This window comes from Mesoplodon mirus (assembly GCF_964341445.2).
Source record: "Mesoplodon mirus genome assembly, chromosome: 2".
NCBI lineage: Eukaryota > Metazoa > Chordata > Mammalia > Artiodactyla > Ziphiidae > Mesoplodon > Mesoplodon mirus.
The window spans coordinates 166,672,408-166,816,586 of record NC_138977.1 but is presented as its reverse complement, the minus strand read 5'-3'; the positions used below and the strand labels follow the sequence as shown (position 1 = coordinate 166,816,586).

Sequence of the window (144,179 nt, the reverse complement as noted above, 5' to 3'; positions counted from 1 at the left end):
AGTTAAGATGCCTGTGGATAACAAGACAGCCATTTCTTCTTCAAGAAGACATCAATTACCTGTAGTTATCCTGGCAAGTAAATTTGATATTCCTTTGCTTTATAATCCACCTCAGATCATTTATGGAGGAACCCGAGCATGAGTCACTGGGAAAAAAAGAAGAAAGTGTTAAAATAACAAGAGCTCACAAACATTTCCTGAGTCTCTTGGTTTCTTCCAGGTAGCAGGCCCTGGTCAAAGCCCTGGGGTAAAGAGGTGAAGCAGAGGTAGCTTCTAAGAGCTCACAGGTCAGCAAGGGAGCCAAAGGTGTGAACTAGGTAGATACCTACCATGGAAATAAAATTAAGGGACTGTTGGAATGGGATAAATGTAGAGTAAGGCCCCATTCATTTCCTGAGCCAGTCCTTTCTCAATGCATTTCTGTGACTGTGGATTCTTTCATGGACTGATTCCTGAAATAACCCTGAGAATATATGGGTACAAGGTAGTAACATATACCTGGGAAATTTTCCAAGGTCATGGATCACCCAAGCCTGTAGCGTATGAACCTTCATTGGATTCAAGTTATGGACTTCCACACGTCCAAAAGTGCTAAGATGGAAGAGACAAAGAACATTGTTAACCCCAGACTAAATTTTTCAGGCATCGACAGCCCCTGTGGAAAGCCAGCAGGTGGGGTGCCATTGGTTAGAGCTTACCCTTTAGATGTGATCCATGGTTTGCATTAAAATCAGGCATCTTTACTCATTCAGTGTGACCCTAAATGAGTAAGATTCTTAAAAGAAGATTCTTAATCTGTACATTGATGCTGATTCTTTAAGTACTTGCTATTCCAAGAGTGAGCCTTAGACCAACGTAATGAGCTCATTAGACCGGCAGAATCTCTGCCCACCACCACCTGCTGAATCAGAACCTGCAGCCGAACAATCGCCAAGTGACTTACTCACTCTCTGAGTTTGAGAAGCACATAGTTGAAAGACCCCGATGTCCTGCTCTAACCCCAGCCTTAAACTCTCCCCATCAGTCTCTACCACTCCTGTTACAAGTACCCTAATATCAGATTACAAAATTCTGGAATGTTAACACTTGTACCCAAAAGCCTACAAGGTTGGGGTCAGAAGAAGACAGAAGGATGAATGCTTCTTGGTGGAATTAAACATTAAAAGAAGAGAGAAGGAAAATTAATTTGGAGCACGTGGAGTGCCTGGGGCACATTAATATATGCTCCCTCCTCTCAATCAGACTTATCCAGGGAAAGACTGAAGAAGAGAGACTGGAAAGGTAATCAACGTGGTAAAAACTGTAAGTACGGAAGGGGGTTAGAGAAGGAAGGCATGAGTGTGACCAGAGTCAGTGGTTAAAGGAGTGGATGTAGAATCTAGAAAAATGGTACAGATAAACTTATTTGCAAAGCCAAAATAAAGTCACAGAAGTAGAGAACAAACTTATGGTTACCAAGCGGGGGAAGGTGGGGTGGGACGAACTGGGAGATTGGGACTGACATATATACACTACTATGTATAAAATAGATAACTGATGAGAACCTACTGTATAACACAGGGAACTCTACTCAGTGCTCTGTGGTAACCTAAATGGGAAGGAAATCTAAAAAAGAGTGGGTATATTTATATGTATAACTGATTCACTTTGCTGTACAGCAGAAACTAACACAACATTGTAAAGCAACTATACTGTAATAAAAATTAATTTAAAATATGGGATTTCCCTAGTAGCACAGTGGTTAAGAATCTGCCTGCCAATGCAGGGGACACGGGTTCGAGCCCTGGTCCGGGAAGATCCTACATGCCGTGGAGCAACAAAGCCCGTGTGCCACAACTACTGAGCCTGCACTCTAGAGCCCGCAAGCCACAGCTACTGAGCCCGCATGCCACTACTACTGAGCCTGCGTTCCACTACTACTGAAGGCTGCATGCCTAGAGCCCGTGCTCCGCAACAAGAGAAGCCACTGAAATGAGAAGCACGTGCACCACAATGAAGAGTAGCCCCCCGCTCACTGCAACTAGGGAAAGCTCATGCAGCAACGAAGACCCAACACAGTCAAAAATAAATGAAGTAATTTTTAAAAATTAATAAAAAAATAAAAAACAAAGGAGAGGACAATAACTGATACTCATCCAGCACTTTCTCTGTCAGGCACACGGCTCAGCATTTTTCATACATTATCCCAGTTAATCTTCATATCACCATCACCTCCTCAGGTACATACATACTACAGGGGCCCTGCTAAGGTCACATAGGTAAGATGTCATGACTTCTGGAGTCCCCGCTTTTAACCACTATAATAAACCGCTGACTCTGTCTGCAAAGAGGTAATGAAGGTCAAACGCCCAGCAGAGCTCCTGCTGTTCCCAATAGTAGACTTACTGCTGACTTGGAATTCATACCATCCAGGGAGGAGAGAGGAGTCGGGCAGATCTTCATGGATGGTTAGACTTTAGACAGTCAGAAGGAAGGAGGGGCCAAGTCATATGGGGGAGCAGTGTGAACAAAGGTGGAAAATGGGCAGGATGGAGTGTCATGGGAGAGAGAGCTGAGAAGATTATAGCAGGCGTTGTAAAGCCAAGAGGAGGAGCTGGACACGTGCAAAGATCATTAGGACTTTTGGAGGATTTTAAACAATGGAGAAACCAGACAAAAGTGTTGACTTAGAAAAACAAACCTCTCCATAGAATACAAACATTTTACCTTTTTTAGCCCGGATTCAGTACTGACCTTCAACATGAAAAGCATGTTCTTCTAAAGATGAAGTAGCCAATAGGAGATTGTGCTAACCCTTACAAATAGGATGCAAAGAAATAAGTACCTGTTTCTATTAAAGGCGTTACTGATGGATCCATTGAGCACCACCTGGACCACACCACAGGCATTTTCTGCAAACATAAAAACAAAAACACCATTCCTCAGCATGCAAACTTAAGTGCCACGCCCCAGCAGTTCCTTCCCAAACAGCTCTTAGCATCATCTGGTGAAGGAGGAATGGCCTGTATGGCTCTAGCTTGGTCAGGCCAGATCTGTGTAATTTTCATCCCAAGCCATTGGAGGGATTATGCTTCCCATGAGAGTTTTCTGGAAGCAGTTGCTCCAATCTGTGTCTGAACAATGAAGTTCAACATCATCACTGCTAAATTGGTGGTTCAGAAGGTGGAAGTCCAGGGGCCTCCCTGGCAGTCCAGGGGTTAAGACTCAGTGCTTCCAATGCAGTGGGTGTGGGTTCGATCCCTGGTCAGGGAATTAAGATCCTACATGCCGCGCAGTGTGGCCAAAAAAAAGAAAGAAAAAAAAAAAGGTGGATGTCCAGATGAGTAAGAGCAACATAATCATGGAAGGAGGAAGGTAAAAGCACTTTCTTAGGGCCATTCACTGTAGACACTGCACATTTCATTTAGTGGGAGCAGAGTAGACACTTAAGGAGTAAAAGAAATGAAAAAAGAAAATGCCAAGAAAAATGAAACTGTGGAGAGATGGTGACACTGAAGCCTGCAAAGGCATAAAGAGAAATGGGGAATGGATGAGTGGATATTTTTGAGTAAGGGGTTTTATTCTGCTGGAATCTTCCCTAGGCACTGGGGAAAACAAGATGAACAAAATTAAGCCATATACTTGTTTCCTCCAGGAGGCCCATCCAGATTCCTGGGACTAGCTCAGGTCTCCTTCACATATTATACAACTATACCGCATTGTGAGGTCGAGCTTAACGTGGGGTTAGCCACCGGTACTGAGAGTTCTGTGAGAGCTGTGAGCCTGGCTGTCCCGCTCGCCACTGCAGTGCTGGACACTCACACCTAGGGCACGGCACAGAGTGGGCTCCCAGGGAGAATCCACGCATGGAGAAGAGGCAAGGAGGGAAAGGGGAGGCAAGAAGTCCAAATACTCTGCGATGGAGAGTATGGAAGAACCCAGGACAACAGAAGCCAAGTCATGAAGGATGAATCGGATTCTGCCTGGTAGAGGTCGAGGCAGACGCAAACCAAAAGGCCCAGGAGCTTGCGAGAGGAGTGATGTTTGGGGGAAAACTTCAGTGGATGCTGAAGCTGGGTAGATTAGTTAGTTCACAGAGGGCCATGAATGCTTTGCCAAGGAATCTGGTCTTTACTCCGCAGGAGATAAAACACTACTGAACAATTTGAAAGGGAATTGTGAAAATCCTGTGCGGTGTCGGTCTTTCTCCTGGGGGTGATGGGCAGAGGACAGAGGCCCGATTACTATCAATCACAAGTGCTGACCCAACAGAATGGGTGCCAAGCACTAACCCTGCCCTATGTAAGTCTCAGCAGCCCCCGCAGAGTAAATCTTGGGTCAGTTTGCCCCAAGGTCACATCACTTGGAAGCAAGGAAATGAGATGGGGGGTGGAGGAGGCAGGGGGGATCCAAACCACCAAGCAGCACTGCCTCTGGTGTCAGAAAAAGAAAAGATCAAGTCGGATGAAAGAAGTCCATTTACATTCATCTACCTATGAGAACTTGGCCAATATAAAGGTGCAGTCCCAGGGGAGCTCACAATGGTAGAGCGCCTTCCTTCATTTTCCTGTGTTCCTGGCCCAAAGGATAGTGTGAGGAACACAAGTAGGTGCTTGACACATACAAAATGTGACTTGGCTTTCAACGTTTTCAGCAACAACACTGTCACCAAACAGATCATAGAGTGATAACATAAATAGAAACTATTCTCAGAAAAAGCAAACAAACAACAACAACCAAAAACTCTGCAGTGCCTCTGATTTTCACAGCACATAGTAGGTACTCTACAAATATTTGTTAAAGGAATGCATTCAGGTAAACCATATTAGGGTTTACCTGAATCTCCTTAAGATAGGCGAGGCTCTCAGCTCTGCTACTCACTAGCCCATTGACTTTGAGTGAGTCACTTAACCTCTTAAGTTTCCTCACCTGGAACATGGACATTCGTACCTTCTCGTGACGCCTGTTGTGATGACTAAACAAAATGACACAGGTGACACAACTGGCCCAGGACTTGTCATGAATATGCACTGAACATATGTGAGTTCTCACTTCGCCCAGCTCCTCTGATGTCTGAGTTTAATTTTGGAGAATTCTAAGTAGTGTAGTTTCATTTTCTCCCGTGTTTTCCATTCATTTCTTTTCCTTCTTCCTTTCTTTCCCTTTTTTCCCCCTAGTCCACTTACAAATAAGCAACTTACAAGAAAAATAAATAGGCACAAAAGGCAGCTTAGAGTGAGGTCAGAAATAGCGGGGAGGATGGTATTTCCCAGCCTGGATTCTGGATCTGGAGTCAGACAATTTGGATAAACACCTAGATCTGCCACTTACTGTGTACATTTAGTAGAAGCCTTATTTACCTGCACCTCCATCTTGTCACCTATAAAATGGATGTGATACTCATGGTGCCTACTTCATAGGGTTCTGGTGAGGATGAAAGATTTTAATCCATGTAAAGACCTGAGGACTGTGCCTGGCACACAGTAAACTGTCTGCAAATGTAGATTATTAAGACTGTCCCAGGAACCTAAGATTGGCCAATACCTGGATCAGAGGACTTAAAAAACCCAGAGATGCCAGGCAACCAAAGCCAAAAAATGGGTAAGAGCAAGAAGTCTTCAAATAGAGCCCAGCAACCTTCCATGAATGCCCACAAATTACACATGAAAATATTCTGGCATGTGTTTATGAACATTTTTCTGAGGAAAGAATACTAAACTTCTGTTTCTAAAAGGATCTGTGACCCAAAGTGTGTTAAAACCAACCACTTACTGGATGACCTCTTAAGCTCTTTGGTCTCCAAGATTCTAGAATTTCACTTGTGGTACTTACCCTTTTGGACAGCAAGTCCCAGAATACAGAAACAAAGTTGTTCCTGCAGTCTTTCTTCCAGTGTGGACAAGATTGATAGTTCATTTCTAAAAGACATAGTTTACAGAAAAATAATTAAAGTGGAAAAGAAAAGGTATAATTGATCTCTGTTCTTCGCAGGCTATTGGATCACAGTGGAGCTGCTTTCCAGTGGCATCACTGCCAAGATGGAGGATGGAGAATGGACACATCTCAACCCAATTTAACTAAGTGCCCCCTGAATCCCTTCCAAGTCCTTACCTTACCCTCCAAATCCCAGACAGGAACACAGTGACCAGCTTTGAGTCATCATTCTGGGAAATTACAGCAAAAGTTCATCTGACAGAGACAAGCCCCCCCATATTATTCCCGCTTCCAGGAAGAATTAAAGATAACTTCCTCCCCCACCACCTTCTGTCTCCACACCCTTAGGCTCAGATGCCCTCAGAGTCTTTCTACACTCGCCCCATCCAGACAGGCTCAGCTGTCTGTGAGGAACCACAGACATAAGGCATGAACATATAGTTTCTGTGCTACTTCTTCCAAGGATATCTGCTTTAACGCACCAGCATTTTTTAAAATTTTTTTATAGAGGTATAATTGACAAATAAAATTGTAAGATACTTAAATGGTACAGTGTAATGATTTGATATGCATACACATTGTGAAAAGATTCTCCATCAAGTTAATTAATATGTCTATCACTCATATTCTTTTTTTGTTGTTGTTGAGAACTTTGAAGTTCTACTCTCTTAGCAAATTTCAATTATACAATACAGAGTTAACAGTTATAGTCACCATGTTACACCTTAGATCCTCAGATCTTATTTGTCCTATAAATGAAAATTTTACCCTTTTACCAAGTTCTCCCTATTTCCTCCACCTTCCAGCCTCTGGAAACCACTTATCTACTCTGTTTTTATGAGTTCCACCTTTTTTTTTTTCAGACTCCACATATAAGTGATACCATGCAGTATCTGTCTTTTTCTGTCTGATTTATTTCACTTAACATAATGTCCTCCAGTTTCACAGTGTTGTCACAAATGATGGGATTTCCTTCTTTTTAAAGGTTGAATAATATTCCGTTGTGTGTGTGTATTTACATATATATACGTACATATATATATACACACATATATGTACATGCACATATATACACATATATATACATACATATATACACATATATACACATATATGTACATACATACATACATATATATATATATATATATATATATCACATTTGCTTTATCTATTGCTTTTGACTACACAAACATTTATTGAGTGTTAGGCCCTGGAGATAGAGAGATGAATTAGATAAAGGCCCTGCCTTCAGAGGCCACATGATCTACTATAATCAAATAAATCAGAGAAAGAGCAACTTGGGTTGGGGGTGGTGTGCAGCACCATGCGGGAAGGTTGATGTTGAACTTGGTTTTGAAGGATGAATAGAAGTCTTCAGACAGACGAGCTAGAGAAAGGGGCTCCATGCCAAGAGAGCATGTGCAAAGGCACCAGGTTTAGATTTGTACTGCCAGAGTAGAAGGGATGAGGAGGGGATTGATGGAAGATGAGGCATATGAAAGACAAAGGTCAGGCCATGCCAAGGAATTCCGACTTTATCTTAGAGGCAAACAGAGCTATTTGGGTTTTAAATAAGAGACAGAAACAATTCCATTGTGGTGGCCAGACGGAGGCTGACCTAAAGGGGTCAGGGGTGAGCAGTTAGGATCCGACAACAGTCCAGCAAGAAAGGAGGGGCGTTAGTGATCTGGATTCAGGCAGTTGTAACAGACACAGGAAAGAAAGGATGAACTGCTAGGGAAATGACTAGGTTGGTGACAGATTGGGTATGGCAGAGGAAGATGGAGTGAGAATGAAGGCAGAGTCTGGGATTGTCTCACCTCAACTTTGCATCATCCAGCAGGTAGGGGAAGTGCAGGGTGAGAAGCCCTGGAACCCTTTCTCAGTGTCCCAGAATTCAGGCATGTGGCAGCCACCTATTTCCTCTGTGGGTATGTGTACAGCTAACCCTGCACAAATACCCATCTTTCTACTTCCACTTTGTTATAGGTTGAATCGTGTACCCCAAAAAGTTATGTTGAAGTCCTAACCCCCAGTACCTGGGAATGTGATCTTTTTTTTGGAAAAGGGTGTTTGCAGATGTAATCAGGTCAAAATGAGATCATTAGGGTGGGTGGGTCCTAATCCAATAAGACTGCTGTCCTTATAAGAAAGGGAAGTTTGGTCACAGAGACAGACAAGCACAAAAGGAAGGCTCTGTGAAGACACACAGGGAGAAGACAGCCATGTGAAGATGGAGGCAGGGACTGGTGTGAACCAAGGAACACCAAGGGTTGCCAGCAAACACCAGAAGCTAGAAGAGGCAAAGGACTCTCCCCTGGAGCCTTTAGAAAGAACACGGCCCAGCCAACATCTTGATCTAGGACTTCTAGCCTCCAGAACTGTGAGAAAATAAATTTCTATTGTTTTAATGCCACCCAATATGTGGTACTTCGTTATGGCAGCCTCAGGAAACTAATATAACCACAGACGTGGTCTTGACTGCCAATGACCAGAAAGAAAGTTCTAGATAAGAAACACTTCTGGGGATGAGGAAGTAATCCTGGGAGTTTTTATAATAATTAAATGCATTAAAAACAAAACAGCACAAATTAGAAAAAAAATCCATGTACAGATGTAAATAATTACTGCGGAGTCAAAAGATATATTTGAATCATCTCCAACAGAGGCAAAAATGTTGACGATGATGAAATGAACATAATTTTGTAAGGTGCTACAAAGGTGCCCCTGTTCATAGGTTTTCATGAACATAAAGCTCTTTTATCTTCACAACCATATCTGGAGAGAAGTCTCTGAGTTTCTCCTACCCTCTCCCCACAAGGATGCTCCCCCTTGCCACCTGCCCATTAAATAAAATTTGAACGTCACAGAGAAAAAGAAAAGGAGAGAAATTTTACAATAAAGTAAGAGAAATTAAGTATATAAAAAAGCAGAATAAGAAGTTAAAAAAGAGAGAGAGATTAGAAGGTTATAACAGAAACCATGACTTTCATAATAAAACAAGTAAACAAGACAAAACTAAGGTAGAAAAAAATTAAGGAAAAAGTGTTTAAGCCAGACAACAGAACAATTAAAATATAAAAATTAGGAACCAGAAAGACAGCAAATAAAATAAGGAAAAGAGGTTAAAACCAATAAAAATTGAGGCCAAAGGAGAAGGAAGTAGATAGAATAAACAACCTATACAGGATTCAGTTGAAAAGAAAGCAAAAATAAAGAACTCTAAAAGGTAAACTGATGAGAAATAGATTTTTTTATTTCTCCAATCTTTTTTAAGAAAGAACTGACATAGTATATTGAAAAATAAAACTAAAAGCAAAGTTTATAGGAAATACATTTAAGCTAAAAGGGTTAAATGAACGACCTTGAAAGGCTATCTTGCAATAAGGGAAATTTAAAAAAGAAAGCAAGAAATATGGCAAAAACTATAAAAGTTAACCAAAAAGAAAAAGAGTAAATGGAGAGATATATTTATATGTCATATTTCTAGGTGGAAAGAGTCTGGATTAAAGATTAATTGAAAAGTTACAAAATAAAAACATAGATGAAAATATAGAAAACTCTCCAATCTTGAGTAAGAAAAATTTAAGCAAAATATGAAACCCAACAGCCAAATAGGAAAGGATAGACAGATTTATTGAATTTCTGTGTGGCAAAAGACAATATAAACAGTATTAGAAAAAAACAGAAACTGAGAAAAATAGATTTGCCACCTTTGTGCCAGAAAACAGGCAGGATGACACGTGGTTAAGAACACGTGTTCTACAGCCAGTAATCGTGGGTCTCTCCCAGCTCTGCCACTCACTAGCCGGCAACTTACTTAACAGCCCTGTGCCTCAGACTCCTCCTTTGTACAATGAGATCATCACAGTGGCTGTGAAGGATTAAATGAGTGAATATTCACACAGCACATAGAACAACGGCCCATAAGTAGTAGCTACTATTGTTAATTTATATTGAACTTCTATAAATAAGAAAATAATAGACATCTCAATAAAAAGGATTAATATATACGAACTGCCAGTTTACAATAGAAATAGAAATATCCACCATTAAATATACAAATATACTCAGCTTCACAGTAAAAGAAATGCAAAAATAAGCCGAGGTATTATTTCTTTATCAAAATGGCAAGACATTTTAAAGTATTAATGTCCAGTATTGGTGAGGGTCTGGGTAAACAGATTATCTCAGATATTTTGAGAGTAAAAATTGTTACCACCTTTTGAATAACAATTTGTCAGTTTCCACCACAATTTATTCCACACTGAAATTCCACTCGTAGACATTTATCTTTCAGAAATACTTCCACAAGCATGCCTGTGTGTGTGTGCACGCATGTGCGTGTACAAAAGTGCTCCTTGCAATGGTGGTGGTAACAGCAAACACATCTGAAAAACCTAAACGTCCATCAATCGGAGGTTGTTCAAATAAATTATGGTATGTCCATACAGCACATAAGATGAGGCCTTTTAAAAAAATATGGCTGTATTTATACCTACTAACTTAAAATGAATAAAGCAAGTTGCAAAACGGTATGTGTACATTTCAAATATACAGACTGTCTGTGACTTGCGGTGCTTGGGTTTAGGATTTTTCAACTTTTTGACAGTGTGAAAGCGATATGCATTCAGTAGAAACCATAATTTGAATTTTGATCTCTTCTCAGAGTGGTGATATGGGGTCTGATCCTCTCTCGTGATGCTGGGCAGTGGCAGTGAGCCATAGTTGCCAGGCAGCCACGCCAGCCGGCGGATAAATAACCAAGACACATACAACCACTCTACACCCAGACAACCATTCTGCTTTTCACTTTCAGTACAGTATTCAACAAATAACATAAGCTATTCAACACCTTATAAAATAGGCTTTGCGTTAGGTGATTTTGCCCAACTATAGGCTAATGGAAGTGTTCTGAGGACATTTAAGGTAGGCTAGGCCAAGCTACAATGTTCAGTAGGCTAGGTGGATTAAACGCATTCCTGACTTATGATATTTTCAACTTATGATGGGTTTATGGAGACATAAGGAAGATCTGTATGTATTTATATGAGCGTAGGGAAATGCAGGGTATGTACCAAATTGTTGACAACAGTCCCCCTTTGGGAAGGAGCATGAAAATTGAGGAGTGGGGGAAATGGAATTTTTACTTTTTACTTTGATGCATTTCTGTATATGCAAGTATTTTTCAATTAAGAGTACATCTTTTTTGTAATTGGAAATAATGCAAATCTGGGTTGAAGAAGCAACTACAATAAGTTTTTTTAAATAGTCAAAAGCAATAAAAGTAAGAATAAAACTATATAAAGTAAAAATATCCACATTATAAATAAAAAGAGAAAGAAAAAAAGAAGTGAAATGAGCTTAATTGGGCTTTCTCAGTAGAAAACATCTTCCCACAGTGAGGTGTTCTGGGTCTTTCTGGGCAAGGAAGGTGACCTCTGATCAATGGCAAAGCCACACACTGGCCCTAGACACAGAGAAGCCCAGCATGTGGTCCCTACAGCTGTTCTGTGGAACAAGGACTTTGGCCTGGTTCCCTGGGAGGCCTCATTCGGTTCTAGAATTCTTTGGTCCTGAATGATGCCTTTATAGAAAGTAAAACACCAACAGTTCAGAAGCAGGCTACTCTTGCACTCAGAAAGGAGGAAATCAGGAAGCATGAACAGCCCTAAACTCTGAAGTCAATTTTTCTAGAAGACATGAGTTGGTCTACAGAATGCTGTTTTACATGAGCCTGAGCTGTCATTAAGGGTATAGATGCCATCAGGGTGGGCACCTGTGGCTCCTTCCTCCACACTGACCTTCTGGGATCCCTAGCAGAGCTCAGGGCTCCTGCACCCTGCACGTCCCCAGGCAATCCCAAATGGACCAGATCCTCACCATAAGAGCCTGCACCTCCACACCAGCTAAGGTCATCTGCAATGTAACCCAGCAGTGTGTCTTCCAGGGTGAACATCTCTCGCTGGATCTTCGTGTACTGATGCGCCAACTCCTTTGATTTGCTCCAAAAGACTGTCTAAAAGAGAATAAACACAATCTATTATTGAGATCAATTTACTAAGTCAAAAAAACTCCACAGAATTTGCATCTTTTTAAATGAAAGAAAACATAGGATACATCAGAATAAATCACCTATAGTAAGAGTAGGTGTTGCGGGTTTCACGGATCTCTGTGTGTGAGAATGAGAGAGAGTACATGTGTGGAGGGTGTGTGTGTGTGTGTGTGTGTGTTCTCTAGATCATGATGTAAAATAAAGTTATTATTCTGGATTGCAGGGAAAAAAGTCTGAAAGCCACTGATCAAAATCTTATAATAAACCTAAGCTCCAAACACATCTGGGGGAGGCATTAGGTAGTTCCAAATTCCTAAAGTTCTCGGCAAAACAATTTTTTCTAAGTGCTATTTTCTGGGAAAAGTGCGCTTTGATTCTTAAATAGCTCCATAACCCCTGCTTTTTTTCCCGAAATCTCCCCTAACCCCTTACAAAAAAAGGAAAAGAACAAATACAGTGAGTTTTTGCAGGGTCCCTTGTAAAGGTGCAGAAAGTCAAATTTCAGAACAATCTTCTGCTCCATGGATCTATTCATTCTTAGTAGGAGGCAATGGAGGTTTGAAGCCGGGGCCCTGGAGTCATGCTGCCTTATGAAACCCAGCATCACTGCTCACTGGCTGTCTGACCACGGACAACCAAAGAATTGCTAAGCCTCACATTCCCCATCTGTAAAAGGTATCGATAATAATTGTAAGGAACCCCTGAGATGCTGAGATGAAATGAGACAATGCAAATAAGGTGTTTGTCCCGTGTCTGTGGACAGTCACTTATTCAGCCAGTGTCCCCTGGTGATGATTTACCAGCAGCTACTCTGTGTTGGGCTTTGGGCTTAGTGTACCCACCAGAGCTCCATAGTCGCTCCAGCTCTAACAATGGGAGGAGACTGTAATTTGTGGCTGTCTTAAGGGCTTCGTGAAGATGATTTGGGGCACATTGATTGTTCACCTTAAACACTGACTTTAGAAAAGATGCACTCCATTACAGATCTTTTCCAGTATAATTAATGTATTAAAACCCAGGCCTCTATGGCTCTAAATCTTGGGCCATTTACATTTCAACTGGTCACTTTCAAGACCATCAAACTTGAGTAATCACTGGTCACCTAAACTTGCCAAGCCTCAGTTTTCTCTCTAGTGAAATGGGATTGCTGATGTCTGACCTACCTATTCCACAATTGACTGTGTAAACCTAACAGGATAAGGGTTCAGAAAGTCCTTTGTAAGTAAAAAAAGGCACTCAGCAAATGCAAAATGGCACTGTTATCATCATCATCATCATCACCATTGGAGGTCAGGGAGAGTTTTGCAACTCTATAAGGTGGATTATTTTTGTTTGGATTGGGTTGGGGTTTGTGTTAGGACTTTTTTTTTTTTTTTTTTTTTTGGTACGCAGGCCTCTCACTGTTGTGGCCTCTCCCTTTGCGGAGCACAGGCTCTGGACACGTAGGCCCAGCTGCCATGGCTCACGGGCCCAGGCACGTGGGATCCTCCTGGACCGGGGCACGAACCCGTGTCCCCTGCACCGGCAGGCGGACCCCCGACCACTGTACCACCAGGGAAGCCCCGTGTTTGGTTTGTTTTGCCTGATTTTTGGCTAACTCTCCTTTCCTCTTTCTCTGTCCCCAGTTCTCTCTCTTACCTCCAGTCACCAGATGTTCTAAATCCCAATGACATCCTGGTCTCCCAATGGACCCCAAGCTCCCTCCCTGCCAACCATGACTACATCCTAATATACAGATTTTCCTCTTCCCTCATCCTTGTCAAAATGTGGCCCCATGACCTCTTCCCTTTAACTTTTATCTTCAGTTTTTAAATCCATAACTTGACCCAGTTACCTTGTCACAAGGCACAGTTTGATTCACCAGCTTCATCAGTGGGTGGTAGTCTTCCTCTGTCGCACTGCAGGGGTCCTTAGAGATAAATGCATTCCTGAATGCCTCCCTGATCTTTTGGCAGTCTCCATCTCTTTGAGATAAAACATGGGAAATAAAATAAAAGATGAATAATTAGATTTCAAACATATGTTTAGAGCATAATTACCCCCCCAAAAAAAATCTGTGTGCCAAGTAAGTGGTTCATATACATCAATCATCACGTCTCATGTACAACAGTTTTATGAGATGAGCATCACCCTCCCTGCCCTACAAGGTCCCTGCACTCGTGGGGCTTACTCTCTGGTTAGAGAGACAGACAGTATACAAACAAGCAGATAAGCTAATGAAATAAGTATGGATTATGATAAGTATGCAGGAAATCAGTGGGGAATATTGAAGCAATGACCACTTTAGGGAGGCTGGTCTGGAGAGGACTCCCTGAGACTAAATGTTGAGAAGGAGTGCATTCCAGACAGAGGGTGCTGCAAGTGCAAAGGCCCTGAGGCAGAAAAGAACTTGCTGATTTTGAGGAAGTGAGAAAAGAACAAAGGGAGAGGTGGTGAGAAATCAACAAAAATAATTAGTCTTTCAGACAAGGAAACAATTTCAAATTTTACCTAATTACCATGGGAAGGCAGTGGATAGTTTTAAGCACGGAAGTGGCCTCATCTGATTTTTGTTTTTGAAAATGTCACTCTGAAAAACTCTGTGCCAGCCCCAAAGATGGAGCAAAGTCTCTGAAATAGGAATTCTAACCCCAGGTCCTCTCCAAACAGCCCCTGGCAGTGAAAAGGCAGGCTGGCGAAGCAGCAGAGATGGAGGGGAGGGAGGGATGCTGGAGAAGATTGCAGCTGGACCTCCCCTTCTGTTCCTGTGTTAACTAGTGCACCTGAGCCCATCATTTCCTGGGGGGAAGGAAGTGGGTTTCCACTGAGAGTGCTCAGACACGGTTATCAGGACAAACTCCAGCCTTTGGACCCAGCATCCCAAGTACAGTACCAGGTCAGGTAGCTAAACCTGGGGGAGTAAAGACGAGCCCCTCGTTTTCTATTCCCTCTGAGCCTGCTCTGGCCCTGCAGGGCACTAACAAAGCAGCCATTCCAGATGGTCTTTTGCCTTCCCAACTCAGGCTGGCCAAGTCGAGTGGATTATTCCTCCTGATAAGCCAAGGAATCAGAGGATACCTGTGAGACACAGGGCCTTACACCAAAGCCACACTGTGTATGTTGGAGACTCATCTTCTCAGTCCAAAATAGCTGCTCCAGTTCCAGCCATCATGACTACATTCTAGCCAGCAGGAAAGGTTAGGGAAAAGAAAGGGGACAAGAAAGGAGGAGAAGGAAGAGAAGGGAAAAGTAACAGCAGCAATGGGCATGTGCCAGCTGCCTTTTAAGGACAGGTGCTAGAAGATGTTCTTGCTATTTGCTCTTATCATATTTGTTAAAATGTAGTCATGGGCACACTTTGCTACAAGGAAAGATGAGAAATGCAGCCTTTAATGTTGATGGCCATTCCACATCAAAAAGTACAGTTTTACCACAATGAGATATCACCTCACACCTGTCAGAATGGCTATCATCAAAAAGAACACAAACAACAAATGTTGGTGAGGATGTGGAGAAAAGGGAACCATCCTACGCTGTTAGTGGGAATGTAAATTGGTACAGCCACTGCAGAAAACAGTACAGAGGTTTCTCAAAAAACTAAAAATAGGACTACAGTATGATCCAGCAATTCCACTTCTGGGGATATATCTAAAAAAAATCAAAAACACTAATTTGAAAAGATACATGCACCCCAGTGTTCATAGCAGCATTATTTACAAGTTCCAAAATATAGAAGGCCCTAAGTGTCCATCAACAGATGAATGGGTAAAGAAGATGTGGTGTATACATATACAAGGGAATATTACTCAGCCATGAAAAAGAATGAAATTTTGCCATTTGGAGCCATATGAATGGGCTTGGAAGGCATTATGCTAAGTGAAGTAAGTCAGACAAAGACAAATACTGTACGATCTCACTTATAAGTGGAATCTAAAAAATGCAACAAATGAGTGAATACAACAAAAAAGAAGCAGACCCACAGATACAGAGAATAAACTAGTGGTTACCAGTGGGTTGGAGGGACAGGCAATATAGGGGTGGGGGAGTGGGAGGTACAAACTTTTGGATGTAAGGTAGACTCAAGGATGTATTGTACAACATGGGGATATAGCCAATATTTTATAATAACTGTATGTGGAAAGAAACCTTTAAAAATTGCATAAAAAATTAAAATAAAAAACCCCAAAAAATTTAGAATAAAAAAATCATGAAAGCACAGTTTTAATTCTAGAGAGGGGACCGGCCTGCATGCTCTGTCCCAGGAAGGTACCACCATTGTCCCATTTTACTGATAAAGAGGAAACTTTAAGGCTGTGAATTTAACCAATGTGCCCGAGGTAACATGATCAGTAAGTGGTAAAGCAGGACTGGACCCCAAATCTGTGGGAGCCTCCCACATGGCTACAGCCTTACGGGGCAGGCTATTAAACTGCTCCAGCCTGGTATCTTCATCTGTAAGGGGGAGATAAGAATACTTCACGCCTGGGAAGTTTTGGAGGATTAAATGAGGTAACACTTGGCTTGTCCCCCGGCCATGGCTCTTTCATGGATGCCCCTCCCCTTCCCCAGCATGCATGGGACCGTTCACCTGCATCACTGCTGGCCTGTGAAAGCTCTGCCGGGAAACCATTATCCACCTGGCTCTGCCCATACATTATATATTTAAGAGAAAATCGTGCTTACATTATGTACTTCGACATCAGTCAAAGTTTACGGGGCACCATCACGGGAAGTTTAGAGCAAAGGTGTTTGGCGGCTGTTTTACTTTAGAGGACCATGTTTTACTTCAATTAATGTAATGCAGTGGCCCTCTCAGGAATTTCCTGTTCTGATCCCAACTCCCTCGTAAACTCTTCTGCCTCCCTCCTCAGCCACAAAGAGTGCAAGAGGAGAGACATCTCCTTGATGTGGAAGGACAAGAGAATTTTCCACCACAAAAAAGCTGGCAGTTCAGCGAAATCACCACGTGCTGGGCACCTACCATATACCAGATGCTTTCACCACCCAAAACGGGAGAACTCACAGACCTCCAAGAAGACTTTTATGCTTTTTAGGTATATAGACCCCTTCAAGACACATTACCTTAAGAATTCAAGAAACCCCAGGTTAAAAATTAAACAGAGGGCTTCCCTGGTGGTGCAGTGGTTGAGAGTCCGCCTGCCGATGCAGGGGACGCGGGTTCGTGCCGTGGTCCAGGAAGATCCCGCATGGCGCGGAGCGGCTGGGCCCGTGAGCCGCTGAGCCTGCGCGTCCGGAGCCTGTGCTCCGCAACGGGAGAGGCCACAGCAGTGGGAGGCCCGCTTACAGCAAAAAAAAAAAAAAAAATTAAACAGAGTTCCTTGTTTAGAAGGAGCAGAGTTTAGAACATCAGAGTTGAAACAGACCTTGGAAGAGTTTACAACTCACCCATCTTCCCTTTCACTGTCTGAGACCAGAGCCTCCTACATGCCCCAAAAGTAAGAGGAAATAGGGAGAGGTGATGAGAAGGTTGGGGGCAGGCTTTATGAAGCCACTTTTCATCCTTAAAATCTGGGGGGGAGGGATAAATTTGGAGTTTGGGATTAAAATATACACACTACTAGAAATAAAATACATAACCAACAGGGACCTACTGTATAGCACAGGGGACTATACTCAATATCTTGTAATAACCTATAATGGAAAAGAATATAAAAAAGAATATATATCTATACATATATACATATATAAGCAATCGCTTTGCTGTATACTTGACACTAACACGACATTGAAAATCAACTATATTTCAACAAAAATTTTTTAAAAATCAAAAGTAAACATTTCACTGTGGATGAGCAATAAGCATTTTAATTGGTAGATAGATAGAAAGATAGATGGATAGAAAGAAAGATAGAGGGAATTCCCTGGCGGTCCAGTGGTTAGGACTCCATGCTTCCACTGCAGGGGGCGCGGGTTTGATCCCTGGTCAGGGAACTAAGATTCCGCATACAACGCTGCACAGCCAATAAAAAAAAAAAAAGAAAGAAATATAGATAGATAAAAATAAAAAGAAATTAGGACAGAGGGTACAGAGATGTCAGCAGTACTCATTCATACATGTCATTGCAGACATGGGCCTCAAGTTCACAAGTGTGGCTGGAAAAATGTGTCTTAATTTAGTTATTTTTATTTGCAAAGCCCACAGTCCTCATTTTTGTCCCCCTGGGTAGAGCACCGTTCCATCAAATCAAATGGCAGCCAAGCAAAAGCTGTTTCGAGTAAGCAGGCTGGTTTCAAGGAAACAGAGGGCCTCAGGATCCCTGCGTCCTGCGGGGATGGAAGCAGATGTCTCTAGCTAAAGAGGCAGCGTGGGAGAAGTAAGAACCATTTCTGAGACTTCAGTATCGTTCTTCTCTTCAATAGTTCCTCTGTTCCAAAATTAGAGGCTTTAATTGTGACTCTTCTAGGGCAGCCCGCCCTTCACTGTGAAGGGGATCGTGAGCCCAGCGGCTGTTCCTGAGAGCTCAGGCCATGCCTGTGGCCCCTCCTCATGGTCACCTGGCCCAGAGGGTTGTTGGGCGTCACCGGGTCCTGTGAGCTCTGGTCGCACATGAGGATCCCCTGGAGAGCTTTGGGAAACACACAGTGCCTGGCTCTGGACCAACCAAGGCAGGATGAGGGAAGGGGAAGAGAGCAGAACCTGTAATTTTCCAAAAGCTTCCCATTCCCACCTCCTCCCAGACCCCTGGAAACAGCCCTCCTACTTCCTGTCTCAATGAGTTTGAAGACGGTATTTACTTCCTATAAGTGGACTCAGACAGTATTTTTCTTTTTGTGACTGGCTTATTTCACTGAGCATAATTACCTCACGGTCTGTTCATGTTGTAACGTGTCAGAATGTCCTTCTTTTTTCAGGCTGAATAACATTTCATTGTAGGTATTCACCACAGTTTGTTTATCTCTTCACCCATCATGGGCACTTGGGTTACTTCCTCCACCCATCCTTTCATTCCACAAATACTTACTGAGGGCCTACTGCTAGCTTCACAACAGACACAGGGCTAAAAAGAGAAATACACACCATTTCTATCTTCAAGGCACTCATGTCAAGGTCTAGAGCAGACAAAGAACAAAACTCATTACAACTAAAGCACTGGTGGCTTGCCCAAGGCACTAAAATTTGCGAACACAACAATGAGTAGAGCATTTTCTCATTTTCTACTACCGAGGATAGAAACAGATTTAAAAAAGAAAAACAAAAACTTGATTAAATGTGAATCAGTATCCTCATTTTGAGAATGATTTTTCTTTGTTTTCTCCCCCAATTGTTGTGACACACGCAAAATCGATATATGTTTGTAACCTCGGTGGGCTTCTCTTTGACTTTGGCTTTGCTTTCTTTGGTAGGTTCCAGAGTGATTAGTGATTTGTAGCCAACAAAAAGGAGATGCTTTATAGGGCGCCTGTGCTCAGCGGAATATAAAGCAGTCTTTGAACAAAGTTTTTATACAGAGCTTGGAGTACTTTGGGTGATGTTTATTTTACATTAAGTGGGAAAAGTAGGCTTAAACTTACAGAAATAGAAAAAGAATGGCATCAAACTGATCAGTGGAGTTGTCTCTGGGAAGAGAAATAAAGGGGAATTTCCGCTTTCATCCTATACTTTTCTGTTGGCTTACAACAGAAATGGATTCTTGTATTATGCAAGTAACCTAGAAAAGAAGAGGTTAATTTTTTTTAACTGAAGAGCTGGTATGATTACAATCAATTTTTAAAAAGTGGAAAAAAACCCACAGTAATCAAACCATGTCTTAAAAATAGTAATATCTTGTTGCTAGGAGTATAAGGGTTGCTTTGTGATCTTTTCTTCCCTATATTTTGAATGTTTCTATAATAAGCATATATTACAGTGGGGAGCATGGCAAAACTTTCATTTTCTTTTCAAGTTGCTTGAGCTGTTAGCCCAAGCATTTGAGACTCTTGGAAGGTCTTAGAACATGGGAACAGCTCAGGTCCAAACCCCCGTGGTCGCCACTTACCATTTCTGTGCCGTCTCCCACATCTCTGGGCCAAGAGGTGACATTTCTCATTCCTCATCTAGCTCAGTTCAACACCAGGGAGACTTAGTGTTGGTGACCCAGACCCATTTCTCAAGACCTAATGACATGAAATATGGGGTGAGGTGAGGGCTAGGGCCATGCACCTCTTCCAGGGCATCTTTCTTTCCACTTTAAAGACTTCCTTGCATCCTTAAGCAAAATCAGATTGTCAGATCACATTCTCACTTATCCCAGATTGTACCCAGAATCAAACTTTGTGAATAATTTCAAGGAGACGGGTCATTGAGAAGCTCAGACAAGGCAAGGACAGGTCGGGGCATCCTGTATAGCCCCCAGGGTCCATCCTGTCCTCCTTCCTGGCCCAGAATGATAGATGAAGTTATCAAATGAGGTTTTGCAAGGTTCCTCACACAGCCAGAAGGACTGAAGTGATGAGGCATCTCCATTTTATTCTCTGGAGCACTCTATAGCTTCCATGATTTTTCTGGGACTCAAACCTCACACGTACTGCATTTATTTTCTATCAGTGATCCTTTAACCAAGGACATCCTGCTGAGGGCATTCAAGAGATAAATCTCTTCATTCTAACAAATATCACTAGTGTATCTGCCCAGAGGGCCAGTTGTCAAGGAGATCCCAGCAGCTCACTTGCCTTCCTTTAATTCCCTCAGGGGCATCCCTCTTCCTAAATAAGTAAAGCCAGCTACTTTAGCTCCTTCCTCCCTGGGGCCCAGCGAACACCAGGTTGTATGTGTGTGGAGACGGTGTGGTGATGAAAAAGAGAAACTCAGCCCTTGACACGTGGGAGCTGGCCTGGCACTGGTAGGAAGGCCTTGGTGTTCTCCTGTGGACCACAACTCCAGGACAGTGACATCAGGTAAGGTCACTGTGTGACCATGACAGCACTCCATGTGAACAGACAAAAGCAATGTCCAAACCGCACACACACAAATGAAGTGACCCAATATCCATTCATTGTAGCTCCTATGAGTGACTGCTGCTTCTTTACCAATTACAGCTTCAGCTTTGCTTCATTCTTCCAGCATGATAGATAAGATTTATTAAGATTTCCTATCACAGAATTACCCCCTTCCCCTCTGCTTCCTGGCAGCAAAGCCAGCCTCCTCGAACCTTTGTCAAATCTCATAAAATAAGCCCGAATCTTACAAGTCCTTTCTATCATCCTCAGACAGAGCCCCGCCCTGACCCTGTGGGTCCCTATGGTGAGCGCTCAGTCTTCTTGTAAAGAGCAATACACCCACCTTGTTCAACCACATTGTAGTGGATGGTCTTGGGGTTTGGGGGAGGTATTGACGGTAACCCACAGTCTGAATGGGACATTACAGAATCGAAAGGTCTGTAAAAATCATCATCTCTTCATCAGTGTTTATGCCTGACAAGTTCCCGGAGCAGCTTCTGAAAGACATGATTTGTTAATAAGCAACTTTCCGTGTTGAGCTGGACGCTCAATCTGACAGCTGTTTTCTGTTTGCCTCCTTAACCGGTGACCTGGAGGCTCAATGCATGCAGGCTGGGCACAGATATCAGGATTCAAGGTCACTGGGATGTCCTCCCCCTTCCTCCCACTCAGCTCCTTCCAGCAGATGCCGTTACCTATCCCCCGAGAGTATTCCCTCCTGTTCACTTCCCACCCCTTCTCCCTACCTCTGACCCACCTTGGTAGGTTGTCTCCTGTGCCCAGAAGTCATGCTAGAAGGAGGAAGGAGGGGGCATGAACACCACAGAGCACTCACTGTGTCCCAGGCGCTGCGCTTGGTGCTCACCTTGTATGCATCCAGTTTAACTCTCACACCAGCCCCACGGGGAGTAGGGGTACAATCCCCTGCTACTGAGGCTCAGAGCTTAGTAACTTGCCCAAAGCCAGTCAGCAAGTGACACAGCTGCCTTAGGTCTGAACTCTGCTCCCTCTGCTAAGCAATGCTGCGTCCCACAGGAAATGTTAAATCACATCCCTACCTATCCGCAGAACGAAGTGGGTCCTAACAGAAAGGAGGACCCAAGACCCCAGAGGGGTTGTCGTTTCCCTGTAGGTCACATGAGAATATGAAGACCAGAATAGGGACAGAAAGTAAGTGGAATAAGAGGGGATGGGGCAGAAAGTGTTAAAGTCTTATGCTAAAGCGAAGAAAACAAACAAAAAAAAACCCCAAAAAAGATATATTTGGTGGTTAAATCCATTTTGTATGTTGTCAGCCTACTTGAGGCTTCATAACTCTGTAATGTCACCTCTCTCTAAACCTACATCCTTCCCATAAATGACAATTATATTTCAAAGTCCCCATCAATGCAGCAACATCACCTTCGTAATGTGTTGCTCCCTGGGGAAAGTGTTCACATCCCAAATCCTCTTCCCTAAAAGCACTTGAATCTCAAGGGGTAATTACACTCAGTCTGTGAATTTTCCTGCTGTTATGTCCTGCGGGGCAGCTTGTCTTGTACCAAAGAAAACGCACAGGTTAACTCAGCTATGAAGTCTCAAATTTGAGGCTACTGGAAGCCTGCATTGAAGGTGAAGACTGCCACCTAGTGGAAGAAGGGAGTAATTGTCAGGGTTCACTGAGGCAATTAGGACTTCCTAAGTAGGATCTTAAAATCAGACTCTTCCGGCTGAAGGAAAGCTCAGAAATCATTGATTCATCAATCTGGCAAATATTTATTGAGCATATACTATGTTCCAGGCGCATTTATGAGTAAGTAATATACACCAGTGAACAAAATACACAAGGGTCTCTGTCCTGTGAGAATTCCATTCTACCAGAGCAAGACTGACAATAAACCAATTTTCAGCAAGACTGACAATAAAGATAATGAATGTTGTAGAGTATCCTAGAAATTTATAAATTCTATTAAAAAAAGGAAAAATAGAATAGGATAAGGGTGTCAGAGGTTATGGGGGAGGAGGTGTCTGTTTTTGGCATTAAACAAGGAGGATAGTAGATGACCTTTCAGCAAAGAATTGAAGGAAGCAAAGAACTTAGTCATACAGACATCCAAGAAAACAGCGTTCTGGGCAGAAGAAACAACCTTCCCAACAGCCCGAGTGCCTGGTGTGTTCAAGAAACAGTAGAGAAGCCAGTGTGGCTGGAGCAGAGTGAGCAAGGTGGACAATAGATAGAAATGAGGTCAGAAAAGTGATGCTGTCCCACTGAGCAGAGTTTCATAAGCTTCTACTCATGGTGAACTGAGGAGCCATAGAGGATACTGAGCACAGGAGGTACATGATATTACTTAAGTTTCAAAAGATTTCTCTGACTGCTTTGTTGAATATAGTCTGAAAGAGGGAACAGGCAGAGAACGGTAGACCAGTAATCCGGGCAAGTGCCCATGGTGATTTGGACCAGGGTGGTAGCAGTGGTGATGGTGAGAAGTGATAGATTCTTGATTCATTGTAAATTTCCTAACAGATAGGATGCATGGTGTTAGAGAAATAAGGAATCAATGATAATTCCAGGGCTTGGGGCCTGAGACACTGGAAGGATGGGGTTGCCTTTAACTGAGATTGAGAAGGCTTTGGGTTGAGGTATTGATCAGGATACATAATATACTATGTAGTATATATTATAACATATGCTATATATGAAATGCTACATATTCTATACTATATATTAAAGTTATATTCTACATATTATATCAAAGTGGGATATATACATATATATAATTATAGGAGTGCAAAAATGGGAAATATTGAGCCATAAATTTAACAAACTATATGCAAGACTTGTACTCTGAAAACAAAACATTGCCGAGAGAAATTTTTAAATGATTAAGGAGGGCCTCCCTGGTGGCGCAGTGGTTGAGAGTCCGCCTGCCGATGCAGGGGATACGGGTTCGTGCCCCGGTCTGGGAGGATCCCATATGCCGCGGAGCGGCTGGGCTCGTGGGCCATGGCCGCTGGGCCTGCGCGTCCGGAGCCTGTGCTCCGCAACGGGAGAGGCCACAACAGTGAGAGGCCCGCATACCGCAAAAAGAAAAAAAAAAAAAAATGATTAAGGAAATAGAGAGATATCCCATATTCATGGGTTGGAAGGCTCAATATTAAGATGTTAGCAAATCACAAATCAAAATTTCAGCATGCTTTGTTAAAAATACTGGCAAGTTGATTCTAAAATTTATGTGAAAATACAAGCTAGCCAAAGCAACCAAAGGAAAAAAAAGCTGGAGGACTTATATTATTTGGCTTCAAGACTTGCTAAAGAGCTTCAGTGATCTAGACAATATAAGAGTTGTGAAAGGGTAGCTATAGATCAAGGAAATAGAACAGAGAGTTCAGAAAGAAACCCATACATACATGGTACTGTAGAGTGAATTTTGTGTCCCCCAAAATTTGTAAGTTGAAATCTATTTCCCAAGGTGATAGCATTTGGAGATGAGGCATTTGGGGTAATTAGGTTATGAGAGTGGAGCCATCATGAATGGGATTAGCATCCTTAGAAAAGAGATCCAGAGAGCTCCCTCCTCCCTTCCTCCATGTGAAGACCCAGAGAGAAGGTGGCCATCTTTGAACTAGGAAGTAGGTTCTCAGCAGACACTGAATCTGCTGGCATCTTGATCTTGGACTTTCAGCCTCCAGAACTGTGAGAAATAAATTTCTGTTGTTCATAAGCCACCCAGTCTGTGGTGTTCTGTTATGGCACCTGGAATTGACTCAGACATGGTCAACTGACTTTCAGGAAAGGAGTCAAAGAGATTCAGTGGGGAAGAGAAAGCTTTGTCAATAAATGATACTACAGCAAATAGGTTTTTCATATGTGAAAAAAAATGAAATTGACCCTTATTTCACACCATACACAAAATTAACTAGAAATGGATCAAAGACCTAAAGCACAGTTATATAAGAAAAAATGAACAAGTTGGACCGTATAAAGATTTAAAAAACAAACTTTGTTTTTTAAAAGACTCCATTTAAGAAGATGAAAAGGCAAGTCATAAAGTGGAGGTAAATATTTTCAGGATACATCTGATAAAAGACTTGTATTCAGAATATATAAACCACCTACAACTCAATGATAAGAACTAAAACCTAATTTTTTTTTAAGATTGGGAAAAGATTTGAATACATGCTTCAATAAGCCCATGAGATAATGTTCAACATCATTAGCCATGAGGAAAATGCAAATTAAAACCACCATTAAAATACCATGCAGGGCTTCCCTGGTGGTGCAGTGGTTGAGAGTCCACCTGCTGATGCAGGGGACACGGGTTCATGCCCCGGTCCGGGAAGATCCCACATGCCGCGGAGCGGCTGGGCCCGTGAGCCATGGCCGCTGAGCCTGCGCATCCGGAGCCTGTGCTCCGCAACGGGAGAGGCCACAGCAGTAGGAGGCCTGCGTACCGCAGAGGAAAAGAAAAAAAAAAAAAAAACCACTGCAAACCCATCAGAACACTTCTAGCAAGGAAGAGTAACAACTAGAATATTCATACCCTGATAATGAACACATAAAACTATACAATTACCTTGTGAAACAGTTTAGTAGTTTCTTAAATAGCTAAACTACATGGTTCAGCTATTTCATTTTTTGGACATTTACCCAGGAAAAATGAAACCACATGTCCACACAGTAACTTGTACACTAATATTCATAGGAGCTTTATTCATAATACTGTATCCAAAAAGTGAATATAAGCCAAATGCCCATCAACAGATGAACGGATAAACAACTTGTGGTATATACAAACAATGGACTACTATTCATCAATAAAAGGGAAGGAACTATTAATACATACAACAACATGGGTGAATTCAAATATATTATGCCAAAACCATGAAAGAAGCCAGAGACAAAAGAGTATGTAGTACGTGATTCTGTTTATATAAACTTCCAAAAAAATGTAAAATAATGTCTACTAACAGAAGGTAGAAGTACCCTACTCAATGTCAAGACATTAGTAATTTAAACAATGTAGAGTGGTATAGAGAAAAATAGATCATAAAACAGATTAGAGCCCAGAAGTGAACTGATAAACCTGATATGCAACAGAAATGGCATTATAAAGCCCTTGATAAAGGATGGATTATTTGATAATTGGTACTCGCACAACTGACTATCCATCTGTAGGGAAAAAAATGAAATTAGGTACCTACTTTATACCACACACAAAAATATATTCCATATGGATAAAATGCTTAATGAAAATCAAACATTTAATATTTTTAGATTATATGTGACACTTTTGTTGCCTCTGGTAGAAAATAAGTTCTTAAATAACACACAAAAGGCACAACTATAAAAGATAAATATGATTACATTAAAATCTTCAGTAAGACAAAGGACCCAATAAATAAAGTCAAGAGTCAAACCACAGATTGGGAGAACATATTTGCAATCCACATAACTGACAAAAAATTAGAATCCTGAATGTATAAAGAAGAAAAACAATTCAATACAAAAACAGTCAAAAGACAAAAACAGGCATTTCACAAAAGAAACCAGAATACCAATAAACACATTAAAAAATGATCAGTTATGTTAGTAATCAGGGAAACAAAAATTAGAGCCACAAAGAGATGAGTAAAATTGTTTGACAATTCCAAGTGCTGGTGAGGAGGTACAGTAACAAACAGTAAATTCACACTGCTTTTGTGAAAGGAAGTTGATACCACAGAGTTGGAGACCTGTTTTGCCATATGTAATGTGGCAGACACTGTTGCTTCCCAACCCAAATAGATATTCCTCACCCTTCTTCCCTACTGACAAAGCATGTCTCCTATTATAGTGATTCCAAATATCAAATACTCACTTCACAAGCCTCCTCTACAGTTTGGGCAGCCATGTGAGCCAATTCTGGCTAATGAGATTCAAGGGGAAGCACAGAGGCAGTTGAGGAAGGGCTTCTGGGAAAGATGCTAGTCCCTGATAAAGAGACTTGCAAGGAGGGCACTCTTGCCCATCCTCCTGCTCTCTGTTCCTGGGTATCACTCTCTAAGGACATAATGCCTGGAACTGCAGATGCCACCTTGTGACAAGAAGCTCAAGGATGAAAGCCACCCTAGGGAGATGGAGGAGTGAAAGGTCCTGGGCCATCAGTGAGCTGCTGAATCTACCAAGGACCACCCCAATTCTATATCTTGTCATGTGTATATATAAAAAATCTCTTGCTTTAAACCTCTTATAGTTGAGTATTCTTTTACTTGCAGCCAAAAGCATCTTAATTGGTACACCCATTGTTATGGGCTAAATTGTGTCCCCTAAAAGATGTTGAAGTCCTAACTCCCAGTCCCTCAGAATGTGACCTTATTTGGAAATAAGATCTTTGCAGAAGATCAGGTTAAGATGAGAGTAAGGGTGACCCTTAATCCAATATGACCAGTGTCCTTAGAAAAGGAGGAAACTTGGACCCAGAGACAGACACACACAGAAGGAAGAACATGTGAAGACACAGAAAGAACATCATCTGCTAGGCAAGGAATGCCCGAGGCTTCTAGAAATGAGAGAGTCAGGTAACAGAGTCTTCCTCACAGCCCTCAGAAAGAGCCAACACTTCTGACACCTTGATTTCAGACTTCTGGCCTCCAGAAGTGTGAGACAATAAATGTCCACTGTTTAAGCCACCCAGTTTGTGGTATTTTGTTATGACAGCTCTAGCAAATTAATACACCCAGTAAAGGTGAAAATTACATACTCTATGAATTTGGAATTCTGCCTCTAGGTAAACATCTTAGAAAAAAATCATAAGCGCAAGTAGACATGTATGTTTTAGCATTGTGTATGTCAGCAAAAACTGAGAATAAGGGAATCTGTTAATAAGTGTAGGTTACGATCATTCAGCAGGGTACTACACAGCAGTTAAAATTAATGAACTAATGCTCATATAGCAACATGAATAAATCTCTAAAATAATGTAATCGAAATCACCAAAACCTATTGATAAGTGGAAAAAGCAAAGGTTATTCTACAGGGCAAAAACACAAAATAAATACAAATTAAAATTAAAATTCAGTAACATCTTCCCTTATCAGATTGGCAAAAATCAGAAAGTTTGAAAACATCTTGTGTAGTGAACGTATGAGGAAATAAACTCTCATTGCCTCATGAAGAGAATTGCCTCATAAAGAGAAATCTGGCTATGTTTTCAAAATGTAAAATGGTATATTTTTTGACTTAGTGATTCTGCTTCTAGGATTCTATCTTACATCTCCAAGTATTTTATTGCAGCATGGTTTGCAATATATTGCAAAAGTTTTAAAACAACCTAAATGTCCATCAGTACAAGTCTAGAATATGGTAAATCTAGACAGGGGAATATTATTAGAATGAGACAGAACTACATTGATAATCAAGATAAACTGTTAAGTGGAAAAAAAGTGAGACAGAGAAGAGAGGATGTGTATAGAAAAGAAGAATATATGAATATATGCTTATACAGTCAGAGAACATTTCTAGAAAGATACAAGTGAAACAAGTAGTATTTGCCTCTGAGAAAGAAGAAAAGAAAATTGAGGGAAGAGGTATTTTGATTTTTATCTATAGCATGTTATTTCTTTAAAAACTAGGGAATAAAAGATCTGACAGAAATATGACAAAAGTTTTATTGTCTGTTAATTCTGCACGATGTGTAAATGGCTAGTTGTAACATTGTTCTATGAATATTTCAGTGCATTTAACATTTTCATAATTTAACATGTTTAAATTTTTAAGAAAAGAATGGAGAGGAGATATGACCAGGGCAATAAGGAATATTGAAGAAGGAGAAAGTAGTCCCTTGAATGGGAAGAATGAAGAAAACTAGACCTGTCAAATACAAAAAGTACAATTTTTAGCTGTAAAGGGATATGTTCGGGCTTCCCAGGTGGCGCCATGGTTGGGAGTCCGCCTGCCGATGCAGGGGACGCGGGTTCGTGACCTGGTCCGGCAGGATCCCACATGCCGCGGAGCGGCTGGGCCCGTGAGCCATGGCCGCTGAGCCTGCGCGTTCGGAGCCTGTGCTCCGCAGCGGGAGAGGCCACAGCGGTGAGAGGCCCGCAAAACGGCAAAAAAAAAAAAAAAAAAAAAAAAAGGGATATGTTCATAACCTTGGTTTCCAAAGCACCTTTTAAAATTTTTACCAAGAAGTATTAAAACATGAAATCAGATCCCCAAAATGCGATTAATTGTCTTTCATCTAAGTCTCACATACTCCTTTGTAGTTTTAAATCTCTCCCAGTTTCAACTGTATGTCTTCTGTCTTTCTTTACTCTTAAAGAATCCCCAAGGAGATTTCATTACTGCTCTAGACAACTTAATTCATAAACAGATGTCTACTCCTAGAAACCAAGATAATGCAGGAAGCAATTTTATTATGAATTTCACAATATTTACACCATGAGGTACCAAAACCAGAAATGACTTTATAACATTTGCTTGTTAGTCATAATAAGAGAAAACAAACCTTTGAACTATATCAAGACAAATATGGACCATGGCCAAGTAACTGCATTGGGGGAATTGTTAATATCTCTTCAAATCAAGCTTTACTAATTGTTTCAAAACATCCAAAGACTAAAGATGTAGGCAACTTTCTGCTATGTGGATATGTCATGTTTGATACAGCAGGTAAGAAGTGGAGAATTAAATTTAGCAATTCTTGAAATGCCTCATTATGGAAGAAATTTGAATTATGTCTATAAAACTACTAAGCTGAAGCCATTCATTTAAGCAGGTATATAGCCTCCTTTTGTGAAGCTCCTTACTTTTTTTTTTTAATTGTGGTATGCCCCACTATTTAGAATTCCACTAGGGGGATTAAGTGATTTTGTTTTCTTCACTATATTTTAAAAATATTTTTCCAAGTATTCTAAAATGGGCATGTTTTACTTTTATAATTAGAAAAAAATGTCATTGGAAGAAAAAAGAATGTTATTCTCATGCTCTATTTATTCTTCAAGTTTCTGACCTCAGTTTTCACTTTACTTTTTGTCTTTAATAACAAGATTCTCATCATGCCCCCACTTCCAGAGCAGGTATTTACTGGTGATATTTTTTTGAAAAAGATGAGCCCCCATTCCCCACTCATATCAACTATGAAAACTCGTGGATATAATCAATTCTTCCCTTCCAAGCCCTTAGTCTTTGAAACACACACACACACACACACACACACACACACACACAGAGGAAAACAATTCTTGATTCATCTCTCATTCAGTTTCCTGTTTTGTTCTCACCATATTGCATCTGTTCTTTCCACCACAGTTCATTTAAAGAAAATTTTGTCCTGGTTGTTTTCTAACCTGATCTAGGTCTAAGGCAAGAAATAGATCTTTAACGGCAAGAAAAAATGCATGACCACTTCGAAATTCATTTATTGCAAAAAATCTCTTAACTGACCAGTATTTAACTGAACCACTTTCTGTTCTCTCTGTACAAGTTGCCTATCTCCCCAAGAACTTTCATTTTCATTCACTTGGTTGTTTATTTACCTATTCTTGAATATGTTTATGCTTGTTGTTTTTGCTTTAATTATATGCTTTCATTAAGTTGTTCATAAATAAATTGGATAAGTGGAAAAAGAAAAAAACATGTTTTCTATGAAAACTAAGTTGAATTTTTTGGTAAAAATGACCCAGGTGAGTCACTTTAAAAATGTTGCTGAATTTGATATTGGTAGGACAATTGTCAAAGACCTTAGGAAACTGTAGAAATCTAGAAGCATTCTTTTTTTCATATATATAAATTTACTTATTTTATTTTTGGCTGCATTGGGTCTTCATTGTCACATGCAGGCTTTCTCTAGTTGGGCTTTCTCTAGTTGCTGCAAGTAGGGACTACTCTTCGTTGTGGTGCACGGGCTTCTCATCACGGTGGCTTCCCTTGTTGAGGAGCAAGGGCTCTGGGTGCACAGGCTTCAGTAGCTGTGGCACGTGGGCTTAGTAGTTGTGGCTCGCAGGCTCTAGAGCGCAGGCTCAGTAGTTGTGGCACATTGGCTTAGTTGCTCCGCAGCATGTGGGATCTTCCAGGACCAGGGATCAAACCTGTGTCCGCTGCCCTGGCAGGCAGATTCCTAACCACTGCACCACCAGGGAAGCCCAGGAAGCATTCTTTACTTAGACAACTTCTCAGTGGACTTTAAAGAAGCTGGCTCTCAAACTCCAATTTCTTCCATCTTGAATCCCTCCTTATCCATCCAACCAGCACACTATTTCTGCTCTCCTTTCCAGCAAGACCCCTGGTGAGAGCTGTCTATGTACAGTCTCCAATCCCTCTCTTCCCATCTTTTTCTTGAATCCATTCCAGACAGGCTTTCACCATGACCACTCTTCTAAAACTGATCTTGTCAAAGTCATCAATCCATTGGTCAATTTTCAGTTTTCATCTTACTTAACCAGTCAGAATCACTTGAATAAGACAATTAACACTTCCTCCTTATAAAACATCTGCTTGAATTTTTATGCACAGTTGACTTCCACATTTATATCTCCAGCCCAGACCTCTCCCTAGTACCCTAGACTCATAGAAACCAGCTTCCTATTCAATATCTGCACTTGAATGACAATGGACATTGCAAAACTAATATGTACAAAGCCAGACCGGTGGTTCCTTTCCCAACTTGCTTCATCCCAGTCTTTCCCTTTTTGATAAATGGAAATTCATTTTTCTGGTAACTCAGCCCACAAATCTTGGAGTTTTTGTTGTTTCTTCTTTTTCTCTACCATCCCATACACAAGTCCATAGCAAATCACATGGAATCTACTTTCAAAATGTATCCAGAATATTTCCCCTTCTCATCACCATCCATCACTATCCAAGTCGCAGTCACCTCTCACCTGAACTGCTACAAGAACTCTAAATGGCCTCCATGCTTCTGTCCTTGCCCCACTACCATCTATTTTCAACCCAGCAGCCAGAAGGATCCCTTTAATAAGGTGTCAGACAGTGGTACATGCTTTATACATCACTATTCATCACTAGTGGATGTATCCTATATCCTAAGGACAAAAAGAACCATAAAGACATTTAGATATTTTGTTAGTAATAATAATAAAAATACATACATATAATTATTTGTATATATGAAAGCAAATACATAATTATGTTAATGTTATTAGGAACCAAGCTTTTTAGGGTCAGAGAAAAGAGATACAAACATAAAATTTAGGAATTCCCTGGTGCGTCTCAGGGCTCATCCCCTGGGATCGCGGGTGTTTGGAGGCAGAACTGATCTCAGGCACACGATGAAAATCGCGGCTCCCCTGCCCGCCTTTGGCAGCCTGAGAAGCAACTCTTTACTTCCCAGCTTATTCTGCTTTATGTACAACTTCGAAAACTGAGTTTTCCGGGTGAAACCAAGCCCTGAGAATAGAAGTCAAGAAAGCGTTTCACTATGGGGAGAGATTAGAAGCTAGCTGGGAGAGGCCCCGAGGAACCTTCTGGAAAGTTCTGTAGACTTATGTGGGTGGTGTTTTTAGGATTCTGGGTGCAGGTGTTTTTAGAATCTGAACGGATTCATTAAGCAGATGCGCTATACCGTGTGTTTATCTTTAAAATTTTTTTAAGTTGTTACTGCTTTGTTTTGGTTTGTTATTGGATGCTGTGGTCACATTCATTTCAGGGTGCACAAAAAGACTCGGGATGCTGTTTTATAGTAATGAATGAAACTAACTGCAGTGATCGGGCCCTTCAGACACCATCCTCCCACCTCAGGCTCCGCAAGCCACTTCACCAGGTGTCTGTAACTGTCCGGGGCACTTTTGGGTCAGAGATGGCGAACGCAAACCCCATGAAATGTAGGAAACGCCAGCAACTCCCCGGCTTCCTGGCCGAGTGGGGCTGCGGTCCCAAATGGGGCCGGGCTCCGGGCGTCTCTGACAAGTGTCCACCAGTTGAGCGCAAGGGCCAAGGAGCAGCGCGCTCGCCACCGCCCGCCTGCACCTCTGGGGACTGGCGCACGGACTCTCGAGCCCGGACTCCCTACTCAGCACTGCCCCGCGGGCTCTCAGCTGACTCGGAACAGTCGGTGCTTTGTTTCAGGCAATCCAGACGGCTACTCGGAGCGCACTGTCCGGCTGTGCCCAGCTGTGCCCAGTCACCACAGCGCGCGGTGCCCCGCCATGCGCCAAAGACGCCAACTCACCTGAACTCCGGCTGCACCAACTGCATGTAGTTGTAGCATCGCTCCAGGACGATTTCTTGAAAATGGGCAGTGGTGCCCGTCCCATTCCACTTCATGTGCTCGGACGAGCGGCGCCACATCCGGACTCCGACCACCACCGCGATGACCCCCCCCACCAGAAGACATAGAAACATGCAGAGACAGATCTTGGCTTTCTTGGGTCTGCGGTCGGCCATGGGGTCCAACGCGGGTCACCCGTGGGGAAGTTGGAGAAGAGGCTGCTGGAGGCTGGGCAGGCAGGGAGGAGAGAGCTAGCTCGGTTCTGAAACTGCACTTCCCCTTTATCTCTCACTTGCCTTTTCTCCGCTTCCTTTCCCACCCCCATCCCCTCCTTCAAAATTCTTCGATCGCGGTCGCTCGACCAGCAAGGATTTCAAGGTCTTAAAAAGCCTTCGTGACCACCTAGAGGGGTGGGATAGGGAGGGTGGGAGGGAGGAAGACGCAAGAGGGAAGAAATATGGGAACATATGTATATGTATAACTGATTCACTTTGTTATAAAGCAGAAACTAACACACCATTGTAAAGCAATTATACTCCAATAAAGATGTCAAATAATAATAATAATAATAATAATAATAATAATAAAGCCTTCAGCACCTACTACAGCCGTTCACTTCCCAACTCCTGAGCAGAGAGCCATCAGTTTGACCTTACTTGGCAGGCACTCAAAGAACAGACAGAATACAGCCTTATACTCCTCAGTCGGCTCCCTTTATCAAGCCGCACTTTACACTTTACCCACACCTGCTTCCTGGACAGTGTCAAGGCGACTGTCTGCCTCCATACCTGTGTACATGCAATGCCTTCTGCCCGCAAAGGAAGGCTCTACCTCTACTTATAATGTTGAGGAATACCTGCTCAGCGCCCTGTAAAGGCTCTACTTAAGCCTTCTCTCCATCGGCATCAGATTAAGCTATGGGTTCAAACTGAGCTCTGGCTGGGTGATGTGGGGTAAGTTACTTGACCTCTCTGTGCTTCAGATGTAAAGTGGACACCATAGCAGTACTCACTTCATGGGGCTGTTATGAGGATTAAATGAGCTCATATTTACGAAGTGTTTAGCCTGGCACATGGTAAGCACTCACTAAGTGTTAGCTATTCCTACCTGCTCCCTGAGGCTGTGGAGGGGATGCAGTTTTGTAATCCATGAGGTGTTGCTTGGAAGTGTCTGTCATGCAGTAAGTACTCAAAGTAGTGGTTCAATAAATAATCCAGTAGCTTTTCCCAGATGCCCCCTACATTGCCTCTCTCAAGGTTTCCTAGCACTAGGAGCATCTGTGACATTTCAGCAGAGACCTAAGGCAAGTGGAAGATCAAGCCAAGAGACTTCCTGGGGCAAACAATTTCCAGACAGAGGGGAGAGCAGGTGCAAATGCCCTGAAGCAGAAAAGCCCTTGGCCTGTTCCAGAAGCAGCAAGGATGCCATTGGAGCTGGGATGCAAGAGTGAGGGAGGCAGAACAGGAGAGAAGTTCAGAGGGTAAGAGGAGGCCAGGTCACCCATGGCCCTGTAGGACAAGATAGGACTTCTTGGACTGTGAATTTTATTTTTAACCTATTCAAGGTCACTGATTGACTTGATCAGGCATGACATTTTAAAGGCTCAATCTGGCTTCTGCATTGAGAATAAATTGTGAGAAAGCAAGGAGAGAAAGATGGAGACCAGTTATGATGACTTTAACCAGGAGAATAGTAACAAAAGCAGCAAAGAAAAAAGGAAGTTGATTCTTGATGTAGTTTGAAAGCATAAGCAACGGCATTTACCGATGAGTTGGATGTGGGGTTTACCAGAAAGAGAGGGGTCTAAGATGGAATTTTGGCTTGAGTAACTGACCAGAGAAAGGACAGCATTGCCCTGTATAGCAAAGGGAGAACTAGGGGTGAAATAGATTTGGTTTGGGGGAAAAGGTGTGAAGAAAGAATTTGGTTTTGGAGGTGTTAAGTTTGAGATGCCTATTAGATCCCCAAGAGGAGACATCGATAGCTAATTGGGTATAAATATCTGGTATTCAGGCAAGGGTTCAACCCTGGAGACATAAATATGGGAGCCTTTCTCATATAGTTAGTTTTTAAAGCCAAGAGGATACATGAGATCATGTAGAAAGTGTCTGCGGACACAGAAGGAAAGGTTTCCACCATGGGGCATGTGTGCAGAGAGATCAGAAAGATGAGGAGAGCTCCTGCAAAGAGAACTGGGCAGAGAGACCCCTGACACCAGAGGGAGGGCCACTTGGGAGTTACTGGAGCAGCTGGCAGGAGCAGTTTTAGAGGAAGGTCCAGGACAAAGCCGGATGCGAGTAGGTTGATGAGAGTATGTGAGAAGAGAAGGTGGCTTCAGTAAGTTGGCTGACTTTTTTTGGAAGAGCCTTTTTTGTCAAAAGGAACTGAGGACTTGATATTGAGCAGAGACCTGTATAATATGTTTGAAGGATGACAGGGTAACCCAGTGGACAGGCAACAACTGATAATGCAGAAGAGGGGAAATTGCTGTAGCGGAAGAGCTCGCATGTAGGTGAGAGGAATCCCAGGCACGAGCTGGTGTGGCAGGTGCTCCAGCCCTCATGGAAGGAAGGTGGAGGACATAGCTTTAGGGGAGGAGGGCTGGTGGATTTGCTGACAGCAACTACGTGTGGACGGTGGCTTCTGACTGCTTCTCAGTGAATAGAGAAAGTCACCTGCTGAGAGTGGGTGGGGCCAGTGCAGCTCAGGAGACCAGGAGGGAGGATGGGGTGGGGACATCAGAGGTTCCCAGGGTGTTGTTAAGGGGTCAGGAAGCTAAAGAAAAGCCAGTCAGCGAGGGTTTCCTTCTTTTAAGCCACGCTTTGTGAAGATGTAGTTTTTGAAACCTAACTCTGGTTACTTTACCCACCCCAACTCCCACTTGCTCTATTCACAGAAAGCAGGCATGGAAGCCTCCAGCCTCCAAGGGCACCTCGCCCCCCAGCCCCTATGGCACTCCTGTCCTGGGGCCCTTCTCTCTGTCTCCAGCCAACCCAAGCTCTTCCCTGATGCTGGGCCTTCACAGATGCCGTTACCTTCCCACCCCTACCCAACCCCTGCTGAGTTCCTTCAACGTGACTTCCTCAGAAAGCCTTTCCTGACCCCACTGAGCTCCCAAACTGAGTTAGGTCTCCAAGTTGTACACTTTCCCAGCAGAAGAACACAGATGCCAGTGGATCTCCTGGGACAATACAGAACACAAAATCTCCGGTGTGGATCACCCAGACCAGAGAATTTCTTCAAGGTGTCCTCTCCAACTAGACCAGGGTTTTGCTTGAGACTAGGTCTGCAGGAATTAAGACATAGAAAACAAAACTTATGGTTACCAAAGGGGAAAGGGAGGGGGAGAGATGAATTAGTAGTATGGGATTAGCAGATACATACTGTTACAGATTAACAAATACGTACTTACGTATATATAAAATAGATAAGCAATGAGGATTAACCATTAACACAGGGAACAATATTCAATACGTGGTAATAACCTATAATGGAAAATAATCTGAAAAAAATACATATATATAACCGAATCAATTTGCTATACACCTGAAACTAACACAGAATTGTAAATCAACTGTATTTCAATTAAAAAAAAAAAGCTTCAACATATTTCCTGAAGTGGAAATTTAATTGCCCATATACTTCAACCATAATGTTATAACAATAGAAATAATGATCAAAAAGTTAATTTTAAAAAAAGAAAAAAAGAACACAGGCTCTCTGATCAGGTAGACCTGAGTGATCCCTGCCACATGGACAAGTAAGAAAACTTCTCTGAAGGACAAGTTCATCTTCTGTAGAGTTGGCTTAAAAATATCTACGTGCATCACTGAATTATTTTGAGCATTGAATCAGGTGACATATAGAGAGAATAGCTGAGTGACCCCTTAGCAAGGATTCAACAAAGAAGCACTAATAATGGGGGAGCTGCGTGAGGACAGGAAGGATGGCGGTGAGTCAGAATAGATTTTCGGAAGGCTTTGGAGAGACAGTGACACTAGATGAGTCTGTGGAAGGGCAAGGCAGATTTGCAAAAGGGAGAGAGACATGGAAACAGAACTGTAGGGCAAACTGGGGGCAGACGATGGAATGTCTGGGGCACCAGAGGAGTGACCACCCCCAGGCCACACACCTGGTTAGTGGAAGTGCTGGTCCTAGAATGTGGGTTTCAAGCTCTTATTTTCCTTGGTCAGCTTCATGAGTCATTTTTAAATCATGCAAGTAATACAATCACATTTAAACAACTGGGAATAGAGAAAAGAAGAACATTGCCTCTACTTCCATTCCAAAACCCTAACCCAACTACCATTAGCATTTTGGTATTTCTCCTTCCAGCCTTTTTTTCTAATCTCTGACAGCTTTAAAAGTAGTTATAATATATTTTATATATATATATATATATATATATATATATATTCAAATTTCTGCTCTTTCCTCCTCACTGTGCAAATGTGGTCCCTGCCAGGCCATATATCCTTTCCCAAAACCCTAAGCCCAGGCTCAAATCCCAACTCTCCATCCCTAGGTAGCTCTTTGAGCTGGGCATCTTATCCGGTACTCTCCCAGTGTTTAGGCTGGCTGTAAGAACCTGGGAGTGTACGCATAAAGCAAAGAGCAGCCAACTTCCGCGCGATACAGCCTGTAGAAAAGGGGCTTCCTCCTCTTCCCACGCCTCTCACCAGAAGCCCGGCTCCACAAGAGCTTATGTTTTGTCCTAGCACCAGGACAATGCCTAGTATGCAGTTGGCACTCAAGCAATGCCTGCAGAATGAACAACTCCCTCTCCATCAGATTCACCAGCTAAAACCCACCCATGAGTGGGCATCTGTTGTTCATCTGAGAAGTAAAGTGCAGTGTTGAAGGGAGGGGAGCGGAGAGGCTATGATTAATTACATAATTCTTCTTTTTCCTCCTTCAGTAATAATTACTAACATCAATTAGTGTTGAATCCTTTGTGTACAATAGCCTACAATATTGTCATCATGTAAATATTTTAGTATTTCCATATTGCAGATGAGGAATCAGAGGCTTAGAAAGGTAAGCAATTTGGCCATGGTTAGTTAATCAAGAAGGGTTTTGAACTGAGACAATCTCATTTCAAGCCTGTCCTACCAACACTACCTCTACGTCCTTAGGCAGCAGACAGTTAATGGGTTCCCACTCTGTGCTGGCCCAGAGTTGACAGACTCAACTTGTTCTCACAGAGGGTTTGTGGTCCAGCGTGAGAACTTCTGGAAACACGTTCTTGGGCATGCATCCATGGCAGCCATGAGGCTCTGAGTATCACCGGGAAGCTCAGGGTGTACTTGTTTTCCTAGGAAGGCGTTTGTCTCCCTAACGTGTTTTCAAATCAGAAGAAGGGTGAATAGATGCTGAATATCAAAAACAACAGAAACACCCACTCATTGATGTCAAACACAGCACAGCCTGTCATCTGGGTTTTTTTTCTTCTCGTAGTCTTGTGAAAAGGAAAGCTGCACGATTTCTCCTCCCATATCTTGAAACATAACAAGGCCACGTCATTCACTCTTTATTCTGTATTGTCAATGAAACAGATTTAATAGGACTTGGCAGAATGCCTTGGATTGTTTTTAATTCACTTGAGCTGTCTGCTCTTTTTGTAGTGCCCTGGCTTGCTTGTTATGATAAATCAACACAACCACTTCCTCAGTTAGGGTTAACCTTAGCCTAACAGATTTGGCAACTTCTCAGCTCTCCCCACACTCCACCTCCTTCATCTAGTTCCTTGCTCTTTCCTGAACTTTCAGATGACAGCTTACACACCCCATGTCTAGAATCTTTTACAAGCTCTCTCATTCCTGTCATGAGTTTCCATATGCACCCTATACTTCCTGGTTGTTTTCTCTGTTCATTTGTTTGTTTTTGATCAGTTTCCTCATTCCTCTTGCCCTACACTAGACTTGTTTCTTTTGTTGTTGTTTTTTTTTTGCGGTACGCGGGCCTCTCACTGTTGTGGCCTCTCCCGTTGCAGAGTACAGGCTCCGGACACGCAGGCTCAGCAGTCATGGTTCACGGGCCCAGCCGCTCCGCGGCATGCGGGATCTTCCCGGACCGGGGCACGAACCCCTGTCCCCTGCATCGGCAGGCGGACTCTCAACCACTGCACCACCAGGGAAGCCCTACACTAGACTTTAATTCGAAGCAGTCTTTTTCTCAGGTATGATCCCAATGACTAGCAAGTCTCTGACACCTAGTAGACACTACAAAACTGCCCGTTGATGAATATCACACTTCAATGCAAATCTTTCTTCATTCATATATTCATCCATTCATGCATTAAATATTCATCGAGCACCTACTATGTTCCATGAACTGTTTCAGTTTTTCAACCTCTTTCCCCCAGTTTTATTGAGAAATAATTGACATACATCACTGTATACGTTGAAGGCATTTCCATGAACTGTTTGTGGTACTGGGTATACAGCAGTTTAAAAAATTCAATCCTTATGGAACTTATATTCTAATGGGAGGGGGCAGACATATAATGGACAAAATATGTAAGTAAACCATAGGGCATGTGAGGTAACGATGAGAGCTAGGAAACAAAATAATCAGGGAATGAATAAGGACAAGGGAGGTGGGAGAGAGGATTGCAACATTGGAATGAGGACTAAGGAAAGTCTCACTGAGAAGATGACATTTGAGTAAGGATCTGAGGAAGGTGGGGTAGCCACAAGATATGGGGGGAAACAGGGTCCCAGCAGAGGGAAGAAAAGAGCAAGGGCAGATAAGAGGTGCCAGGTGCAGAGAGAGCAAGATGAGAGGAAGTGGGAGAAGAGGCTGGAGATCTGATGGCACGTGTGGGGGGTAGGGAGGGTAGATGGACACTCACGGTGCAGAAGAGTGACATTATCTGACTTGGCTTACTCTGGCTTACTCTTACTCTGGCTGCTTGTTGAGAATAAACTAAAGTGCGTGAGAGCAGAAGCAGGGAGAACGTTTAGGAGGCTATGGTGCCGTAATCCAGACGGGAGATGATGGTGGCTTGAACCACGTTGACTTCAGTGGATGTTGGCTGAATTGTGTATATATTTTGAAGGCAGAACTGAGAGTTGTTTATGGAGTAAAGAGATGAAGAGAGGGACTTCCTTGGCAGTCCAGTGGTTAAGACTCCGCACTTCCACTGCAGGGGTCACAGGTTTGATCCCTGGTCAGGGAACTAAGATCCCACATGCCGTGCAGCGCAGCCGGAAAAAGACAGAGAGAGAAAAAGAGAGAGGTCAAAGACAATTCCAAGGATTCTTGGCTTGAGCAGCAGGAAGGCTGGAGATGTCATTCGCTGAGCTGCAGAAGACAATGAAAGAAGAATTCATTTGGAGAGTGTTAAATTTGAGATGCCCATCACATGCCCAAGTGAAAACATGGAGGAGAAAAACATCATGCCAGGCTTTACAAATATTAACCCATTCAATCCCCATAACAATCCATGAGATAGGGAGCATTCTTGGCCCCATTTTACAGGGGAAGACTGAGACTCAGAAAGAATGAATGACTTACCCAAGGTCACCAAGCCAGTGGGTAGTGGAACTGGGCAACTGGGATTCAAACCCAAGCCATGGGGTGCAGAATGCATGCTCTTCTACACCATACTGCCTCTTAGCTGAGAAAACACACACACACACACACACACACACACACACACACCCCTCATTCCAATCACTTAAGAAAATCCTTGCCATTAGCTCTGAGCTGATCCCTGTGGCCAGGTCCTGGCATGCTTTGTTAGACCAGGTCTGAGTCTCCTGCTGCCTGAACTGGGTGGGGGTAGAGGTCCACATGAGGGGAAGTTCTCTACAGGACAATCAGGATATCATCCCCAGAAGAAGGGTGAATAGATGCTGAATTTCAAAGACAACAGGAAAGCACACTCATTGGTGTCAAATTTAGCCCACTCATAGCAACTTGGGCAAAGTTTATACATTAGTCATTCCACCTATGCATTTCAAACCACCCAGAACAACCCAAAAATCATGCCAAAATTTTCTCAACGGATTTTCTTATAAGATGTTTACTTGATTCCCTGGGACACTTGTGCTTTCCATTCTTATATTCCAACACAGAGAGGCTAAAGGTCAAATATCTCAGCTGGGAGGAGGAACACATTCTTGAATATCTAAGAGGCAACTGTGAAATGATGTTTTCTCAACATAGCATTTTTCAGAGCAGGCTAAAAACAAAATAAACAGAACACTCAAAAGAAAGCACCAAATAGAATTCACGGAAAGTAAGGGTACTGAAAATCATTCACTGATTTTCTAATTTTTTTTTTAATAAACAAGCCTTTAGAGTCATTTTAGATTCACAGCAAAACTGAGCAGAAAAGAATGAGTTCCCATATACCCCCTTCTCCCACGCATCCACTGCATTGCTGCATTGCCCACCCTCAACCTCCACCACCAGCGGGGCACATTTGTTACAATCCAGAAACCTACATTGACACATTATAATCACCCAAAGGCCATAGTTTACATTAAGATTGATCCTTGGTGCTGCATACTGAACAGGTTTTGACGAATACATAATGACATGTAACCCCCATCATAGTAACATACAGAATAATTTAACTGCTCTAAAAATCCTCTGTGCTCTCCCTATTCATCATTCATTTCCCCTTGACCTCTGGCAACCACTGATCTTTTTACTGTCTCCATAGTTTTCGCTTCTCCATAATGCCATATAGTTGGAATCATACAGCATATAGCTTTTTCAGATTTTTTTTTCCACTTGATAACCTCCATTTAAGGTTCCTCCATGTCTTTTCATGGCTTGATAGCTCATTTGTTTTTAGCCCTGAATAATATTCCATAGTCCGGATGTACCACAGTTTATTTTTCCATTCCACTACTGAAGAACATCTTGGTTGTTTTGTTTTCTGAGACTAAATTTATTTCATAATATTTCATATTTATATTTCATAATAAATTGTAAAATTCTGATTATTTTACTTAATAATTAGTAGTCTAAGCAAAGTTCAAATTTATCTTTTAGAAAGATATCCCTTCTTGAAAAGTAACAGCTCTACAAATAATTTTTTTATAATATCAACTTTGTGCTCATATGTAATTTTCTAAATTAAGAAGGCTTCAAAGACAAAAATTAAATTACTCATAACTTCACTCAGAAATAAATATCATTAATATTAACAATTTGTTGTTATGTATACATATATATATATGATTTTCCTAACATTTATACCCTAGGATTTTAACACAGATACTTTACCCTCTTTAAAAATTCTTCAGGGAATTCCCTGGCGGTCCAATGGTGAGGACTCTGCATTCTCACTGCCAAGGGCGTGGGTTCGATCCCTGGTCAGGGAACTAAGATCCCCTCAAGCTGCGCAATGTGGCCACAAGATTAAAAATAAAACCAAAAATTCTTCATAAGTAGTATTTCTAATAATGCATAGTCTTCCATAGTATTGTCCTACCATAGTTTATTTGATCATTATCTCAATTTCAACTATTTCCAATCTTTTGCTATGTTATGGTAAAAAAAAAAAAAAAGTCCTCTGGGCACATCCCTTAAGATTTTCTTACAATAACTTCTGGAATTTGAATAAAATATTATTCTTTTTTTTTTTTTTTGCGGTAGGCGGGCCTCTCACTGCTGTGGCCTCTCCCGCTGCGGAGCACAGGCTCCGGACATGCAGGCTCAGCGGCCATGGCTCATGGGCCCAGGAGCTCCGCGGCATGTGGGATCCTCCCAGACTGGGGCACGAACCCGTGTCCCCTGCATTGGCAGGCGGACTCTCAACCACTGTGCCACCAGGGTAGCCCCAAAATATTATTCTTGATGTTAGAAGATAAAGGACAAAAATCCGAAGAACTGGGAATTACAACATATTTTAAACTTATAATCATTAAAACTGGTTGGAAGAAATTTTCCCATATCAAGGTATGAGGAAGTCATTCTGGCTTATACACTATTTAACTTAAACTTTATGCTAACTAGAACAGCCTGTTTTGTGGTCTATTCTAACATACATTGTACATTTGCTTTAACTATTAAAGAAAAGAATGCATTTAAAAATCAAAATGGAATAACTGTGGTCCAGGCATCCAAAATGAAGCCTGGTGGCCACTGTGGTTTCAGACACAGTCCTGCAACACTGAGAACTGAATTTTCTGAACTGAATCAGACTCAAGGACACCATCAACTATTCTCAAAACAACATCTGCTGCCAGCTGCCAACTGCAAATTTATGATCCCAAGTTCTCCCCTTGTAACTATGCAACCATTTCAGACCCCAACCAATCCTTGCTTATCAAGCATCCTTACTTCTTGCCAGCTCCAATTATGATTCTTGACAAATGACATGTAAGTTGGGGGGTTTTGCCTTTATAAGACTCCCCCATTTTGTAGTCCAGTGGAACACAATTCAACTACTTCTTGAGCCTGAGTCTCCTGGGCTATAGTCCTCAGTTTGGCTCAAATAAAACTCTTTTCTATTCCTATTATAGATTGTTTATTGATTATCTCCATCGACATTGTTTGATATAGTCTGCTGGTTATCAGAAAAAATCACCTGTAGTCTACTTTGGTACCAAGCATGGGCCCCTTGTGAGCACCCCTGCCCCTCCTACTCCCAGCTTCACATCACTCTTCAGGTGCTTCAGTGAGGTTTTCCTGATATCTGGATCTCCTTGTATTGGGTAATGTTCCAAAACTTTTATTTGAGCTATTATCTTAAGACTTGGAGTCTTAAGGGGGGTACCAGTATATTTCCTAGATGAAAAGGACCTAGGGGGAATTTCCTAAGCAGAGGAGCTAGAGGGGAGTTCCTAGCAGGGGACCTCGTAGGAAGTTCTTAGGCAGAGGACGTAAGGGGAATTTCTAAGCAAGGAACCTAGAGGGCATTTCTAGGAAGGAAAGACCTAGAGGGAACTTTGGAGTGAACTGAGTTGGCTAATCTTTTTTAATGTGGCTTAAAATTGGAAAGATTTGTACTTTACAGAAAAATGAAACTGAAAGAAAATGGAAAATTGTGCTTCTAAAGCCTACCATCTCCCAGCCACCCACTGGAACTCCAGCTGAATTCATGTACAATTGAGATGGACCCAATACTTGTAAGTACAATAATTCTCTCACCCTGAAATGACCAAGATGGGGCTCTTTTGACATTCCCAAACTGGTTTTTGTGTATGCAGTTAGAGAAAGTTAGCTTGATAAAACAGTTTTTCAAACTTCTCACCCTGAGAGAACAAAACTATTCCTAGGAGAAAGATTAAAGCTGTAACTATTTTATCATGTCCTTGAAATGTAAACACATCCCACACTGCCTGAGACTATGGCTTTGACTCAATTAGTAGAACCTAAAACTAAAAGAAAAAAAAAAGGCCTTTGAAAACTCAAGCAAGTAAACTTATTCTTACTATTATTTATGAGCAAATGAGTTTTATATTGTAAAGCATGATTCATGACTAAGTTTTAAAATGAAAACTATGCGATCTCTATGTCTATCTAGATGTCTGTATGTAGGTTACAAATATATGTTTCTACCTCTGGATGGTAAAAGAGCTGTTTTTGATTGAATTAAAAACAAGTGCTTACGAATTAAATATTTCTAAATGTAACATGAAGTAACCTAATTTTTTTTAAGGATCACAAGATGAGAAGAAGGCGACAGCAGTCGTAGACAGCTGTAATCCAAGAATCTGGGCCAAGCCTGTATGATCCATCCTACTAGTTCAGTTGAACTGTTTACCAAATGTTTACCTCCCTGTCAAAACTGAAAGCTATTGTTTTACTTCTAGCTAACTCTTGCCCCAATATACAGGACGGAAAGAAAATTCTTTAGTAACGTTGTCACAAAGTATAGCTACTGAGGGCAGTCTAACCAATTGTTGGATCTGTCATCAAATTCCCAGGTCAATACAAGACTGATATAAGCCTCTCATAATACCTGTCACCAAATTTTCAGGTCTTCCTAATGTTACCATCCACCTAGACCGACCTCCCTAACTTTACAGGTTCAAATTTTTCAACAGATTAACATGTCCAGTCCTTGTCTGATACCATCCTCAATCCTTAGAGATCAAGCACAATAACCCCAGACTACTTTGTTTTTTCGCTTACTTAAACTGAATAAAGTCTTAAAGAGTAAAACGTGAGTAAATTATGCCAGCAACTCCCACATGTTAAATACCACACAAATGACTTTTGGAAACCTTGCAAGAGAAATGACCCATGGTTTGATGTTGTGTTGACAAAACTTCCAATAAGAGCACCCTGGGAGGGGTCACTTTGTGTCTTCACATGTGATACTGAAATTGACACACCTTCCCAAGGATGGGCACATATATGTCTTCATAGCTGGAAAATAGAAGGTTTATTTTTATTGGGTTTATATTATGCATTGTCTGTATATAAGGAAACAGATTAACCTCCTTTTTCTCTTCATTACAGAGTCAAGAGATCCATGTTAGCAGAATACCAAGAAACCTGGTGGCAAAGTCTTTTGGGAATCTTGGTTCCTAATGCAGGAGTATGTATAAAGAAAAATATGATTAGAAATCTATCATCACCATTGCTCAAATAGCCAAGAAGACTGCAAAAATCATTGCAGCACAACAGACATGCCTAAACTCCTTAGCCCAAGTAATGTTAGATAACAGGGTTGCCTTAGATTCTATGCTGGCTAAACAAGGAGTTGTTTGTGCTATTGCTCATACTACTTGTTGCATTTGTATCAATACCTCTGGAGAAGTTGAAATTCACCTAGAAAAAATTTCCCAAAAGGTAAAATGGTTATAAGATGTAAGACAAACTGACCCTTTAAATGATCTGTTCAGTTATCTCCCCTCAGGAATAGACAATTTTTTCTGCTTTGCTTTATAGATGATTGTCATTGTCATAGTATGTATTACTATCTTTTCCTAGCTATTAAACTACTTATGACATGTATCACTGTTTGCTTTAAGTCTTCTGCTAAAAGTACAGGTACAATCATAAATATATTGAGCAGATTGTACATATGCTTTTGTATATATGATGCAGACAAAATATATACAGTTGTATACATACACATACATATATATATAAATGCATAGTTTATAATTAAGTGTGAAAACTATTCACAAAAAAGAAAATGGTCTATAAACACTAAAGTTAATGTCACAAAAATTTACTTGTTCATTCATGTTCACACTTCAAAACTATGCATTGAACCTACTCTATGCACCTGGCTGTGGACTATATTCTAAGAATATAAAGACTTTAAAGCCAAGGTGTCTGCCCTGTACAGGTCTATATTCTATTCTGGAGAAAGAATTCTTACTAACTAAGGATAATTGATTGTTATGCACATCATGATATAAGCTCATTGACAGAAGTGTAGTAGCAGGAGTGAGTGAATAGTGAATAAACTAAAATTAGAATTTCACTAGGTCCTCATTCATAAATTATTTGATCATATTTTACATACAGTCCTAGAGCTTGGTTTTCCAGCTACCAGCTATAAACAGCCTAAAGGTAAGAGTAAAGAAACTACCTCCTTTTTTTTTTAACACTTTAATGTGTGCCTATATTATCCCATACATGCATTATTATATGCAGTATTATCTCATTTAAATTTCACACTCAGTTAACCATTTTTCCTTTTAGAATGATAGGGTGGCACACTGGACACCAAAAAAATGCTGTTGCTCAGAATTACACAGCCAGAGTGGAATTTCAAAATCTCATTTTTTTTTCAGTGTGTTTGTCTTAATTTTTCCCAGTTTTATTGAGATATAATTGACATACATCACTGTATAAATTTAAGATGTACAGCATAATGGTTTGACTTACATATATTATAGAATGACTGCCACAATAAGTTTAGTTAGCTTCCATCATCTCATATAGATACAAAAAAAAGAGAGAGAGAAAAAAGAGAAAAAAAATTTCCTTGTGATGAGAACTCTTAGGAGTTTCATGTATATCATACAGCAGTGCTAACTATTGTCATCATGCTGTACATTACATCCCTAGTATAGTTGACACTTGAACAATGTGGAGGTTAGGGATCAACTGCCATGTAGTCAAAAAACCACATACTGCTATCTCTGAAGTAAAACAAATGAACTGATAAAAGACTCACCCAAGGGCAGGAAGCTGAAATAGTTTGGATGGAATCAGCACTCAAACCCTGGTTCTTTCTAGTCTCCATATTGTGGTCTCTGAAAACAAATTTTCCCCATATGTAGTTAATGTAAAGATCTGTAAAATGAAAATATAGGTACTATATTTATTGAAAAAAATCTGCATATAAGTGGACCCTCACAGTTCAAACCCATGCTATTCAAGGGTCAACTGTACTTATTTACCTTGTAACTGGAATTTTGTACCTTTTGACCACCTTTCTCCAATTCCCTCTCCCCCAAAACCCTGCCTCTAGTAACCATAAATCTAATCTCTTTTTCTATGAGTTTATTATTTTTGTTTTTAGATTCCACATACAAGTGAAATCATTTTAAATTGGATTATTTGATTTGTTTTTTGCTGTTGAGTTGTATGACTTATTTATACATTTTAGATATTAACCCCTTATCAGATATATGGTTTGCCAATATTTTTTCCCATTCCACAGGGTTTTTTTCACTTTGTTGATTGATTCTTTTGCTGTGCAGAAGCTTTTTAGTTTGATGTAGCTGCTTTTGCTTATTTTTGTTGTTGTTGCTTGTGCTTTAGGTACTATATCCAAAATATCGTTGCCAAGACACATATCAAGGAGCCCTTTTCCTACATTTTCTTCTAGGCGCTTCATGGTTTCAGGTCTTACATTTACGTTTTTAATCTATTTTGAGTTAATTTTTGTGAGTAGTGTAAGATAAGGATCTTTTTTTCAGTAAGAAAGAAAGAGAGTGAGACAGAGAGACAGAAAGAGAGGAGGGAAGGAAGGAAGGAAGGGAAAGAAGAAAGAAACTATGCCATATTTAATGTTCAAACAAAAATATTTTATTCATGCTTACTATATAAGGAAAACTTATGTCTTCATCAGACAACTATTAATTCATTTTTTCAATTTGCTTAATTAATACCTGTGTTGAGTTTACCATATGCCAGCACTACTATATCAGCAGTGAACAAACCAGATGAAAATCCCTGCCCAGCCAATGTTCATAGTAGCATTATCATAATAACCAAAAAGTAGAAACAACCCAAATGTCCATCAACTAATATATGTATAAACAAAATGTGATGTACCTGATGCTGAAAACTTGGTCTCTGTGCACTGGTGCCAAATCGAATCTTGGATACAAAGTTTGGGTGAAGTAGAAAAGAATACCTTTATTGCTTCGTCAGACAAAGGGGAACACCGAAGACTCGTGCTCCTCAAAATTGTGTGTCCCTACCCGGGAGGATTTGGTGAGGAGTTTTGTAGCAGTTGTTCAAGGGTGGGGCTGCTGGTAAGGATTAGGGTGTGTGCAGGGTGTGCATTCCTTTAATCTGGCCTCAGGTGGTCTTCTCTGGAATGAAGAACACTAACATCTTCCATTTGTTGAGGGTTTTAGTTCTGTAAAGAGCTCAAAGATATTGTTATGTGTATCCCTTGAGGCAGAACCAGGACCCTGCCCCAAGGCTGCACTATTGTTTCTTGGCTGCTCCTCCCTTATCTCTGCATCCCCTCCCTTCCCTGGTTAGCAACTGTTTGGACCTGCCCTATGAACTCAGGGAAGGTCATGGAGGCGGAAGGCTGTTCCCTACAAACAAGAAACGGGGGACACAGAAAGGCTTCCATGCCCAGGAGTCCCACAGTGTCCTGTTCGGTTTCATACCCATGCAATGGGATAATGTTCAGCCATAAAAAGGAATGAAGTACTAACACATGCTATAACATTGTTGAACCCTGAAAACATTATGCTAAGTGAAAAAAGCCAGTCACAAAAGACCATATATTGTATAATTCCATTTATATGAAATGTCCAGAACAAGCAAATCTATAGAAACAGAAAGTAGATTACTGGTTGTGTTACCAAACGCCAGTTTGTGTGCCCCAAGCACAGTGAGGCCAAACAAACCGAAATGTCAGAGTTTGGAACAGAAAAAGGTTTATTGCAGGGCCAAGCAAAGTGAAAAGGTGACTCATGCTCAAATAACCTGAACTCTCTAATGGTTTTCAGGGAGAAGTTTTTATAGACAAAATTTGGGGTGAGGGCTACAGGGTAGTGACTTTCTTCTGATTGGTTGGTGGGGAGGTAACAGGGTGGTGGTCCAGGAATCTTGTGTTCAGCCTGAAGTCACCATCCTCCACCTGGGTGGGGGCCTTGTTTCCAGCAGAAGAACTCAAAGGTATTGTTAGACACATTCCTTGAGGAGGAACCAGGACCCTGCCCCAAGGTTGTACTATTTTTTCTTGACTGTTCCTCCCTTGTTTCTGCATTCCTTCCCTTCCCTGATTAGCAATTATTTGAATCTGCCCTTTGGAACTCAGGGAAGGTCAAGGAGGCTGAATGAAGCCTATTTCCTACAAACAAGAGACATGGGACATGGAAAGGATTTGTACAAGGGAGGGCCCCACAGGGTCATGCTCCATTTCAGTTGCTTAGGGCGGGATTGTAGGGGCAATGGGGAGTGACTGCCAATGGGTATGAGGTTTCTTTTGGGGCTGATAAAAATGTTCTAAATTTAGATTGTGAGGTTGCTGCAAAAGTGTGACTGTACTAAAAATATACATTGAATTGTATACTTTAAAAGGATTAATTTTATGATGTGTGAATTATATCTCAATAAAAATGTTAAAAGAAAAACCCTGCCCCCCATGGCATTTACATTCTGTAGTGCAGCTTCCTCCCATTTCTCCTGGATCTGATATGAAGCCAGCCCATTTCATACCTCATGGTCCAGATTTCAGTTCCTTTGTGCAGAAATCTGGGCAGTAAGCTCTCTACTGAACCAGTGGTGTAATCTAGATATTATTCCTGGTTCTTTCTTAATTCCTTCACCCTCCTAGAAATTCTGGAACTTAATTTCTTATAATGCACTATTGGGAGATAATTCTGTTTTACATATCTAAGAACTCTGACTATGGCAGAGACCAAGTAACTTAAGACCCATCCAGTTCAAGGCATTGACTCCTATAGACAATACTGTACAAAAGGCATTGAACTGTGAAGACTGTAGCTCCATGGTGCCACCCACAGTGAAGACCAGCATACCACTTGCGATGGACAACACATGACTCAGGTGGGAAACACTTTGTTCTGTTTCATTATAGGAATGACACCAAATAACTTATACGTATTAAAACCATTAATTGATATTGAATATAATTAATCAAAATGCTAGTGCTATTATATTTTTAAAAATTGAACATTTACTCTCCAGTGAATTACCTGTAAATGAAAATGAGTCTCTGTAATATTAATATTAACAGGAAGAAGTGTTGAAAAGAGGGTGAGATTGCAGAGATGTTTTAACAGGAGGACCACTGTTTACAACAGTCCTGGAGCTGTGTGCTTTGTCCTCTGACAGACAGGAGAAGGTCCATCTTGTTAGCTAAGGTTACAAGACAGAGACATAGTGGAACTGGGGTGGATCTTGGAGCCCAGAAAGGCACTGTGAAGACTGACCATCATGGAAAGAGAACTGATCAGCCACTGCACAACTGTATATCACACAGAAAAACTGTGAAAGTCACTCAAAACCTCATCCTCTGAGGCCACCAACAGGAATAACAACCTGATACACCTGCAGGACACTACAATAACCCAAGTTTATGGTGATGGCCTGATTCATGCAGAAAGGATTCACATTCTATTCAGGATACCAGCTTCACAAGGCCAGGAAGTACATAACACACTCTAAGTCACAATGGTTTTCAGTCTTTCTTAAACTATCTACCACATTCTCACCACATCTCCACTCAACTGCAGAAAATGGTTGAGTGTCACTTCCTGAGTGTAGCTTGTACTCAAGATGTAACTTCAACATGTTTTTTTCAAATACATCCCAACCCCAGCCCTGCCCTGCAGTGCAAACCTTTAGCCACAAACAAAAATGGCTAAAACCAAAATATTGGAGATTGGTAAGAAAAGTTCTCAGCTAACTGGGTGTTTCATGGGGCTAAACCCATTCTTCTCCTGAGGATCTTTAATAGCTAAGTTTTACTGCACAGTCTATTTTCACAACCTTTAAAAGGCCAGGACTTCTTGTGTTTTTCTTTTATGAGAACAACTTCCCTCAGCTTGTTATGAACAAAACTTGGGTCCACTCACCTTGGTGCAGCAAAACCAAATTTACTGACTCTGGGTTGTGGTGAAGGAAAGTTCAGCATTTATTGTAAGCACCAAACAAGGCATCTGGGTGGCTAATATTCAAAAGAACCAAACACCCTGATGGTTGTCAGGGAAAGGTTTTTAAGGACAGAGGGAGGGAGGAGGTTGCAGGGTATGTGATCAGCTCATGGACATTCTTCTGATTGGTTGGAGGTGAGGTAATTGAGAGCCAATATCATCTTCCTCTGGTTCCAACTGGTCTGGGGTCAATGGACTTGTGGGCAGCATACAGTTAACTTCTTCCACCTGGTGGGGGTTTCAGTCTCTGCAAAACAGCTCAAAGGACATGGCTCAGAATATTATCTAGAGCCCTTGGGGAGGAACTAAATATGCTCGACTTTGTTTAATGGCTAAACTGTTTTTATTTTGTCTCACTTGAGTGTTTTCCTCTGTTTCTGCATTTTCTCACTTCCCTGATTAAATTTATTCTTTGGAACTTGAAGAAGGCCTAGGAAGCTAAAGGTTTTCTACAAACAAGAGGCAGGCAGAGAACACGGTAGGGGGGTGGGAGTGGGGTGTCTGTCCTGAGAAGGCCCTATGGTCGTTTAAAAACCCACATTGCTCTGTATTAGCAAAAACACTGGAAAGTGATTTTTTTCACATTTGGTCGTTATTGTTAATGGTGTGTTTTGTTTGGATTTCCTTTTTTTTTTTTTCCCAGAGTCCATGGTTACTTGCAAAATAAAGATTTATTTTACTGTGTAATTTTGAAGTGTATGCCTGTTGCAAGGAATGAGAGGATTTTTCAGACTATCTTTGGAACCCTAGGGCTTCTATCAATCAACACAAAACTTGCCCTGATGGATGAATTCCCAGCTCTCAGATTACCTTACCTTTTTCCCCTGAAACCTCTAGACCATTGGAATTAAAAGCTGGAGTCTTTTAAATAATTAAGAAATTTGTTTCTTTGGAGGTGGGGTGTAGTGTTTATCTGCAGTAATAACCAAATGTCTAGATTTTCTTCAAACTGGGTTCTCGGAGTACACATCAAGTTTGCATTCAGGGATACATAAACACTCCGAGACGTTCATCCTTCTTAAGAAGCAGCACTCTACACTGACTAAAGTTTCTATCTGGACTCAGCATTTATTATCATCTTTGGAGGTTTTCATTTGGAAATAATATGTGGTTGTTCAATTCACTGCTAGACCATAGCCAGCAAAGAATTAATATATCAATACATCAGTCTTACAAATGCATTTACTCCTTGACCCACTGACTCCATATCTAGGAATTTATCTTGCAAATATCCCTGCCCACATAAGAAACGATGGGTATACCAGATTATTCACTGAAACACTGTTAATAAGAGAAATGACTGCAAACAAACCAAATGATGTCCCCAACAGGGGATAGGTTAAATAAATTGTGAAACATCTCTCACATGGAATATTATGTAGCTGTAAAAAAAAAAATAGTGAAGAATTGCTGTATGTGCTGATACAAAGTAATCTCTAGGATATATTCGTAAGCAGAAAAACGCAAGATACAAGGCATTATTTATGGAACACTCCCTTTTGTGTAAGAAAATGTAGAGAGTAATAATATTCATTCATATGTTCTTGTATTTTCACAAAGAAACAAGTGGTTATCAGAGTGAAAGGAAGGGGACAAAACAGGTGACAAGGGTGGGAGTGAGGCTTTTTATGTTGTTTGTATTTTTTTTTTTTAAAGCTTGTTGCTCTTTTTTTTTTTTTAAGACCATACTTCATTCAGATTTCTTTTGCCTTTTTTTTTTTTTAATTTTATTTATTTATTTATGGCTGTGTTGGGTCTTCGTTTCTGTGCGAGGGCTTTCTCTAGTTGCGGCAAGTGGGGGCCACTCCTCATCGCGGTGTGCGGGCCTCTCACTATCGCGGCCTCTCCCATTGCAGAGCACAGGCTCCAGACGCACAGGCTCAGTAATTGTGGCTCACGGGGCCAGCCGCTCCGCGGCATGCGGGATCCTCCCAGACCAGGGCTCGAACCCATGTCCCCTGCAATGGCAGGCAGACTCTCAACCACTGCACCACCAGGGAAGCCCTGTTGTTTGTATTTTTGAACTATGTGTAAGTATTGCCTTTTCAGGAATAACATAAAAATCACCCAATGTAATCTAAAACAACTTATAATATATTAGAAGAATGAACCCTTGAGACAGCATGTGTTTCTCATCAAGCATGCTTATCAAATCACCTTCCAGTTGAGAAATCAACAAAATTGTGTATGCAGCTGCATCCTTTATTGTTTCTTCATATGACTCAGAACCACACAGAGTAAATGACAACATCCTTCCTCTAGGCATTGGCCCCTCCACACCCACCCCAGGGACCCTGAGAACAGAGCCAGCAGACCGGAAGTGCTCTTAGAGAGCAGCCCTGGTAGATGTGTGCATGACTAAAAGACTATTTGGAAATTCAGAAATCTTTCCAAGCTACACATGACTGTTTCCCTGGGTCTCTTGAGGCCCGAGTTCACAGTCGGGTCACCGTAACCCTAAGAACCTCTATCTCAGTGCCTTTTGAAGCCTCCATGTACTTTGTAGAATATCAGCTCCTTTCCAAGAGTCTCCACCTCACTGTCTCTATGGGTCCTCATGAGGAGTATTGCATATCTGGTCACAATGTCTGCCTATGGCCGGTGGCTTCTGTCAGGATTTTCCTTTCTTGCTCAGCCCCCACTGGTGATATGTACTGAAAAGGCAGAGGGCTGGACACCTCCCACTTGATCCTCCAGGTTCTCCACCCACTTCCATTTGGCTCTCTGCCCCCAACCTACCCCAGAGGGAGGAAGGAGAAAGCTATGTATTTCCTGTCTTAGTTCATTTGGCTACTATAACAAAACACAAAGACCAGGTAGCTTCTAAACAACAGAAATTTCTTTCTCAGTTCTGGAGGCTGGGAAGTCCAAGATCAAGGCACCAGCATGGCCGTGTTCAGGTGAGGTCCCTCATCCTGGTTCACAGATGGCACCTTCTCGCTGTGTCCTTACATGGCAGAAGGGGAGAGAGATCTCTGTGGGTTCTTTTTCATAAGGCACTGATTCCATTCATCAGGCTCCACCTTCATGGTTAAGCACCTCCCACCAGCCCCACCTCCTATTACTACCATCTTTGGGGGTTAGGATTTCAATACATGAATTGGGGGCACACAAACATTCAGACCACAGCCATTGCCCCAGCTGGCTCCTTCCTTGCAGGGTGGCCTCCCACCTGCCGGATTCATTGACAGAAGGTCACTGCTGCTCTCAAGGTGACTTCTCCATGGGACTCTTTCCTTCCAGATTCTTGCGGCCACCTCATCCACTGGTCCCTTTAGGCAGTGTTTCTGCACACTCTCAATATCTTTGTAAATGGTTCTTTGTTAAACCTTCTTCAAATTATCCAAATTTGAGTGTGTCATCTGGGTCTTGCTAGGACCCTGAGGGAGTAGACTGGCCCTGCCTGCAAAGCAGTTTGATTTTGCACCATCATTGCTTTTGAGGACCACTCTCACTGGGAACCTGCATCTATGCCATAGTTGGGTCACTCTTTGGTAGCTCGGCCCCCCCACGATGCTATTCGTGGCTCTGTGTCTCACAGTGCCTTCTGTCCCTAAGGCTTTCCTTCCCAGAGAGAGATGCTGTTAAATAATTACACTAGGACAAAGGAAACCAACTGGCACTATGGGCCAAACAGGATGTATGATGTCCACACACACACACACAACAAATCTCTACTACACTACAGATATAATGATAACCTTCTAATTCTTCTCCACTTTCCAGAATTCCTTTGTTATCTGATAACCCCTCCCACAATGGATTTCCAAAAGCCCCATGCCATCAGCCCAGACCTATCTGAACCCCAGGGATAGACACAGCTTTGATAAAAGCTCAAAAACATGTAATCTGACATTTTAGAAGAAGAGTAGAGTGTCTTGTATTTTAGATATGACATTATTTCAAAGACATAGAGGTAGAGAGTAATCCATTGTCAGATGAAACTTTACCAGAATAGCACTTCACCTCCTTAGGGATTGGTATTTGATTGATATCCTCAACCAGTATTTTGGGGCATCAGTATGCTGTGACCAGAAGGCTCTTTCCAACAGGCCTCCAATGGCTTTTCATCATATTCAGAGAAAAGTCTGCAAAATGGCCTGCAAGATCCAACCCAATTTGGCCTCTTTCCTTCTGTCACACTGATCCCACCATCCTGGTCTCCTTGATTTCCTCGAATAATTCAGACACACAGCCCCCCAGGGCCTTTGCTCCTGAGGCTCTTGCCTGAAATGTTCTTTCCACAGAGATCAGTTTGGCTTAATCCCTCCACTCCTTCAAATCTTTGTTCAAATATCATCTCAGGGAGGTGTTTCCAGAACTCCTTATATAAAACAGTAACCCCCAGCCCAACACTTTCTATCATCCTTCTCTGGTATATTTTTCTTGATAGTATGTATTACCTTCTAAAATACAATTTACTTCTTTATAAAGACTACTTATTGTTCATCTCTCCCCCCACCCCATACTAGAATACGCACTTCAAGAAGGCACGGATTTTTGTCTGCTCACTGAAGTAATCCTAGCAGTTAGTGCTTGGAACCTATAGACACACAATATTTGTTGGATGAGTTAATGATTAGAGCACAGATCTGATCATCCATCTCCTTTGTCCAAGTTTTTCAGTCTTCGATAGTTCCACATTTCTCTAAGGACAAAACTAAAGCTTTTTAGCATACTTGTAAACTGGCAGCAATTCACCTTCTGGTCTTATACAAGCCTCCCTCCCCTATTGCCATGAGTTGTTGTAAGAGAAGAACTAGGATGATCTGTGAAAAATGAGAAATTCTAGGTTTTCATTGTTGTGTTGAGAAAAAAGAAGCAAGGATGTAAACATAACATGACTAAGGAAATGGTGAGTATTATTTATAATACTCACCATTATATACATAATAATACATGGAAATGGTCCATGTATTATTTAGCCTACTCAGCCCTCCTCCCTTCCTGGACCAGCACGACGTTTCTTCTAAAGCATTGCTTTTTCTCTTCTGAATAGAAAATATTATCTGTGGAATCTAAAAATATTACATGTGGAATCTAAAATAATGGTACAAATTAACTTATTTGCAGAACAGAAATAGAGTCACAGATGTAGAAAAAAACAAACGGTTACCAGGGGGGAAAAGGGAGGGAGGGATAAATTGGGAGATAGGGATTGACATATACACACTACTATATATAAAATAGATAACTAGGGCTTCCCTGGTGGCGCAGTGGTTGAGAGTCTGCCTGCCGATGCAGGGGACACGGGTTTGCGCCCCGGTCCGGGAAGATCCCACATGCTGCGGAGCGGCTGAGCCCGTGAGCCATGGCCACTGAGCCTGAGCGTCCGGAGCCTGTGCTCCGCAATGGGAGAGGCCACAGCAGTGAGAGGCCCGCGTACCGGAAAAAAAAAAAAAAAAAAAAAAAGATAACTAATAAGGACCTACTGTATAGCACAGGGAACTCTACTTAATACTCTATAATGACCTATATGGAAAAGAATCTAAAAAAGAGTGGATATATGTATATGTATAACTGATTCACTTTGCTGTATACCTGAAACTAACACAACATTGTAAATCAACTATACGCCAATAAAAATTAAAAAGAAAATATTTGCTGAATGAGTGAGGGGAAACTCACTGGAAATAGAAAAAGTTAAATGAGTAAATTCAGGAGAAAAAAAAGACAGTCAGTGGATCTTGGGGAGAAGGAGAGAGTGTACTTCCAGATGTTACTGGGTTCAAAGAAAACTAGAATCAGACAAAAGTTAAAACAGCAATGGCAAATTTTATTCAGGAGCTATTATAATATGGGAAAAAGAGGGCTTGATATAGAGCTGGCTCCAATCTGAATAGAACATGGACAAGGAGAGACTTATAGCCAAGGCATAGGGGGAGGTCAGTGGGTGGAAAATTACCAACAAAAGACATCAAGAATAGGGGAGGTTGTGGCTAAACTGACTTTAGGGGTTTTTCTAAAGGCAGGTACAGAGGAGGAAAAAATAATTTTGCCTCTACCCTTTTACATTTATGGCCGAGGTCCCTGTAATAAAAGACAGGGAAAAACAAATAGATTTATTAACATGTATACCTCATGCATACATGGGAGATACCCAGGGAAAAAAATGAGTAACTCCCTGAGGTGGCTTAGCATTCAGGATTAAATTCCACCTTAATAGGGAAAGGGGAGTAGGGGGGAGACAGTTCTGGGAGGTTATCAGGAATAACATGGTGAACAAGGGCAAGGTTTGTTGTGCAGATTTAAGTGAGTGCCTTCTCCACTGATAAGATTCTCTTGTGATTTTGTTTTCAGCTATATTGAGGTATAATTGACAAATTGTAAGATATGTAAAGTGTACAACCTGATAATTTGATATACCTATACATTGTAAAGGGATTCCCCCATCCAGTTAATTAACACACAATTACCTCACAAATTTACCTTTTTTTTCCCAGTGAGAACATTTAAGATCCATTCTCTTAGAAAATTTTAATTATTCAATACAGTGTTATCAGCTATAGTCACCTCAGATCATAGTCATCCTAAAACTGAAAATTTGTAATCCTTTACCAACCTCTTCCTGTTTTCCCCTCCCCCTAGTCCCTGGCAACCACTTTTCTGCTTTCTGTTTCTTTTTACAGAGGTACGATTTACCAAGTTAATGTAAGTTATAGATAGCTTAAGAGAAAAGAGAAAAATGCTTCCTTAAATCTGTAAAACAAAACATTAAAGAACCAGCAACATCACCTAGAGGTAGAAAAACACCACGCGTCTATAACATACATATAAAGACAGACACAGAGATATTACAGCTTTCGTTCTAAAATTTTGGTCATGAGACAGGTACAATGATACAAAAGTCACTGATTTATAAAAGAACAGTTAGATCCAAACTGTGATTCTGGCAGATGGACTATATTAAGTTTACCCACTCAGATGGCCAAAACTTTTAACTAATATTTGTGGCAAAGACCTTGTCAAATAACAAAAATAATACACTTTAGTAAGGAGTTTGATGTCTTTTTATCAAGGGAAGACAATCCATGGATTGGGAGACTGCTGTGCCTCACAAGCTGTGGAGCAATCTTCTCTAAAAATCTTGGGCAAGAGGAAGTTTTATACAATATTAGAAGAGGCAACATGGAAACAGGGCATGATTGCCTAGGAGGTCAGGGATTTCCTTAGACGACTCCAGGTCCCATTTTCTTGGGCAAGGTGACCTAGCTAAGCCAAGCTGGTGGGTTCAACTTTTAAGGTGTTTCATTTGCTTTGTTTCCAAATAGCTCAGGTAGCTGCTTTTGAGGTTGCTTGAGTCCCTGGAGAGCCCCCAGTGGAGAAGGGGGGCCAAAGTTCAAGCGACTGTAGGAATTGAGGGGCCAGAGAAGGAAAAGTCTGGGAGGCATGGACAGAAGGATGGAGGAGGCTGTGATTTTTGGTGACCTTGGCCTGTAGCGGCTTGAAGCAGGATCTCAGTTCCCTGACCAGAGAATGAAGCCAGGCCGAAGCAGTGAGGGCACCTAATCCTAACCACTAGACCAAGGGCCAGTGGCCAGCAACAAGGCCCTGGCTCGTCGGCTTTGGAGAAAGGAGTTTCAACAAAGAGACGGAAAGTAGTGAAACAAGTAAAATGTTTATTAGGGGGAGAAAAGTATGTGTGGATAGACACACACGGTCAGGCTCAGAGAGAGAGTTGTTTAAATCACTTATGCGGGGGCAGTTCTTCTGGGTTTCCTCTGGCCAATCATCTTGCTTTGTCTGGCTCTGAGTCCAGTTTTGGTCTGACTCGGGTCCTCCCCCGTGGGCACGCACATCTCTTAGCCAATATGGATTCCAGTGCAAGGGTTTCTGGGAAGTTGACAGAACATATTATGGTCTGGCACCCCCCCCTTCTCTGACCTCTGAACCTTTCTGTGCATGCGTAGTTTAGGAGGTCTCCTTGACCTCAAGAGTGAGAAGTATTTGGACTCTTTATCTCTTATCTGGGGAGGACTCAGCTCCTCCTTGCTCCTGCCGTTATCTTCATCTTGGAGTATCTGTCCACAGGGGACAGACTCCAGCTGCTCAGCTGGGGCTCATCTATCTCCTGCCTCACTTGAACAGACCTGTATCAAAGGACTCAAGGGAGCTGGATGGAAGACAGAAGGTGACATGAGGAGGAAGGATGTTTAGAGGAGCCACTCTGGGGAGCACTTACGTTACCCAAAGAGGCCAAGGAAGTTCCAAATTATCCTCAGCAAAATCATACTAACAATGAGATAGGCAAAGTTGACAGAGCATAGAGTCAGCAGGAGTTTGAGAAGGGGTTTCCGACTGAGCAGTTCCAGTGGGAGGAGCAGCATCAAATAAAACAGACAGAACAGAGACCTTTTAAAAATAGCTCCTGTCTTACCCCTAGGTTCTTCATGACATTTGTTTTTTTTCTTAAATTCCATATATATGTGTTAGCATACGGTATTTGTCTTTCTCTTTCTGACTTACTTCACTCTGTATGACAGACTCTAGGTCTATCCACCTCATTACAAATAGCTCAATTTCATTTCTTTTTATTTGAGAATGGACTTGAGGATATGGGGAGGGGAAAGGGTAATCTGTGACAAAGCAAGAGAGAAGCATGGACGTATATACACTACCAAACGTAAGGTAGATAGCTAGTGGGAAGCAGCCGCATAGCACAGGGAGATCAGCTCGGTGCTTTGTGACCGCCTGGAGGGGTGGGATAGGGAAGGTGGGAGGGAGGGAGATGCAAGAGGGAAGGGATATGGGAACAGATGTATATGTATAACTGATTCACTTTGTTATAAAGCAGAAACTAATACACCATTGTAAAGCAATTATACTCCAATGAAGTTGTAAAAAAAAAAGACAATAATTGGCAATAAATAAATGTACATTAAAAATTAAAAAAAAAAAGCTCCTATCAGCCTCTGAATGTCAACTTCCAATGTGGCTAACTTCTGACCATAGAGCTATTCCAAAAAATTCTTTCAAATATCTTATTATCAGATTTCAGCTGGAACAAATAGTAAATATTCCTGGTGATATTAAACTCTTCTTTTTTTTTAATCCTTTTTCTCTTAAACCAAAGATATAGCTTTTCTCTTCCTGGTACAGAGTGGGAGACACCCTTACAAATGGAGATTTCCTTTATAAATGTAAATTTCCCTTACAAAAGGGTAATTAATCCTCAGTTTTCGAGCTTCTCAAGTGTCTGCGGTTTCTTAATCAGCTCAAAATAATCCTTTGGCCCAGGAGACACAGTTTGGGGTGACATTCTACTCCCCTTCACAAGGTAGGGTGATAAGATTTTGAGGGTGGGGGACGATGAACTTGACCATCCATCAAAGGTGGGGGACTTTGGCTAAACTGACCCAGCGGCATTCTACTTTAGCAAGAGTCTTTGCTAAAACTGGACTGAACAGAGTTCAAGATCAGAGCCCAAGGTCAGGGTCTTGAGAGTTTAGAGGAGCCTGACTAGAGTGAGGTCAAGGAGAACCTTTGTCACTGGTCAGATACTTCTCCCAGAGTCTCTGGGCAGGGTCAGCAGGAAGAAATAAGCCATGTGGTTTCACAGGCAAGTTATTCACTGCTTGGAGGAAGTCAGTCTCACTGCTTGGAGGAAGCTCCTGAAATCGGGGACCTAAAGCTGAGGACATGGGGCTGCTTGGTCTCCTGGAGCCCTGGGAGGGGCTGTGGGGGATGCTGGGACTGTTCTCCCTGGACCCCAGCCTGTCCCTGAGAGTCCACACCAAGAGGGAGCAGACCAGGGCTGCAGGGCAGCACTTGAGCCACAGTACAGGTTTCTGGAATTTTGCAGCCAGGGTTCACACTAACTGGTCAGTAACAAAAGTCTCAGAACTTCGCCCCTGAAATCAACATGTATGTGGGGATTAATGAGTTAATACGTGTAAAGCAGTTAGAACTCTGTCTGGCACTGAGCAAGCACTCAAATATAAGCTATGTGTAAATAGGAAAAATTTGGAAAAATATCCACTACACTCAGACCAGTTATCTCTAGTGAATGAAATGTGGCAAAGGTACTTTCACTTAATACATTTCTTAATTTTTTGGCAATTAAAGAAATACATTAATTAGAGCCTGCAGATAGAAGTTGATAATGATGAGGATGATACTGGCAAATAGTAACTACATGGATGATCCAACATAGTTGTTAAGAGTACAAGTTCTAGAGTTACCTCGCTGGGTTTGAGTCCTGGCTCTGTAATTTCCTAGATGTGGTATCTCGCTGACTTATTTTCCTGCTCTACACTCCTGAGTTTTCTCACCTTAAAAAGGGGTAGGGGGGATATTATTAACTATAAATTGCAGTGCGAGGCTCAAATGAGGTACTGCATGGAAAACACTTAGAACTGCTCCAGACACACAGCAAATATGTCATCATTGTTAGCTAATATTGTCCAGTCATTTCTGGTCTTCTAGCTTATTCACAAAACCTTTAGGATATAGGGCTGGGATTTTTATAGCAATATGACTGGAGCTCTTAGGATGGTAATTAATACCCTGCTGGGGTTTTATGTTGTTGTTTCATTTTGTTTTGGTGTGTTGTTTTGTTTGTTTGCTTCTTTTTAGATTTTACTTAGCTTTTCAAACACACAAAAGTAGAGAGACCAGGAATGAACCCCCCTACACCTTTCATCTGACTTAAACAGTTATCAACATGTCACCAATCTATAATACTGGATTTTGTTCCCTTTCAATTAGGACACAGATTTGGTGAGATTACATGACTTGCCCTAATTGGTGAATCAAATAATTTGCTGTGACAGGTAAATTGGTGAGAAGTGCACAATGGTTTCATTTTTTAATTAATTGTTCCCTCTTCAAGAATTCAGAAAGAGCTTAACTGTCCTGAGGGCTCAAATTTGTGGACTTTTGACTCACGTTGTAGTTCATGGCGGGCCATGTGATAATTCTTTCTAGATCAGCACTGTCCAGTAGAAATATAACGTGAGCCATAGATGTAATTTTAATTTTTCCAGTAGCCATATTTTTTAAAAAAGCAAAAAGAAACAGGCATAATTAATTTTAATAATATATTTTATTTAACCCAACCAATCCAAAACATCATTTCAACATACAGTGAATATAAGAATTATTAATGTGATTGCTTACATTCTTTTTTCTCTGTACTAAGTTTCTGACATATGGTGTTTATTTTATATTTATAACACATCTCAGTTGGGATGCTCAGTAGACATAAGGGGCTAGTGGCTACCATATTGGACAGCACAGTTCTGAATAGTAGCTCCTTGAGGTTTAAGATCTGTATCTTCTTCATCCTGCTGTCTTTTACAAATAATTAATGAACTTCTCTCTAGTTTTGAGCAGAGATACATATTAAAATTCTTCCACCTGAAGGGGTAGGAATGGATTGCTAACTATTCCTCACTGTCATTTGCTAGAGAAAGCCACATCTGCTACATTTTGGGTTTGTTATAGTTTTAAACAAGGAATCTCCATCATTTTAATGAAATAAATACCTTTATTTTCAAAGGTATCCTTTGCTTTGAAAAATACGAAAGTGACCAGGAAAGGGATGGAGTAGGAAGTCTGCCATGAATTAGGCAGTACTGTAGCAAGAAGGGATTTCGAGGCAGAGGCAAAATTGAAAGGATCCCAGAAAGAATCCCTAAATAAAATCCCTTACCTCAACTGGGAAGTATTTAAATCAAGTGAGAAAGAAACCAACCATAGCAGATAATGCTGGTGCGTGATGCTTACCCCCTTGGACAGTTTCTGGGCACTTGTCCAACTGCCCAGAGGAGGCACCTGCAAATCTTTTGTCTGGGAGCTTTCTCTGACTTCCAATACCTGCTCTATCCACATACAGGGTAGCCTGAAAGTGCCCAGGAATTCACACCCTCCCTCGGAGCAGCCCTCAACCAATGACTGACTGGAATGAAGAATAAAGACCTCAGCTCACATGTGCCTCTGAAGTGTTCTACCCTGTCCGCCCAAAGCTGCCTGCAGGATCAAGTTCCAGTTGCCCTCAGTGACAATTTGCCTGGAAATCCATCCTTTATTGGCTTCTTCCCTCCCTGGTCTCAGTGTACCCCTCCCCTGACATACAGTGACATTACAATCACTAGGACCATCACAGGAGGCAAGCTCATGGGCTCCGGGAAATGAATACACCCACTTATATACTATCTGAGCCACTGAGAGAGGTAAGGAAAATAGTATTATAAGGAATGTGGAGTAGGTTGTTGCTTTCTGCTACCCCCAAAGTGCTAAGGGAAGAAAATGACAGAATCAGGTTAGCCAGCTATCAACTAAGGTACGGTGGAAGGCTAGAAGGCCTCTATGGTGCATTTAAGGAGACACTCACCTCCTGCAGCTGCAGGGCAGGCTGTGCTGAATATCATGCGAGCCCAGTACGTTCACTGTGAGCATAGCAGAGTGACAGGAAATCTGAATTCATAGCCCTGGTAGATCTACATCCCTTCTAGGGAAGGAGTGAGACCCTGAGACTCAGGATGGGCACATCTTTGTATATGTGATTGAAAACCTTGACCCCCCAGAGTAGGTAGGACTGGCTTTCTCCTCCTTTCTGGAGGACAGCAGCTCCCTTTGCCTGAAGATGTGCACAGGCTTCACATGGCAGGATGATTCTTGCCCTCTTCAGAACCTGACTCCCTTCATTGCTTTTAGATCATAACTAGGTTTGGGGCTTCCCTGGTGGCACAGTGGTTAAGAATCCGCCTGCCAATGTAGGGGACACGGGTTGGAGCCCTGGTCCGGGAAGATCCCACATGCTGTGGAGCAAATAAACCCGTGCACCACAACTACTGAGCCTGCACTCTGGAGCCCGTGAGCCACAGCTGCTGAGCCCGTGTGCCACAACTGCTGAAGCCCACACGCCCTAGAGCCCGTGCTCTGCAACAAGGGAAGCCACCACAGTGAGATGCCTGTGCACGACAACACAGAGTAGCCCCTGCTCACTGCAACTAGAGAAAGCCCGTGCGTAGCAATGAAGACCCAACGCAGGCAAAAACAAATATAATTAATTAATTAATTAAAAAAGAAAAAAGAATGTATTGATAAGGGGACACTCTCCCATAATTCAAAATTCAACAATCTGACAAGGACACCTAGGACCTAGTCCTAATAACATTGTTGGAATAGTTCATTGAAATCTGGAATAAAAGATGCCCTGAAGTCAATGAGATAAGATTTATTTATTACTTTACTTTGGCAGAGTAGTAAGAAAGGGGTTAAAGGCTCAGAGAGATGGGCATGCTGGAAAGAATATGTAACACATCCAGCTGACTATGTTCCCTCAGAGGGCCCAGAGATGCTCTTTGTTAAAACAGTAAAGAATGTGCTAGTGATGGGGGTACTGTCCTCACGGAGAAGCTCATAAGTGGTTGTGTTCTGAAGGCCAGGGATGGTGGTAGTGATGTTGCCATGGGATTGTGCTTCCTAGTGCCAAGAGGAAAAATAGGATTCCAGAATTGCCGAGACTGGGAGGCAACACTTAACTGGCATAGGCAAGGCAGATATGACTGCCATAAGGCAATGAGTTGACATGGCAAATGGGGGCCTGGCAGGCAGGAATCTGCGACAGAGGCTAATAGATGCTATAGTTCCTTAGAGCAAAATATAGCTGTGGGCAATCAATGAGAATGTTGCTTGACCTTTACAATCAAAAGTGATATAGAGCAAATGAGCCAAAGGCTGATGTCCGCTATTAGAGTGGAGGATCACAATCCTTCACCCAATCCCCAGACCTGTATCTGGAATCTCAGACCCAGATCCAATCATTTAAGGGGGAGGAAGTGTCCTGCAATGCCACAGCAAGTATATAAAATAGTGATTCTCTCAACCTTTCCTTCAAAATGACTTATGGCCATTTATCTTAGTTACTGCACATTAGAAGAATGGAAATATTCTGACCTTCTTATGACCACTGACTATAAAATTTGAACTGTCACAGCTACAAGACCCAAAACACAGTCATGGCCCCCCTTAGTTAAATAAGGGCTTACTGAGGCCAGGTAACTAATGGACTCCTGGCCAAAGTTTATCACAGTGGGTCCCATTGTCCAGGGACCCATCCAATGGTCATTTCCCTAGCCCTTCTCACATTGGCTCCTTGACCTGTAATAGCTATTACACTAGGAAAGACCAAATGGAAGCCTCTGAAACTGACCCCCATTCCAGAAGCAGGACCACATCCCAGGTGCAATGCAAGAGCTTAAGACCACCCTCAAAGACTCAAAAAAATAAAGCAGGGTGGATTATTCCACCATATCCTCATTTAACTCAGTCTAGCCCCTGCAAAAGCCAAACACTAGATGGATTATGTCAGAAGGCAGCAGGCTATTATATATTTAATCAAGTGGTAATCCCAATTCGTAGTTGCAATGCCAGAAGGTAGTATCTTTATTAGAGTAAATTATCGCAGATTTGGGCACTTGGTATGCTTTGAATGCCTTATTTTCAATCTCCTTTGGGAAGAAGGATCAGAAGCAGTTCACGCTCACCTGGAACATGCAGTGGCTGGCCATCTTGCCCAAGGGCTATGGTAGCTCTACTGCTTTAGATCTCTGGACAGTCTAAAAAGACCTTGATTGTCTAAACATTCTGTCTAACAGTCTGGCCCCTTATATTGATATCATGTTGGCTAAAACTAGTAGTATGAAGTAGCAAGTCTCCTAGATGCCCTGGTAAAACACATGCAAGCTAGAATGTGGGAGATAAAACAACCCTATAAAGATTCAGGAGTAAAGTTACAGTGAGCCAGTGGTGTGGGACATGCCAAGATGTGCCCTACAAAATAATGAACATCTTACGTCTTGCACCTCCTACTGCTATGAAAGAAGTATGCCCCTTGGAAAACTTCAGTGGATGTTGAAAACAGCACAAACCACCCTTGGGTATATGGCTTGGATCCATTAATTGTATAACTCGGAACACTTTTGACTTTTAATGTCTCTAAGAACAAGAGGGCACTGTAAGGGTGGAAAATTTGCCCTTTTTCCCTTCTAGATTCTTTGGCTGGTCTAATAATTAAATGAACATAAGATAGATTAACAGGAGAAAAACAAATTTAATTTCATACATACAGGAGTCCCATTAAATTATGACACTCAAAGAAGTGACCAAAGCAGAAAGCTTTTATACCTTGTAGACACAGTAATTTCTAAGGAACTAACAAGAAAAAGGGTTTTGGGTTTAGAGTAGTAAATTAGTGAAGAAGTAACAGGCTTTGTTTATACAGCCTCCTTAGTCCAAATTTTCTATTTCTGGTGATAAGGATGCCTTCTAACCTCTTGGGACAGGGAGGGTACCTTTCACATGGGAGAATTACCTCCTGCTTGCAGGAGGACAGAGGACGGTCAGAGTGTTCCTCTTGTACTGGCTGTTTCTCAAGGAACTTCTGTGTAAGTCTGAATTCGGTTTCAAGCGTTAAGTTATACAATAGCATTTTGATGCTTCCTCTGATAGTTTCTGTAATTTGTTTAACAAACCAGAAGTGGCTTCATGATTTGTTCATAATTCTAAGTGCTTCTTTATTCATTCTTTCACTGTACCTTAAATTACAGGGAAAAACCCTCTTTAAAATGGTTTCTTATTAATCATTAGTTCATCTAGAACTTCATGTGAACATACCATTTATTTTCTGTCCATTGCATCAATCTTTAAATTTAGCTTTATCTCTAAGCCTGTGGATATTTGCTCTGGAATGTTGCAGCAGTTTTCAAAACTAGAGACTCTAAATTCTTTGAAAAATTCCAATAATCCCCTGACGTGCTTTGTTGCGGTGCCCATGTGTATACTTTTGTTTTGTAATAATTTACCGATATCATTTATGACTGGCAATTTCTGTCACAGATCTCAGGCCAGAGAGTTAACATTTGTGCAACTGCCACAAGCACAGGCTCGGGGACAAAAGGGCAAGTGGCATCGCACTTCCATCATCGGTGTGCCATCTCTGTTCCTGTTGGCGGTTGCCACTATGGTGTAGACCAGAGGTCCTCGTGGGAGCTGTCCTCCACCCATGACTGATAGGTAGAAAAATATCTCAACCTCCTCCCATTCTCAGGTGCAGAAACTCTGAAGTATGTTCTACACTGTCTACAGTTGCTCCCCTGATAATCTGGGTTGCCTTCCTGCCCTCCCTGACTCACTTTCCACTCCCTCACCAGCGTTTCTTGGGAGCACTTCCCAAATTGACTTGCGATTTACTTGGACTTATTTTCTGTCACCGGGTCTGCTTATGAGGAAAGTCAGTATAACTTCTGACTAAGTCGTTAAGTCAGTCAACAGCTTAATCTGGCACAATTAGTAAAAGGGATTCCTTTATTCTCAAACTCTCCAGGGAAAACAGCTCAACAAAAGCCTGGGGAAAAAAGACCTTCTCCTTCTCGCTGAGAAACTGCTTGTCACGGACTTGTCACAGCTGAGACAGCAGAGCTGAGAATGTTAGGAGGAAAGGTAATATTATTGGTTTGCATCATGTGTCTGAAGGAAGGAAAGAGTGGAGCCATCAGGCACCAACCAGACTGTCCATGCTTCTCCCAGTGTAGCAACTGGGCTGGGGGCTACTGACTTCCTCAGACTTTTAGGTCATAGGTCAGTGAGCATTTTCTTTAAAGGGCCCAATAATAAGTACTTTCAACTTTGCTGGTCATACAATCTCTGTTGCAGCTACTCAGTTCTGCTACTGTAGCTCAGAAGCAGCCACAGACAATACGTAAACAAGTGAACGTGGCTGGGTTCCAATAAAACTTTACTTCCGGACACTGAAGTTTGAACTTCATGTCATTTCCACGTCATGAAATATTGTTCTTCTTTTGCTTTTTTCAACTATTTAAAAATGTAAAACCCCCTCATGGCTTTTGGGTTGTACAAAAGCAAGTGATGGGTCAAATGTGGCCCCTGTGGACCATTGACAAACATCCTCTCAATAATGCTGTCAATTGTACCCCTCCTCAACTATGTTGTGAGCCCCTTTGAAGTCTGAGAGCTTCTGGGCAACTATCACTGTGACCTTTTATTTTTTATTTTATATTAGAGTATAGTTGATTGACAATGTTGTGTTAGTTTCAGGTGTACAGCGAAGTGATTCACTTATTCATATACATGTATCCATTCTTTTTCAGATTTTTTTCCCATATAGTTTATTACAGAACATTGAGTAGGGTTCCCTGTGCCATACAGTGGGTCCTTGTTGATTATCTATTTTATATATAGTAGTGTGTATATGTTACTCCCAAACTCTCAGTTTATCCCTCCCCCACCCACCTTTCCCTTTTGGTAAGCATAGGTTTTTTTTTGAAGACTGAGAGTCTGTTTCTGTTTTGTAAATAAGTTCATTTGTATCATCTTTTTAGATCCCACATATAAGAGATGTCATATGGTATTTGTCTTTCTCTGTCTGGCTTACTTCACTTAGTATAATAATCTCCAGGTCCATCCATCTTGCTGCAAAAGGCATAATTTCATTTTTTATGGCAAAGTAATAGTCCATCGTATATATGCACCACATCTTCTTTACACATTCATCTGTCGATGAACATTTAGGTTGCTTCCATGTCTATCACTGTGACTTTTCATGAAGGTTATCGAGGGGGCAGACAGAATGTTTCAGCACTTCTCCCTACTTAATCTACCTAGCCTCACCTCCTTCCACCCCCCAATGCCCTGTCACCCCCTTTCAGGAAGGAGCAGATCCTGATGTGATTGCTGGGAGCAAGGAATTCTTGAGGCACTTTTACTCGTGAGCGAGGTGACCATATCATGAGAATGAGGGGCTCTGGGGCACATTCACTCAGCTTAGCCAGGGTTGGCCCTAATCAGCAGCCCGACAATCTAGTGGTTAAATAATAATTGCCAGTTTCCAATCTGTGCTTGGGCTTGCCTGTAGCATGTGTGGCAAGTCCACTAGAGGAGAGGGGAGAAGTTCAAACAGTCCTGGGTTCTTGGATATGACACCTCCAACAGTCACTACCTCTCCCAGGACTCCTAATCAAGATAACCAGTAACTATTGCCTGAGGAGTATAAAGGTGTTAAATAAACAAAGTGCAAACATTTAAGACAGACTCAATAAGCTGAGGACATAAACCTTTGTACATATTAGTCTCTATGCCTGGAAATACTTTCAACCCACCTCCTCATGCCCCCACCTCTCATCTGGCTGAATAGCCCTTATCTTTCCCATCTCAACTTAGAGGTCACTTCCTCTAGGAAGCCTTCCTTCCCTGATATTACATCGAGTTAGGTCTCGACTCTGCCATCCCAAAGCACCCTGTGTCTCCATCACACACATAAAAATAGAGAGCAATTCCTAGTTTAATTATCAGGGTCAGGAGAGTCTCCCTCCCTCCCCACCTCTCTCTAACCCTCCTAAATGTTATTAACAGCAGCAGTGGTAAACAAGAACTCCATTCTGATTATAATTCTGTGCAGATCACTGTGTCACACAGAATCCAGTCCAAGCAAGCTTAATGTGTTCTTCCAAGAGATTTTAACTATGTGCCAGCTATTCCCAAATAGCAAAATTTTACAAGCCGCATCTTAGAATTATCACATCACATTTCTATCACAAACTCATGCAGGTGCAGCTGATACAAGTCAAATTAAACCCTTTCTATTTCTGCACAGGGCAGAAACACACACACTTGGACTGGCTTTTCGACATGCATTTTTCTCAAGTAAATAAATCTTTTGAGTGAAGACTTTGGGTAATTTTGACAGCTACCCTTTAACAGATACATGACAATGGGAATTTGAAAGGATGAAAATAACATAACAATGAAAATATGATTTTGGGAATCTGCTTCAATCCACATCTTTTGGGGAGAAAAAGAACTATATTCCTAAAATTCTAAGTAAAGCGATTTCATACATACACATTTCTTATTATTGGGACTTAATTTGGGATAGACTCTACCAAGGAAACACAGAAACATAAGGCTATAAGTAATGAATAGTTGTGTTGAAATTAGCATAGTGCAGATCCTGCCACCTGCTTCATTGGTTATTAATGTGGATGTTCAGAACCCTGGCCAGGTCTTAAAAAGACAGCTTCCCAGTCTCAAAAATAGTTGAGCCCTGCTTGCCAGTAAAGTGTCTGAGTTTACCCTTTTCTTTGGTGCCACAAGTCTCCTCGTGTAAAGTGTAAAGCTGAGCTCTGTGTTTCAAAAGCCTATAAATGAAGTTCTAGCAATTGCAAAGTCTTCAGTGAAGTTTCGTTTTCATGAGTTCCACTTTCAGGCACTGAGGAATTTTGGAAAGACTAAATAAATGGAAGAATACCATTCAGGGCTGGTTCAGCTCTGCTTTGGACTGTCCCACATGGAGTGAGACCATGAATTCTTCTCTAAGTGACGCTCTTTATTCACCTTATCTATTTAGCACTCTTGCAAACCTCAATTTTCATTATCTCACAGAAGAAGGAGTTGAGAAAGCTGGTTTTCACTTCAGCACAGGTCTGCCTCTACATCTTACTTTTGAAGTATTCACTGTTGTATTAGTTTGCTGGGGCTGCCATAACAAAACATGAACTGGGGAGGAACCCAATTTAGTCCGCAACATTTGTGTTCAAGGGGAATTTCAGACATGTAACCGATCAGCCAGCCAAGATGTGATCACTCCCACTTCACATCTCTGAAGATCACCAGAAGAGGGTCACCACATTTTTTGATCAAAGTCCTGTGCCTTCCAAAATATTTGTTAAATCAACCAATATTCAGGAATGTTTTTAGGATTTTTTCTCATTCTTTTTCTTTTTAATTTGCCTCAGGTGCCTCAGAATCCAGGTCCTCCCTCTTTAACATTTCATCTTCTCATCTTTGTGCACGTCCCTCCACTACATTAATACATGCACCATACAGAGTGAATATCTTAGCAAGGAAATGCTCATAAACATTACACTTTATCTCAAAGGTCTGAAATTCCTTTTCAAATTGGGCTTCTCTTTTGTCCTGTTGCTTCTGAAGTTTTTGAGGGACGTTGACACGGACCAACCTCAGCCAGGGTCGCTGGAGATTTTGGCTTCCTTTCTGTGGGAGTCAAAGGCATTTGTGCCTTGAGACTTGCTGAGCTGTCAGTATCATGTCAAAATTAATAAAGGGAAACCTCACTAAAATGGAGTCAGGAGGGCTGAAGGGGAATTCTCATGCAGGTACCACTCTAAGTCAATACAGATCCCAAAAGGAAGAGATGTATCTTGCATCTCCCACAGGAAATGACATTAGTTTACTACTGCCTGCAGGAGGGAGAAAATTCTTCTCCTTGCCTGGCAACAACTCAGCCAATGAAAAGCCACCATACTTCAAACTCCCAGTTTCCTCCAGTGGACTTTTTGTTTATAACAGCCCATCTTAACTTCCCCTATTCCTCTATAAAAGAGTTCCCTCTACTTTGCTCTACTGGACTTGCATATGGTTGCCATAGTTGCCTGTCCTGAATTGCAGTTCTTTGCTGCTCCCAGATAAACCCATTTTGCTGGTAAAGTAACTGCATCTTTTATCATTTTAAGTTAACCATCTTCACCATGATAGTTTCTACCATTCCTCTTCAGGTTCTGAAAGTCACTTGTTATCAAGTATGTCGTGCTAGAGGGAAAATGACCAATTTTTAGGGTGGCTACCAAGGAGACCCAGAACAGAACAGAATAGACTAGTACTCAGTTCCTCAACATGCCTGCCCAGTTCTCTCTCTTGTGCTCTGGGGCCTTTCATGTGCATTTCGTTTGTGGTCAAATGCCAATCATTATTCACTCACTCAAGATATGCATTAAGTACCTACTAAGTGCCAGGCTTGGTGCTGGCACTGGATGTCAGTTCATGAAGAAGCAGAGCTGGTATATCACTACTTCTGCTAAGGCTGGCTGCCACCATCCCTGCCCAGGGCAGGAGGAACTCTCAGAGATGCTGGAGTCGTGTGATCTTAGCCATGTAATGAAACTCTCTACTTCTACAGTTTCTCCTCGCAAAACAGGATATAATAGAACTGATCTCATGGGGCAGTGAGGACTAAAAAGGGCACCTATGAAAGTAGTTGGCACAGTGCCTGCTGCACAGTAATCTCTGGACTTCACTAGAAAGTACTGTATTGGCAGATAGTGTTTAGATAAGTATCAAACATCTCTAGTAGTAATAATGAAAGCACACACCTCAGACTGGCACTCGAAACCAGCCAAAACTCAGATTAGAACTTGAACCCACGGGCTGGGGCTCGAACCCTCTGTCTTTTAATTAAAATCACTCACCTGGTATCAGGACTTACAGAAGCTCAGGTTCTTTATGTCTCAACGCAGAAGGAATTCAGCGAGAGACAGAGGGATAGGCAAGAAGTAGATTTATTAATACAGGACCCTTGTAAGAGATACAAGAGGGCAGGCAGGGGGATTCTGCCCCAAGAATTAAGTGGGAAAGCAGGTTTATTTAGGGAGATGCACACTCCATAGACAGAGTGTTGGCCATCTTAGAAGGCGAGAAGCCCTGAAATATGGGGTGGTTAGTTTCTATGGGATGGGCAATTCTATAAGCTAATAAGTGGGAGGCTCATTCCAACTATTTGGGGAAGGGGCAGAGATTTCCAGGAATTGGGCCACAGCCCCCTTTTTGGCCTTTCATGGTTGGCCTCAAAACTGTCATGGCGCTTGTGGGTGTATCATTTAGCATGCTACTGCATTACAATGAGCGTATAATGAGGCTCAAGTTCTACTGGAAGTCGAATCTCCCACCGTCGTGGGCATAATTGGTTCTAAACAGTTTATGTCATAGCCTCAATGGCTATGTCATTCTTTTAAAAGGTTGTGCCGGGCCTCCCTGGTGGCGCAGTGGTTGAGAGTCCGCCTGCCGATGCAGGGGATATGGGTTCGTGCCCCGGTCTGGGAGGATCCCATATGCCGCGGAGCGGCTGGGCCCGTGAGCCATGGCCGCTGGGCCTGCGCATCCGGAGCCTGTGCTCCGCAACGGGGGAGGCCACAACAGTGAGAGGCCCGCATACCGCAAAAACAAACAAAACAAAACAAAACAAAACAAAACAAAAAAAAAAAAAGGTTGTGCCCTGCCCCCTTCCCTCCTGTCTTAATAACAATATTAGCAACTAACACTTACACAGCGCTCACTTATCACGGGCCTGGCACTGTCCTGGGTTCTTTATGCACATGGACCTATTTCATTCTGAGTACTTGTAATCCCTATTTACAACAACGTGATGCAACTTGGAGACATACAAGATCTGCCCAGAGCCACACAGCTAGCAAGTGATAAAGGCAGAACTGGCCAGACCTATGTCGACTGAAAAAAATGCACAACCTAAAAGTTGAGAATTATGTTTCATTCGGCAGACAAAACTGAGGACTTAAGTCCAGAATACAGCGTCTCAAATAGCTCTGAGGGACTGCTCCAAAGAGGTAAGGGAGGAGCCAGGATACAGAGGAGTTTCTGCAACAAAGACCAGGTAGTGGAACATCAAAAGATGGCTGTTAATTTAAAAAATCCAGATATCTTGAGTTAAAGAATTTAACGCTTTTCTGTATATGGGAAGATGCAAGAGTCTGGGTTCACTGAAATCATTCTTTTGATATGCACCTCAGCTATCTGCGGCCAGTATCTTGTGCTATCTGGTCCTGAGCCTCCTCAAGGTGCATCATTAGAAGGTGACTGCAGTGGCTGATGGCTTGATGGCTGCAACATCTTTTGTTTACTGATATGGCAGGCAATATTTTTCATTCACACCGAACAGAATCTGCTCTTAGCCACAATGTTGGGCTGCAACCCCACTAGGTTTCCTGTAATATTGTTATTTATAATAAGAAATATAGGTTTGGTCTTCATCCCTGCTCCTGGCACAGAGCTCCTAAAAACCTTGGAATTTCCTGAGGAGGGCAGTAAATGTGTCTTTGTTATCTTAATGAGTGAAATTTTGGAAAGCCCACAGGTAAGAATGGAGGCTGCTTGTCAGGGGAACCAACCACATGACTAGAGGATTGGAACTTTCAATTTCACCCCCTTGACCTCAGGGGAGGGAAGAAGGGCTGGAGTTTGAGTCCAATCACCAATGGCCAATGATTTAATCAATCATGCCTGTGTAAGGAAGGCTTCATAGAAACCCCAAAGGAGAGCTTCCAGGTTTGTGAATCCACGGAGATGTGGCAGAACTGGGGCTTGCAGAGGGCGTGGAAGCTCTGTGCCCTTTCCCCATACCTTGTCCTCTGCATCTCTTCCATCTGGCTGTTCCTAAGTTACATACTTTGTATTAAATGGTAATCTAGTGAGTAAACACTAGAGTTATGTGACCTGAGTCATGTGACCCACTTCAGCAAATGAATCAAACACAAAGAAGAGGTCGTAGGAACCTCTGATCTATAGCTGGTCAGTCAGAAGCACAAGTGGCAACCTGTAACGGAGCAGGACACTATGGGGCTTTCCCAGGACAGACCCCACCCCCATATCCTCTGCTGTAGCTCCTCTCTGAAGTAAGTTAACAGTATCTGATGCACATTTCTTGAGTTGTTTTTGCAGATGCTAAAACCCCCAGCAAACGGAAGATGTCGACTACTTGATGACTGTAGCCCCCAGACTTCCTGGAGCCTGAGGATTGATGATATTAGTTATCATTATGACACTGCTCTGTTACCTCACCATCAACCAATCAGAGAATTGTGCACGAGCTGACCATATACCCTGAAACTTCCTTCCCTTACCGGGCCTTTAACACTGCTTTGCTGAACCACATCAGGGAGTTCGGGCTTTTTTGAGCACTAGCTGTTCTGGACTCCTTGTACGGCATCTTACAATACACACTGCACTTTCCTTTACCACGACCCAGTGTCAGTAGATTGGCTTTACTGTGCATGAACCAGCAGACCCAAGTTTGGTTCAGTAACAAACATGGGCTGACAACTGGCTTGGTGGAGGGGGGAGGGACAGTCTTGTGGGACTGAGCCCTTAACCCGAGGAATCTAACGCTGTCTCCAGGTAGATAGCATCTGAATCAAGCTGAAATGTAGGACACGCAGCTGGTGTCAGAGAATTGCTTGATGTGGGAAAAAACCCACATATCTGGCAACCAGAAGTGTCAGAAGTGAGGTGTTCTGTGTGGCTAGTAAAGGGGAAACCCAGGAGGAGTAGTGAAATGGAGCAGGACACTGTGGGGCCCTCCTGGGTACAAAATCCTTTCTGTGTCCCCGTTTCTTATTTGCAGGAAAAAGGCTTCAGCCTCCTAGACCTTCCCTGAACCAAAGGGCAGATTCCAACAGTTGCTAATCAGGGAAGTGAGAGAATGTATTATAGAAACAAAGGAAAGTCAGTTAAGAAACAATAGTTTGGCAATACAGCAGAGACCTAGTTCCTCCCCAAGGGACATACATGACAATACATCTTTGAGTTCTTCTACAGGAACCCTCCACTTGGGTGGTAACTACACACTGAGACCGAAGACTGGTTGGAACCAGAAGGCTGATGATTGAGATTCTTGGAACACCATCCTGTTATCTCATCACCAACCAATCAGAGGAAGGTCACACACCCAGCATCCCTCACCCCAAATTTTGCCTATAAAACCTATTCCCCCAAACCCATTGAGGAGTCTGGGGTATTTGAGCATGAGTCACCCATTCTCCTTGCTCGGTCCTGCAATAAACCTTTCCCTGCTCCAAACTCTGATGTTTCCTTTCATTTGGCCTCACTGTGCTTTGGACACATGAACTTGCGGTCAACAAGAGTAGTGTAGGATTTTTCTTCATATTCCCCAAACCTGATCATCTTGCTCAATCTTAAATGCAAATGCAGTATTGATTCCTTCACATATCAAATGCTCACTGGGTCATCGTAGTTCAGGGTGAAGCCTTGTGACAGACACAAAGACAATGGATGAAGTCACTGTCCTTCAGAGATACATTAAAAACAAATGCATCTGAAACTGGAACAAAGTGAGGCTTCAAGGAGGAGGTGAGTGAAGGGACCAGATATGAGGGTTTTGTTGAGAATGGGGAACTGAGAATAGGCGGCTGCAGAGCATGGAGGGTCTCTGGGGACACAAGGTGAGGAAGGCAGTTTGGGGGCAAATGGAAAGACCTTGAATGCTAGATTTAAAACTATGGATTTTATTTTGCACTGATGAGTTTGTGACACAGGAGGGAAGGGGGCATGGCACAACCTTTAAAAGAAGGACACAGCCGCTGAGGACACGACATAAACGGGTTAGAACCAACTAGGCCCAAGATGGCAGGAGATTCCAGTGGACCTTGAGCCTCATCATATGCTCATTGTAATGCATTAGTGTCTAAATGACACACCCACAGGTGCCACGACAGTTCTGAGGCTGACCATAAAAGGCCAAAAGTGAGCAGTGGCCCAATTCCTTGAAATCCCTGCCCCTTCTCCAAAATAGTTGGAATAATCCTCCCACTTGTTAGCCTATGAAAATACCCAGCCCATAAACACTAACAACCCCATATTTCAGGGCCTCTCATCTTCTGAGATGGCCCACACTCTGTCTGTAGAGTGTGTATTTCTGCTTTAAATCTGCTTTGACTCTACTTCAGCTCGCTCTGGAATTCTTTCCTGCATGAAGCCAAGGACCCTCATTTGGCGGCCAGTCCCAGGGACTCACTGGAGACCCGGCATGTGACCATCCTCTCGCACCCCATTTTCCTACGACATCTTAAGTAGGGGATCAGATCATTCGGTCAGGACCCTCACTTAGGGTGCTTGCTCTGGCAGCACTGTAGAAGTTAGGTTGGAGAGGAAACAGATCAGGAAATGTTTGAAATCAGCCTGTTAATGTGTAAAAAGCCTAGAACTTGCAGTTGAATGATTCTGCTCTCAGTTGTATTCCTGATATCAAACATAGCTTCATGTGTTCAAAAAACATGAGTATGTGTTTGAATGTATATAGAGAAAAATCTGCTACGTTGCATATAGGATGACAGAGGATATTTATCGCCTTCTTCCTTAATTTTTCTGTATCGTTTAAAGTTTTCCAAGTGATCAGCTGTCACTAAAAATGTAAAGTTATTTTTATTTTTTAAAAAATAAAACACTTTCTTTTCCACGGAGCTCAAAATGACAGCATCTAATTAAGTCACAGGCCGGTGTGCTGTGAGTGACTGTGTAAATCCACCGGTAACCCAGGCAACCCAAAGGCAGTGGACACTGTGTTCTCCAAGCCTGGCCTGAGAGATGCCCTTGGCTGGGGCTTCCATGGGATTAGCCTGAGGAGCCAGCTGACCCTGAGACAAGCTGAATTGGAAGTCGGTAGGGGCCTTTCTCTTCCTTTCTAGGAATCCCAAGTTCTTATGCCACTTGTCATCCTCCCTTCTACTCCCCTCACCCACACTAGAATATATCACATATTTCACGTGTTTTATTGAAGTATAGCATAAATACAGAAAAGTATGACATGTGATGCTATTTTTTTTTTTTTTTTTTGCAGTACGCAGGCCTCTCACCGCTGTGGCCTCTCCCGTTGCAGAGCACAGGCTCCGGACGCACAGTCTCAGCGGCCATGACTCACGGGCCCAGCCACTCCGCGGCATGTGGGGTCTTCCCAGACCGGGGCACGAACCCATGTCCCCTGCATCGGCAGGCAGACTCTCAACCACTGTGCCACCAGGGAAGCCCGACATGTGATGCTTTTAATCTTCCCTTGTACCATCCCTGACCTCCTTCAACAAAACTTACATTAAAAGAAAATTAAAGAATCACCCACCCTGTGTTTTCTTCTCTGAAACCCAGTTCATTCACATATTCATTCTCTCATTAAAGCCACATGTGGAATGTCCACTTTATCCAGGCAAGGTCAGGCCAGGCAGGAAATGATGAGTAAGTCTTCAAAAAACCACAGTCCCCACGATGACAAGACAGTGAAGATGGACCACCTTAGGGGAATGCACAGGGGCTGAGGCAGCAAAGGAGCAAAGAACAGCTAAGGCTCTGTTGGTAGAGGTACCAGAGGACTCAGGAGGCTGTCGGGGAGGAAGAAATTTTCCTCTATCCTTCTAGGTGCTTCTGGCCTAAGAATTGAATTGACATGAGATGGATAAGCAGGAGAAATCAAAAAGGAGTTTAATAACGTATGCATGGGAGAGACCCAGATAAACTGAGTAACTCACCAAAATGACTGAAGCCTTCACCTTAAATACTATCTTCAGCTAAAGATGAAAGAGGACGTTGAGGGTAGTGGTTGGGGACTTCAAAGGGTAAAAATGCAATTCACATGAAGATAGTAAAGCAAATGTCTGGTAAATAAATGTTTGCTGGGTCATGCAGAGACAATGGGTCACAGAGTGGACCCATTGTCTGATCTCTAAGCCCTGCTGAGTTTCCCCCTCCACACTGAGCCCATATCTTTGCAGGTATCTCTGGTGATAGCTCTATTCTAGGGAACTGGCCCTCTTTCTTAATTCTTTTAGGCAGTTAGGGGGAATTTCAAAGTTTCTTCCTGAGTCTTTTGGGCCTTGGTTATTTTCAGCTCAAGATAATCCACATGCCAAAGAGATATTCTGGGGTGGAAAATTTTGCTCCCCTACAAGGTAATGCTTAAGATGGGCCATAAAATCTGAAAAATGGATGGCAGAGCAGGAAGGGAAATCAGTGCAGAGAGACCAGCACATTCAAGACCCCAAGGAGTGAGAAAGCAGGACACATCTGGGTTATGGAAAGCTAGTTGGTTTGACAGTGCTCAGCTGGGTACAGCCTCTCTAAGATGCTGACACCACTCACAATTCATAGCAGTAGCCACACCAATGAACATTCTACATCATGCCAGTTCTTCTTGGATTTCATTCCTCTACCATCTTTCTTCCCATACTCTGTTTACTTAGCCCATTCTGAGCTTGACCTGGTTCCCAGCCCCATCCACTCCCTGTGTAGCCAGTGTCCTACCACACTGTGGTCCCCAGAGTGTCCTGGCTTGGAGGGAGGAATCCACTCTTCTACCAGGTACCTGAGTGTCTGCTCTATATGGAAGCTGGAAAGCATGACCAGTAGCTTCAGGGAGCAGGGCTAACTGGTGTCCACATCCTGAATAAGGGCAGGCTAGGAAGTCACAAAAGGTCCAACACATTAGGTCCGAGAATTGCTTCGGAGCAAATCTAGGATCAACAACAGAGAACAATCATTTATTCACAGGGATATTTATTGAGCATTTTTTTATGTGCCATGCACTGGGCCAGGGGCTGAAGATACAATGAGGAGAGTTAATCCCATCCCTGCTGTGGCTGCTACTGGTACCCTCACCATGGCTGGCCAGTTGTTAAAGCTAGTGGCCTTCCTGATTAGGACATTTAGTGTCTGCTCTGATTGGTCAGGCCTGTGCCACAGGGATGGTTATTTTTAATGCTACGTCTGGTCCCTGGCCTTGTTGTTAGTGGGCAGGTACAGATGTTAATCAATATTCATATTAACAAATGTACAATTACAAACTGAAATAAGGAAAAGAACTTTGAATCTGACCTAGAGTGGGAATGGTGGTCAGGGAAAGCTTCATGGAGGAAGAGACCCTTGAGCTGAGATCCAAATGATGAGCAGGAGATAACTGGCAGAGATGTAGGGGGTGGAGCAGAAGGTTAGAGCATTCTGAGCACATAGGGAGAGCCAGATGGCTTTGTGGATAGAGTTTGGTTGAACCCTCTAAGGTGAAGGGGTGGAGTACAAGATGGATGAGCTGTGAAGAGTTCTAAGTTGGCTTGGGCATCAGTGCTTGTTATGGTCTAAATGTTTGTGTTCCTCCCAAAACTCATCCCCAAAATGTTGAAATCCTAATGCCTGAAGTGATGGTTTGGGGAGGTGCTTAAGCCTTGAAGGTGGAGCCCTCATGAATGAGATGAGTGCCTTTAAAAAGAGGCTCCAGAGAGATCCCTATTTCATTCTTCCATGTAAGGACACAGCAAGAATGCTCTGGCTTATGTATCAAAAGGAGGGTCCTCACCAGAACATGACCTTGCTGGTAACTTGATCTTGGACTTCTCAGCCTCCAGAACTGTGAGAAATACATTTCTACTGTTTTTAAGCTACCCAGTCTGTAGTATTTTATTATAGCAGCAACCCAAGTGGACTAAGACAGTACCCTTTTTTTTGGGGGGGGGGCAGCAGGGGAGTTGTTGAGATTCATACAAAAAGAGATGGTGGCTCAAACCTCAGCAGCAGAAGTGTAAAGTGATGGACACTCAGCACTTCTGTCCACCACTGCAGGTTAGAAAGAAAGTATACCACAAGGGCACCAGAAACCACAGGACATTGGCAAGCCCAGACAAGCCAGTCCATCCAGCTCTGTCCACATTGGCAAACACTGCCATTTCACATAGGGATGCTCCTCTTCATCAGTGAAAAACCTCATAAGCTCCCAAAATGTGGAGACATGGCTGAGCAAGTCAGTTCTAACCTTCACCTTGGGCTGGGGAGGGCTTCAGTTAGAGTCAGAAACTTATCAGTTGCAAACAACAGAATCTACTCCAGCCAGTGTAAGCAGAAAGCACTCATAGAATCTCCAGGAGAGTCAGGGAGTGAAACTTCCCGACTATGAAACCTGAAACCACACCCAAATTAACAATGTCCACCCACCCAGCAGGTATTCTGAGCCCAGTGACCGCTGGGCATGGTCACCTCAGCCTGCACCAGTCAAGGCACCAATAACACCTCACTCTTCATGCCTTTCCCCTCTGATCAGGCCAAATCCTTGATGCATCTCCATGTTCACCTCTCTTTCCCCTGAAGGGAAGTCTCCTGCATGAGCACCTGACCAGCGAAGTACAAGTCACATGTCTGCACCCTAGCTTCAAAGAAGACTGGGAAAGCATGCTGCTAGCATCCTTCTTGGGGAAGTTGGACTTAGAAGATAAAAAAAAGCCCCCAGGTATATGAAATACGTTGAAGAGGAGCCAACAGGGGTGTTTTCAGCTCCCATTAAGCACTGAAAGCCTGTGATCAAGATTGGGCACAGTCAGAGCCTCCATCACCTATTTCTTATATATTAAACAGGGCCACCTTAGACAGAATAAGGCTCCCTTTGTTTTGGAATGCTTTACTTCCACTCAGGACCAGCTACATAATTTACAGGTCCCAGTGAAAAACAAAAATGCTGTGCTCCTCATTCAAAAATTAAAAATTTAAAGACAGAGACAGAAGAACATTAAACCAAGCATGGGCCCCTCTGAGCATGGGTCCCTGTGTAACTGCACAGATCACAACCCTTGAAGCCGGCTCTACCTCCTTTTTCTTCTGATTGGCCAGTAGGATTTATGTCATTTGGACACGTGTCTAATCTACTGTTGCTAGACGTGGTGGGAAGAGGTGGTAACTCAAGTGATATCCTCAATAATAAGATACATGGTAAGGTCTGGATCCCTCTGGAAAACTATTAGAGCTCATTGGGTATGGGGAGAGGTATAATAAAATTCTGGAACCTACATAAAGAAGAAGAAATGATGAATTCCAAGGCTGAATTGAGAACAAAATTTGCTTTGGCAAGCTTGTTCATCCTGCCTCTCTTTATAATGCTCTACTTCTTGTCATGGCATATGGGTTGTTATGGTGAGTGAACTGGGGCAGCATTGTGAAACATTACAGAGAAGGTTTTCTTTTCTTTCTTTCTTTTTCTTTCTTTCTTTTTCTTTCTTTCCTTCTTTCTTTCTTTCCTTCTTTCTTCTATAAACGTTGGTCAAATGTATTCTCTGAAGCTAAGGTAAGACATCCATAACCTGGTATTTCATGACAAAGGATACATGTGTTCAACGTTTGTATAGAAAGAAAAAAAAATCCCAAGTTTCAACCATCGATACCAGGCTTCTCCAAAACCCATGGGCCTCAGCTATGAAAAAAAAAAAAAATCTTGACACTGGTAATACCTCTTGCTCATCTGCACACCTGGAAGGATTCTAGCTGTAAGTCTAATGCCCACCTACAATGCTCAGGTGGTCTGAATAGGGATCTGACAATGTCAGCTCTGGGAAGGTGAGATAGAAGGCATGTTACCCTGACAAGTGTCCTTAAATTTGCTGAGGTGAGGAGAAGAGATACAGGTGTAGAAAAGATGGGAGTTCAGTTTGGGACAAGAGAGACTATTTCTGGTGTCAAAGTGCAAAAGAAAAGCAAAAACATAAATGGTAGGTGGAGTGTGGGGTTGGAGATCTAAGAAGACTGAGGAAATAGAAAGAGGAAGGGGGAAGTGAGTTCAGAGGTTTCTGGAGCAGAATCCAAGTGTTGTTAACATTCCTGGGGCCTTATTTAGTGCAGCAGATGGAAGAGCACCCCAGTGATGGAGTCAGTCATCCTGGTTGTAACACTTCTCCTCCATTACTAACTGGGTGACCTTGCAGAAGTGATTTAACCTTGTCAAGCCTCAGTTTTCTCATCTGCAAAACGAGGCTAGTAATGAGAATTAAAAGAATGATTAAAAATTGACAACAGGGCTTCCCTGGTGGCGCAGTGGTTGAGAGTCCGCCTGCTGATGCAGGGGACATGGGTTCGTGCCCCGGTCCGGGAAGATCCCACATGCCGCGGAGCGGCTGAGCCCGTGAGCCATGGCCGCTGAGCCTGTGCATCCAGAGCCTGTGCTCCGCAATGGGAGAGGCCACAACAGTGAGAGGCCTGAGTACCTCAAAAAAAAAAAAAAAAAAAAAAATTGACAACAGTGACTGGTTCATGGTAAGAACTCAATAAATACTAGGCATGGTGATGATGATGGTGATAATGATGGTGGTGATGATGACCATTAAGATGATGATGGAGATGATGAAGGTGACTGATGGTGATGGTCAAGGGACCTGGCCTCTCCCGAACCCTGGAATGAGCACCATGGCGTGGGGCGGCTGAGTGTGTAGACCCCACAAGAGAGGGGTAGTGATGGGAGATGAGAAGGAACCAAGAGAGAAAGAGATGGGAGGCACAGGGAGCTAGTTGGGAGACCTGTGCAATCATTCCCAGTGAGATTCCCTGCCCAGCGCAGTGTCTGAAGTGATCTCTAAATACACATGAGATTGAATTGTAAATGTGTGTTATATAAAACAATCATCAAGCTGTGAGGATTCCCAGCTTTACAGTGAACACTTGGGCAAGTGGTTACATAAAATGGAGTAGAGGCTCTGTCAGGAGGAAGAAAGAGCTCTGCGGTCAGGGCAGCACGTTTGAGGAATGGCTCTGCCCGCAATGGGCAATTCTTTTTCTCTCCAGAGATTTACAGGAAACGACAGGAAGTGAGAGCTCTCACTACCAGCTGCTGGCCGCTGGGGCACCAGAATCTGCGAGTTCTCACGTCTAAACCTCCCACGCTCATTTTAGGTGACAAAAGGAGTAAGAAGAGGAAATGTCTGTGAGGAGTTTTGGTTTTCTTTTCCTCTTCTAGAAATGTTTTGTGTTGTGTCAAATTACCACACATAGATGATGTATGTGTTTATTTCTCTTTTTCTGATTAGAAAAGTAATGCATGCTCATTAGAGAAAATTTGGAAAACACCAAAAAGTCAAAAGTCAAGAATAGGGATCACTAATAAGAACATTCTCCAGAGATCATTGCTCCACTTTTGGGCTTGTTTCTTTTCCTTTCATTCATTTACAGTATGTGTATAATACAAACATACATCCATAATGTTACATTTGTATTATATTTTAGACAATTAGATCATATAAACAGTTTTATGTCCTATGTCTTACACTGATCGCTGGCATTTTTCTATGTCACAAAATGTTCTTTGAAAATTTTTAATTTACAAATAGTGAAAGGACTTTATGGCATACAGTTCTGAGTGTTGGCAAATATAGATTCCTGTCACCACCACCATAGCCAGTGATCCAGAACAGTCTTGTCACTCCCCTCAAATTCCCTGAGGCTGCTCCTTTTCAGTTAGCCGCTCCCCCTAGTCTTAACCCTGAAACCAAAAAGTTCTCCATTCCTATAGTTTCACGTTTTCCAGAATGTTCTGTAAACAGAATTATACGGTATGTAGCCTTTTGGTCTGACTTCTTTCACTTGGCATGCTGCAACTGAGTCTCACCCACACTGCTGCATTTAACCATAGTTAGTTACTTTTTATTGCTGAGTAGTATTCCACCGTATAGATATACCAAGGTTAGTTTATCCATTCACCAAGTGAAGGACATTTGGGCTGGTAAACATAACTTTTCCTATTTGAATGATATTCCATCCTACAGAGATACCAAAACATATGCAAAGAGTTCCCTATTAGTAGAATGTTTAGTTCCCCCTCATTATAAATAACCCTTAACTGGACATCATTATACATAACTCTTTGCCTACCAAACATGTATGAATACACTTATATAGTATACATATATTTGAAGCTATCAACAAATATGCAGTGCCCTGCTGGTTGTATAAGAAAATATAAAAATATATATATACAGTTCTACCAAAATTTTCTTAAAATGTTTGCTTATATAACAAACAGTCTGAGTCTCAATATGTTGTATCATTATGAAAATAAGAAAATAATAACTAGCTTTAATTCTAATGCAGTAGTTTTTTTTCCCTGTGCTGCACAATAGGTTCTCATTAGTTATCTATTTTATACATAGTAGTGTATATATGTCAATCAAATTGTTAATGCAGTAGTTTTAACCGGTTAAATAGAACTAGCTTAATTTCTGAAATCCTGACCGTGTATATCATTCAAAACCCATTTCAGGACATTGTTTTCCCAGCAGGAAGCTTCTTTAGGCAATGGAGTCACCTGGTGTACACAGAACAAGAAGGATGACTGGGCAAGGACAGGTTTCAGGACTGCAGGCTGCTTACGGCAACATAGCTGAGTTTCTAGTTATTACATCTGAGCAACTGAAGCCAAAGCCACTAAGAGAGGAAAGACAAAGCTGGCACTTTGTTCTGCATAAAGGGACAGGGCTTCTCTCTGAGTAGATGTTGCTGCCCTGCAAATTAAAAAGGAAATAGAAAAAATGTCAGTATTGGTGGATGACACCTACTTTCAAAAACATATATGCACACTGTGGAAAATTTAAATAGTACATGGGACTTCCTTGGCAGCGCAGTGGTTAAGAATCTGCCTGCCAGTGCAGGGGACACTGGTTTGATCCCTGGTCCTGGAAGATCCCACATGCTGAGGAGCAACTAAGCCCGTGCACCACAACTACTAAGCCTGTACTCTAGAGCCCATGAGCCACAACTACTGAGCCTGCATGCCACAACTACTGAAGCCCACGCGCCTAGAGCCCATGCTCTGCAACAAGAGAAGCCACTGCAGTGAGAAGCCCGTGCACTGCAACAAAGAGTGACCTCGGCTTGCCACAGCTAGAGAAAAGACCACGCGCAGCAATGAAGACCCAATACAGCCAAAAATAAATAAATAAATATAAATAAATAGTACAGAAAGTTACAAAGTGAAAAGTAAAAGCTCCTTAGCTTCCCTATTCCCACTTTCCATAGAGAATCATCCTTGATAGTTTTGACTTGTCCCTCCAGGAATGCGATACACACTCCCCACACACACACTTGTGTGTGCACACACACTCCCCCACACACACACAGACTCACATATCCTTTTATCTAAGTACAAGTGGAATCTACAACTTGTTTTTTCACCCAACAGCACATCTTGCACATACTTCCATATCGGTACATGTGGAGTTTATTCATTCTTCCTCATGGGTGAATTCTGATTGTATGGATGTACCATAAAGTTCACCAAGTTCCCTATTGATGGACATTACATCATCACAGTTTAACTGGTGAGGAAAAACCAGTCATGACGTAAAGACACTGAGAGAGGATCTGGCCAAAATAGGGACTCTGGTCATAGCAAATAGGGTCTGACCACCAGATTTTTAAAAACAGAAATTACTGAATTCTTTGAAAACAATTAAAAAACAAACTTTTAAAATTATGAAACAATCTGAGGTTTTTATCCCCTGGATCCTGACTAGTGGCTGGGGTCCTTGAAAGTTGCTTACTCCATGAGTGCTGTTTGCCCCTTTTTTGCTAAAGGAATCTCGAGCAGCCCACAAATTTGTACTAGGGCTCCTCCTGCTGGACATTTTCTATAATTGCACTTCTAATTCAGTTAATGTTCCAGACAGTTCTTTCAAAATTGATTAGTGTTTTTGCCGTTAAATAATTAACCAATTAAGACAAAGACAAATTTACTTTTACTTTTTAAGAAAATAAAATAACACAGAACTAAACACAGTAATAATGAGCCTCCCTTCGTCTTTTTCCAGTTCTCACTCCCTTCCCTTGCCATTGGGAGTTTATCTTAGATCTATTTCTATCATTTACAACTATTATCATGCACAAACTGAATATAGTTTTGTTTTCTTTCACTTTAGATGCCTGGGTCCACTTGTCACATTTTAGCTTAAGCTTTTCGTGTCACTGTGAGGCTTTGCTTGAGGGTGGTGTTTATGCAGAGAAAAAGCACATTATTTGCAGTTACTTTGGTCTTAAAAATTAATTCTAACTATTAAATTTATAAATTCAAAAGCTTGACTTTCCCATGCACTTTTCTAGTTAATTTGTGAATAGTATTCTTCTAATTAAAAGCCTAGTCAACTCTGATAATAACTTTTAAGGGGGCTTCACAATTATTCCAATTTCCTGAATATTTTAAACTCAAGTTATTTTAGGTTAAATTATTTTAAACTTACATTTTAAAACATTACATTTTCTTTATAAAATATTTTAAATGGCTTTAAGTGAGCAAAACCTTCTCGAATACTTAATTCTAGTAAATCTAATAAATGTATAAAATTTAATCTTAATTCTCTTAAACATTCCAGTACTGATTGAAAACTTAGTAAAATTCTCTTATAACTTTCAACTAAAACTCCTAAGTCTGAAATCATTTTTTTTTGTTTTTTTTTAAATCAGTTATTTAATAGTTACACTTATATTGGAATCACAGGGCTATTCCAAGAGCTATTCTTAAATGCTAAACTCTCTAAAATGTTGTAAGTAAATTAAAATGATGTAAATAAATTAAATATCAAAAACTACAGATTGTTCCTAAACTTACCAGAAAAATAATGTGAGTTGGATACTAAACTTTTGCAGATTCGAAGTCTTTTACCCCACTATTCCTAAGCAAGTGAAATTTGCCATCCCACTTCTGTGGCCTAAGGCCAGGGCAGAGTGGGGGAACACATTTTGGAGAGAGAATTCAGGCCAAGATGGGAAATCTGATGTTCTCCCTTGACCCTGACTGACACAGCGAACCCTACGTCAGTAACATGAGTACGTCTGTTTTCTCATATCCTCACCAATCCTGTAGATTATCCACCTACTGAATTTTTGGCCAGTATTATAACCTATAAGCATACAAAGTTGTTTTCTACATGTTTTTCACTTTGTAAGAATTTTTCCATGTTGCTGCATGATTATCATGATTATGGTTGTTTCACCTTCACCCCCAGCTTTATAGAGATATAACTGACATAAATCACCTACCAGTGTTTTTAATGGCTACATTCTATTCCATGTAGTAAGTATAACCCTTTGATGTAACCATTCCCGTACCCTTGAATATTTAGCTCCAGCTCTCAATGTTTGCACTTCTGATACTGCATTAAAAAGAACTGTTTGTGAACATCTGTGAGCATGTAGATTGAATCTATATTTTGAATCATGTCTTTAGAATAGGGTACCTAAAGTCTGACTTAGGTCAAAGATTATGAATATTTTTATAATTCTTGATACATATTATCAAGTTGTTCTCCCAAAGCATTTTATCAACTTACAATGCCATCAAGCATTGAATAACATCTTTAAAATATTTTTCTGCTATTTTTTGTTGCGGTATGTCAAAGAAGTTGAGGTGGAAATTGCCCCTTATTGAATGTGTAGTTCATTATTATTAGATCAATAAAATAATGTTTCATATTTGCCACTGGTGGTTCCTCTTCTGTAAAATATCTACCAGTATTCTTTGCTAAATCTTTTTTTTTTTTTTTTTTTGCGGTACGCGGGCCTCTCACTGCCATGGCCTCTCCCGTCGCGGAGCACAGGCTCCGGACTCGCAGGCCCAGCGGCCATCGCTCATGGGCCCAGCCGCTCCGCGGCATGTGGGATCCTTCCGGACTGGGGCACGAACCCGCATCCCCTGCATCGCCAGGAGGACCCTCAACCACTGCGCCACCAGGGAAGCCCTGCTAAATCATTTTTAAAGGAGATTAGTAAAATTCCTTCCAAAGTAATGAAAGTGGAGAAAACCTCGGCAAAGCGTGAAAGAGCGTTTTATTCTTGACGTTCAATGGACTTGGGAAAGAACTGTCATAAATAAATCTGTTCAACAATCACTGAAAGAATGCCCAAAGAAGGAAAGAAGAACAGGTCAGGAACTATAAACCTCTTACTTCTCTGCTGTGGTGTGAACCCCAGAAACATCTGGAGGCAGTGTGGTTCAGTGGGAAGAGCAAGGACTTTACACACAGACAGACCTGGGCTCCACTTCTGCCTCTAGCCAGTCCTGAGTGACTTTAAGGGGTCACTTAACCTCTCTGAACCTCAGCATCACTAATGGCGATCAGACTGCCCACCTTCCAAGAATGTGGTTGGATGCAATGAGATGATGACTCCAAAGACCAGGTTGACAGGCTGACATGTGCAAAGTGCTCAGAAAGACCTGAAGACTGGTGAGGAGAGCTGCCCTCATTCACCGTACAGAGCCTGCAGCAGGGGAGGGAAAAGCAGGCACCGGTGCCAGGGTGGCCCCACTTGCCTATTTTGGGAACAGCAGCGTAGGGTGCAACAGGTTTTACAGGAAGGAATTTTACACGATCTGTATCTGCATAAAGTTTACAGTCTGTTTAAGGAGACAGAGTAAAACCAGAAAAACCTAAGTTACACAGTGACAATAAGGACACTTACCTCTCCAGACCTTATGAGGCGCCCTGCTCACTGGAGAGTCTATTCTATTAAATCCCCCCAACAACTTTATTCCCCTTTTTTCCACCTACCTGAGCCACAGCTGGATTCTGTTTCTTACAATCAAAATCTGGAACTTCTACACATGCTGCCCCTGGTCACTTCTTATAGGACAAACTCTCACAGGACCCGTGCCATTCCCTTCAGTTGCCCAGCCCCTTTCAACATCCTTTGTCTCAAATCTATGCCTCCCCAGGGTAGAAAAATCAATCATGTGTTCACTCATTCATTCATTCCTCAGTGCCTACCAGGCTGCAGGCTCCCTCCTAGGTTCTTGAGTCACATTCATCAGTGAACAGAACAAGGAAAAGCCCCTGTCCTCCTGGAGTTGATGTTCTAACAGATGGGAAACAGGTAATAAAAAACAAACGTAACAAACAAATAAGTCAGAAGATGATAAACAAACACTATAGAAAAGAAAAGTAGAGCAACATGAGGGGGTTTGCAGAGCCAGAGTTGACGGTGCAGGCTGCAGCTTTAAACATGGAGGTCAAGGTTGCCTCAGGGAGCTGAGATGTGAGCAAACACAGTGAGTGAGTTGGCCACATGGGGAAGGACTTCCGGGCATAGAAAACAGCGACCAAGGCCCTGTGGTGGGAATGTGCTGTCAAGTCCCAGGAGGTCACTGCAGCTGAGTCCCAGTGAGGGAAGGGAAGAAGAAAAATGTCGGAGAGAAGTGGGGCTGGGGGTCCTGGGCAGGCTGTTTGGCTCTTACTCTGAGTGATGTGGGACTGACTGCAGGGCTGTGAGCAGATGAGTGACGTGACTGAATTTTCAAAGGACTATTCCTTATACTATGTGCATGTTTGAAATTTCCCTAATAAACAATAAAAATAAAAGGCTAACTCCTTAGTAGCTGGGTTTCAAAGAGGCCCAGTGGCTCAGACCAGGCTGGTCACAGTAGATGATGGGATTTTCCATTAATTTTGTAAGTTGAATCAACAGGATTTTTTGCTGAAGGGTGAAAGAAGGGAAGGCATCAAGAATGGCGCTAAGATTTTAGGAACAGGAGTTTGGAGATTTTTGGAAAGGTGGGTGTTACCATCAATTGAGACAGGGATGTATGGGTAAACCAACTGAGGGGTGTATTAGTTTCCCATTGCTGCTGTAATAAACTCAGTGGCTCAAAACACCACAGCTTTATTTATTCTCTTACAGTTCTGGAGGTCAAGAGTCTGAAACCAGTTTCCCGGGTTAGTCAAGGTGTCAGTGGGGCTGGTTCCTTTTGGAAAATCTCCTGAGGGGAGAATCTGTGTCCTTGACCTTTATCTCCCTTCAAAGTATATCATTCTAATCTCTGCTTCCATTACCACACTGCCTTCCCCTCCTCTTGAACCAAATCCCCCTCTGCCTTGCTCTTATAAGGACACTTACGTTACATGCAGGGCCCACCAGGATAGTCCAGAATAATCTCCCCAATAATCTCCTCAAGATCGTTAACTTCATCATATCTGCAAAGCCCCTTGTGTAATATAAAGTAAAATCCACTCATTCCAGGAATTAGGACCTGCATATCTTTGGATGCCATGACTCAGCCTACCACCGTGGGTAAATTCAGTCCGGTTTGGGATGTGTTGCATTTGAAATATCTATTAGACATCAGAGTAAACTGCTGAATATACAAGTGTGGCGTTCAGTACAGGGCCTGGACTAGAAATACTCATTTTGGAGTCACCAGCACACAGATGAGATTTAAAGCCGTGAGACTGGATTTAAAGCAGAGATTCAATTTTCCAACCTCCCTGGAGTTAGAGCACAAACACGTGCCCCAAACTCTGCCAACCATCTGTACCCACATCTGGGTATAGCTGTGGGCATAGTAGATTAAAACAGCAGATGCCACCGAGGCTTCATTCTAGCTGGGGGTGCCCTGGCACCAGCTCTCCGAGGCAGCCGTGGCAGACATTCTAGAAGGAGCATCCAGGCATGAGCATCATAGGAACTCTCTTCTGTGTCTGTGCCCAACAGGCTGCAGGCGGATCTCCCCTAGGACAGTTCTGGGTGGGACTTTGGCATAGCCTCCAGCCCTGCTTTTCTGGCTCTCCCAGGAAGACTCTGAGTGACCCAATATCCTTCAACACATCCCATTTCTGCTGAGCTACCTGGATCTGGTGTGCGATGCTTTGTGATTATGAGTTTCGACCAACGTGCTCCTTACTTGAACTTTAGGAACCTGAAGCCTGAGCCTGGGTCCAGGCTCTGGGGAGTCTTTCTAGTATCCTGTCTAGAAGGGAGGTTGGGCGCCGTCTTCACAACAAACCCATGTGGCAGTTTCCATTATTTCAGTCTTGTAGATGAGAAAAATGTCAAATTCAGGTCATCTGACTCCAACTGCATTGCTCTCACCATGGCCAAAAGGGTCAGTGTCCACAGGACTGTGGGCAGGAAAGCACAGGGTGTCTTCAGGGAAGTGGATCCAAGCCTGAGTGAAAGTTTGCGGTGGGGAGCAGTGGGTGGTGTGTTTAGAAGGAGGTTCTTATAACCAGGAAGGCCAGGCCAGAAGTTTAGACTCGGTAGCAGGGAACGTTGAAGGTTTCTGAGCAGAAGGGACAGGAGAGTGGATTTCGTTCCCAGGTGAGGAAAGTGAAGACCCAGGTACACAGACTGTTCTTTACTTCCTGTGAGAGGACTCAAAAACATGCGTGCCTAATTCACAGAGAGTGAACAGCAGAGAGTGGGAGAGGACTTAACCTCGCCAGCCACCCTGGGACACATGCTGGTGATGGTGGATCTCTTATCCCAATTTCTAGTCAAAAGAGCCTAACAGCCGCCAGGGTGAATTCTGGAAACCTCATAGACTTGCTTCAGACCCACTCACTGGCTGGGTAGTCTTTTCTTGGGCAAATCCTTCATTATCCTTCTCTAAGCCAGAGTTTCTACACCCCTGAAATGAGGGTAACAGAACCTATCTGTACCGGTTCAGATATAGGTTTGGTTGCTGTTGAAATGACCCCAAATCCCAGGGGCTTAGACAAGACAGATGTTTATCTCTCTCTCCGTAACTGTGCAGGCTGATACTGTGTTTCCATGGTAGGGGGCACCCAGCCTCCGTCTATGGCATGCTCTGCCATGCCCAGCGAAGGTGGCTCATCACCACACCTTCTAGGTCCATACACCAGCCAACAAAGGGGGAGGGAGTGAACGTTCTTTCCTTTCAAGTCACCCACATCACTCGGCCACAGAGGAAAGAGAGGCTGGGAAGTACAACTGTTATTCTTGGCAACCATGAGGCCAACTAACATTCAAGGGTTCTATTACTAAATGAAGATTGGAAGAAGAGCTATATGGGGATGATGAGCAGTCTCTCTGCCTGTCTGTCTGTCTGTCTTTCGCTCCCCTCTCTGTTAGAAGGATGAACAGAATGTTCTATGCAATGCACACAGCACAGCCCCTGGCATACAGTTGATGTCCAGCCCAGATTAGTCTTCTTCTCCTTCTAGATGGAAAAATGGATCCTACAGACATTTATGGAGCACCTACTCTGTGCAATTGTGATGAGACACACAAAGAGGAAGTTCATGCAATCTCTAAGTCGAGTGTTGGAGACAGATGGTGAGGAATGAATTACAACATGACTGGAAAAAGGGAAGCGCTGTAGTTGGGTTGTGCACAAAGTCAATGGAGCACAGAGAAGGGAGTTCTTACATCCACCTGCAGAATCAGGAAAGCCTTACAGACAAAGGGACATTTGGAGTTGGGTCCTTAAAGGTACATACAATTTTAGCAGATAGGAAAGGAAGGGAAGAGAACTCAGGTGTTGGCATCAGAAATCTTCCTGCCAACACAAATCAAAACAACAATAAAGGGCTTCCCTGGTGGCGCAGTGGTTGAGAGTCCGCCTGCCGATGCAGGGGACATGGGTTCGTGCCCCGGTCCGGGAGGATCCCACATGCTGCGGAGCAGCTGGGCCCGTGAGCCATGGCCGCTGAGCCTGCGCGTCTGGAGCCTGTGCTCCACAATAGGAGAGGCCACAACAGTGAGAGGCCCGCGTACCGCAAAAAAAAAAAAACAACAACAATAAAGCATCATGTTTTATCCAGAAGACTCACTAAAATTAGGTATAGATACAGGTACAAGTACAGATAATACCCAGGGTTAGTGAAGAAGAGGAGAAAGGGGCACCTGCCACATACTGTTGGTGGGAGAGCACACTGGGGCAGCTTTGTTGAAACATATCAAAATTCAAACTACAAATACACCCTTTGACCCAGCAACTCCCTTTCTGGTAATCTTTCCTACACAGACACTTGAACAAGAGCTCAAGGTATGCAATCAAGGATTATATTTCAGTATTGTTTATAATAATAAACAACTACAACCACAACCTACAACTAAGTCAGCCTATGACTGAAAAATGGTTAAATAAATGGCGAGTGGACATCCTACAGAATACTCCGCAGCCACTAAAAGACGGAGTCAGAAAGTACGCACAGACAGAAAAGGATGACGTCCTTATATCGTTAAGTGAAAAAGGGCCACAGCAGAACAGTCTGTCCAGCATGACTGCTTTTTGTACAAAAACAGAGGCAAGTAAATAAATGAAAATAAGACCAAACCAAAAACAAATAGATGAACAAACTTACGTCTCTGCCTGGTAACATATGTGTATGTGTGTGTACTGGGATGCATGGGAGGAGGTGGACCAAAATGTTGAAAGAAATCACTTTGAGGAAATGGAAGTAGAGGGAAAGGTCTTCATCTTATTCACTGTTGATGATAGCTAAATACTGGAAACAATCTAAATGTCCACCTATAGGCAATGAGTTAAATAAATCATGATGTGCGCACACAACAGAACACTACAGATAGGAAAACAACACAAAGACACACTTATACGAAAAAAGCGCGTTGCAGAATCCTATGTATACTATCATTTATACTAATAGTATAGGGCTTCCCTGGTGGCACAGTGGTTAAGAATCCACCTGCCAATGTAGGGGACACGGGTTCGATCCCTGGCCCGGGAAGACCCCACATGCTGCGGAGCAACTAAGCCCATATGCCACAACTACTGAGCCTGCACTCTAGAGCCCGTTCTCTAGAGCCCATTCTCTGCAACAAGAGAAGCCACGACAATGAGAAGCCCACGCACCACAACGAAAAGTAGCCCCCGCTTGCCTCAACTAGGAAAAGCTCATGCACAGCAACGAAGACCCAACACAGCCAAAAATAAAAACAAATAAATTAATTAATTTAAAAAAATGTATACATTAGGATTGAGAAATGTAAACCTTACCACTTAAATGGAGTCAGGAGGTCAGAAGGGGGAGCTCTCATGCAGTGCCACTCACATCAATTACAGGAAGAATTACAGAATTACAGACCCCAACAGAATCATCCACAGGAACAATCATCAATCATCAACAGGCCACAGCAGGAGAGATGTACACTGCATCTTCTGTAAGAAATCAACTACCCCAGCAACTCAGCCAATGAGAAACTGTCATCACCTTGAATTCTCACTTTTCTCTGACGGACTTTCATTCAAAACACCCCCTCCCAACTTCCTCCTTTTTCTCTATAAAATAAAGTTCCTCTCCTTCGTTTATTGGACTTGTCTATGGTTTTGCTATAGCCTGCTTGTCCTGAACTGCTATTCCCAAATAAACCCATTTTACTCATAACATAACTGTCATCTCTAAGGGCAACAGAAATAAGTTTTAATAGGTCCTCCTGCCACCCCATTCCCAGCCTTTGTGCTGAAGCTGAGGCATCAGGGCAGCCTCTGCTCTGTGGTACATGGCAGGGGTTCATTCAGCTCAGCTGCACAGATGTTCAGCAAACCTGCACCAACCCAGCAGTTCAGAGATGCAGAGAAGTGCAGTGCAGAAGTACCAGTCTTACTCTGCAGCCAGACGTTTTAGGGGGTGGGTGTAAAATGAGATTGCAATCCACCAGCGTTCTATAAATAGTATGGACTGATTATTTTGGGGAAGCAAGGAAGTTGGGTTAAGGCATTCACTTACGAATTTAAGGCACAGTCAGGATGAGTGCTGTGTTGCACACACATTAAGAGCTTCACTGGTCTATAAAATGAAAAGAAGTAATATTTAAGGGATTATTTAAATGACTTGCATTCATCATACATTTATGGGGGGGCCTGCAAGGTACTGGAGATACAAAGTCTTTGACCTCGAAGAACATAGTTTCTTTTTAAAAATATTAGCCAGTATTTATTGAGCACTTACTATGTACCAAGAAATCTGATTACATATTTTACATAGATTATGTCATTTAATCCTCACAACAGCCAAACAAAGCAGGTACTATTATCATCTCCAATCTACAGTTGAGAAAGCTGTCCAGAGGCACTTGCTCAAGTTCTCACAGTAGCAAGCTGTGGAGCTGAACTTGAACCTCCACTCCAGAGCCTGAGCATGGAACCACTTCTGTAAGGATGTACGATTTTGCTTGGAAAAACCTCTTGATAAGAATTTTGGGCAGGTTGGACTCGAAGCACACAGGTGATATCTGGTGCCCAGGCTTCAGCGAAGAAAGTTAAATTGCTCTGTACAGTAGAGGTAGAAGATGTGGGGTCCAGGCAGCCAGGAGGGAAGGGAAAGCAGCAGTGAAGACAGGAGCCAGGTAACAGTGGGAGGAAGGCCAAAGGAGGATCTCTGGGTAGGGGGACCAGAAGGGACTCTGGAAGAACAGGAAACACGTTCGGTCTATGGCACGCTATGTGACCCCTCCGTAGGACTCCCTACTTCTCAGTCTACACTATTCAGATATTTTTTACAAGAGTAGTTTGTTATTGCTATGTTATGCCCCCCAGAAAAGATGCATTGAGTTTCACTGAGTCTGGATCAATACAGCGCTAAGCAGAAAACAATCAAGAGAAAAGAGAGGCTTTGGGGAAAGACATCGCCAAAATTTGCAGGGATCCTAGGGAGAACTTTCAACTGCCACAGGACAGAGGTCAGTGTCACCTGAATTTTGAGAGGCATCTGGCTTGAGTTTGATTCGTTAACCTTGTTCGCTCTCCCATGTTAAGCCTGTTGTTATCGCCCCTGGGCTCCCAGGAGCAATAAAAACCCTACCTTAACACAAAGAGAGCCCAAGAGCAGTACAAAAATGGGAGCTGGGAGGCTGAGCCAGGCAAGGGAGGAGCCCTGAAACCAGCTTTCGTGGGGGAAACTCGAGCCAGTAAAAGCAGGCTGAGACCCTGAGGCTCACAGCCTGTTAGTCAGGAATGAGACCCTGGCTGGGCTCCCACACTTGACCTGATGACTTATAAAAAGACAGCCTCCTCGGGGGAGGTCCTGGACCAAAGCAAAGGGGTCGTAACTGTGGAATTTTTAGCCATGGTTTTCTCTACCATTGAGCTGTTTTAGAGTAAGAATTATCTTTTATTTCATTTACTAAAATCTGCTGCCTTGATTAAGAATTAGAGTTCTATAGTAGAAACAAAAGAGGAATCTTCAGGGCCACTCAATGCTGGGTTCAAATTTCAGCTCTGTCACTGAGTGGTGACCTTTGGGAACTTGCTCAACCTCTCTTAACACTTAATTTACCCATCCATGAAAAGCGGATATTTATATAAACCTTAAAAACAGACAAAACTAGGGCTTCCCTGGTGGTGCAGTGGTTAAGAATCCAGCTGCCAATGCAGGGGACACGGGTTCAAGCCCTGGTCTGGGAAGATCCCACATGCTGCGGAGCAGCTAAGCCCGTGAGCCACAACTACTGAAGCCCGCATGCCTAGAGCCTGTGCTCCACAACAAGAGAAGCCACCCCAGTGAGAAGCCTGCACACCGCAACAAAGAATAGCTCCCGCTTGCCTCAACTAGAGGAAGCCTGCGCATAACAATGAAGACCCAGCAGAGCCAAAAATAAATACAATTTAAAATTTAAAAAAAGAAAACAGACAAAACTAACCTATGCTCTTACAAGTCTAGAGAGTGGTTACTCCTGTGGGCAGGCAGGGAGCCTGAAAGGGAAGCCAAGGGGAGACTACGGGTGCTGGTTGTGCTCTGTTTCTCGATCTACATGCTGGGTACATGTGTATGTTGAACTTGTGAAAATTCACCCACCTGTATACTTATGGTTTCTGCATTTTTTCTGTACACAGATTATATTTCCAAAAAAGAGTATGTGCTTCGCTTTGTTTTCAAAAGAGGGTGATAACAACACCTAACTTGAGAGATTCCTGAGACCATTAGCAATAATAGATGAGTAAAATGGTACAGCTTCAAGCTGTGGAAAAAGAACAGCTTTGAGGGGCTTGTTCTCCTGGGGAGTCCAGAGTACGGGGAGACCCACACTTCCAGGGGCTTTGCTCAGGTGGGACGGTTACCTGATCCATGGAACTTTTGAGACAGCAGAGGGCAACAGGGCCACCTGGACGGTCACGGGCACTGGCAAAGACTGCGGATGTAACGTGCACCCTGCCCTACCCACAAACGTTTGGGAAAGCCACTAAATCCCTGCAGTGTTGGACTCCAGCCCCTAAGGAGACAAACAGGCCTGTAGACTCAGGTGCCGACACAGAGAGAAGAAGGAAGCAGCAAGGTGAGTAATTCCCAGTCCAGGGGAGGGCTTTCAACTGCTGCAGGGATTGAGCCAAATTTACCTACATTTCCAAGTATCAGGAATGCCCTGAAACGATCTCTGATTATACGTATATAAAGCGCCTGTCCCATAACGTGCTCAATAAATGGTAGCTATGATGATTTTCCTGTTGGTCCAGAGTCACCATGCATCTCTCTGTAAGTATCTCAAACTCCACCTTAGCACATGTCATGCACACCGTGGCATCCAGAGATGCAGGGACCACAGTCCCTGTTCTCAGGTGATGCACATGCAGTAATCAAGTGAAGAGAAAGCTAGACATACACAAATGACAAAGGGCTGCTGTCTGTCCTTTAGCGTCATTAAAAAGGACTCTGGACAGAAGTGGGCGGGAGCCAGGTGGAACCCTGGCCAGAAGGCACTCCCAGTCCCCACACCCAGTGACAACCCAGAAGGCACAGTTCCGTGGGCTTTGGAGCTGATCTCTGAAAAACCTTTTCGGCAACCCTCTGCTCCTCCTTTGAATATATACACTGACTATAATTTGCCACCTACTTGTAGTCATTGATACAGCTATACTGGAAACCCATTTTCTCCAGTCTCTCTTCCAGGATTTTCACACTGCCTTCTCCACAGGATTCCCTGAAACACAAAAACATAAAAACTATCAAAATAGAAGGAGGAGAGGATGGGGGGAGCTGTTTCTGTGTTAATCAAAAAAATATTTTGACCGTGTGCTCCCTAGATGTTCTCCTCTCTGGAGAAATACGTGGCAAATTCTCTGGACCCAAAAAGGCTGCCAGCAGTCAAGCAGCGGGTGCCCAGGACGGGGTGCTCTGAGCTTTCAAACCTGCCCGAAGTTTTGCAAGTCACAGGCCTTCGGAGGGCTTCTGCCGGCGCATGCGCGGTGCTCCACAGGGCTCATCACAGCCCCGCCCGCCAACGCAGCGCTGTGCTTGTGCGCCGAGCCTGACCAAAGGTGAGTGCCAGCCTGTTCAACCCAGAGTGTATTAAGTTAAGCTTCAAATGGAAACAAAAACATACATGTCAAAAATATGAGAAAACGTAGATAAACAAAAGGGAAAAAACCCCAAATCTCACATCAGTAGAGATAACTGCTGCTAACATTTTGGTGTACATCATTCTAGACTTACAGTATATTTATTCCCACAAGAGTTTTAAAATATTACAATGTGATTCTGCTGCCCAACGCATTTTGTAATATGCGTTTGCCCATGTCTGTGTATATACATATATACCTCTCTGCCATTATTTTTAATTCCTGCCTGGTCTACCTTACATAATCAGAACACAATTCATAAACGCAGTCGCCTCTTGTTAAAGACCAAGGTTTATTCCTATATTTCAATGTCATTGACACTACAAAAAAACCTTGTTGAAGTTTCATTCTCATGCACATGCTTAATTATTTGCTTCCTTAGCATACATTCCTGAAAGTAGGTTTCCTGTCACCGAGGTTTTGAATGCTTTTTAAGGCTTTTGATGGCACTGCCACACTGAACCCCATGTTGACCACCCCAACAGAGTATAAGATGTCTATGTCCCCACGTTCTCAACAACAAGGATTCTTGCCCTCCCGACGGTCAGAGTTAAGCAGGGGGATTGATAAAGGCAGAGGTGGGTACAACACTGCCAGCTGAGATGAGTAGGTATGTTATTCAGGTTGCAGACAGGATCTGGCCTCAGTTTACCTGGAGTGGGAAGGTGAACAGCCTCCCCACTATAAAATTAACAGAGAGGGAGTGTACAGGGAGGAAATGAGCCATTGGAGGAAGTTTTCACAGAAGTGGAATTCTAGGCATTACGGGAATGAAGAGGGTAAGGTGTTGAGTGACATCATGTTTTAGAACCTTGCCAAAATCTGGGACTATGTCCTTCTCTGGGCCAAGTTCACTACTTAGAATTTTTTGGTAAGCAATGACATGGAGGTTTCAGGACACCTAGACACAGAGCTCAGTCAATAGGTTATTTAATTTTTTTTTAAATAAAAGCAATCAAAGCAGTGCTAAACACAATTAGCTATCAGCCATGTGATTTTTCACTCTCTATGATTTTTTCCCCTAAAATCTGAGCAGTTTGGGACCCCCTTTTCTTAGCTCATGACCTGCACCTCCATCCTGTGGCACAGATGTAGACAACCAGGTGTTCTTACCCCTTTATCATCTCTCCTGACACAGAAATAATGGGCTGAGATGACAATGAATTGCAATTTCCTTATCTCATTAAAAACAGATTCAAAGAAAACAAAAATAAACAAATGTGACCTAATGAAACTTAAAAGCTTTTTGCACAGCAAAGGAAACCATAAGCAAGACAAAAAGACAACCCTCAGAATGGGAGAAAATATTTGCAAATGAAGCAACTACAAAGGATTAATCTCCAAAATATACAAGCAGTTTATGCAGCTCAATATCAAAAAAACAAAAAACCCAATCCAAAAATGGGCAGAAGACCTAAATAGACATTTCACCAAAGAAGATATACAGATTGCCAACAAACACATGAAAGGATGCTCAACATCACTAATCAGTAGAGAAATGCAAATCAAAACTACAATGACACTTTGTTATAAAGCAGAAACTAACACATCATTGTAAAGCAATTATACTCCAATAAAGATGTAAAAAAAATAAAAAACTACAATGAGATATCATCTCACATTGGTCAGAATGGCCATCGTTAAAATATCTACAAACAATAAATGCGGAGTGGGTGTGGAGAAAACCTCTTGAACCCTCTTGCACTGTTGGTGGGGATGTAAATTGATACAGCCACTAGGGGGACCAGTATGGAGGTTCCTTAAAAAGTTAAAAATAGAACTACCACATGACCCAGCAATCCCACCACTGGGCATATACCCTGAGAAAACCATAATTCAAAAAGAGTCATGTACCACAATGTTCATTGCAGCACTATTTACAATAGCCAGGACATGGAAGCAACCTAAGTGTCCATCATCAGATGAATGGATAAAGAAGATGTGGCACATATATACAATGGAATATTACTCAGCCATAAAAAGAAATATAAATTGAGTTATTTATAGTGAAGTGGATGGACCTAGAGTCTGTCATACAGAGTGAGTAAGTCAGAAAGAGAAAAACAAATACCGTATGCAAACATGTATATATGGAATCTAAGAAAATAAAAATGGTTCTGAAGAACCTAGGGGCAGGACAGGAATAAAGACGCAGACGTAGAGAATGGACTTGAGGACATGGGGAGAGGGAAGGATAAGCTGGGAAGAAGTGAGAGAGTGGCATGGACATATATACACTACCAAATGTAAAATGGATAGCGAGTGGGAAGCAGCTGCATAGCACAGGGAGATCAGCTCGGTGCTTTGTGACCACCTAAGGGGGTGGAATAGGGAGGGTGGGAGGGAGATGCAAGAGGGAGGGGATATGGGGATATATGTATACGTATAGCTGATTCACTTTGTTATACAGCAGAAACTAACATAACAATGTAAAGCAATTATACTCCAATAAAGATGTTTTAAAAACAAAAGATTCAAAGGACTATCTTTCTCTGATAGATACATTAAAACAACAAGCAAGCATAATATCTAGACAAAAAGCAACTTCTCACAGAAACAAGAAAAACAATACACATTGTTTTTCATGCAACAATAAGTATAAGTTGTCTTCTGGGAAAAGAAGAGCAGATTCTGGTATGACTATGTAATAAGTCATTTGCAAATTTAATCTACTGCCCAAGAGAAAAAAATATCACTCACTATATGGTGAGTCTTAGGGGGTCCTGGCGGACTGAAATGGGGAACTTGCTAAGATTCATCCAAAACATTATTTCAATAACACGTCCACTCAATGCTTTCCCCAATGTAGCTTCAATGCTCTGAAGGACAGGGTCCCAGCTGCTTCTGAAGCACCATCATTCACAGCTGCACAGCTTTTACCAGGCTTGGCCTTATTGGCTTGTCTCTGAGCCAACTGGGTTTCCGTTTTTTATCTTTAGTTTTGCCAGCAGTGCCCTTTGTTGATGAGAAGGATGAGTTCAAGTTTGCATTGATATCTGAGCTGATATAACCACTTGAGTTGGTGGCTTCCTAGAAAAATATGGATCATAAAAATTTCCTTAGCCAGTTATTTGAGACCCAGCTGCGAAACTGGTTGTTCTCTGAGAAGAACGTCTTCATTACATGGTCCATGAGTCCATTCTGTGAATTCCCAGTGAGGCCTTTGAGCTTTAAATGACCAGGGAGAAAAACTGGCTTTGACCTACACAAATGACCTACTCAGAAAGGCTGAGAGGAGTATCTGGATAGAGGAGGTTTTCTCTCTGGGCTGAGGACTGACTCATGGCATTTCCAGAAAGTCAAGCCTTTGCCTTTCTCTGCCCACCACATTAGAAACAGAGAAGACTGTTGATTCCCCAGAAATGTAAATGTAAATCAGACTGGATCATATCACATCCAAGAAAAGCATGTTTGCACAAAGATCATTACCAGTAGCACCATAACTTACACATTGGATCCCCCGATTTCATGCATAACCCAGATCTCAATGCGTGTGATTTTATCCTTCTGTAAGTGGGGAATTTCAAAATCTGCAAAAAACCTGAGAAACAGGAAAGACATTTCTTAAAGTCCTAAAGCAATATGATACTGTTCCCATATCAATGTTAGTTGACTTACACATTACTTTTGTTTTAAAGCTTTGAGGGGGGGCACTTTTTAGCTTTAATTTTTAGGTTACTTATTTCATTCAGGCATTCATCAGCTGTTAGTGGTATAAATGTACGGACATAGTTCTGATCTCCAGGTCATTCAATTGTTTTTCTCTACCTGATCTTACAGAAGCAAGCATTAGACTGGGGATGTGGATGATTCTCTTAAGCCTCCATTAAAAACAACTAAAGGGCTTCCCTGGTGGCGCAGTGGTTGAGAGTCCGCCTGCCGATGCAGGGGACACGGGTTCATTCCCCGGTCCGGGAAGATCCCACATGCCACGGAGCAGCTGGGCCCGTGAGCCATGGACGCTGGGCCTGCACGTCCGGAGCCTGTGCTCCGCCGCAATGGGAGAGACCCCAACAGTAAGAAGGCCGCGTACTGCAAAAAAAACAAAACAACTAAAAACACATTTTGGCATCTTTGTCTTACATGTTGGTGCTGCATTCTTACCCTTTTACAGGATAGGCTCCTGTTGGCTCTGAACCATTCAGCATGACATAGATCACCCCAGAACTATCCTTTGCATACTGCAAAAAGAAGCAAGCATTTTGAGTAAGCTAAGATGTCATTTTTAAGCTATGAAATGGTCAACTGTTTTTTAAATTGACAATTTTCAATACTGGCAAGGATGTGATAAATTTGGTGTTTCATAGAGCCAGAGGGATGCAAACTGGCATATCTTGGAAAGCAAATTGCATTGAAATGTCAAAAACGCAGTAATTCCATGCCTGGGAATCTACCATTATAAAATAATGCAAACTAGTATCAGATTCCAGCATTGTATCAGCTAGTGTACACTAGCTTATGCTGGCATTACAAGCAACCTCAAAATCACAGTGGCTTTAAACAAGAAAGATTTATTTCATGCACACACTACATGTTTATCACAAGTGTTTGGATTTGGGGTTTGGGTTTTGCTCCATATGTCCTTGCTCTGGGACCCAAGCTGATGCAGTCTCCACAACTGCAGAGTCACTGGTTATCAGGAAAGGGAGAAGAAAGTGGCAAATCACAGACCAGTTCTTCAAGGCTTCCACCCAGATGTCACACAGTCATTCCTACACACATCCTATTGGCCAGTGTAAGTCACACGTAAATAACTTCAAGAGACAGAATGAGTGCAAACCACATGCTCAGAAGATGAGCCAGAAATACTTGGTAAACAGCACGAAGGATCACCTGGTGCACAGAGATGTGCACAAAGATGTATATTGCAGCATGGTTTGTAACCAGTCTAAAACAGTCAACGTCAACAACAGGGAAGGATAAGTCAATTATGGCACTTTCATGTCTGAAATATTACCCAGCCATTAATAAAAGTCTACAAAAGATATGCAATAACATAGAAAGTGCTTACATTCAAAGCAAAAAGCGAGACTAGGTGGACAGAGCATGTGCTCCACTCTGTTAAAAATAAATAGGCAGAAGTCCTGGAATATTAGTCAATATTCTCTGGACCTGTCTGTCCCTGAAATTCCCAAGGGACAGACAGGTCCAGAGAAGTTCCCAAATCTCCAGTTGAGAACACTACTGGTGCATATAATTTCCCTGATAAAACGTTTATTCTAGTGTGAAGCCGGGTGGGGGGGCCGGCAGGGAGTATCACGCAGCTCTGTGACACACGCCCAGCAGAGCCATGCCGAATGCCAGCCGCAACAAAGCAACAAGGTACTCCATGCCACGTCTGTCTCAGATTGCTTCCAAGTAGGCTAACAGTCTCAGTTAAATCTGCAAATGTCAAGGTCTGATGACCACTATTTGCCCTTAGGTAGCATGAATATGGATGATTAGTTTTCTTATTTATACTTTCTATAATTTGTCATTCTCTATCCTGAGCAGTTATTACGTTGATAATAAAAAATTTTTTTCATTAAAAAATGCATGCAGATACAGTGAGGCTCTATGAAGTCATGGTCAAAAATTTGGTTTCTGGCTGCTGCACTTAGTAGCTGGGTAATAAGTCTGATCAAGTTTCTTGGCCTCTCTGTGCCTCATTTTTCCTATCTGTAAAACAAGGGTAATAAGAGTCCCTACCCCATAGGATTGTAAAGATCAAATCACTTAAAATAATACTTAACATTTATTGAATACTTCTTTGCTATAGTTCAGACCCTCTCCTCATCACTATACTATACTACCTCTCCTCATGTTCAGACTATCCAGCATATTCTAAGGGCTCATAAAATGTGGGCATGATTATTGGATTATTAGATTCCCATTCTAGAGTTGAAGGAAGTATAAGATGGTGGCTTCCAGCACACTTTGAAGTTGGGCAGATCTGCTGGGGAGAATTTTTTTTTTAACATATAATGTTGACATCACCCCCAAGTTGATGTTATGATCCCATGTTCAAGTGATGATGCATCCACAGCCTCCCACTCCTCACTGAGGTTCTCGGGCAGCTCACTGCCAGCTGCCTGGAGCCTGTACTCGAAGCAGAACCTGTGGGGAGTGGGCTTGGACGGAGGGCTCCGACCGGAGCTGGCAGGAGAGCACAGGAATAAGAATGCTTCTGTCTGGAGCGGGCCCTCTGCTTAGTTCCAAACTGCAGCTGTGGTGGAGGATTTGACCAAAGTCTCGCTCACCCTGATTAACAGTGGACCCAGTGAACACCTGGTGATCCAGAGCAGGAAGTAGGACCAGAAGAGACACAGAGAGCCCTGAAAGGAGCTTGGTGGCAGTGGGTAGAAGGACCTGACATCCACCAGCCTTCTAGTCAATACAGCTAACTGTTAATTGTTGACTTGCTTTGCTCAATAGTTGAGCTAAGGACTGCACCCTCTTTATTTGGAATCTTTGGTCTAACGCTGGTGACAGAAAATGTAAGCTGTAGTCACTGGCATGTTATAGCTACCGATAGCTATCATCAACTGTGGTGACAATACCCTCTGAGAAACAGACCCACATTTAGGGGACCATTTCTTTGTCTCCATCTTATCCCTGGTCTCCTTTAGCCTCCTCTTCAGTTCATATCAACCTTGTGCACATCTCTGACGCCCACATCTAGATCTTAGGGGTCCCAGGCTCTCCTATAAAGCAGGGGTTACCCCACTTCACACCTCAATCAGAATCACATTGATTTGAACTACTAACAACAAACACAACACCAGAGTAATAATGACTGTTTAATACCTTCTTCTGGAGCTAACATTCAGAAGTTTTTCTCTGTACCAGGCATTGCATTAAGCATTTTAGCTTCTTAAATCCTCACCCCTTTATGGAGCATAGAGCGTGAATCAGAATGTTGCAAAGGTAGAAAATGAGACTCACAGAAGTTTAGTAATGACCCAATGGCCCAGCCTCTGAACCCTTCTGTACCCTGTTCACAGATCCCACACCTGCTCAGTCACCCAGCCAGCCATCCCAGGATTACCTGGATAGATGCACTTTTCCAGTAAGAATCCACAGGATTGTTTTCACAATCTTCTGATGTAGGGCAGGATTGGTAGTCGAGTCCTACAGGGAAAACAGACAAACACATTTTATTTCAAAGGTTATATCAAGGAAGAATTAATTGAAAGTATTTGCTGGCTCCACAAAATATACTGAAACTCATTCTATATAATGTGTATGGGCTTAACATTCATAGTTCTGCCCACCCAGTCCACAAGGAGCCTGGTGAGGAAGCACCCAACCCCTGATACAAAGACATTTGTCATTGTGCTCGGCACAAATGTGAGGAAAGCAGAGAACTAAACAGCTGGGTTAATTCTCTACTGGAGCTCTAGCAAGTGATATATACATACATATATATATAATATATATATATCCAAAAATTATATATAATAATATTATATTATACATTATATCCATATTAAAAATTATGTATTAAAAATTTATATTTATTACATATATAATTTTTTTTGCATTGTTGGGAGAAATGCCTTCTCCAGTTAACCCAGTTCTTAGAAGTAAATACAAGAAAAATAGACAAAGAAAGTAACAGTCCTTAACCAGAAAATAGAAATTTTATAACATTTAAAATATTGGGCTTCCCTGGTGGCGCAGTGGTTGAGAGTCCGCCTGCCGAAGCAGGGGACACGGGTTCGTGCCCCGGTCCGGGAGGATCCCGCATGCCGTGGAGAGGCTGGGCCCGTGAGCCATGGCCGCTGAGCCTGTGCGTCCGGAGCCTGTGCTCCGCAACGGGAGAGGCCGCAACAGTGAGAGGCCCACATACCGCAAAGAAAACAAAACAAACAAACAAACAAAAATCTATAGAAAATGTTAAAATGTATTACATTTAAAAGAATTTTAAGGACAAAATTCAGCAGATATATAATGGGATTTGTTCCCATTTACTCTATAAAAAAAGGAGAAAGTGCTAACTGACAATTCGTTCCAGGGAGAACGAAGCAGGGCAAAATGTGAACTTCTTGAAAGGAAACACATGGAGCTTCCTTGCTCCCTCTGGGTGCACCAGCATCTCGATGTGCTCACCAACTTGGAGGCTCCCCAAACCCCATCAGAGAGGGGTTTTTATGGAGATTTCATGAAGTAGACATGATGGATTAAATCACTGGTGATTAACTCAATCTCCAGTCCCTGGCCCTTCCCAGAGGACAGAGGATGGGGCTGAAAGTCCCAACTCTCTAATGATGCCTCTATCTTTTTGGTGACCAGCCCGCATCTGAAGCTATCTAGGGGCTCCCAACCACCAGTCATCCCATTACCATACAAAAGACACTCATCACTCCTCAGGGTCCAAGGGTTTCAGGAGCTGTGCGCCAGGAACCGGGGGGACCAAGACCAAGTATTAATTTGTATTATACCACAGTCTCCCTCCCTTCATGATCTTTTCATCTCATCCCTCCTCTATTCTCCCTTACCCTCTGTAGGATCATCAAACTGAGGCTTCCTGGTCACAGTCCACTGGAAGAATGGCCATGTCCATTTGATCTGCACCCTACCATGCTTCCCATCTCACGCAAAGTGGAAGTCAGCATCCTCACAATGTCCTGTACTGTCTGGCTCTCCTTTATTCCTCTAGCCTCACAGTCTACTACTTGCCTCTTCACTTACTGCCTGCCTTTCTGTTCCTTAAATATGCCATACACACTCCCACCTCAAGGCCTTTGCACGTGCTATTCCCTCTGTCAGGAAATGCTCTTCCTCAAGTCCTTTAGGTCTTTGCTCAAACATCAGCTTCTCAGTGAGGCCTTCCCTGGGCCTGTGTAAAACTGCAATGCTTCCCTCTCCCCTCCTCACCAGCCAGCACTCCCTACCCTCTCTTCCCTGCTTTGTTTTTCTCTGTAACCTTTATAATCTTATGGCGAATTATATGTATATGTTTTTACTTGCCTGTTGATGGTCTTACCTCCACCCCTGCCCCTATAATGTAAGGATGAGGTATTATTTTCCTGGTTTATTCTCTGTTGTGTTCCCAGTGCTTAGAAGAGCAAGGACTGGCACGGAGGAGGCACTCTACAAACTTTATAGATGGATGAATGAATGGAGGAGCAAGAAACAAAACTGAGCTTAGGTTAATTTTTTTTTTTTTTTTTGGCCACACCGCACAGCATGTGGGATCTAAGTGACTCCAATACCCAGGGAGGAAGAACGTCCAGTCTTCACGAAGGGACCACCTCCCCCCAACCGCTTTCCTTGCTGGCCTTCGTCCTGCTCAGCCTTCAAGACTCATCCAGAGCAAGAGCCTTCAGGAAGCTTCCCGAGGCTCTGGTCTATGCCGGTGTCTCCCTCTGCTACTTCCTAGCTCTGGGTCATTCCCACCTCAGAGCACACCTCTCTGCACTCACAAAACTACATGTTTCCTGAGGGCAGAGACCGCTGTATCACCAGCTCCTAGCATGGGAGTTGATGAATGAAGAGCCTTTTCCTTACTATCAGGCCAGCCCCTGTGACTTTAACTTTCACTGTGATTTTGCCAACTACAAAATTGCCACTTGCCATCTACCTCTACAAGGATTAAATCATGAGCCGCTGCAGCCGCTGACCTTCAACACCCCCTGAAAGGAGTTCAGGGTGGAGATCAGGAATGAGGCACTCTGGGCTGTGGGAAAAACTGGCAGAACAGGTCTTTAGATAGTTAAATAGTTTCAGGAGAAGATTTTATGAGCCCAAGTCTTGCATCTCCTCCTATCTAGGAAAGTACTAAAATCATTAATGGTGACATCTGTTCCTTGTGACTAGCAGCAGGTCTCTGCCAAAATGTGTGCCTGGGGCTTCCCCGGGCTTCCCTGGTGGCGCAGTGGTCGAGAGTCTGCCTGCCGATGCAGGGGACACGGGTTCGTGCCCTGGTCCAGGAAGATCCCACATGCTGTGGAGAGGCTGGGCCCGTGAGCCATGGCCACTGAGCCTGCGCGTCCGGAGCCTGTGCTCCGCGACGGGAGAGGCCACAACAGTGAGAGGCCCGCGTACCGTAAAAAAAAAAAAAAAAAAAAAAATGTGTGCCTGACTTCACACACTCACCCCCTTCACTAAAATCGTACATAACAGTGACCCTTCCCCCCTACCTCTTTGGAGCAGTTTCTCAGAGCTATCTGAAGTGCTGTCTCCCGGGCTATAGTCATCATTTTGCCCTAAATAAAGCTTAACTCTCAGCTTTCACGTTGTGCAATGTTTTTTTAAGTCAATAATTTGAATCTCAAAATATCTGCTGGCGGCCTGGAGCAGCTTCAGAATCAGTAAGAAGAGGGGAGAATCCTGGCCCTAGCTCTTCAAGTCATTTAACCTCCCAAAGCCTCAGTTTGCCCCTCTGGAAAATGAGGATAGTGAGAGTCATGCAGGACTCTGGAGTCAGACTCTGACTTTGCTGTTTACACACTGTGAGATCTTGAGCAAGTTTCTCAGTCTTGCTGTGCCTCACTTTCCTCGTTTGTCAAAATAGAAATCAGGATAGAACCTATCCCATGGGGCTCTTGCAGGGATTAAATGAGTTAATATCCATAAAGTGCTTAGAACAGTACCTAGCAAAAGATAGATTCTCTTTCTCTATTATCATTGTTATTATTTAATTATTATTATGACCACTTTACCTGAGAGGATTTGAGGGGGGCAGAATCCAAAGAGATAAAAAATGCATACGAAAGCACTTAGCACAAATGGCAAATGCATAGTAAATAGGAACCCTGACTTTTCTTGTGATTCGTGCAGAAGTCTTACCAGAGGCATTTTTCTGTCGACACCAGCTCAAGAAATCTCCAACCATGCCATACAGAACATTGCACAGTGGCATAAAGCGGCGGCCGTTCTCCGCATAGCTGGTGACAAGGAGGTGGTTGTTTTCCCAGAACAGGGACTAAGGAAAAACCAACACAAAATGAAATCAAAACAGATTTCTTCAGGCACAGTAGCATCAAGACAAGTCAGGCCAAGCATTTCTCATTCACCTGGGACTTGCCTCACAACAACTGAACCTTCTTTGTTTTTGTCTTTAGTTACCCATTCAGAGAGTGCTACCAGCTCTCTTTTCTTTATTCCAAGGGTATCATGCAAATGTTAATGAAATGTTTTCCCAGAAGAGAAAAAATACAGATACATATATATTTTTTCTAGTAGTTAAAAAATTATAGATAGATTTTTTTTTAATCAAGGGACCTGGGTTCAAATTTTGGGTCTGTCATATACTAAATGTGTGATCTTGAGCAAGCCATGTAATCTCCCTGTGCCTCAGTTTCCACATGTGGAAAATGGGGAGTATGAACCCTTTCTCTTCTCCCAGAGCTGTGGTTAGGATGATATGCAATCACAAAATGAATTCCTAAAGGGTAAAGTGCCTCAAAAATACATTACTTTTATATTATACTTTATAGTTTCCACTATGAAGTTACAATGTTTTCACATAATAATAATACAAATAACAATATCCCCCTCATCATGCCATCAGATCCTCAGTATTCCAACCAGCAATCTCTGTCTAGACTGGATGCTTCCCAAGGGCAGAGGCTGTTTTGTTCCCTGTTGCATCTGAAAGGCTGAGAACAACACCTGGTACATGGAATTAGCTGAGTATTTACTGAGTTTATCAACCAAAGTCCATGAGAAAGGAGAACAAAAATAACAGCTCCCCTTTTTACTGCCCAAGAGGCTGCAAGGTTCAAAGGCAACATATACTCAAAAATCATGTTTTCAGCCTATTATGCATTTGAACCTCCCAGCTCCATTTACCTGCCTTTACAAATGAAAAAAATCAATGTTAAGATGTTTTCATTTGTAAACATCAATGTTACATGGCTTTACGATGAAAAAATCAAGTTAAGAATTTGTGTCGGGCCTCCCTGGTGGCGCAGTGGTTGAGAGTCCGCCTGCCGATGCAGGGGATACGGGTTCGTGCCCCGGTCTGGGAGGATCCCATATGCCGCGGAGCGGCTGGGCCCGTGAGCCATGGCCGCTGAGCCTGCGCGTCCGGAGCCTGTGCTCCGCAACGGGAGAGGCCACAACAGTGAGAGGCCCGCAAAAAAAAAAAAAAAAAAAAAAAGAATTTGTGTCAACCTATTTACAATAGCCAGGACATGGAAGCAACCTAAGTGTCCATCAACAGATGAATGGATAAAGAAGATGTGACACATATATACAATGGACTATTACTCAGCCATAAAAAGAAACGAAATTGAGTTATTTGTAGTGAGGTGGATCGACCTAGAGTCTGTCATACAGAGTGAAGTCAGAAAGAGAAAAACAAATACCGTACGCTAACACATATATATGGAATCTAAAAAAAAAAAAAGGTTATGAAGAACCTAGGGGCAGGACAGGAATAAAGATGCAGACGTAGAGAATGGACTTGAGGACATGGGGAGGGGGAAGGGTAAGCTGGGACGAAGTGAGAGAGTGGCATGGACATATATACACTACCAAATGTAAAATAGATAGCTAGTGGGGAGCAGCTACATAACACAGAGACATCAGTTCAGTGCTTTTTGATCACCTAGAGGGGTGGTATAGGGAGGGTGGGAGGGAGACGCAAGAGGGAGGGGATATGGTGATATATGTATATGTATAGCTGATTCACTTTGTTATAAAGCAGAAACTAACACACCATTGTAAAGCAATTATACTTCAATAAAGATGTTCAAAAAAATTTATGTCAAAAATATGTCCTTCATTAAGAAAAAAAGAATTTATGTCAGAGAAATAAAAAATGGTATCTAACTTTCTTTAAACTCAAGGTACTGTTCTAAACAAGCAATTTACATAGATGTTCTCATTTACTTTCACTGTATTAGTGCTTAGAGTGCAGACAGAATACAGACATGTAAACCACATGATTATATTTTAACCGGTTTCTTCAAGAAACTGGTCCTGAATGGATATAATCTTAAGACCTGTTAAGAGGAGGGATTGGTCTCCTGGGAGGATACTGACATAGAGGGTTTTCTGAAGTACTAAAGGTTCAGGCCTTTGGAGCCAGTTAGGATGGAGATTGTTCAGAACTGGCCAGGTGTAGAGGCCCCGTGGGAAAGGGGTGGTGACGCCCTGATGTTCTTGGGTTTCTGCACTGACTTCTTGACTTAGGAAAGTTCCTTCTGCCCAGGACAGGCAGGAGACCCAGGAGCACCGTTGAAGACAGAGCCACTTTCCCACCAGAGAGCCTGGCGCACTTTGTGAGTTGGTTGCTTGGCCTGGACACTGTCTGTCTCTATAGAGACAGAGTAACATTTTACCGAGATGAAGGTAGAGTTACCTTGTCTCTGGGAATGGAGTGCCTGGAGAGGTTAATAAAAAGATCGTAATCTGAGGGAAGCACAGAACAGGGATCCTTATCCAGCACCAATTTAAAGGCTTCCCAGATGGCTGTGCAGTTCTTGTCCCTGCGGAAAAGTACAAGTTTAAAAAAGAAAAAGAAGAAGAAGAAGAGAAAAAAAAAAAGACCACATTCCAGTGTGATATATTTCCGTTTCTCTCTCCAAGTTTTTTACTAGTGATTTTGTCAAATATCAACTCTGCAGAACTGGGCATACAAAAAAGACATGAAATTGTCATAACTCTTGCGTTAACCCCAATTCAGAAGAGGAAGAAAAATAACTTTGGTGATGGATTTAGAAATCTGAAAGTGGCAGTGTCTTTCAGAGGTGCAACACACATTTCTTAGAACTTAAAACAGGCTCACAGAGACAGCAGAAAATGCACAGAGCTAGAAGGTGACAATTCCAGTAAACCACATGGTCTGCCAGCTTCAGGTGCCCCTTCATTTAGACACAGGTCCATCCTGGGGTTGGGGGCCAGGTGAGATCAGGCAGACATGCAAGACCTTGTAAGGTCAGGAGTGAGCACAGAGTGTGGAAAAAGACTGCTCCACCTCCTGCTAAGGCAGAAAGTATGACATCCAGTGTCTGCTGCAACTCCTTAAGTCCAACCTAGCTTTCCAAAACCATTTCCCACCCCATTTGTAACTTATTTCTTATGCTGGGTGGTAACATGGGTGTTCCCTGTATTATTTTCCATTCTTTTTTATTGGCCTAAAATCTGTCACAATAAAAACAACTGGCACAAGAGAGGGACTTTATGAAAACAGAAAATATGTGTCCAAGGAAGGAACAAAAATTAGTAAGAAGCACAGTGCTGGCAAGAGAGGTTCAAACTTTAAAAGTCCTCTAAATTAGAAGACCTGAAATTTGAATTCCCAAAGTACCTGGACTCGGGGAATTCCAGCTGGAGACCATATTCCTGGGTCTGGTTAACCTTACGCTGGCTGTCGTCCAAACTCACTGCTACATAATCCTCATCCACTCCCCAACATCCGCTTCATTTTTACACACACACACACACACACACACACACACACACACACACACACCCTTCACCTCCAGACCCCACCCAGTGCACCCTCCCCAGTAAGATTCCCCATCCTCCTTCCCCCTCCCCCTCCCCCTCCCCTTCCTCTCCCCCTCCCCTTCCTCTCCCCCTCCCCTTCCTCTCCCCCTCCCCTTCCTCTCCCCCTCCCCTTCCTCTCCCCCTCCTCCTCCCCCCTTCCTCTCCCCCTCCCTTCCTCTCCCCCTCCCTTCCTCTCCCTCTCCGGCTCCCTCCCCAGCCGCTGCGCTCACCGCAGCTCGGGGCTCAGCACCGCAATGTACTCCGCGCAGCGGCCCAGGAAGATACTCTGCAGGTGCGGGACGGTGCCCTGCCCGCTCCAGCGCGCGTCTGCAGCGCCTGCAGCGCCCGCGGCCGGCGGCAGCAGCAGCAGCAGCAGCAGCAGCGCCGGCAGCGGCCGCCCGGACCGCGCGCACCCCCGGGCTTCCATCGCAGCCATTTGGGGGTGCCTCCCGGACTCGCCTCCTCCCGTCGCGCTGAGGTGGCTCCCCAAGCTGCCGCTGGGCAAGATTCTCGCCCTAACGGAACCCGCGCTCACTTGCTGTCTCTCTTTGTACTTCAGCTCCGGGACTGAGTTGGGACATTACCGGGGGCAGGACTATTGCCCCTGGCTAATCTCGGCCGGAGTCCACCCTAGAGGCCCAAAGAGGAAGCAAGGTTGGAGAAGGGGTGAGGCGAGTACAGTCCCCCGAAGGAAGATTTTTCTGGCTTCAAACTATGACAACTTTCACAGACACCCTCTTTCTCACTGGCTAATGATGAGTGGACGGTGTTTGTTTTCAGGAAATAATAACCACAAAAGCTAATATTTATTGATCTGTTACTATGTGCCAACCACTTTACAAGCATAATTTTCATTGCCTTTTCACAGTATCCCTCCAAGCTAGGTTTATCACTCCCATTTACAGGTGAGTGAATTCAGGGAAGTTAAGTAGCTTGTCGGAGGTCACAATCTCCCTTCCAGATAGATGCAAAATTCCAGAGACAATCAGTGTAGAGATCTGAGATTAACAGACGTCACTGGAGGGCCAAGTCCTCTGTGCCTGGCAGACGTGATAAATGTGGGAGGCCCGTGAGAGGTAGGGTGGAAGGTTCTGGAATATTTTATTTTAATCTCTCTTTTCTATTTTTGAAGTTTATAACCAAAACTCTCATTGTCCTGTCCAGCCCCTCCCTAACTTGAGTCCACTTTCCAGAAATAAGCATTTTAAATTATTTCAACAGGTTTTTTTGTTTTTGTTTTCCTGGCATTTACTTCCACATTTCCAAATAATATGCCTGTATGCCGTTTCTTGATGTTTCCATTTTGGATAGTATTCTATGACTTCCCACAACATCAAAGGAAATTTTATCTTTAACCCCACATATCCTCAAAAGCCATCCTTCTGTACCCTTCATTGTCCAAGTCTTTTTATCAAAAGCTTTAACTCAGTAATCAGCATTTATGTTATTATGACTTGTGAATATTATTCACGGCTGAGTTGTAGTATTCTATGATTCTATTTCCTTTCTTGTGAACTTCATGCTTATGCTAGAGATAATAATAGTCTCCCTCCCACCATCCCCAACCACTGGCTTATTTGTTTGTTTGTGATATTATATGTACACTTATGATTATGGTCAAATTCTCTACAAGACATGTAAATCTTTCAATGCATTTAAAAGCATCAGTCAATATTTCAGGTGGTGTGTGTGATTTCTTTCTCTCTCTCTCTCTTTTCTTTTTGTTTCTTGGAAACACCCTTTTTTGTCCAGCTTACTCTCCCAGTCTGAGATTACTGCTCTCAACTTGCTGCACAGTTGTCTTGCAGTGGCCCAGGAAGATGCCTGTTTTTGTCTCTCCTGGATTGATGCCCTGTTTCCTAGATCCCATGTCTAGAGCACACCTTCCAATAGCTTCTTTTTTTTTTTTTTTTTTTTTTTTTGCAGTACGCGGGCCTCTCACTGCTGTGGCCTCTCCCGTTGCTGAGCACAGGCTCCGGATGCGCAGGCTCAGCGGCCGTGGCTCATGGGCCTAGCCACTCCTCGGCATGTGGGATCTTCCTGGACCAGGGCTCGAACCTGTATCCCCTGCATTCGCAGGCAGATTCTTAACCACTGCGCCACCAGGGAAGCCCTCCAATAGCTTCTTGAGAAGATGCCATAGGGGCTAAATTTTTTGACTTTTGCATAATAATGTAAAATGTCATTATTCTACTCTCATGCTTGATTGAAAGTTTGGTTAGAGAGAATTTTAAGTTGCAAATCATTTTCCCTCAAAATTTTGAAGGCAGTGCTCCACTGTTCTCTGATTTCTGTGTTACTATTGAAAAATCTAGAGCCCTTTCCCTAATCCTGTTTATTTGACCTTCTCTCTGGAAGTTTTTAAGATAAATCTCAAGAGTATGAAATTTCAGAGATGAACTTGAGAGCAAGTAATTTCCATTCATTGTGCTGACAGCTCTAGGAAGGATGTTTCCAAGAAACAAAAAAAAAGAGAGAGAGAGAGACAGAGGAGGGAAAGAAATCACACACACACCACCTGAAGTACTGACTGATGCTTTTGAATGCATTGTGAGATTTATATGCCTTGCAGAGAATTTAACCATAATCATAAATGTATGTAGAATACCAATCAAACAAATAAGCTGAGGGGGAGGGGGAGGGAGACGATTACTACCGCTAGTTAAGCAAGTTTATAAGAAAAAAATATATATAGTCCTATAATTCTCTAAGCTCAGCCATGAATAATATTCATAAGTCATAATAAAGTAAATGCTGATTATGAAACAGGAGGGAAGGCGGCAGGGGACAACCTTTGAAACAATGACATAGCCAGAGGAAGTGACATAAACTGATTAGAACCAAATGGGTCCAAGATGACCACTAAGTCAAATTCCATTAGACCCTGAGCCTCAGTATATGCTGACTGTAACACATCAGCAAGCTAAATGACACACCCACAGGTGCCATGACAGTTCCAAGGCCAACCATAAGGATCAAAAAGTGGGCGGTGGCCCAATTCCTGGATATCACCGCCCCTTCCTGAACCAGCTGGAATACTCCTCCCACTCATTAGCCTGTGAAATTACCCACCCCTATAACCCCATACTCTGGTGCCTTTCTCACCTTCTGAGATGGCCCACACTCTGTCTGTGGAGTGTGTTTCGCTCTAAATAAATCTGCTTCTTACCTATCACTCTGTTTCTCACTGAATTCTTTCCACACTGAGACACAAAGAACATGAGCCTCAGTAAGTCCAGACACCAGGTGAGTGATTCTAATTAAAACAATGTGAGTTTGAGTCCCAAGCAGGGTTTTGGCCATGTTCAAGTCCCGGCCGCGTGGGTTCAAGTCGCAATCTGAGGTGCACGGTTTCAATTACTGCTTTAACATTTATATCCAGAAAATAGAAAGAATTCAACAACTCAAAAATAAGAAGGGCTTCCCTGGTGGCACACGGGTTGAGAGTCCGCCTGCCGATGCAGGGGACGCAGGTTCGTGCCCCGGTCCGGGAGGATCCCACATGTGGCAGAGCAGCTAGCCCTGTGAGCCATGGCCGCTGAGCCTGCACGTCCGGAGCCTGTGCTCTGCAACGGGAGAGGCCACAACAGTGAGAGGTCCGCGTACTGCAAAAAAAATAAATACATAAAATAAGAAAAACAACCCAAATTTTTAAATGGTATCTGCTTTTAAAATAGTTGAGCAGATACCTCACCAAAAAAGACAGTCCACTACTAGGTATTTACCAAAGAGAAAATGAAAATGTCTGCCCAAAGATTTATACAGGAAATGTTCATTGCAGCTTAATTCATAGTAACACCTAAACAATGCGAATACCCAACAAGAGAAGAATACACAAATTGTCATATAGTCTACAATAAAATACTACTAAGCAGTGCAAAGGAATGAACTACTGATACACTGAAGAATGTAAAAAAAAGTATATGCTAAATGAAAGAAGCTAGATATAAAATAATACACACTTTATTATTCTCCTTACATGAAGTTCTAGAAGGAATAGGATGCTGATATACAGAATTAGGGGAAAAGAGATTTCAGATGGAACCAATTGCCTGAGCAAATACAGGATAATGGAAAGCATGGGGCTTCTCCTGAAAACGGTAAAATTTTATTTTGACTAATAAATAGGGTACAGGTTGAGACTTGACAAAATAAGTTAGGGTCATACCTTTTTTCTTCTTTTTGCCACGCCTAGCAGCTTGCAGGATCTTAGTCCCCTGACACGGGATTGAACCCATACCATCAGCAGTGAAAGCACGGAGTCCTACCCAAAGGACCTCCAGGGAATTCCTAGGGTCATATATCTTTTTTTCTTTTTCTTTTTTTTAACATCTTTATTGGAGTATAATTGCTTTACAATGGTGTGTTAGTTTCTGCTTTATAACAAAGTGAATCAGCTATACATAAACATATATCCTCATATCTCCTCCCTCTTCCGTTTCCCTCCCACCTTTCCTATCCCACCGCCATATATTATATCCTGAAGACCTTGGACACAATAATAGTTTGAACTTTGTGCCCTTTTTCTTTTTTTTTTTTTGAATTTTATTTTATATATATTTTTATACAGCAGGTTCTTGTTAGTTATCCATTTTATACATATTAGTGTATACATGTCAATCCCAGTCTTGCAATTCATCACACCACCACACTCTCCCCCTGCCACTTTCCCCCCTTGGTGTTCATACATTGGTTCTCTACATCTGTGTCACTATTTCTGCCCTGAAAACTGGTTCATCTGTACCATTTTTCTAGGTTCCACATATATGTGTTAATATACGATATTTGTTTTTCTCTTTCTGACTTATTTCACTCTGTATGACAGTCTCTGGATCCATCCACATCTCTACAAATGACCCAATTTCGTTCTTTTTATGGCTGAATAATATTCCATTGTATCTATGTACCACAACTTTATCCATTAGTCTGTCGATGGGCATTTTGGTTGCTTCCATGACCTGGCTATTGTAAATGCTGCTACAATGAATACTGGGGTGCACGTGTCTTTTTGAATTATGGTTTTCTCTGGGTATATGCCCAGTAGTGAGATTGCTGGGTCATGTGGTAATTCTATTTTTAGTTCTTTAAGGAACCTCCATACTGTTCTCCATAGTGGCTGTATCAATTCACATTCCCACCAACAGTGCAAGAAGGTTCCCTTTTCTTCACACCCACTTCAGCATTTGTTGTTTCTAGATTTTCTGATGATGGCCAATCTAACTGGTGTGAGGTGATACCTCATTGTAGTTTTGATTTGCATTTCTCGAATAATTAGTGATGTTGAGAAGCTTTTCATGTGCATCTTGGCCATCTGTATCTCTTCTTTGAAGAAATGTCTATTTAGGTCTTCTGCCCATTTTTTGATTGGGTTGTTTGTTTAATATTGAGCTGCATGAGCTGTTTATATATTTTGGAGATTAATCCTTTGTCCGTTGATTCGTTTGCCAATATTTTCTTGCAGTCGGAGGGTTGCCTTTTCGTCTTGTTTGTAGTTTCTTTTGCTTTGCAAAAGCTTTTAAGTTTCATTAGGTCCCATTTGTTTATTTTTGTTTTTATTTCCATTACTCTAGGAGGTGGATCAAAAAAAGATCTTGCTGTGATTTATGTCAGAGTGTGTTCTTCCTATGTTTTCCTCTAGGAGTTTTATAGTGTATAGTCTTACATTTAGGTCTCAAATCCATTTTGAGTTTATTTTTGTGTATGGTGTTAGGGAGTATTCTAATTTCATTCTTTTACATGTAGCTGTCCAGTTTTCCCAGCACAACTTATTGAAGAGGCTGGCTTTTCTCCATTGTATATCCTCGCCTCCCTTGTCATAGCTAAGTTGGCCATAGGTGCGTGGGTTTATTTCTGGGCTTTCTATCCTGTTCCATCAATCTATATTTCTGTTTTTGTGCCAGTACCATATTGTCTCGTTCACTGTAGCTTTGTAGTATAGTCTGAAGTCAGGGAGTCTGATTAGTCCAGCTCCGTTTTTTTCCCTCAAGACTACTTTGGCTATTTGGGGTGTTCTGTGTCTCCATAATAATTTTAAGATATTTTGATCTAGTTCTGTAAAAAATGCCATTGGTAATTTGATAGTGATTGCATTGAATCTGTAGATTGCCTTGGGTAGTATAGTCACTTTCACCATATTGATTCTTCCAATCCAAGAACATGGTATATCTCTCCATCTGTTGGTATCATCTTTAATTCCTTTCATCAGTGTCTTATAGTTTTCTGCATACAGGTCATGTGTCTCGTTAGGTAGGTTTATTCCTAGGTATTTTATTCTTTTTGTTGCAGTGGTAAATGGAAGTGTTTCCTTAATTTCTCTTTCAGATTTTTTATCATTAATGTATAGGAATGCAAGACATTTCGGTGCATTAATTTTGTATGCTTCAAATTTACCAAATTCATTGATTAGCTCTGGTAGTTTTCTGGTGGCATCTTTAGGATTCTCTATGTATAGTATCATGTCATCTTCAAACAGTGACAGTTTTACTTCTTCTTTTCCAATTTGTATTCCTTTTATTTCTTTTTCTTCTCTGATTGCCATGGCTACGACTTCCAAAACTATGTTGAATAACAGTGGTGAGAGTGGACATCCTTGTCTTGTTCCTGATCTTAGAGGAAATGCTTTCACTTTTTCACCATTGAGAATGATGTTTTGCTGTGGCTTTGTCATATATGGCCTTTATTATGCTGAGGTAGGTTCCCTCTATGCCAACTTTCTGGAGAGTTTTTATCATAAATGGGTGTTGAATTTTGTCAAAAGCTTTTTCTGCATCTATTGAGATGATCATATGCTTTTTCTTCTTCAATTTGTTAATATGGTATATCACATGGACTGATTTGCGTATATTGAAGAATCCTTGCATCCCTTGGATAAATCCCACTTGATCATGGTGTATGATCTTTTTAATGTGTTGTTGGATTCTGTTTGTTAGTATTTTGTTGAGGATTTTTTGCATTAATATTCATCAGTGATATTTTTCTGTAATTTTCTCTTTTTTAATATCTTTTTCTGGTTTTGATATCAGGGTAATGGTGGCCTCGTAGAATGAGTTTGGGAGTGTTCCTCCCTCTGCAAATTTTTGGAAGAGTTTGAGAAGGATGGGTGTTAGCTCTTCTTTAAATGTTTGACAGAATTCACCTGTGAAGACATCTGGTCCTGGACTTTTGTTTGTTGGAAGATTTTTTTAAAATTTATTTATTTATTTTTGGCTGTGTTGGGTCTCCGTTTCTGTGCAAGGGCTTTCTCTAGTTGTGGCAAGCGGGGGCCACTCTTCATTGTGGTGCACGGACCTCTCACTATCGCGGCTTCTGTTTTTGCGGAGCACAGGCTCCAGACGTGCAGGCTCAGTAGTTGTGGCTCACGGGCCTAGTTGCTCCGCGGCATGTGGGATCCTCCCAGACCAGGGCTCGAACCCGTGTCCCCTGCATTAGCAGGCAGATTCTCAACCACTGCGCCACCAGGGAAGCCCCTGTTGGAAGATTTTTAATCACAGTTTCAATTTCATTACTTGTGATTTGTCTGTTCATATTTTCTATTTCTTCCTGGTTCAGTCTTGGAAGGTTATACCTTCCTAAGAATTTGTCCATTTCTTCCAGATTGTCCATTTTATTGGCATAGATTTACTTGTAGTATAGTCTCTTAGAATGCTTTGTATTTCTGTGGTGTCTGTTGTAACTTTTCCTTTTTCATTTCTAATTTTATTGATTTGAGTCCTCTCCCTCTTTTTTTTGATGAGTCTGGCTAATGGTTTATCAATTTTGTTTATCTTCTGAAAGAACCAGCTATTAGTTTTATTGATCTTTACTATTGTTTTCTTTGTTTCTATTTCATTTATTTCTGCTCTGATCTCTATGATTTCTTTCCTTCTACTAACTTTGGGTTTTGTTTGTTCTTCTTTCTCTAGTTCCTTTAGGTGTAAGGTTAGATTGTTTGTTTGAGATTTTTCTTGTTCCTTGAGGTAGGCTTGTATTGCTATAAAATTCCTTCTTAGAACTGCTTTCACTGCATCCAATAAGTTTTGGATCATCGTGTTTTCATTGTAATTTGTCTCTTGGCATTTTTTGATTTCCTCTTTGATTTCTTCAGTGATCTCTTGGTTACTTAGTAACGTATTGTTTAGCCTCCATGTGTTTGTGTTTTTTAAGTTTATTTCCCTGTAATTGATTTCTAATCTCATAGCACTGTGGTCAGAAACGATGCTTGATATGATTTCAATTTTCTTACATTTACTGAGCCCTGATTTGTGACCCAGGATGTGATCTATCCTGGAGAATGTTCCATGTGCACTTGAAAAGAAAGTGTAATCTGCTGTTTTTGAAAGGAATGTCATATAAATATCAATTAAATCTCTCTGGTCTATTGTGTCATTTAAAGCTTGTGTTTCCTTATTAATTTTCTGTCTGGATGATCTGTCCATTGGTGTAAGTGTGGTGTTAAAGTCCCTCACTATTATTGTGTTACTATTGATTTCCTCTGTTAGCATTTGCCTTATGTATTGAGGTGCTCCTATTTTGGGTGTGTATATATTTATAATTGTTATATCTTCTTCATGGATTGATCCCTTGATCATTATGTAGTTTCCTTCCTTGTCTCTTGTAACATTCTTTATTTTAAAGTCTCCTTTATCTGATAAGAAATTGCTACTCCAGCTTTCTTTTGATTTCCATTTGCATGGAAAATCTTTTTCCATCCCCTCACTTTCAGTCTGTATGTGTCCCTAGGTCTGAAGTGGGTCTCTTGTAGACAGCATGCATATGGATCTTGTTTTTGTATCCATTCAGCGAGACTGTGTCTTTTGGTTGTAGAGTTTAATCCATTCACGTTTAAGGTAATCATTGATATGTATGTTCCTATTACCATTTTCTTAATAGTTTTCGATTTCTTTTTGTAGGTCCTTTTCTTCTCCTGTGTTTCCCATGTAGAGAAGTTCCTTTAGCATTTGTTGTAGAGTTGGTTTGGTTGTGCTGAATTCTCTTAGCTTTTGCTTGTCTGTAAACCTTTTGATTTCTCTGCCAAATCTGAATGAGATCCTTGCCAGGTAGAGTAATCTTGGTTGTAGGTTCTTCCCTTTCATCACTTTAAGTATATCATGCCACTGTCTTCTGGCTTGTAGAGTTTCTGCTGAGAAATCAGCTGTTAACTGTATGGGAGTTCCCTTGTATGTTATTTGTAGTTTTTCCCTTGCTGCTTTCAGTAATTTTTCTTTGTCTTTAATTTTTTCCGATTTGTTTACTATGTGTCTCGTCATGTTTCTCCTTGGGTTTATCCTGCCTGGGAGTCTCTGCGCTTCCTGGACTTTGGTGGCTAGTTCCTTTCCCATGTTAGGGAAGTTTTTGACTATAATCTCTTCAAATATTTTCTCAGGTCCTTTCTCTCTCCCTTCTCCTTCTGAGACCCCTATAATGTGAATGTTGTTGTGTTTAATGTTGTCCCAGTGGTCTCTTAGGCTGTTTTCATTTCTTTTCATTCTTTTTTCTTTATTCTGTTCCACAGCAGTTAATTCCATCATTCTGTCTTCCAGGTCACTTATGCGTTCTTCTGCCTCAGTTATTCTGCTATTGATTCCTTCTAGTGTATTTTTCATTTCAATTATTGTATTGTTAATCCCTGTTTGTTTGTTATTTAATTCTTCTAGGTGTTTGTTCTTTAATTCTTCTAATGTCTTGTTAAACATTTCTTGCCTCTTCTCGAGCTTTGCCTCCAATCTTTTTTAGAGGTCCTAGATCATCTTCACTATGATTATTCTAATTCTTTTTTCTGGAAGGTCACCTATCTCCACTTCATTTAGTTATTTTTCTGGGGTTTTATCTTGTTCCTTCATCTGGTACAAAGTCCTCTTCCTTTTCATTTTGTGTATATTTCTGTGAATGTGGTTTTCCTTCCACAGGCTGCAGGATTGTAGTTCTTCTTGCTTCTGCTGTTTGCCCTCTGGTGGATGAGGCTATGTTAAAGGGTTTTGCAAGTTTCCTGATGGGAGGGACTGGCGGTGGGTAGAGCTGGCTGTTGCTGTGGTGAGCAGTGCTCAGTAAAACTTTAATCTGCTTGTCTGCTGATGGGTGGGGCTGGGTTCCCTCCCTGTTGGTTGTTTGGCCTGAGGCGACCCAACACTGGAGCCTACCCGGCTCTTTGGTTGGGCTAATGGCGGTCTCTGGGAGTGCTCACACCAAAGAGTACTTCCCAGAACTTCTGCTGCCAGTGTCCTTGTACCCACAGTGAGCCACAGCCACCTCCCACCTCTGCAGGAGACCCTCCAATACTAGCAGGTAGTCTAGTTCAGTCTCCTATGGGGTCAGTGCTCCTTCCCCTGGGTCCCGATGCGCACACTACTTTGTGTGTGCCCTCCAAGAATGCAGTGTCTTTTCTCCCAGTCCTGTCAAAAGTCCTGCAATCAAACCCTGCTAGCCTTCAAAGTCTGATTCTCTAGGAATTCCTCCTCCTGTTGCTAGACCTCCAGGTTGGGAAGCCTGACATGGGGCTCAGAACCTTCACTCCAGTGGGTGGACTTCTGTGGTATAAGTGTTGTCCAATTTGTGAGTCACCCATCTAAGAGTTATGGGATTTGATTTTATTGTGATTGCATCCCTCCTACCACCTCTTTGTGGCTTCTCCTTTGTCTTTGGATGTGGGGTATCTTTTTTGGTGAGTTCCAGTGTCTTCCTGTGAATGATTGTTCAGCAGTTAGTTGTGATTTCGGTGCTCTCTGAAATTTGTGCTCTTGAACATCAAGAGCTTTCAATACTTTCTGAACTTCCTTATTTAACATTTTGTCTTGTTTGTTGGTTGGCATTTTTGGTTGCTTGAGGATGAAACAAGAGATATCATGAATTTGAAGTTTTTAGAACAGTGTTTCATAGTGTCTCTCAATGAATGTTTCAAATACTTATCAAGAGCTTGTTTGTTCCTTGTGTTTATTTTGGGTTGCGGTAAGCTGAGTAATAGCCTCACAAAGATGTCTGTGCCCTAGTCCCCAGAACCTGTGAATACATTACCTTACATAGTAAAAGGGACTTTGCAAATGTGATTAATTTAAGGATCTTGAGATGGAGAGATTACAATGGATTGTCTGGATGGGTCCAATGTAATCATAAGAGAAGGGCAATCACCCAGAGAGGTGATCATACAGAGAAGGCAATGTGATGATGTAAGCAGAGAGATATTTGAAGGTGATTTGATGCTTGCTTTGAAGATGTGAGGCAGGGCATGCAGGCAGACTCTAAAAGCTTGAAAAAGTACGGAAACAGATTCTTCCCCAGAGTCTGCAGAAGGAACAAACCCTGCTAACACATTGACTTTAGTCCAATGAGACTATCATCGGACTCCTGACCTCCAAAAGAGAATAAATTTGTGTTGTTTTAAGCCATTAATATTGTGGTAATTTGTTACAGCAGCCATAGGAAAGGAGTACAGATTTTGGAATCTGAAAGTATCCCTCTTTCTGCCTCCCTTTGTCCTCAGTTCCAAGACTGAGTTTGGGACATCATTAGCACAGGATTATTACTCTTGGCTAGTCTTGGCCAGAGTCTGCAAGGAGGCTGCCCCAAAGAAGAAGCAAGATTTGAGAAGGGGTGAGGTGAGTTCAGTCATCAGAAGAAAGATGTTTTTCTAGCTCCAAACTATGGCAACTCTACTGTAACAAATACTAAAAATATGAAAGTGGTTTGGAAGTGGGTAATGGGTAGAAGTTGCAAGAATTTTGAGGAACATGATGGAAAAGTCCTAGATTGCCTTGAACAGACTGTTAGTAGAAATATGGGTGTTAAAGACTGCTGGTGAGGTCTCAGAGGAAATGAGGAACATGATTTGGGAAACTGGAGGGAAGGGGGTCTGTTATATAATGGTAGAAAGTTTAGAGTGTGTCCTATAATTATACAGAAAACAGAACTTGTAAACAATGAATTTGGGTATTTGGTTGAGATTTCCAAGCAAAATATTGAAGGTGTGACCTGGTTTCTTCTTGGTTGCTTTTAGTAAAATGTGAGAGAGGAGCGGAGAGAACTGTTACAAAAAGGAAGCAGAATTTGATTTGGGAAAATAGCCTACACAGATTGCAAACAATCCTGAAGTTAAGAGATCCACTGCCAGGAAAGCATGCTCTGGAGAGTTAGCCAATGATGTAGTTGCACAGCTTTTTTTTTTTGATGAAAAATGTTTTAAATTGTAATAAAATATACATAAAAGTTATCATCTTAACCATTTTTAAGTGTGGATACACTTTTGCTAGTACTTGGAAAGTATAAAAGGTTAGCACATTCAAGTACATAGAGGGCTCTTTGAAGGGGTGTAAGACTCAGAAGCCAAAAACAGATGAAATTATTCAGGAAAGATCTGTGGAGTAGCCTGTTTTTTAATAAAGTGAATCTCCGTGACCCACAAAGTTTTTGAGAATGCCATACCAACAGAAACATTGTCAAGTTGGATTAAAAGGGACAGAGGACAAAAATGAAAAGACTCTCAAAGTCCTACAGGCAGAAAACATGCTGAGAAAAACTACTCAGTGGCAGACATGTGTTATTCTTCATGAAAAAGGATGATTCCAAGGGTGGAAAGCTCCAAAGAGTGGAGCCAGGGGTCTAGAGGGCAGAGGCATGAGCCGTCTAAGTTATTTCCAGGCTTTGAAATTTAATGGAGTTTGCCTAGGTGGACTTCAAAAGTGATTAACTGACTCTTTTTCTTCATTTTCTCCCTTCTTGAATGAGAATGGATCTGTTGCCCTATGCCTGTCCCACCACTGTATTTCTAGAGCACAAACTTGCTTTCTAGTTTCACAGCTCCACAGGTAGAGGATTTTGCCCCAGGACACATTACATCCAGAACTGCACCCATAATTTAGATGATTAGATATGAGATTTTAGACTTGAGTTGATACTGTAATGGGCTGAGACTTTGGGGGGCCTTGGAATAGGTGAAGGTATTTCTCACGTGGGATGTATGAGTCTTTGCGGACTGGCAGTGGACTCTGATAGGTTGAATAATGGTCCCCCGTAAAGATGGCCAAGTTTTAATCCCTGGAACCTGTGAATATGTTGTACATAGTAAAAGGGATTTTGTAGAATTGACATATACTGACATAAAGACACAAGACCTTTGGGTCAGAGATATAATTTATTACTCATAGCAAAAAAAAAAAAAGGAGCCAGATCAGCACTGTGGGTTGGTTTCCCATGCCCCAATTCCCACAGGTGTTAGCTCTGCACACAGTGGGGGCTGCTGGTGCATCCTCTCACCCTTCCCTACAGGGAGATTACTCATTACTACTGGAATGCACGCAAATGTAGGAAATGTAGGTAGGAAAAGGCTTTATCTTTACTTCCCTGGCATGTTTCTTGGGAAGATGTCTCTAGTTTCACCATTCTGGAATGTCTCCTTACACAAGTGTTCTTAGCTTAAACACAAATACTTTCATTCAGAGGATCCAGACTGTGCAGAAATGTGAGCTATTCATGGAAAATTGTCTTCCAACTGTATTTTAAGCACCAAGAAGGGGGAAAAATCTATTACCTTTAATAGAATAGAAAATCTGAAAAATCAAATACTTCAATAATGCCAAGAGTGGCTGATGGAAAGGAGCTGCTAACCTATATGATTTTAGAGAAAGACCATGTCCAAAGAAACATCACCCAGTGGGGTCAGGAAATATGTAAAGAGAGGCAGAAGTTGAAATTAGTTTGAGGAAGACATATTAAGCAATTAAATTGCTTAATTTTCAGCAATGATGTGAGTAAGCAACATCAATCAATGCCATTTGTGGATGCCTATAGAGATTATTTGACAAAATCAGATTTTTAAATGTAAAAATGGCAAAGAAATTTGCCATACATTTCATTATTATTCCTGGGAATATGACCTCATGTTACAGTTATTAGATGTTATTGATTTTTTTTCTCCAGCAAATGTAAATGGAATATCCATTTACTATGTATCATGCAAGATGACACAATCTCTGCTCCTATGGAGCATGCATTTCAAGATGGCAGGTTGACAGAACTAGTAATCAAATAAACAAATACAAATATTACAAATTACATACTACCAAGAAAACAAAGAAATAAAAGGAAGAATAAAGAAGGATGTACCCAAACTAAAGTGGTTAGGAAAGACCTCTATAAAGAGGTATCATATGACTCAATCTATTCTCAAAATAAAAGTCAGAGTGAGTTTTTTAAAACCTAATTCACATCATGTCTTTCCTCCACAGAACCCAACTGCTCTCCATTTCACTGACAAAAATCCAGAGCCCCTATAATGGTCTAGAGCCCTTCATGATTTGGTCCCCAAATAGTTCCCTGACCTCCTTTCTTATTACTTTCTATAGCACTTATTATCTTCTAAATATTATAAAGGTTATGTATTATGTTTATTGTCTCTCTCTCTCTCCTTGCCAGAACATAAGCTCCACTAGAGAATGGTCTCTGTTTTCTTCATTTCGTATCCCAAATGTGTCTAGAACGGTACCTGACCTCTAATAGAAGTTCATTAAATTTTTGTTCAATGAACATAAAATTACATTATGATTTTATTAGTATTAAAATATAACAAAAATAAAAACAAAGTTATCACATACACTGCTATATTAACATTTAAATACAACAGATAAAAAAATCACAAAATAAGAACTGCAGAAACAAAAACCAGGTCAGATTTGTTTACACAACATTGTAAAGCAACTATACTCCAATTAAAAAAAAAAAGATTTATTTAACGTGGTAGGTGTGCTTGCCCATTCATAAGTTCATTCCAGTCTGGAACACAGGAGGATAATGCTACTCGCATATCTGCTGCGCCATTTAATCCGTTCCTTTCCTTTGCTTTTAACTGGGTTAAGACAGAAAACCCTAGTTCACACAAACTAGTTGCTGTGAATGGTAATAATAGCAGGATACTCCTTCGACTTATCAAAGGAAAGTCTTCCTTTATCTTAATCCAAAATGCTGATAAACTTAGTGTTTCATAATCATTCTTCAATGTATATGAAGAATTGAGCTGCAATAATTCATTTTCTTCTTCAGGCACCAAGTTTAGCTCAATTATTGATTCTGGGTTTCGAAAAGCAAACGGATCTTTTACCCAACAATTCTGTCTTAATGTTTCAAATTTCTCTTCTGGGAATAAATGGTTAAAGGTTTGACAGAGAGAAGTGAGGTGCAACAATATCTCTAGTTTTATTTCTTCCAAAATGTTTTCATTGACAACATTCTCTTCAATGTGCTGCAAAAACCTTGGAAACATGTAGTAGCTAGGACTGTTGCTTTTAAGCCTCGCTTGCCACAACAGTAACGCCTTCTGGAATCCTTGGATACGTTCGGCCTGTTGGAATATGTCACTGTTTTTCCCCTGTAGTTTTAAACATAGTTCATTAAGGATGCCAAAAATATCAGTTAAATATGCCAGTTTCGTTACCCAAATATCATCCTCAAAAATAGTTGCTAAATGAGACTTCTTTTCAATGAGAAAAACGTGGATCTCATTCCTGAGTTCGTAAACCCGGCTCAGTATTTTCCCTTGAGACAACCAACGAACTTTGGTGTGATACAGTAAGTGGGTATAATTAGCTCCAATCTCCGAACAAAACGTTTCAAGAAGTCTGCTGTTTAATGAGCTTCCTTTAATAAAGTTAACAACTTTCACTGCCTTTTTCAATACTTCCATGAGCTTCTGGGGAATCTCTCTGGATGCTAATGCTTCACGATGTATAAAACAATGATTCCACGCACCACTAGTAACTTCTAGCAATTTTTTAATTACTCTGCTCTGTTTTCCACTGATGTTTGCTGTTCCGTCACTTGTAATTCCTTTGCAGTTTTTCCAGTTTAATTTATACTGACCAACAATGCACTTTTCTAATTCTGTGAAAATATCTAATCCACTTAGGTGTGAGGTTAAGTTTAAACAACACAAAAAATCCTCCATAAAATCGCCTTGCCACGCATATCTGACATAGACTAAAAGTGCTGTGCAGCTTCCAGTATCTGTGCTTTCATCAAGCTGGATCGCAAAATCTATTCCTGACTGTAACTGAGTAATAAGCATTGCCTCTAAATGTTCGGCAATCGTACAAATTCGAAGAGATATTGTGTTATCGCTAGGAATCATTTTTAATTTATCAGCAGATTTATCATCAAAAATTGTACGCACCATATCCAAACATGCTGGAAGAATAATTTTTTCAGCAGCTGTGTGAGCCATTTTCTCTTTTGCCACACGATATGCAACTAAATATGATGATAATAAGGTTTTCTCACTAACAGTAGTAGAGCAGCTAAGAAATTGTGTTGATGACTTTACATCTATTTTCTTTCTTTGAAAATATTCAAGAGGCTTATCAATAAGTTCAGCATGCTGTGTTTCTAAGTGCCTTTTTAATTTTGAAGGTTTTAAGCTTTCATTTGCAAGAATATTATTACAAATAACACACTGAGGTCTGTCATTTTCAAAGGGTTTTTCACATTTGATAAAACCATATTTTAAATAATCTTCATTATAACGCCTGGCAGTTACTTTTTTCTTTTTGAAATGTGTCTCAAACGAAGTTGATATTTGCAGATTAGAGTCAATAGTTTTCTCAATATTGTCACCGTTCATACTTCCAGACCCAGCAGTAAAACTTGAACATGCTTCTGCATATTTTGCTTCATTATTCCTCTTTCTTTTAAAAAAGAAATGATCCATTTTAAAAGCAATTTTGAATAAAACATTATAATTGCCACTAATATATATATATATATATATATGTATATATATATATATATATATGGTTTTTTTTTTTTTTACAGCCTAGATAACATCTTTCCAAAATTGCAGTTTGCAACTGAATCTCAGTGGAACACCTCAGACTTCATATCCAGTTGCAAGTCATGGTAATATACAACTAGACTGCAGATCAACCTTGTTATTATGAAAACCAAATAAGACATCAGTGGACAAATGACTGAAAAACCATTTCTTAGGCAATCAATGCACATTCTATTCATCATATCCCCTCCATCAAATATCTTTCCACATATTGAAACTGACCTTAGTATTCCTTGCAAGGTGTATAATTCTGGCAAAGGATTCATGCAAAGCACTCTGATATTTTATATTTTATTTTGTTTTTAAAAATGTTCATCATGACTCACAAAATTGATTTCATGACCTACTAAATGGGTCACATGCATAATGTGAAAAACACTGATATAGAGACGTTTTCCTCTTTTGTGTTAGTGCCTTGACTACGTCTGTTTGATGATCAAAGAAACTAGCTGATCTGCTAAACTGCTGGCTGATACAGAAACTTTCTTGAAGTGGTAGGTATATATCATTCCTGATTTTCATTCCTGATACTTTTTGATGGGAAGGGTTTTTAAGAGTGCCAGTATTGTCTGATCTCATGAGGTTCCAATGAGGTTTTCCATGGTTAGGTCAACTATAAGGTTGGAGTTGGTGACATATTTTTAGAACTGTCTTGGAATGCATCCTTGACCTGGGAATAAGACCAGAGATAAGACATTAAGCATTACAATACAGAGAAATAGTGTTGCCAGCTATAGGGACCTTTACAGAATCCAAGGTCATGGGTGCTGAAGCAAAAAGCTGGTAGCTCTCAACACAATGTTATATAGGCTTAGGCCTTTTTCTGTAAGGCAAACCACCTCAACCAAGATTGGGAGATAGAAAAAATGATGTAAGACCTGGGAGTTGGCATCAGGAGATGCAAAGTACATTGACAAAGCTAAACACAGCAAACCATGGAGGAGCACAGCTCATTCACTATATATATTTCCTCTTAGCTCAGTTTGGCCATGCTCATCTTGTAAGTACTTCCCGCACTGCTCTCTTTGAACTTAGGATATTTGGGTCTTATCAGCATAATACAGCACTTCCTTACAAACCTCTCCATCAAGTAATGCCACTTTGGGGAGGGGGGGGAGGTAGGGTAAAGTCTTACATTTACTGTAGTGTTTATTAGAAATTAAACATTTTAAGTGTTAACAGTTTTATCAGGATTGTTTGCATTAACTAGATTTTCTTATTTTCTGTAATTCTTGATGCTCTGGCATGTGGGTTCTCACTAATCATAGAGGGAACTAATCCTCCCAGGGTTGGGTAATTCCTAGAGATAGCAAACTTGACTGATAGCTCAACCCAGGAACACAACTTTCATATGCAAACTAACCAGTCCAGAGCCAGCCCTACCCACACTTCCCCACCCTCCCAAATCAGGTTCTTATTCTCCAGATACTCCCCTGCCCTAACTACCCCAGGGCCAGGTAACCATGAACTAGGGACAGCCCCCATGCCCTGAATCCTGGTGAAACTGTTAAGAAAGCCAATCTGAAACCTGCTTACCCTGCTTGGCCAATTCCTTCCTGAGAAAAGCACAGTACAGGCTTTTCCACATTTCCCCTTCTACCCCCTCTCCCTCCTGCCCAATCCTGGTGTTTCCCATGTGGCTGCCCTGTATGGCATGGCGTGGCATGCCCTACCTCCTGTTTCTAGGGATCTGTATAAACACTACCTACTTCATGACAGCCATTTCTATGTCTGTTTGCCTTATCATACCTGATTAAAACAAATCGTAGGTAAATCATTTTTACTTCATCTTGGTTCTGGTTACAAAGTTACAAAGTTGCATAGTTTGGCTCTAATCCTATTTTCCACGCAATGTCTGTTATTTTTTAGCATAAATTTTGCATTCCACGAGTTCTTCTAAGTCATAGTGTTAAAGCTGAAACACCCGTATCTCGAGATTACTTTTATTACTTGCCTGGTGAATGGATTCCCCCAATCACTTGAAAGGAAGATTGGAATCCTTCAGTTTGGGGGACACACTAAATATTTGTCATTCTAGCTGTCACTCATCCTTCACCTGTGAGTGAAACAGTATCATACAGTACACAAGTAACGTATAGGTTTCAGGAATACCAGGCAGCACTCAAAATATGCTACAAATTGTCTGAATGCCATCGATTTTCATCAGCCTGTCACCACTGTATTTATGTGGTGGCCTAATCTTTTAATAAAGCCAGCTTTGAAAGAGGCATCAGAGCGGATGGTGACCTTGAAACAAGAAAGATGTTGCCAGATGGAGAAGGCCTTAGTAAGATTCTTCCCTGAGACTTCATTACTTATTTTTAATAGTAAACTTGAAGGGGACTTACAGTATGTCATGTATACTGCACTTTTTAAAATTTTAATAAGCTTTATTTTTTTTGAGAGCAACTTTAGGTTCACAGCAAAACTGAGCAAAAGGTAGGGATTTCCCATATATTTCCTGCCCCCACCTATGCACAGTCTTCGCCATCACCAACATCCCCCACCGGAGTGGTACTTGTTACAGCTGATAGACCTACAGTGTCACATCATAATCACCCAAAGTCCACCCTTTACCTAAGGTTCACTCTTCGTGTTGTACATTCTATGGATTTTGACAAATGTATAATGACATGTATCCATCATTATGGTTTCATACAGAGTATTTTCACTGCCCTAAAAATCTTGTGCCTCTGCCTCTCTTCTTTCCTATCCCCACTCCCACTGCCACCAATCTCTAATAGTCACTGAATTTTTTTTTTTTTTTTTTTTTTTTACCAGCTCAGCTCCACAGTCTTGCCTTTTCCAGAGTGCCATACTGTTGGAATTATATGTATATAGACTTTTCAGATTGGCTTCTTTCACTTAGTAATACGCATTTAAGGTTCCTCCATGTATTTTCATGACTTGATAGCTCATTTCTTTTTAGCACTGAAAAATATTTCATTGTCTGGCTATAACAGTTTATTTATCCATTCACCTACTGAAAGACATCTTAGTTGCTTCCAAATTTTGGCAACTATGAATAAAGCTGCTATAAACATTGGTTGCAGGTTTTTGTGTGGACAAAAGTTTTCAACTCCTTTAGGTAAATACTAAGGAACCTGACTGCTGCATCGTATGTACAAGTACATTTTTAGAGGATCCCAGCAAAGGTTGTGTATCCTTTTGTTGCTGGAGCTTGTCAATACTGTGGAAACAGATTATGCTTTATAGATAAAGCATAGATGTTGCTCAACTTTTTTTTTTTTTGCAATGGTGCCAGCTTTTGTTAACATAACTCACACACGCTGACAGACTTCAAATAGTGCCAAAGGGACTGCTCTAGGATTTCCTGAGTTGTGATGGCCTACTCTGGTACTGAGTTATTCTATTGATGTCTCTGATATGGAACCAAGTCAGAATTGAGGGGTAAAGGTGGCTGGTGAGATGGGTTACACAATTTAGTATAATTCAGTGAGAAAGAGTGACGTGGGGAGCTGTCAAGATAAGACTATTTGGTCAGTTTGGCATTGGACAAATACTAAATCTTGAATTTAGGAGCAGATATTTTATATGAGACTAAAAGTTTTAAAGGGCATTCTAGAACAATGTTGTTGGAATGCAGCTTCAGCAATGTAGCAGGAAGGTGGCAGCAGGAACCAACTGAGAAAACTTTGCTATAGGGAGTAGGGTTAAGTTGTAATATGCAAGAGATCAAAATGTATAACCTTGTCTCTAGGCTAGCAGTCTCTTGGCATAGTTTTCCGTGTTTAGTAATATAAAGCATTGGTGTCAACAGGAAGACCTACAAATAGGGGCAAAAGTCAGGGTTTATTAGGATGGTGGCATTTTTAGATGTTGGTTGCCTTAGGAGGGGCTTGAAAATATCAACTTGATTAGTTGTTATATTATGAATGCTTTAACTAGGACAAGTTGCTAGAGATCTAATGTATATGGTACCTGATTATTACACTTAAAAAAGAGTACATATGGGGGAATTCAGGGCCTGGTCTGAGAAACAGGAAAAGTTTTTCTTGGAGGTCTTATATCCTGTCTGCCAAGGTAGTTAGTAGGACTAAAGAGTTTATTGCAGAAGCCTACTGGATGTCACAGCATGGTGGACAGCAACAATATATTAAATCAGGGGCTTCCCTGTGGTGCAGTGGTTGAGAGTCCGCCTGCCGATGCAGGGGACACGGGTTCGTACCCCGGTCTGGGAAGATCCCACATGCCACGAAGCGGCTGGGCCCGTGAGCCATGGCTGCTGAGCCTGCGCGTCCGGAGCCAGTGCTCCGCAATGGGAGAGGCCACAACAGTGAGAGGCCTGCATACCACAAAAAAAAAAAAAAAAAAAAAAAAAAAAAAAAAATCTATCTATCTATCTATCTATCTATATATAAAATCAGAACTAAACTGCTGAAAAAGCAACTGCATCTAAATCTCTTTGATGAATAAGAAGAGATGAAGAGCAATTCACAACAGCCTTGAAGCAATCTGACTCAGATATATAACTGCCCTTAACAGCTGAAAGAGAACACTTATTGATTCTTCCTGTCATAGTGAAGGATGCTCACTTGTTTTTAATGTTCCTTCTCTCCACATGAATTTCAAAGCACTACAATTTTATCCTGTATGCCACCTCTCCCCAGATATTTTATAGACATTTACCTTACACAGTTAAAGAAAAACAGTGTTAAAACATTCTCCAAAGTCTTTTGTTTGCCCTCTCTTTTCTTTATCTATGTCTCTGAAAGGTGCCTTAATGGCAAGTCACAGGAATTTGGAGGGACAGGTTCAAACCTGAGGGTTTTGGTCTAACCGTAAGTTTTGGAACTTTAAACAGAGATATTCTCAATTAGAACTCAATGTAAATCAGGGCATATACATACGTTAACATGAATAACTACATGTGTGATTCCATAACCCAGATGGGTTCTGTTGGGACAGGTCCTTTCTGGCCAAAACTTCAAAAATCTATAGATGTGTGCACTGATGCTTAAGATGTGTGTGCTGAGGCTGACTGTTGTGGATATATAACCACATTTCAGAGCAATAATGTCCTTTAATTGGGTGTGCATCTATCTTAGCCATTCTTTAGGAGAGAATTTCAATTAAGGTGACCAAATAATTGTAGCTGAAAGTTTCTTATATACCAAGGTGCAATAATAATGACCTGTTCCTAGAACAGTGTTTGTTGTAATGGTAGGTACTCAGTAAATGTATTTGAAAGATTAAATGAGAGAATGACACCTGTAGCAAACTGTACCATGTACGTTGTTTTTATTAATCAATGAAAAATAAGTTACCAAACTATATTTGAACAATTTGGTAATATGTAAGACAAAGGTTAGTAAGACCTATTCTTTAAAATTGGATCGATATTCTATTTCAAAATAAACTGCTTATAATGTTAGACAGTAGAAACAATGGTCTTATAAATACATAAATGTAAACTATATTCAGATTTATAAAGCCTAACACTTAAATCTACCTGGAAATAAGAAACACATTAAAAAAAACCTAATATCTCATTTATATTACAATAAGTAATTATTCTTTTAGTCAAAAACAATTGTCTTTAAATCATTCTGTTCTTTTATACTTCTACTATTCTCATTTCAATCCAGTTCTCTGTGGGAGTTCATAATCGGCTATGCTTCAGACTGTTATATCCAAAAAGTATTCTTAAAGGGCTTACTCTCTCTCCTCAAGCAGACAATTCACCTACAATAATAGCAAACATAGTATATTAGGGTATAGACCTGATAGATGTGGGGAGGAAAGCATGGGGAAGTCCTTTTGTAACTGAAAGAGGATGCAAGGTAAACAGCTAAATGGGAGTCAGAAGCAGAAAATGTTGCAAGCTTGACAGAAGAAGGTATGAGATAGTTGTTTACAAAAGTGGTGCTACGAATGGACTAGGAAAATGTGTTAGGATTTTAAGCAGGTCTGCATGATTGCCTTACATGCTTAATGCAATGATCATTATTGCTATGATGCTTGATAGGTGTGGTCTTTAATTCCCTGCCATGAATTTTTACCTCTTAGACATATTTCAATGGTGCTGTTATCTTCTAAAAATACAGCTCTGATCAGTTTCCTCATAATTCAAAAACCTCTATCGGCTCTGAGCAGTGTAATCTCTTCAGGATAATGTCGTTTAAATCTAAGCCTCATCCTATCTCTCTAGGTTTCTCCTTCATCCCATATCTCCATACTATTCTACACTTTAAGCTCTAAGACTATGGGAGTTCTTGAAATACCTCATGCACTTTCATGCTTCTGCTTTCGCTCTGGCTGGTATTCCCCTTGCCTTAAGTCATTTGAAATCCTATTCATTCTTTACGATTTAGCTCAAATGCTACAGCATTCATCCAATCAACTAACATGTAAGTATTTACAATGTGCCAGGTCCTGGGGATATAAAGCAAGAAAATGGATAGTGATATATTCATATAAGGGAACACCTGTTCAGCTGTTACAAGGAATGAACTAGAGTTACATAACACTGACAAATCTTACATTAAGTTAAAGAAAGCTGCCAGAGAATATACACATTTCTGATTGTTAAAACTATGCAAAACAGCACTATATGTAATCCAAAATTAAAAGGGTGGTTACCTTGGTCAAGAGGGAACATAACGGGATTGGGTGGAGCAGACAGAGGACTTCAGTTATATAATAACTATTTCTCCAGTTGGGTGTCAAGTACATATGTATTAGTTATAGTTTTATTTCTACTTTTTGTCTGTCTAAAGATATTCTATTTTTAAAGGGGATGGTTAAAGCTTGATTCCTTCCTGAAGGCATTGCAAACCTGTCCCATAACCAGTAACTTAAAATTAACTTCTTTCCGTCTCTGGTATTCTCCTTTGTTTCCCGTATTGCCATTGTGCACACATCAGTAATACTTAGGCCTTAAGAGTAGGAACTTGCAGGTACGAGCTTTAAGTAGATTAGAATGTAACCCTCTTCCCAGGAGACTCCCGTTTGCTCCAGTTCTCTAGGGACCTAACTAGGCCTAAGAACCTCAGCCTGACCCCTTCAGCTGATCCGAGAACATCTTCCTTCGGATCCCGGATCGCTGACCCTTTCCCCCGGTAGACGTCCATTCGCCCCCTGAGCAAGAGCAAAACGTGCCTCCCGCCAACGAACCCCGGAATGTCTCCCTTTAGCGGACTCCGGACCACTCCCACCAGAGGTTGCCTTTCTTCCTTCTCACCTCCAGCCGAGCGCCGCGAACCTCGCGCCTCGCCTGCCGACCCGCGGTGCGCTTCGCCCCCCATTCTCTACACAACACCACTTGCAATCTAACCTCAACACTCACAGAAATCACACTTCCAGCCGGAATACGGCTGGCTCGGCCCTCTGCGCATGCGCGGAGCTAAGAGTCACCCCTGCCCTCGCTGTTGTCTCGCGGTATTGCCTTTTCCCGCGGGAGTTATTTGATCTTTCGGGCGGTAACTACGCCTTCGGCTGTCCGCGGTAGGCTGACCGGAGTCGGAATTTTGTCTGCAGAAAATCTGGCCGTGGTCAGTCGAGCCAGGTACGGCCGAGAGCCGATAGGTTCGTCCCGGCCGGGCTCTGGCGCCATGGGGGCCAAGAGACTGCTGCCGATTAAGGAGGCCTTCCAGCTGGCTTAGCAGCCGCATCAGAACCAGGCGAAGCTGGTGGTGGCGCTGAGCCGCACCTACGGCTCTGCGGTCCCCGCCACCCTTCGCCGCCCCGCTGGTACACCCGTTAGCACGTTAATTTGTCAGTCTTTGTAAGGGAATTACAGAGATTTTTTTCAATTCTGCTATCATTTACCTTGTTTACTTATTTAGAGAACCATATTGTTCTTTATATCATAGGAGGCTTGTGTCTCTAGATTAGAAGTTCACCGATTTTTAACATAAATCTGCATTTCATTAAATAGATATAAAATGTATATTAAATATATATATATTTGTATTTCTGCCCTGTAATGATTTTAACAAAACACGTTTCTTAGGAACAAAATAAGTCAGTGCAAAGAAGTTCATTTTTGTTACAAACTATTTTTCAGGTTAATATACAGGTGTCCCCCACTTTTCAAAAATTCGATTTAGGCCACTTCGCTTTTAGAAAAGACCTGTATTGTATTAGTCCGTGTTTTCATAACTGAAGGAAATCTGGAGGGTTTTCACTTTTACAAAAAAACGGCGAAAAGCGATAGTACTTGGTATGCTTAGCCTTCAGCGTTTTTTTTTTTTTTTTTTTTTTTTTTTTGCAGGGAGCCTTTACCGAGGCAGCGCTCAGACCCAGCAGCCTCAGTGGCACAGCCAGGCTCCTTCCCTGGAAATACACTCAGCATCAAGCCCCCATAGCTTGGAACTGTGTCTGTGAGTATCTGTGCTGCAACTCGATTTATTTTGTGCATCCGTCAGCAAGTGTCCTAAAGTATCAGAAAAGCGTAACATAAAACCAGATGTAATTTTAAGTGTTTTGATTGGAGTGAACGAACTGGGCATTGTGTGTGAGTTGAACTTGCTTGGGTCCACCATTTCCATGCAGAGAGAAAGAATCTTGAAAGCTGCCAAAGTTACTATTGCTTCTGTTGGTAGCAAAGTGGTCTCAGTTGGCATCCAGCAGTGGGTAAACTGGAGAGTCTATCGCTTGAGCGGACTGATGGGTGTACAAAGCGAGGTGTTTAGGTTATCTTATACTTCAGGAGAAATCGGTCAGTCTTTCTAATAAGCTGAAACAGAAAGCACTTGGACCACGGTGATGAACGTGTTGCAACAGTAGAATTTGAAGGTAGTCATGGATGGTTTGATTGGTGAGGGCAGGTTCTTACCTTAAAAGTTACTGGAGAGAGTGCTTCCGCTGTTACTGAAGCTGCCGAAAAGTTCCCGGAACTGAAGAAAATAATTACAGGAGGTGGTTATTCGTATAAGTGTTTGACCTTGAAGATGATGTTGAAGAGGTTTTGGCATCCCATGACTAAGAACTGACAGATGAAGAGCTGATGCCATTGCAAGAGGAAAGGATACTATTCGAATACTAATTGAAACGGAACACAGTAGTGAACAGCCTAAAAGTAAAGCCCTCCAGGAACTCAACATGAAGCACTTTCATGAGATTTTCACTGTAATTGACAGTGCTGCAATGATAGCAGAGAAGGTATGACTTTAATTTTGAAAGGGCATGTAGGTTTAGGGCAAGTTTGCAGGATGTTCTGAGTGCCTACAAACAACTGCATGATAGAAAAATGCATGAGGATAAGCAGTCAAGCATACTGTCATATTTCAAGCCTTCCACATCAGCCACAGCCGACAATGAACCTTAACATTTGACGCTGAGGCAGGCAGTTATAGAAGAAGGTGAAGACATTAGTGACCTGCTTGCCCTGACGGATTCAAACAACGGTGAGATGTTAATAGGTGACCCCCTTCCTCTGTCTCCTACATCCCCATCTCCACACGCCCCCACCACAGTCTCCCACATCTCAGCCTAACACACCATCATCACCACCTCTCAGCCTTCCAGTGTGCTGCTGGCTGTCCTCTCGATTCTGGTAAGTGAAACTATACTGTACAGACATTATTTCTACTTTATCCAGGCAGTGTGTTTATCATATCATACCTGCTTTAACTATATGCTAGCGTTATTTTAGGTTTTATGTGTTATTTGGTATGATTTGGTAGGTTATTTTTTGAGTCTGGAAATGCTCAAACTTTCCCCATATAAATTCATGGTAATTGCTTCTTCACTTTATACCATTTTGGCTTATGAAAGGTTTCATAGAAACATTCTACTTTCAGATATGGGGGAAAACCTGTATTTCTAGCCTTTTATTATAATTTAGTTTAAGAAATAGAAAAAGAGTTAAATACAGTAGTTTTAATTTCAACTCTAAGACTTTACATGACTTTGACAAAATCAAAAAGCATTTCTTTACCTCAAGCTACTACCTTTTTGTTTAAATTTATTTATTTATTTATTTATTTATTTATTTATTTATTTATTTTTGGCTGCATTGGGTCTTTTTTGCTGCACACGGGCTTTCTCTAGTTGCGGCAAGCAGGGGCTACACTTCATTGCAATGGACGTGCTTCTCATTGCGGTGGCTCCTCTTGTTTCGGAGCATGGGCTCTAGGCATGTGGGCGTCAGTAGTTGTGGCACGAGGGCTCAGTAGTTGTGGCTCACAGGCTCTAGAGTGCAGGCTCAGTAGTTGTAGCGCACGGGCTTCAGTGCTCTGTGACATGTGGGATCTTCCCGGAGCAGAGATCGAACACGTGTCCCCTGCATTGGCAGACAGATTCTTAACCACTGCGCCACCAGGGCAGTCCCAAGCTACTACCTTTTTTACTTGCAGGATTTCAAAATGATTCTTCCGTATGCTCTGCATTGTTCTGCACTTTTTTTTCACTTAACAGTATATTCTGGATATTCCTTCTTATCACTATTTAATTAAACTTAACGCAGTCTTTTTTTTTTCTTTCAGCTGTCATATATTCCGTTTTGTGGATATACTCAGATTTGTAGCCAATCTCATATAGATGGACACTTGTGTTGTTTCCAGCCTTTGGATATTAGGAACAATGCTTTAATGAATAAATGTCATTTCTTACATTTGCAGGGGTAACTCTTAGATCCTCTGAAGAGAATTGCTGGCTTAAAGAGGAAATGTTTTTGTAAATGTGATAAATATTGAAAGTTGGCCTTTAAAGAGTGGTCCATTCTGCACTCCCATCAGCAGCATATGAGAGGTATTGCTTTTTTTTAGGTGGATTGGGAGGAACTAGAAAGTGATTGGGGGGATGTTTTTTGATAGACGAGAAAATTTCTAAGTAAAATCCTGAACAGTTTGAGAATAGGAGTTAGAATGATAACATGTATGTCAAAAAGAAATTGCTGTGTGATGGGAAGGGTCAATTGTAAAAGGCAACGTTGAATTCAGACCAGTGCTGTTGTTGTTTTTAACTGAACTGTGCCTTTGATACATGTTTCTCAGTAGATTCAAGGATGTAGAGAAGAATCAAAAGAATCTTATGTGATATTTTAAAATCTATGCTGCCTTGCTCCATGACAGCAGTAACTCAAAAACAGGAGACATGGGTGAATGATTACTCAAGTCTATTCTCAACAATTTATTCTTCTGGATAGATGATTAAGAGTTATTAAAGAGTGAAGATTTTAGTTTAATGAACAATTATTCATGTTACTGAGAGTCTTAGGTTAGTGCTAGAAATAAAGTCTTTTATCAATGTAGTTTGTGAAGGATTTGTTTTGTATTTCTGGTTGTCAATAAAACATTTTTTCAAGAGGCATTTGTTCATGCCTTAAATATGCTATGATGGTGTGTAAATATGAACCTGCAGCAGAGTGAGAAATAGAATTTGCAGCAGTTTATTATTTCTTTAACCAAATAGAAGGAAGATGAAGACAACGACATTTCAAGTTATTTAAATTATTTTACTTTCTTCTTGAAAGTATTCCGGAAGTTATGCCAGTTTTTATTAACATTCACAGGGAGTGAGTATATCATTTAAAAATTTACCAGATTGAAAACTTTAAGGACTTGTATAATTTAGAGGAAAAACAGCTAGGATTCTAAATATATATATGATATAAATAAATTTATAGTATACACACACACACACATACATACATACACATATATTTATGTCATATTAAAGTGACCTTATAAATAATTTTCTGTAGGATAAACTATGATCATGATTAAAAGCTGATTTAATAGATAATGCTAGCTTTAATTTAAAAAATTTAAGAACAGTTTCAGGTAAATATATTTAAATGAGTGCTCTACTGAGCAAGGAAGTTAAAAGACCATTTTTTTTGGTTCAAAAATTATTTCATTCTTATTATTTAGTAAATATTTCAAACAAGGATTATTTTGAGACTATATTAAATGTACATTTTGTACATGTATGTGTAAATTAGCATTATAGCTTCTGTTTTTTTTTGCATGAATTGTACCTTCTTTATGAGTCTACAGTCTTGAATTCTGAACTTGAGGAAATCAAATGGTTGTCATTATAATGCCACCTGTGAATAAGTTTGATCAGTGTTTTCTTTCAGGACTGAGGCAAATAGCAATGAAGTTCAATTTTGAGGATGCCAGATTCTAAATAAGTTCTTGAGAAATATGCCAGAAAATGCCCAGATTGATAATGTTTGTGTATAAAATTAATTAAGCCATTCTTATTAGACTGAAAGATAAATTTCCAAGTACAGGCAATTCTGGCTCTTTCAGTACTTAAGACTATTCCCTGTGGTTAAAGGTATATATGACATGCCTATTTTTTTACTTCATATTTTTTTCTTTCTTTAACTTTAAATACACAGTAGTTGAATTTTTCCTTATTAAATATACAATATACAGTAGGAGAAAAGAGTGTATATGATGCATGCACACTTCTGTGCACACACACACACACACACACCATTTAAAGATATGTAGTTCCAACAGCAATTCTGTGACGGCAATTGGATGTCCTATAATTTGACACCTAGAATTAGAGCAGACCCATAGGTCAAGGGCTCAGCCCCACAAGACTGCCTCTACAACAGATGCCAGCCAGGAGTTTAAAGTATCCCAAAGCTACCTACGTTTCTACCCAGCTGACTCCAAATTCAGGGATTCCCATGACTGCTTACCCCCCCGCCCCCAGGTGTGATAATTCTCTAGAATGACTGACTGGACTCAGGAAAGCGCTATACTACCTACTCGAGTTTTATTATAAAGGGGCAAAGTATGGCACGCAGGGAGTGCAGAGCTTCAATGGCCTGCCTGGGTGTGCCACCCTCTCAGCACGTTGGTGTGTTCACCAACCTGGAAGCTTCTTGAGCCTGGTTGTTTCAAGGTTTTTTATGGGATTTCATTGAGTAGGCATGATTGATTAAATCATTGGCTATTTAATTGAAAATCTTTAGTCCCTCTCCCCTCCCTGGAATTTGGGGGATGGGCCCTGAAAGTTCCAACTCTGTAATCACCTGGCTGGTTTTTCTGGTGACCAGCTTCTACCTTGAAGCTATCTAGTGTCTCCCAACCCACCAAGAGTCACCTCATTAGCATAAACTCAAGTGTGGTTGAAAGGGACTCAGGAATGACAAAAGACATTTCTATCACTCAGCAAATTCAGGAGGTTTCAGGAACTCTACCAGGGACCAGGGACAAAGATCAAATACTTTTTTTGTTATACCACAAGAGAATAAAAAAGTGAACACATATACCCAACACCTAATTAAGAAACAGAATACCAAGGTAACTTTTTAAGTCTCTTATGTCTCTTTTTTTAATGTATTCTCCCTCCTTCTTTCCCAGAGGAAACCACTATCATGAATTTTATATTATTCGTTACCTTGCTTTTCTTTAGAGTTTAGTTTGTTATAAGGCTACCTAGGTGTATCCCCAAAATATGCACTGTATCTTTGCTTTTTTTTTTTTTTTTTTGCACTATGCAGGCCTCTCACTGTTGTGGCCTCTCCCATTGCGGAGCACAGGCTCCGGACGTGCAGGCTCAGCGGCCATGGCTCACGGGCCCAGCTGCTCCACGGCATGTGGGATCTTCCCGGACCGGGTCACGAACCCACATCCGCTGCATCGGCAGGTGAACTCTCAACCACTGAGCCACCAGGGAAGCCCTCTTTGCTTTTTTTTAACCTTATTATGAATGTAGTTATTTTGCATGTATTCTTTTGTGACTAATTATTTTTCCATTTAACACTGTTTCTAAGAGTAATCCAAATTTATGCATGTAGCTATAGTTCATTCCTTTTCACTACCATATAATATTTTGTATTAGAAATACAACACACTTGAGTTATCTGCTATATTGTTTACTATTATGAACTAAACTTGCCAGCATTCTCAAACATGTGCAAAAGTTTCTCTGGCTAATATGCCTAGAGGTGGTGTTATAGACTGAATTGGGTTTCCCCAAAATTCAAATGTTGAAGCCCTTACTCCTAATACCTCCCAATATCTCAGAATGTGACTGCATTTGGAGATAGGGTCTTTATTAATAAAGAGGTAATTAAGTTAAAATGAGACCTTTGATGGTGGTGGGGTGATGGGGGTGCCCTAGTCTGGTCTGATTGTTGTCCTTACAAGAAGAGGAGATTAGGACATACAGAGAAACGCTGGACATGTGCATGCAGAGAAGAAAGGCCAGTGAAGACACTGCAAGAAGACAT

General features: G+C 41.8%; 3 protein-coding genes and 1 long non-coding RNA gene across 5 annotated transcripts in view; 1 reads left to right on the top strand and 3 right to left on the bottom strand.

Annotated features, from left to right (window-relative positions):
- Positions 1-33,251, bottom strand: part of CD38 (CD38 molecule) — a gene marked incomplete at its 5' end in the record, with an annotated part of 37,633 nt that extends 4,382 nt beyond the window's left edge. Inside the window, 7 exons of the mRNA XM_082603801.1 lie at positions 60-146; positions 499-591; positions 2,825-2,891; positions 5,808-5,897; positions 11,800-11,935; positions 13,806-13,935; positions 33,037-33,251. Of these exons, the coding sequence (XP_082459927.1) occupies positions 60-146; positions 499-591; positions 2,825-2,891; positions 5,808-5,897; positions 11,800-11,935; positions 13,806-13,935; positions 33,037-33,251 (818 nt within the window). The remainder of the gene's footprint in view (positions 1-59; positions 147-498; positions 592-2,824; positions 2,892-5,807; positions 5,898-11,799; positions 11,936-13,805; positions 13,936-33,036) is intronic.
- Positions 33,252-84,710: 51,459 nt separating this feature from the next.
- Positions 84,711-113,653, bottom strand: BST1 (bone marrow stromal cell antigen 1; the record flags this gene model as incomplete). The annotated part of the gene is made up of 9 exons (XM_082608523.1): positions 84,711-85,225; positions 95,198-95,257; positions 98,298-98,384; positions 102,251-102,343; positions 102,907-102,983; positions 105,830-105,912; positions 109,576-109,711; positions 112,097-112,223; positions 113,457-113,653. The coding sequence occupies 9 exons, from the start codon at positions 113,651-113,653 to the stop codon at positions 85,120-85,122; spliced, it is 966 nt and encodes a 321-aa protein (XP_082464649.1). The 3' UTR covers positions 84,711-85,119.
- A 13,143-nt stretch (positions 113,654-126,796) lies between these two features.
- On the bottom strand, positions 126,797-137,348 carry FAM200B (family with sequence similarity 200 member B). Of its 2 annotated transcripts, none has more exons than XM_082605259.1 (2): positions 137,217-137,348; positions 126,797-129,866 (listed from the first exon to the last, which is right to left on the bottom strand). In XM_082605259.1, exon 2 carries the CDS (start codon positions 129,800-129,802, stop codon positions 127,919-127,921), a length of 1,884 nt encoding a protein of 627 aa, XP_082461385.1. In that variant the 5' UTR covers positions 129,803-129,866; positions 137,217-137,348; the 3' UTR covers positions 126,797-127,918. The 2 variants fall into 2 exon arrangements, 1 of the variants encoding a protein (XP_082461385.1); XR_014291991.1 differs by lacking the exon at positions 126,797-129,866 and adding an exon at positions 129,985-130,682.
- A 104-nt stretch (positions 137,349-137,452) lies between these two features.
- LOC309815370 lies at positions 137,453-140,762 on the top strand. Its single transcript, XR_014295849.1, has 3 exons — positions 137,453-137,540; positions 138,249-138,357; positions 140,599-140,762. It is a non-coding gene; the product is annotated as an uncharacterized lncRNA (long non-coding RNA).
- Positions 140,763-144,179: the final 3,417 nt, after the last annotated feature.

What these genes read in the sequence shown, in the direction of transcription:
- FAM200B (XM_082605259.1), bottom strand. Translation starts at nt 129,802, where the DNA reads ATGAACGGTGACAATATTGAGAAAACTATTGACTCTAATCTGCAAATA.